The sequence below is a fragment of the Brachyhypopomus gauderio genome, unplaced genomic scaffold, assembly GCF_052324685.1.
Source record: "Brachyhypopomus gauderio isolate BG-103 unplaced genomic scaffold, BGAUD_0.2 sc80, whole genome shotgun sequence".
Classification (NCBI taxonomy): domain Eukaryota; kingdom Metazoa; phylum Chordata; class Actinopteri; order Gymnotiformes; family Hypopomidae; genus Brachyhypopomus; species Brachyhypopomus gauderio.
The window spans coordinates 1002916-1147094 of record NW_027506901.1 but is presented as its reverse complement, the minus strand read 5'-3'; the positions used below and the strand labels follow the sequence as shown (position 1 = coordinate 1147094).

Below are 144179 nucleotides of genomic sequence, written 5' to 3'. Positions count from 1 at the left end.
GGTGCAAGTCACCTCACTCAGCATCACTGCATGATAAGACATACGTCCTCGTTAGTATAGTGGATAGTATCTCCGCCTGTCATGCGGAAGACCGGGGTTCGATTCCCCGACGGGGAGTTCTTTCTTTTTAAGCACAAGGCAGAGAAACCAGTGACCAGACAGTCTTTCCACTGGACTGCTACAGTTTGACAGCACAAATTTACAAATGGCATGAGAAGCATATTCAAAACTGGCAAGCATGAGGAGAGTAGACTCTATTTTACCACACATCCAAAAAGGGATACGATATTTTCTTCTCTACGCTGCAAGCAGGAGTCGAACCTGCGCGGGGAAACCCCATTGGATTTCGAGTCCAACGCCTTAACCTCTCGGCCATTGCAGCCCAAATGTGTAGGAGTAGAATCGAGATCAATTCCTTTGACTTCCTCTAGCTCAAGGAGGAGTGCACAGATGTCATTGATTCTGAGTTGCCAATGGCTTAAGAAGTAAATTCAAATACATGAATCTCCATAAGAGTCTACTCACTGTTAACTTCAAGCTGGTATCAACTCCAGGTGATCAGGTGTTCAAAAGCGTGGCATTCTGTGAATCAAAAGTGAGATGTGGCGTTTGATCTATTGATTGCAGATCTTTCTTATGCAACTTTCAAAATCAAGGGTACAGGTGCAAGTCACCTCACTCAGCATCACTGCATGGTAAGACATACGTCCTCGTTAGTATAGTGGATAGTATCTCCGCCTGTCATGCGGAAGACCGGGGTTCGATTCCCCGACCGGGAGTTCTTTCTTTTTAAGCACAAGGCAGAGAAACCAGTGACCAGACAGTCTTTCCACTGGACTGCTACAGTTTGACAGCACAAATTTACAAATGGCATGAGAAGCATATTCAAAACTGGCAAGCATGAGGAGAGTAGACTCTATTTTACCACACATCCAAAAAGGGATACGATATTTTCTTCTCTACGCTGCAAGCAGGAGTCGAACCTGCGCGGGGAAACCCCATTGGATTTCGAGTCCAACGCCTTAACCTCTCGGCCATTGCAGCCCAAATGTGTAGGAGTAGAATCGAGATCAATTCCTTTGACTTCCTCTAGCTCAAGGAGGAGTGCACAGATGTCATTGATTCTGAGTTGCCAATGGCTTAAGAAGTAAATTCAAATACATGAATCTCCATAAGAGTCTACTCACTGTTAACTTCAAGCTGGTATCAACTCCAGGTGATCAGGTGTTCAAAAGCGTGGCATTCTGTGAATCAAAAGTGAGATGTGGCGTTTGATCTATTGATTGCAGATCTTTCTTATGCAACTTTCAAAATCAAGGGTACAGGTGCAAGTCACCTCACTCAGCATCACTGCATGGTAAGACATACGTCCTCGTTAATATAGTGGATAGTATCTCCGCCTGTCATGCGGAAGACCGGGGTTCGATTCCCCGGCGGGGAGTTCTTTCTTTTTAAGCACAAGGCAGAGAAACCAGTGACCAGACAGTCTTTCCACTGGACTGCTACAGTTTGACAGCACAAATTTACAAATGGCATGAGAAGCATATTCAAAACTGGCAAGCATGAGGAGAGTAGACTCTATTTTACCACACATCCAAAAAGGGATACGATATTTTCTTCTCTACGCTGCAAGCAGGAGTCGAACCTGCGCGGGGAAACCCCATTGGATTTCGAGTCCAACGCCTTAACCTCTCGGCCATTGCAGCCCAAATGTGCAGGAGTATAATCGAGATCAATTCCTTTGACTTCCTCAAGCTCAAGGAGGAGTGCACATATGTCATTGATTCTGAGTTGCCAATGGCTTAAGAAGTAAATTCAAATACATGAATCTCCATAAGAGTCTACTCACTGTTAACTTCCAGCTGGTATCAACTCCAGGTGATCAGGTGTTCAAAAGCGTGGCATTCTGTGAATCAAAAGTGAGATGTGGCGTTTGATCTATTGATTGCAGATCTTTTTTATGCAACTTTCAAAATCAAGGGTACAGGTGCAAGTCACCTCACTCAGCATCACTGCATGATTAGACATACGTCCTCGTTAGTATAGTGCAGGGGTAATCAGTTAAATCTCTCCGCGGTCCATTTTTGGCAGATAGCTCAGACCTTAGGTCCGGGTCCGCGGTGGCGAACGAAAGTTGTTGAGCGGGGGGGGGTGGCGAACGTAACACTCAAATGGGTGGTGCGAACGTAACACTCGTCTGAAAAATAAATTCTCCGGTTTAAAATATAGTCTCCCGTTAAAAATTTTTTGGCATTTGGGTCCGTATCCAGTTAATCAGGAATGTGATTGGGTCCGGACAGGACGGCGTTCGGGTCCGGATCCGGACCGCGGTCCGCCATTTGGTGATACCTGGTATAGTGGATAGTATCTCCGCCTGTCACGCGGAAGACCGGGGTTCGATTCCCCGACGGGGAGTTCTTTCTTTTTAAGCACAAGGCAGAGAAACCAGTGACCAGACAGTCTTTCCACTGGACTGCTACAGTTTGACAGCACAAATTTACAAATGGCATGAGAAGCATATTAAAAACTGGCAACCATGAGGAGAGTAGACTCTATTTTACCACACATCCAAAAAGGGATACAACATTTTCTTCTCTACGCTGCAAGCAGGAGTCAAACCTGCGCGGGGAAACCCCATTGGATTTCAAGTCCAATGCCTTAACCTCTCGGCCATTGCAGACCAAATGTGTAGGAGTAGAATCGAGATCAATTCCTTTGACTTCCTCAAGCTCAAGGAGGAGTGCACAGATGTGATTGCTTATGAGTTGCCAATGGCTTAAGAAGTAAATTCAAATACATGAATCTCCATAAGAGTCTACTCACTGTTAACTTCAAGCTGGTATCAACTCCAGGTGATCAGGTGTTCAAAAGCGTGGCATTCTGTGAATCAAAAGTGAGATGTGGCGTTTGATCTATTGATTGCAGATCTTTCTTATGCAACTTTCAAAATCAAGGGTACAGGTGCAAGTCACCTCACTCAGCATCACTGCATGATAAGACATACGTCCTCGTTAATATAGTGGATAGTATCTCCGCCTGTCACGCGGAAGACCGGGGTTCGATTCCCCGACGGGGAGTTCTTTCTTTTTAAGCACAAGGCAGAGAAACCAGTGACCAGACAGTCTTTCCACTGGACTGCTACAGTTTGACAGCACAAATTTACAAATGGCATGAGAAGCATATTCAAAACTGGCAAGCATGAGGAGAGTAGACTCTATTTTACCACACATCCAAAAAGGGATACGATATTTTCTTCTCTACGCTGCAAGCAGGAGTCGAACCTGCGCGGGGAAACCCCATTGGATTTCAAGTCCAATGCCTTAACCTCTCGGCCATTGCAGACCAAATGTGTAGGAGTAGAATCGAGATCAATTCCTTTGACTTCCTCAAGCTCAAGGAGGAGTGCACAGATGTGATTGCTTATGAGTTGCCAATGGCTTAAGAAGTAAATTCAAATACATGAATCTCCATAAGAGTCTACTCACTGTTAACTTCAAGCTGGTATCAACTCCAGGTGATCAGGTGTTCAAAAGCGTGGCATTCTGTGAATCAAAAGTGAGATGTGGCGTTTGATCTATTGATTGCAGATCTTTCTTATGCAACTTTCAAAATCAAGGGTACAGGTGCAAGTCACCTCACTCAGCATCACTGCATGATAAGACATACGTCCTCGTTAATATAGTGGATAGTATCTCCGCCTGTCACGCGGAAGACTGGGGTTCGATTCCCCGACGGGGAGTTCTTTCTTTTTAAGCACAAGGCAGAGAAACCAGTGACCAGACAGTCTTTCCACTGGACTGCTACAGTTTGACAGCACAAATTTACAAATGGCATGAGAAGCATATTCAAAACTGGCAAGCATGAGGAGAGTAGACTCTATTTTACCACACATCCAAAAAGGGATACGATATTTTCTTCTCTACGCTGCAAGCAGGAGTCGAACCTGCGCGGGGAAACCCCATTGGATTTCGAGTCCAACGCCTTAACCTCTCGGCCATTGCAGCCCAAATGTGTAGGAGTAGAATCGAGATCAATTCCTTTGACTTCCTCTAGCTCAAGGAGGAGTGCACAGATGTCATTGATTCTGAGTTGCCAATGGCTTAAGAAGTAAATTCAAATACATGAATCTCCATAAGAGTCTACTCACTGTTAACTTCAAGCTGGTATCAACTCCAGGTGATCAGGTGTTCAAAAGCGTGGCATTCTGTGAATCAAAAGTGAGATGTGGCGTTTGATCTATTGATTGCAGATCTTTCTTATGAAACTTTCAAAATCAAGGGTACAGGTGCAAGTCACCTCACTCAGCATCACTGCATGGTAAGACATACGTCCTCGTTAGTATAGTGGATAGTATCTCCGCCTGTCATGCGGAAGACCGGGGTTCGATTCCCCGACCGGGAGTTCTTTCTTTTTAAGCACAAGGCAGAGAAACCAGTGACCAGACAGTCTTTCCACTGGACTGCTACAGTTTGACAGCACAAATTTACAAATGGCATGAGAAGCATATTCAAAACTGGCAAGCATGAGGAGAGTAGACTCTATTTTACCACACATCCAAAAAGGGATACGATATTTTCTTCTCTACGCTGCAAGCAGGAGTCGAACCTGCGCGGGGAAACCCCATTGGATTTCGAGTCCAACGCCTTAACCTCTCGGCCATTGCAGCCCAAATGTGTAGGAGTAGAATCGAGATCAATTCCTTTGACTTCCTCTAGCTCAAGGAGGAGTGCACAGATGTCATTGATTCTGAGTTGCCAATGGCTTAAGAAGTAAATTCAAATACATGAATCTCCATAAGAGTCTACTCACTGTTAACTTCAAGCTGGTATCAACTCCAGGTGATCAGGTGTTCAAAAGCGTGGCATTCTGTGAATCAAAAGTGAGATGTGGCGTTTGATCTATTGATTGCAGATCTTTCTTATGCAACTTTCAAAATCAAGGGTACAGGTGCAAGTCACCTCACTCAGCATCACTGCATGGTAAGACATACGTCCTCGTTAGTATAGTGGATAGTATCTCCGCCTGTCATGCGGAAGACCGGGGTTCGATTCCCCGACCGGGAGTTCTTTCTTTTTAAGCACAAGGCAGAGAAACCAGTGACCAGACAGTCTTTCCACTGGACTGCTACAGTTTGACAGCACAAATTTACAAATGGCATGAGAAGCATATTCAAAACTGGCAAGCATGAGGAGAGTAGACTCTATTTTACCACACATCCAAAAAGGGATACGATATTTTCTTCTCTACGCTGCAAGCAGGAGTCGAACCTGCGCGGGGAAACCCCATTGGATTTCGAGTCCAACGCCTTAACCTCTCGGCCATTGCAGCCCAAATGTGTAGGAGTAGAATCGAGATCAATTCCTTTGACTTCCTCTAGCTCAAGGAGGAGTGCACAGATGTCATTGATTCTGAGTTGCCAATGGCTTAAGAAGTAAATTCAAATACATGAATCTCCATAAGAGTCTACTCACTGTTAACTTCAAGCTGGTATCAACTCCAGGTGATCAGGTGTTCAAAAGCGTGGCATTCTGTGAATCAAAAGTGAGATGTGGCGTTTGATCTATTGATTGCAGATCTTTCTTATGCAACTTTCAAAATCAAGGGTACAGGTGCAAGTCACCTCACTCAGCATCACTGCATGGTAAGACATACGTCCTCGTTAGTATAGTGGATAGTATCTCCGCCTGTCATGCGGAAGACCGGGGTTCGATTCCCCGGCGGGGAGTTCTTTCTTTTTAAGCACAAGGCAGAGAAACCAGTGACCAGACAGTCTTTCCACTGGACTGCTACAGTTTGACAGCACAAATTTACAAATGGCATGAGAAGCATATTCAAAACTGGCAAGCATGAGGAGAGTAGACTCTATTTTACCACACATCCAAAAAGGGATACGATATTTTCTTCTCTACGCTGCAAGCAGGAGTCGAACCTGCGCGGGGAAACCCCATTGGATTTCGAGTCCAACGCCTTAACCTCTCGGCCATTGCAGCCCAAATGTGCAGGAGTATAATCGAGATCAATTCCTTTGACTTCCTCAAGCTCAAGGAGGAGTGCACATATGTCATTGATTCTGAGTTGCCAATGGCTTAAGAAGTAAATTCAAATACATGAATCTCCATAAGAGTCTACTCACTGTTAACTTCCAGCTGGTATCAACTCCAGGTGATCAGGTGTTCAAAAGCGTGGCATTCTGTGAATCAAAAGTGAGATGTGGCGTTTGATCTATTGATTGCAGATCTTTTTTATGCAACTTTCAAAATCAAGGGTACAGGTGCAAGTCACCTCACTCAGCATCACTGCATGATTAGACATACGTCCTCGTTAGTATAGTGCAGGGGTAATCAGTTAAATCTCTCCGCGGTCCATTTTTGGCAGATAGCTCAGACCTTAGGTCCGGGTCCGCGGTGGCGAACGAAAGTTGTTGAGCGGGGGGGGGGTGGCGAACGTAACACTCAAATGGGTGGTGCGAACGTAACACTCGTCTGAAAAATAAATTCTCCGGTTTAAAATATAGTCTCCCGTTAAAAATTTTTTGGCATTTGGGTCCGTATCCAGTTAATCAGGAATGTGATTGGGTCCGGACAGGACGGCGTTCGGGTCCGGATCCGGACCGCGGTCCGCCATTTGGTGATACCTGGTATAGTGGATAGTATCTCCGCCTGTCACGCGGAAGACCGGGGTTCGATTCCCCGACGGGGAGTTCTTTCTTTTTAAGCACAAGGCAGAGAAACCAGTGACCAGACAGTCTTTCCACTGGACTGCTACAGTTTGACAGCACAAATTTACAAATGGCATGAGAAGCATATTAAAAACTGGCAACCATGAGGAGAGTAGACTCTATTTTACCACACATCCAAAAAGGGATACAACATTTTCTTCTCTACGCTGCAAGCAGGAGTAGAACCTGCGCGGGGAAACCCCATTGGATTTCAAGTCCAATGCCTTAACCTCTCGGCCATTGCAGACCAAATGTGTAGGAGTAGAATCGAGATCAATTCCTTTGACTTCCTCAAGCTCAAGGAGGAGTGCACAGATGTGATTGCTTATGAGTTGCCAATGGCTTAAGAAGTAAATTCAAATACATGAATCTCCATAAGAGTCTACTCACTGTTAACTTCAAGCTGGTATCAACTCCAGGTGATCAGGTGTTCAAAAGCGTGGCATTCTGTGAATCAAAAGTGAGATGTGGCGTTTGATCTATTGATTGCAGATCTTTCTTATGCAACTTTCAAAATCAAGGGTACAGGTGCAAGTCACCTCACTCAGCATCACTGCATGATAAGACATACGTCCTCGTTAATATAGTGGATAGTATCTCCGCCTGTCACGCGGAAGACCGGGGTTCGATTCCCCGACGGGGAGTTCTTTCTTTTTAAGCACAAGGCAGAGAAACCAGTGACCAGACAGTCTTTCCACTGGACTGCTACAGTTTGACAGCACAAATTTACAAATGGCATGAGAAGCATATTCAAAACTGGCAAGCATGAGGAGAGTAGACTCTATTTTACCACACATCCAAAAAGGGATACGATATTTTCTTCTCTACGCTGCAAGCAGGAGTCGAACCTGCGCGGGGAAACCCCATTGGATTTCAAGTCCAATGCCTTAACCTCTCGGCCATTGCAGACCAAATGTGTAGGAGTAGAATCGAGATCAATTCCTTTGACTTCCTCAAGCTCAAGGAGGAGTGCACAGATGTGATTGCTTATGAGTTGCCAATGGCTTAAGAAGTAAATTCAAATACATGAATCTCCATAAGAGTCTACTCACTGTTAACTTCAAGCTGGTATCAACTCCAGGTGATCAGGTGTTCAAAAGCGTGGCATTCTGTGAATCAAAAGTGAGATGTGGCGTTTGATCTATTGATTGCAGATCTTTCTTATGCAACTTTCAAAATCAAGGGTACAGGTGCAAGTCACCTCACTCAGCATCACTGCATGATAAGACATACGTCCTCGTTAATATAGTGGATAGTATCTCCGCCTGTCACGCGGAAGACTGGGGTTCGATTCCCCGACGGGGAGTTCTTTCTTTTTAAGCACAAGGCAGAGAAACCAGTGACCAGACAGTCTTTCCACTGGACTGCTACAGTTTGACAGCACAAATTTACAAATGGCATGAGAAGCATATTCAAAACTGGCAAGCATGAGGAGAGTAGACTCTATTTTACCACACATCCAAAAAGGGATACGATATTTTCTTCTCTACGCTGCAAGCAGGAGTCGAACCTGCGCGGGGAAACCCCATTGGATTTCGAGTCCAACGCCTTAACCTCTCGGCCATTGCAGCCCAAATGTGTAGGAGTAGAATCGAGATCAATTCCTTTGACTTCCTCTAGCTCAAGGAGGAGTGCACAGATGTCATTGATTCTGAGTTGCCAATGGCTTAAGAAGTAAATTCAAATACATGAATCTCCATAAGAGTCTACTCACTGTTAACTTCAAGCTGGTATCAACTCCAGGTGATCAGGTGTTCAAAAGCGTGGCATTCTGTGAATCAAAAGTGAGATGTGGCGTTTGATCTATTGATTGCAGATCTTTCTTATGCAACTTTCAAAATCAAGGGTACAGGTGCAAGTCACCTCACTCAGCATCACTGCATGGTAAGACATACGTCCTCGTTAGTATAGTGGATAGTATCTCCGCCTGTCATGCGGAAGACCGGGGTTCGATTCCCCGACCGGGAGTTCTTTCTTTTTAAGCACAAGGCAGAGAAACCAGTGACCAGACAGTCTTTCCACTGGACTGCTACAGTTTGACAGCACAAATTTACAAATGGCATGAGAAGCATATTCAAAACTGGCAAGCATGAGGAGAGTAGACTCTATTTTACCACACATCCAAAAAGGGATACGATATTTTCTTCTCTACGCTGCAAGCAGGAGTCGAACCTGCGCGGGGAAACCCCATTGGATTTCGAGTCCAACGCCTTAACCTCTCGGCCATTGCAGCCCAAATGTGTAGGAGTAGAATCGAGATCAATTCCTTTGACTTCCTCTAGCTCAAGGAGGAGTGCACAGATGTCATTGATTCTGAGTTGCCAATGGCTTAAGAAGTAAATTCAAATACATGAATCTCCATAAGAGTCTACTCACTGTTAACTTCAAGCTGGTATCAACTCCAGGTGATCAGGTGTTCAAAAGCGTGGCATTCTGTGAATCAAAAGTGAGATGTGGCGTTTGATCTATTGATTGCAGATCTTTCTTATGCAACTTTCAAAATCAAGGGTACAGGTGCAAGTCACCTCACTCAGCATCACTGCATGGTAAGACATACGTCCTCGTTAGTATAGTGGATAGTATCTCCGCCTGTCATGCGGAAGACCGGGGTTCGATTCCCCGACGGGGAGTTCTTTCTTTTTAAGCACAAGGCAGAGAAACCAGTGACCAGACAGTCTTTCCACTGGACTGCTACAGTTTGACAGCACAAATTTACAAATGGCATGAGAAGCATATTCAAAACTGGCAAGCATGAGGAGAGTAGACTCTATTTTACCACACATCCAAAAAGGGATACGATATTTTCTTCTCTACGCTGCAAGCAGGAGTCGAACCTGCGCGGGGAAACCCCATTGGATTTCTTTTTTTTTTTTTTTTTTTTTTTTTTTTGCCCACCTCCACCCCCCCATCTTTGGAGGACAACTTTGTTTTTATGTACAGATTTAAATGGCAATTATAACAATTCTGTATAATATATAGTGTAGTGATAACAATATATAGTGATAACAATATGCAAAGTGATAATTATTGGGGTTAGGTGGACCAAGAAAAGAGGGGGAGAGAAATAATAAAAAGGGAAAAGACAGAGGTAGGAGAAGAAAGGAGAAGAAAAAGAAAAGAAGAAAAGAAAGAAAAAAAAATTAATAATAATAAAATAATAATAATAATAATAATATTAATAAAATAAAACACGCAACCAGCTCAAATGACCACTGCAAAGAAGTACAGAAAGTAAACCAAATACATATAGTGCAGATGAGTGCGATGTATGGGTGTGTGTGAGTGTGTGTTTATGTGCAACCTAGAAGTGCAACATAGGATAGATGTATGGAATGTACTTACCAGCAAGGGTGGGTAGCTGCGACAGCATTCCCCCAGAGGCCAGAGGCGGGTGGAGAGAGACCCGGGAATCCCACCCGCCCACGGCCCCCCACAGAGCGGTGGAGTACCAGAGCCGCACTTCCCAGAAACCCTCACCCGCCCGCCCCCGCAGGCGGGAGAGAGAGACCCCGGACAGCGCCCCACCAGTCAAGGAGCGCAGGTCCAGGGGAACCAGAGGGAACAGAGCGCCTCCCCCCCAGGATGCCCCCCCCCCCCCCCAGGGGCCAGCGGCAAAACCACGGCGCCACGCGCCCGGAAAGCCACCCACCACCCGGCAGGGCCCACCTCCCGCCGAGGAGCACCCGGCCGCCCCATACCACCACCGCCCAGGGGAGCGGGCCAACCGCCCCTACGCCGGGGGGCCAAGCCGGACTCCCGAGCTCCAAGGCGCCCCCCCTCTGGAGTGGTGCAGTAGTCTCAGGGGAGTGTCCATGAGTGAACCGGGCACGACCAGCCCCGACCCAGAACCAGCCGTCCTCACCCACATAACCAAACCCACCCTACATACACCCCCACCATGTACACACCCACCCCCACACACACACACACATACACTCAAATTCACCCTCACACCTCCAAACCTGGCCATATGTCCCCTCCCTCCGACACGCACTCATTCATCCACCCATTCAGAAACAAGAAGAAAACAAGGACAGAGACACACACTTATCCAGACTAGCACACCCTCTGCGGCAGGGGCAAATGGCTGGACCAGCAAGGACCAGTAGCGGTCCTAGGAAGCCACCAGCCCAGTCCCGTGCCAGCAACCCCCCCCCCGCCCCGGCAGGGAGCAGGAAGCGGGTGAAGGAAGGCCTTCCCACCCCTCCACCCCCAGTGTTGTGTGTAGGTGTTGGTGTATATGCGTGTGTCGTAGTGTGTGATACTATGGTGCAGTTAAAATTGAGGGGACAGGTGCTAGGACAAACGTGAGTGCATGTCCACACCGTCCCCTCAAAGGCCCTCAATGTCTAAAGTGCAGTAAAAACTGAGGGACAGACAGTGGTGAGGAGACGGGTGAACCATGGCAGCAGGCCCACCTCGTCAACCTCTGGGTACCTGCCTGTCCCCAGAATCCTAAATGAGCAAGGATGTGTGTGTGTGTGTGTGTGTGTGTGTGTGTGTGTGTGTGTGGGGGGTGGGTGGGTGGGAATGCTTAGGTCCAGAGGAAAGGGTCCTCTGGAAGAGGAGAGCCAGCTTGCTAGCTGGCTCATTGAGCACCGAACTTCACTGCCCCCCCAGCTCAAGGCAGGGAGCGGTCGACCCGGGGAGACCAGGGCGGCAACCCCCCCCACCACCACATCCAAGCCCGGATCCACACCACCCCCACCACAGAGAGCAGCCGGTCCGCACATCCACATACACCTAGACACACATTTCTTTCATACACGTAGCACTCACACACATTTAACCCATAAATATATACATATATACACATATACATACATACATCCATCCATATATATAAATATATACATACACATACATACATATATACATATATATCTACACATACATATACACCCACACACGCTAGTCCCATTTACACCACACCCCTGTGTATGCACCCACAACCATACCAATCGCACAGTGAACAAACGATGACAGACATCAACAGTATTGAGGACATGCTGGTCGGAGTCCGGAACCCTACCTCCCGGCCCACCCCAGACATCCCCATCATCCACCACCCCACTCCCACCACCCAGGCACCTCGGAGCCCCAAGGCCCAGACCCGACCCCCCGACCCAGGCCGACCGACCCACCCCCCCCAGCGGCGCAACCGCAGCGGCGCAGGTCCCCCCGCACGGGCAGGGCCCCAGCTCGGGGTCGGGGGGCCCCAGGCACCAGGCCCCGGGTCCCGCCACCCGGCCCCACAGGGGAGGCCAGCCACCCCGCCGAGGGCCAGCACCTGCCCCCCCCCACGCCCCGGCCCCACACCCCAGAGCCCAGAGGGAGCGCCACCCAAGCCCCCCCCAACCACCGCCCGCCAGGACAAGCACATGCCATCCCAGGTCGGCAGCCCCGGCCCCCCCGCCCAGAAAGTGGCCGGCACGAGCAGCCTCCCCGGGGTCGACCCCCAGCCACCAACCGGCCCTCCGGGGGCCGAGGCCCCTGCCAACCACCCCGACTAGCTAATGGAACTGATCAGTGGGGACCAAAGAGAATTAAATTCCTCCAACTGGTCTTTAGAGGAAGCAGACATTCTCTCCAGACAGATGTGATCAAGTAATAAATTTTTGTAATGAGTAATATGCAGGTCCTTTTTCGTTTTCCAATTGATAAGAATGGTTTTCTTGGCGATGCATAGGGCAGTGAGAACTATGTGTGATATGTCTGCCTCTGTATCTAATTCACTGACGTCTCCTAAGATGCACAGTCTGGGGGAAGTTGGGATGCAGCTTTTAAGCCCCGTGGACAATTCTACACATACCTTCTTCCAGAATTCCTTAACAGGCCTACAATCCCATATAGCATGCATATAGTTATCAATTATATTGCCTGTACAGTGGGTGCATATGTTTGATTGTGCTAGGCCCATTTGGAACATCCTTTGTCCTGTATAGTGTGTTCTATGAAGGACTTTGTATTGTATAAGTTGTAAGTTGGGGCTTTTACTTATTTTGAAGATATTTGTACATATGTCGGTCCAGAAATGTTGATCTGGATTAATAAATAGATCTCGTTCCCATTTGGCTATCGGAAGGGATATTGAGTCATCAAATTTTAACAATAATTTATACAATTTTGATAATAATTTAGGAGTATATAGATTAAAAAATTCAGTTATCCATGCTGATATTTCTAAGTTCAGTTGATTGCGGTTGAATCTCTGTTGAATGATGGATTTTAATTGTTGATATTCCAGAAATCTACTGTTGTTTATTCCATATTCTGATACAAGTTCCTGGAATGTGACAAAGTTTCCATCTTTAATAACATGTTCTAAATTTTTTATTCCCCTGTCATGCCATGATGAAAAATGTAGTACTTTCTTGTTCTGACAGATGTCTGGATTGTTCCAAATGGGTGTTAGTTTGCATGGGATGAGTGGGGACCGAGTTAATTTAAGGAATTCCCACCAGGCTGTCAGTGAAGTATTTATATTAAGGCTTTTAAAGCAGTCCTGATGCTTAATATTAGAGCTAATGTAAGGTAGGTCTGAGAGTTTTATTTTCCCGCAAAATGCTTGTTCTAGGTCCAACCATGGCCTGTCTATTAAGTCGTATTTGACCCATTTTAAAATGTACTGTAATCTATTGGCTAAGAAATATTGATAAAAATTTGGTAATTCTAAGCCACCATTGCGTTTTGGCTTTTGCAAGGTTTTCATACTTATTCTTGATGGCTTGTTTTTCCATAGAAATTTTGAGATGTTTGAATCTAGGGATTTAAACCAAGCAGCAGAGGGTTTATTTGGGATTAATGAGAATAAATAGTTAACTTTGGGTAGAACCATCATTTTAATGGTAGCCACTCTCCCCATGAGTGATATAGGTAAAGTGTTCCAACGTGTGAGATCATCTTCTATTGTTTTTAATAGAGGGATATGATTTAACTGCACCAAGTCTAACAGTTTAGCAGAGACATGTATGCCTAAATATCTAATATTACCTGATTGTAGTGGAGTGGTGGTCGTGTTCTGGAAACTACAGTTTATAGGCAAAACTGTTGATTTGCCCCAGTTGATGGAATATTCTGTTATAGAAGAGAAGCTGTCTATAAGTTTGATTGTATTCGGAAGGGAAGCTTGTGTGTTCTGTAGGAAAAGTAATACATCATCTGCGTAGAGACTTATCCTATGGTTTGTGGTTCCTGTGTTAATTCCTGTAATATTTGCATTTTGTCGAATTGCTGCTGCTAATGGCTCAATGAAGAGAACGAAAAGTGAGGGTGATAGTGGACAGCCCTGCCTGGTGCCCCTTTGCAGAGTGAAGCTTTGTGAGGTGATGTCGTTTGTCCTAACCCGTGCATTAGGAGAACTATGTAAGGCTTTGATCCAGTTAATGAAGGATGGGCCAAATCCAAATTTGTGTAGAACTGCTAATAAATATTTCCAGTTTACCCGGTCAAATGCTTTTTCTGCATCTAAAGATACAATGGTAGTCTCTAATTTGTTAATTGTGCAGTAATCTATTATGTTTATTAGTCTGCGTGTATTGTTGGCAGATTGTCTACCCTTGATAAAACCTGTCTGGTCTGGATGTATTATAAGTGGGGTGATTTCCTCTAATCTTCTGGCAAGTGCTTTGCAAATAATTTTAAGATCTACGTTTATGAGTGAAATGGGGCGATAGCTGGAAGGGAGTGTAGGGTCTTTGCCTGGCTTTAGAAGTACACTGATGTTAGCAGAATTCATGTCTGGAGACAGGACATGATCTTTTTGAATATGATTTACCATTCTAAAAAAGGTTGGTTCTAGCACAGACCATAATTCTTTGTAGAATTCTACAGGAAATCCATCTGGTCCTGGAGCTTTGTTATTTGGTAGCTGCTGTAAGGCTTCATGTAATTCGGGCAGAGCAAGTGGTGAATCCAGTGCAACAATTTGTTCGTTTTCTAGCTTTGGGAGATTTATATTATTAATAAATTCTTCAATAGCTGAATCTGATGGATTAATCTGTGATGCGTATAAAGCTTTATAAAACTCTTTAAAAGCTTTATTTATTTGTTGTGGGTCGTGAATAATGCTGCCTGTTGAGTTCTTAATAGAGGAGATAGTTGTTTTTTCCTTATTAAGCTTTAACTGATTAGCAAGGAATTTTCCAGATTTATTGCCATGTTCAAAATTCTGCCAGCGCAGTCTTTGCAGTAAAAATTGTGTCTTTTTATCTATTATTTCATTCAATTCCAGTTTGAGTTTCCTCAGCTTGTTCAGTGTGTGTTCTTGTGGTGAAGCAGCATGGGCAGCTTCTAAAGATTTTATTTTTTCTTCCAATTCTAATACCTGTGTTTTTTCTGTCTTTTTCTTATGTGTGCAGTAGGATATTATTTTCCCCCGCATTACTGCCTTCCCTGCTTCCCAAAGAACACACGGAGAGGTACCTGGTAAATCGTTATATTCTAAATATGTTGCCCATTCTTTTTTGAAGTAATTAATGAAATCTTGTTCCTTAAGTAATGATGTATTTAATCTCCAGTTCCTCGTTGCTGGTGTGGTTCTTTTCTGTGTCAAAGAGAGAGAGACCGGTGCATGGTCACTGATAGTGATAGGGTGAATACAAGTGTCTGTGACATCTGTCATAATGGAATTGCTAACTAAGAAGTTGTCTAAACGAGAATGTGAGTGGTGTACTGCCGAAAAGAAAGAGTAGTCCCGGAGAGTGGGGTGTTGTGAACGCCACGCATCAGAGAGCCCAAAATCGTTCATATATTGTTTTAGGGTGTCTATAGACTGCCAGTTCCTTTGACTCACTGCTGTACTGAGCCTGTCGATATCTGGATCAAGTACCAAGTTGAAGTCTCCTCCTATTATTAGTTTGGTGTCAGAGTGATCAGAGAGTGCAGTGAAAATATTGTGGAAAAAGGAGGGGTCGTCAACATTCGGCCCATATATGTTAGCAAAACATAAACGCATATTTAGAATGGATAGGTTGAGTATTATGTATCTACCATCTGGATCAGTTATATTGTTGCTAATAGAAAAGCTTACCCTTTTATTAATTAATATGGCCACCCCCCTTTGTTTTGAGTTGTAACAGGCTGAGTACAAGTGTGGGAACTGAGGAGAGGTCAGTGTGTATGTAGGTGTTTTAGACATATGTGTTTCCTGTAGAAAGACAATATCTGCTTGTAAGTCGTTTAGCCGATTAAAAATTTTCAATCTCTTTTCCCTCGAACCAGTTCCACGTACATTCCATGTGACGAACTTCAGTGAACTAATGTTAAAACTACTTGTTTGAGTGTTGGATGGTTGCTAAAGGTGTGTGTGTTGCACTTCTGTGTAGTATGCCTGTGTTGAATGTTTCGTGTATGTGTCTGCGTCTGCGCTACATGCCTATGTGTCTGTGCCTGCATGAATCGGTCATGTGTGTGTATCTCCTGTGTGTTAGTGTGAGAATGTGCTATATGTCTACGTGTGTGTCTGTTTTGTATACCTGCCTGCATGTGCGTGTGTGTGTGCATACAATACATTGCAGTCTTGAAAGTGGGTGAACAAATCGCTGGGTGAGTGTAGAAAGAGAAAAAGAGAGGGGAAGGGAAAAGGAGACGTACACTGAAAGTGCATATACAACAAAAAAAGTATAAACAACTAGGACTAATGACGGAAAACATACAGTACGGTGCTAATTAGACCGGCATTAGTTATTTAAATTAAACATGTCTTGTTGTTCTAGGCGAAAAGTAATGTGTAGTAAGGAGTTGGTGTCGGTGTTGATACATTTCACCTGTTTAGAACAGCCATGGTGTTGTGTTGGTGTCGCGGTAGAGTTGACCGTTTACGTAGAGTTTATCCACTGATATTACAGCCCGGGATCCTGCCTGGATGAAACTCTTGCGGATGGGAAACAAGACCTTGCGTCGCTCCAGGATTTCTTTGGGGAACTGATCGTTAATACTGAAGTTGGTTCCCTTCAGCTCCCGGCCGCGGCTTTTCAGCAGTTCCTTTTGTTTGAAATGTTCAAATTTTGCCACGATCGGTCTGGGTCTCCGCGCATCTGGCCGTTTCCCCCCCAGGCGGTGAACGCGGTGAAAGCTGATGGTTTTGACGGTTGTCTCTGAGACTTTTAGGTGAGTCTGTATGAATGTTTTCACCGTAGTCTCGGGGTCTTCGTCCGCCTTCTCCGGGATACCTGCAAATATAAGATTGTCTCTCATACTGCGGGACTGAAGATCAATGACAGTTTCCTTTATTTTTTTGTTTTCTTCAGAGAGTCGGGTCATTCCCTCGGTGAGCGATTTCACCGACTCTCTGAGAACCGTATTTTCAGCCGCGAGTGCTTCCACTTGCTGCTGGCTAAATTCCACCGACTCACGCAACGCCTGAAACTCTTGGTGGAGAATTTCCACCAGCGCCAGGCGCGCGTCAAACCTGGACAGTTTGGTGTTGATGGACTCCAGGATGTCCGCCGTGTTGCAGGTATGTGGGGAAGCCGCTCCCGGGGAAGCTTCGGCACGGCTCCTCTTGGTCGATGGCGTCTTGTCTGGTTTGCTCATGATAATTCTATCGTAGCAGTTGTCAATATACGTAAATATATTGTCCGAATCTTTGCGGTGCTCCAGAGTTGTTGCGTCCGTTGATACCTATGTAAAAGAGAAACAAAGAAAAACCAACAAAAAACAAACACAGAGATTATTATGCTATATTTTTAGGTTGTCTTAAATTATGTTAGCGGGTAATAAAAAATATTGTTAATTTTGTTTAGCAGCGGCCTGCCGCCATGTTCCAAAGCTTCCGCCTTCTGCCGGTTTGCTGCCTGACGTGTCACTCCGTCATTTCCTCTGGTCGCTGTGTTGGACCCCATTGGATTTCGAGTCCAACGCCTTAACCTCTCGGCCATTGCAGCCCAAATGTGCAGGAGTAGAATCGAGATCAATTCCTTTGACTTCCTCAAGCTCAAGGAGGAGTGCACATATGTCATTGATTCTGAGTTGCCAATGGCTTAAGAAGTAAATTCAAATACATGAATCTCCATAAGAGTCTACTCACTGTTAACTTCCAGCTGGTATCAACTCCAGGTGATCAGGTGTTCAAAAGCGTGGCATTCTGTGAATCAAAAGTGAGATGTGGCGTTTGATCTATTGATTGCAGATCTTTTTTATGCAACTTTCAAAATCAAGGGTACAGGTGCAAGTCACCTCACTCAGCATCACTGCATGATTAGACATACGTCCTCGTTAGTATAGTGCAGGGGTAATCAGTTAAATCTCTCCGCGGTCCATTTTTGGCAGATAGCTCAGACCTTAGGTCCGGGTCCGCGGTGGCGAACGAAAGTTGTTGAGCGGGGGGGGGGGGGGGTGGCGAACGTAACACTCAAATGGGTGGTGCGAACGTAACACTCGTCTGAAAAATAAATTCTCCGGTTTAAAATATAGTCTCCCGTTAAAAATTTTTTGGCATTTGGGTCCGTATCCAGTTAATCAGGAATGTGATTGGGTCCGGACAGGACGGCGTTCGGGTCCGGATCCGGACCGCGGTCCGCCATTTGGTGATACCTGGTATAGTGGATAGTATCTCCGCCTGTCACGCGGAAGACCGGGGTTCGATTCCCCGACGGGGAGTTCTTTCTTTTTAAGCACAAGGCAGAGAAACCAGTGACCAGACAGTCTTTCCACTGGACTGCTACAGTTTGACAGCACAAATTTACAAATGGCATGAGAAGCATATTAAAAACTGGCAACCATGAGGAGAGTAGACTCTATTTTACCACACATCCAAAAAGGGATACAACATTTTCTTCTCTACGCTGCAAGCAGGAGTCGAACCTGCGCGGGGAAACCCCATTGGATTTCAAGTCCAATGCCTTAACCTCTCGGCCATTGCAGACCAAATGTGTAGGAGTAGAATCGAGATCAATTCCTTTGACTTCCTCAAGCTCAAGGAGGAGTGCACAGATGTGATTGCTTATGAGTTGCCAATGGCTTAAGAAGTAAATTCAAATACATGAATCTCCATAAGAGTCTACTCACTGTTAACTTCAAGCTGGTATCAACTCCAGGTGATCAGGTGTTCAAAAGCGTGGCATTCTGTGAATCAAAAGTGAGATGTGGCGTTTGATCTATTGATTGCAGATCTTTCTTATGCAACTTTCAAAATCAAGGGTACAGGTGCAAGTCACCTCACTCAGCATCACTGCATGATAAGACATACGTCCTCGTTAATATAGTGGATAGTATCTCCGCCTGTCACGCGGAAGACCGGGGTTCGATTCCCCGACGGGGAGTTCTTTCTTTTTAAGCACAAGGCAGAGAAACCAGTGACCAGACAGTCTTTCCACTGGACTGCTACAGTTTGACAGCACAAATTTACAAATGGCATGAGAAGCATATTCAAAACTGGCAAGCATGAGGAGAGTAGACTCTATTTTACCACACATCCAAAAAGGGATACGATATTTTCTTCTCTATGCTGCAAGCAGGAGTCGAACCTGCGCGGGGAAACCCCATTGGATTTCGAGTCCAACGCCTTAACCTCTCGGCCATTGCAGACCAAATGTGTCCAAATGGATAAAAGAGAGTTCCTTTCAGTTTGTTGTAAAAAAAAAAGAAAATAGTTATTCTCAAATGGTTCAGTTGGTAAGTGTCGATTCAAGTCAATAGGTAGAAATAGACAGTCAACAAATGTCAGCTTGTTATACTATTCCACGTAAGGATAAAACAAACATACCTACCATTGTGGTTAAGTTTGTTAATAGTAAGAACAAGGTTGAAATGATGAGACAGGCAAAAAAGCTTAAAGGGACTGGGGTTTATGTAAATGAGCATCTCACAAAGAAAAATGCTGAGATAGCTAGAAACTGCCATCTCCTCAAAAAACAGAATAAAATCCAGTTCACATGATCGAGAAATGGAAAAGTGTTTGTAAAGTTAAATGGTCCACCTGAAAACGCTAAGGTGGTTGTGATACGGAATCTAAGAGATCTGGATCAATATAAATGATGATTGTTGAAGTGTTTGAAGTTGTTTTGGGGAACTCGGGTCAATTTAATTGGTAATTTCGTATTGTTAAATGATGATTTAAGATGTTTTTTTTTCCTGTTGAAGAAGTTGAGAATAGTGTTCTCCCTGGGAATGAAAATTCCCTAGTTACAAATGTGAATGAGGAGTTATGTTTTTTAAGTTTAACAGAACACAAAACATTTAATTTTGAGAATAGTATTGATCCTGAGGAAAATCTATATGATGATTATAAGTTAAAGTCTGAATATTACTCAGAAAATGTTTTTGAAAATGATAATTTAGTGGGTTTTTCAATGATACATTTTAGTAGTAGAAGTTTGTATGCAAATTTTGTAGAAATTAAAGAGTATTTGGAATCACTTAAGCATAAATTTCAAGTGATTGCTATAAGTGAGACTTGGATAACAAAGGAGAAGGGTGCAGACTTTGTGTTAGAAGGTTATGATATTTTTTGTGTAAACCGGATTTAAAAAATTGGAGGTGGAGTTGCTTTTTTTGTACAGAAGGATTTCCAATGTCAGGTTATTGATACCAAAATTGACGAAGTTATGGAAAGTTTGACAATTGAAATACAGACTGTTAAATTTAAAAGTATTATTTTAAGTTGTATATATAGAACACCAGGTTCTTGTATGGATCAGTTTATGAATAATATAGTTGATATCTTTGATAAAATTAGCGATAAAAAAAATGTTTTTGTTTGTGGAGATTTTAATATTGACCTGTTGAAATGGAACGAACATAAACCAACAAATGATTTTTGTAATACAATGTTTAGTTTTGACTTAAGGCCACTCATTAACAAACCTTCTCGGATAACTAGAGAGAGTGCCACACTTATTGATAATATTTTTACTAATGTGTATGGTCCAGTAACTAGTGGCTTACTCTTAAGTGATATTAGTGATCATCTTCCTATTTTTGCGATTTTACATAGCTTAAAGGTTAAAATTTCTGCTGGTGTAAGAAAGCCAAATTATAAATTAGTAAGAATAAGGACTCGAGAAAGAATTGAGGCTTTAAATTACATGTTGTAATTGGAATGGGGTATATGTTGAGGATCCTACTAAAGCCTATGATGTATTTTTGTTTACATTTTTAGAGCTGTACAACAAACATTGTCCTATTAGAAAGTACTTGGTGAAGGAAAAATGGAAAGGGAAACCATGGATGATTAAGAGTTTAAAAATAGCATGTAAAAAGAAACAAAAATTATATAAGAAATTTTTGCAATTAAGAACCAGCGAAAGTGAAAAAAAGTATAAGTCATATAAGAATATACAGACTTCCATTATGAGAAAACAGAAAATGGAGTATTATAACAAATTATTAGAGGAGAATAAAAATAATATTAAAAATACTTGGAAAGTAATTAATCAAATTATTTGGAATAGATATAATAAATCAGAATATCCAAGTTATTTTTTAATGGGATCAGGTGACACAGTGGATAATTTAAAAAATATTGCTGAGGAGTTTAATAATTATTTTGTAGGTGTTGGTTATGACTTGGCCAATAAAATAAAAATGTCTGAGGATAAGCAATATATGTTTGATAATCTTATCAAGGGAAATAGTGAGACTATGTTTCTTGGTGGGATTGGTGAAACTGATATAATAGAGGTTGTAAGAAAAGTTAAAAATAAAACATCGACTGATATAAATTCCATTGATATGGAAATTGTGAAAGAAGTCACTGGCCAAATTGTAAGACCGTTGACTTATATATGTAATTTATCTTTTCAAAAAGGTGTTTTTCCGAATAATATGAAAATGGCAAAGGTTATACCAACATTTAAACACGGAGATAAGCATTGTATTGATAACTATAGACCAGTGTCACTTTTACCCCAATTCTCAAAAATATTAGAGAAATTATTTGTTAAACAAATGGATCTTTTTTTAGATAAACATAAAATCCTGAGCGAACACCAGTATGGCTTTAGGGAGAATAGAACTACTACATATGCAGTAATGGAGATGGTAGAAGAAATATCAAAGGCAATAGAAAATGACAAATGTTCAGTTGGTGTTTATATTGATTTACAAAAAGCATTTGATACTATAGATTACACTATATTATTGAGAAAATTGGAGAAGTATGGGATAAGGGGTGTGGCTTATTCCTGGATCAAGAGTTATTTGGAAAATCGACAGCAATGTGTACAAATTAGTAAGACTATAGCCCTATCCGGACGGGATTAGTTTTTCAGGGGGACGTCTGTGAAAAATATTTCACCCTTGTACTCAGTGATAAAACTCTTGCATCCGGACAGCAATTGAAAAAACAGGAGGACCCGTGAGTTTTTGGCTTTCTCGGTCACATGACATCGCCTTGTCACGTGATAGCATGTTTAATAATGTCACACTGTCAACTCTGATGATTCCTTTTTAACTTTTAACTTTACTACTGTTCAGTTCAGCATTTAAGATCTCCGTTTAAGTTAAGCTATTTTGTTAAACCAATACAGAAAACACATTATAAAAAATCGCTAATGAATGTAAATAGCTAAATAAATCCGTTAAATAAAATAAAATAAATCCATTAAAAAATCCAGTAAATCCATTTTCGCTCGCCGCTGTCTTTTCGTGGATCTCCGTGAAAACGCGCGCCCAACGTGTAACTACGGTGCATGGCAGTGGACATATAGCTGTTTTATTAAACGCGAGGTGATGTCTGCATGTATAAACTCAGACATGTGGATCCAGACGGGACTAAAATTACCAGACGACCACGGAGTACAGCGAAAAACAGTAGGTAATTCCGCCTGTAATTTTCTCTGAGGACGTCTGAGAAAAACACGGACATGCTCGTTCCGGACGGGATTAAAATCACAGAGGACCCCCCGTAAAAGTGAAAATTACCCCAGGACCCCCTGAGAAACTAATCCCGTCCGGATAGGGCTTATGTCACAGTTCAGGAAGGTCACTTGTGGAGTACCCCAGGGATCTGTGATTGGCCCAAAACTTTATTTACTTTATATCAATGATATCTGTAATGTTACTAAACTATTAAAATTTGTTATTTTTGCAGATGATACAAATATGTATTGTTCTGGGAATAATTTGAAGGAACTTTTGTCATCTATTGAAAAGGAATTAGAAATCCTAAAAACTTGGTTTGATGTCAATAAAAAAAAACTAAATTTATGGTTTTTGGAACTCAAAAAGAAATGGATGAGGATATTAAATTAAAAATATGTGATACTAAAATTGAAAGAGTTTTTGATATAAATTTTCTAGGTGTTGTTATTGATCATAAATTAACATGGAAACAACATATTGGATATATAAATAGAAAGATTGCAAAGTCAATTTCAATCCTGTATAAGTCTAGAAATATATTAAATTATAAAGCTCTATATATAATTTATTGTTCACTTATACTTCCTTATATATCATATTGTGTGGAAGTGTGGGGTTCTACGTATAAAACAGCATTAAATGCTATAGTTCTTTTACAAAAACGAGCCATACGTATTATTAATAAGGTTGGATATTATGAGCATACTAATATACTTTTTATAAAATCCCATGTTATGAAATTTTATGACTTGGTTTATTATAAAATAATGCAAATAATGTACAAAGTAAAAGTTAATTTACTTCCTGTTTGTGTACAAAGGGTTTTTTCAATGCAGAAGTCTAAATATGACATGAGAGATGTCTGTAAATTTGTTGTTCAAAAAGCTAGAAAAGAGGTAAAAAGGAGATGTATATCTGTTGTTGGAGTTAAATATTGGAATGATGCCAGCATAAATTTACGAATGTGTAGAACATTTTCAATAAAAAAAAAAATGGTATGTATGGAAATTTTTGAAAGTTATAAGTGTTAATTACTTAACATTGCTTTTTTCTTTCTTTATTTATTATACTGTAAGATGTTATTATGGGTAGCTTAATTTGTTAGGTAGGACAGGCATAAAAATAAGCATTATGCTTCTGCCTGTGCCTTTTCAGTCATTATTTTGTTGACAAGGTTTGTCATGCTGATAGATTTTGTCTTTGTATTATGTGATGATTATTTGACTGAATAAAGAATTATCATCATCATCAAATAGGTCAAGTCAGTCATAGTCAGTAATGTGACACAAGCAGGCCACAATCCTACCAGATATGCCATATGCAATGACCAGTGTTGTGAATAACGCCGTTAAAAATAACGGCATTAGGTAACGTCGTCATTTTGTCAGTAACGGGATAATATAATTAGTTACTTTTCCTGTCGTTACAACGCCGTTTACGTTACTGGTCATTAAAAGCGGTGCGTTACTATATATTGATATACTAATGCGAGCGGACCGCTGCCCAGACTAGTGAGCAGTAACAGAACTAGATAGGACACAGTTCTCGGTGTAACACCTGTTTAACTTAACAAGTCAGTAAGCGTTTGGCTAAGGCAGCATTATGGTAGCCAATCAGAGCCAGTGTTTTTACACGCGCGCCGAAGCACGCGAGTGACACGACACAAACGCAGAAGAGGCCGAAATGGCGTCAGGTGCAAGCCGAAGAAAACTAGAACTTTCAAGGCGATATAAACATTATTTAAGAAAATACTTGAAGTTCCTGAATGTCTACCAGACTGGGTATTTGATTTATTTAATTAAGAATAGAGGTTTTATTGTTAAGTTTACTTCTGTTGTAAACAAACCAGTTGTCTCAGGTTGAGAGAATTTAATTTAATTTCATAGATGTAAATGCACTTTATATAGTGTAACTGTTTACTTTTGCTTTTTTTTCCCCAAAGATTTTGGGATTTTAATCAATCAATCAATCAAAGTTTATTTGTATAGTGTTGGGAATTTTCTTCTCCGACCCAGACGGGCCCCAACACCGCCCCGATGAACCGACTGGTTTTTGACTGAGTGGTCCAAGCAAAGTCTTGACAACAAAAGTTCATTTAAAATGATTTATATAGAATATTAATGATTGCAATATAATAGAAGTATACGTGGTACAAACTCTTCAGTGCACTGGTGCTAGTTTGCCTAGGAATCTACCTAACCCAAGTGGATCTCAGCAGTGTCCAAGCGAAAAGCCTCTCGTGCTGGGCGATGTCCTTTCTTTCATACTCTCTGTCCATAAGTTTCGATTTGTTAAGTTTCGATAACTCCCCAATCCTGGCTGCTCTCCATGGAAATTCACCTGCTCCTCTTCTCCCAGCCTGTGTGTCTGGTTATCTAAAAACTGCTTGCTACACATCCTGCACTGAATAGGCCCCTTCTGTTCTCCTCAAGGCCACTGAGGCCTCCTTACTCCTGCTTTCCCACAGTCTTCCTGAAAAACACTAAATTGACACATCAAGTTATTAGCCTTTAATTTTCTTTTTTCCAACAATAGCGCTTTTAACAACTCAAGTTGTCGCAAAGCAGCTTTACAGGGTTTACAAGGTTAACAATACTATGGGTCCAGAACCCTAATGAGCAAGCCAAAGGCGACAGTGGCGAGGAAAAACTCCCTATGATGGTGGGGAATAGGAAGAAACCTCGGGAGAACCAAGACTCAAAAGGGAACCCATCCTCCATTGGGTGGCCCGTTAACACACAAATACACAAGTCACACATAATTCACACAATCAGACTAGGTAAAAGGTAGAATTGAAAGTTCTGGGTTTTGATATTGTCACTGTAAATGTCTGTTGATGAATGCCAGGCTTTCATTCCGTGTCGGAGCAGTGATGCTGGTATTGTAGGCTCCGACTGCAGTGTTACTCCCCAGGTGAACCCCGGTATCAGCACATCCACCGGCAGCCAGACCATCCCCCAGGTGCCTGCAGGTGCCTGTATCCAATCGTCTTGGGTAGAGCCATGCAAGAAGATAGATAATACAGACTGAGTGGACATGAATTTAAACCACCGTTGATTTAAATGTACGTAGCTCACGTGCCAGTGATCAGCATGTGGCTCCGGCAGACTAATCTATAGCAGCATAACTAAAGGGAGGGGTTCAGAGGTGACCACAGGCATGAGGGCTCACTGAGACATTGCTTTCCAGTCAAGTCATAGTCACAAATAGAGTGATGCCAAGACACAGCTGGATGACAGCATCAACATCTCAGATCACCAGAAATCTCAACGTCTGGGGGCCCCCAAGCCCCTACACCTTACAAGGGGAATTTTAGCTGAAGGCTTGACTAAACAGGTGAGTCTTAAGTCTAGATTTAAAGATTGGAACTGTGTCAGAATCTCGGATTGGAGCTGGAAGGCTGTTCCATAATTGAGGGGCTTTAAAAGAGAAAGCTCTGCCTCCGGCTGTAGTTTTACTAATTTTTGGAACTAGGAGAAATCCAGCATTTTGGGAGCGCAAAGGGCGAGATGGGTTGTAGTAATCAATGAGTTCACTCAGATATTGTGGGGCAAGACCATTTAACGCCTTATAGGTTAACAGGAGAACTTTAAATTCAATGCGATATTTAATCGGCAGCCAGTGTAGTGCGGCGAGAGTGAGACTAATATGATCGAATTTCCTAGCCTTGGTGAGGACTCTAGCTGCGGCATTTTGTACAAGTTGTAGCTTCTTTATGGACGAGACAAAAGCTTGAACTAGCTTCTCTGCATCAGCTAATGAAAGTAAGTGTCTCAGCTTGGCAATATTACGTAAATGGAAAAAGGCAGCCTTAGTGACATTGCATACATGTGTGTCAAATGAAAGATCAGAATCAATAGTGACACCTAAACTTTTTGCAGTAGATTTTGGTGTTACTGAAAAACCATCTAGGGTAAGGGGAATATCAGCCCAATTGCTTCTAACAGCTTTAGGCCCAAGAATCAGTACCTCAGTCTTGTCAGAATTTAGTTTAAGAAAATTAGACGCCATCCAGTTTTTAATATCCTGGACGCAGTTCTCAATCTTGAGAGTTGTGGTGGTATCATCTGGATTAGAAGATACATACAACTGAGTATCATCTGCGTAGCAATGGAAGCTAATACCATGCCTACGAATTATAGTGCCCAGTGGTAGCATATATAATGAGAATAATATGGGGCCCAGTACAGATCCTTGTGGGACACCATACTTTACTTTAGAATGCTCAGAGCATTCGTTATTTACTAGCACAAATTGGTAACGATCTGTCAGGTAGGACCTGAACCAGGAGAGTGCTTGACCTCTTATGCCAATGAGTGTCTCCAGTCTATTAAGTAGAATATTATGATCAATGGTGTCAAAAGCAGCACTGAGGTCTAGCAGTATGAGAAACAAAATGTGTCCTTTATCAGAGGATATTAAGAGATCATTCAGTACTTTAGTTAGTGCTGTTTCAGTGCTGTGATGAGCTCTAAATCCAGACTGAAATAACTCTAAGACATGTTCTGTCTGTAAGAAGGAAGAGAGTTGTGAAGAAACTACTTTCTCTAAAATTTTGGATATGAATGACAGATTAGAAATTGTTGGACAGTTCTTGGGGGTTAAGACCAGGTTTTTAAATTAGCGGCTTGATGACTGCAAGTTTAAATGAACTGGGAACGTAGCCCAGGCTCAGAGAATAATTTATTATAGTAAGCAACGGTTCTACATTGCTGTGCAGTAATTCTTTAAGTAGTTGGGTTGGTACAGCATCTAGTATGCATGTGGAGGGTTTAGCAGATTTCACCAGTGAAATAAGCTCCTCACGACCAATTGGGGAGAAGGACTCTAACAGGGCATCAGAGCTGACCAGACAGCTGTCAAGGTGCATTGGCATGTTGACAGGCTCTGAGATAGCACTACTAATGTTTTCCCTAATTTTATCAATCTTATCATTAAAGAATTTCGTAAAATTGTTACTGCTACACTCTAGTGGAATAAGAGAATTGTTTTGTTCATGACTCCTCGTAAGGCTGGAAACAGTTTTAAAAAGGAGTCCTGAATTGTTTTTATGTTTTTCTATTAAGGCCGATAAGTATAAGGACTTTGCCATATGGAGGGCATGCTTATATTCAATAAGGCTGCTTTTCCATGATAGTCTATACACTTCTAACTTCATATTTCGCCATTTACGTTCCAGGATCCGCGCGGCTCGTTTGAGGCTACGCGTGTGCTCATTGTACCATGGCGCTATTCTTCTCTCCGTGGCTCTCTTATATTGTAGTGGTCAACTTTGTCTAAAGCTGTACAAAGAGAAGTCTCGACGTGCTCGGTGAAACGCTCTAGTCCATCCGGAGCTACAAGTGGATCAGTGTTTGTCAGACCCGGTAAAATATCAGTGAGCGCGGCTATGGTGCTGGGTGTTATAGCTCGTTTAATTTGATAGCGGGGTGGCCGATGAACACAGTCAGTTAAACACAACTCGTATGTTATGAGGCTGTGGTCAGAAACAGCCTCACTCTGAGGAAGAATTGCTAAACTGGATATGTCAATACCAAATGACAAGACCAAGTCTAAAGTATGACTACAGTTATGCGTAGGACCCACCACATTCTGAGTGATACCCATTGAATCAAGAATGGCTTGAAAATGAATGCTAAAAGAGTCACACCGATTTTCAAAATGGATATTAAAATCACCCACTATAATCACCTTATCGGCTGATAGCACTACATGAGACAGGAAGTCTGAAAACTCCTGCAAGAACTCAGAGTATGAACCAGGGGGGCGGTAAATAGTAATTAACATAAACGACTGTGACACTTTGTTGCTTGTTAAATTTGAAACATTTGATACAGTGAGGATGAGGTGTTCAAAAGAATTAAACTTGAAGCCAAATTTTTGAGAAATGCCTATATCAGAGTCATATATTGTGGCGACCCCACCTCCTCGACCATTTGGACGGGGGTTATGGACATATCTATAGCCAGAGGGAGAAGCTTCATTTAGGGCCATATAGTCGTCTGGTCGGGTCCAGGTTTCCGTCAAGCAAAGCATGCATAGATCATGATCGGTAATCATTTCATTAACAAGCAATGCTTTAGATGACAGGGATCTAATATTTAGTAGTCCTAGTTTCAGATTTAAACTGCTCTCTGAGGGAGCATAGTTGAATTTAACATTGATTAAATTTTGTCTACTAACTTTACGAGAATTATTTTTTGGTACTCGAGGAACAGACACAGTTTCAATCTGGTGTGACCTAAGTGACGTCTCTTTGCAGCTCGCAGACAGTCGGTTTAGCCTATTTGTCTGCTGCCTGGCCTCGGCTCTGGTTTGTCAATCCCCATTAACTACACCTACACTACCACTATTAAGCCTAGCAGATATGCTACGAGAAATGAAAGCAGCACCCTCCCAAGAGGGGTGAATGCCGTCTCGCTTCAAAAGGCCAGGCCTGCCCTCAAAACGTGTCCAATTATCTATATAACCCACTTTGTTATCTGAGCACCATTTAGACATCCAGCGGTGTAACGCCCATAACCTGCTGTAGGTTTCAGCGCCACGCCAAACTGGAATGGGACCAGAGCATATTACGGCATCTGACATCGTCCCCGCTAACTCGCACACCTCTTTAACATTATCCTTGGTGATCTCAGACTGTCTCAATCCCACATCATTGGTGCCGACGTGTATAACTATCTTAGAATATTTACGTTTAGCCAGCACCTTTAAATTAGCCCTGATGTCAGGCGCTCTAGCCCCCGGGATACACTTGACTATGGCCGCTGGTGTCTCTAAACTAGTTGCTACGTTCACGTGTCTGAGCTGTGAATCTCCTATCACCAGAGCTCTTTTAACAGGTTGCTCAGTCGGTGTATTACTGAGTGGGGCAAACCTGTTTGACACGGGAACCTGAGAAGGACGGTGCTCAGCCCTACGGTTATGCCGCCGAGACGTCACCCATTCGCCCCGCTGCGAGGGCTCTAATGCCGGAGCTGAGGGCTCGCTAGCTACAGCTGTGCAACCCGGGCCTGCTACGCTAGCTGCGCTAGCCGCTACGCTAGCTGCACTAGCTGCGCTAGCTGCTACAAACTCTCTAGGACTTTCTAAAGCCCGGATGCGCTCCTCTAAAAGCGAAATCTTCTCCGTCATACTAATAACTAACCTACACTTCACACAAATAAAATTATTATTATCACTACTGATGGAAGAAGAGTAGCTATACATGCCACACTCAACACAAGCAACAAGGGACTCAGACATGATGAAATACTTCGGTTAAGATGTCGAAATGCTTCGGTTAAGATGTCGAAATGTCGAAGATGTTTCCAGTCGAAGAGAGTAGTCAACTGTCTTGATACCCTGTAAAGCTGCTTTGCGACAACTTGAGTTGTTAAAAGCGCTATACAAATAAACTTTGATTGATTGATTGATTGATAGTGGAAGCACTACCTGTAATAGTTGTCTAGGGAGGCAAAAAGTAAAGATTAGTACGTAAACAGATTATCACACTTTAGAGAAACAATCAAAATTCGCTCCGCAACAGCGTCGGCAGGAAGCAGCGTCGGCAGGAAGCCGAGTCAGATGTCTGCGTTGACTAGCCTCCTAGAATATCATCGCAATACCATCTGTGCAGCTATGGAGAGCAGGTTTGATGAGCTCCAAAACACTTTGGATTTGGGTCAACGAACAGCTGCCTTGGAGTCCGGTCTCAGTTCTGTTGAAGACCGTGTAAGTTCTCTGGAGGATTGCTGTGCATCAATCGAAGCTACTTATGCGAAGCTACATGCTAAGACCACAGACCTAGAATCTCGCAGCCGTCGGAATAATATTAGGATCACAGGTCTACCGAAAGCGATCGAGGGGCCACATCCAACTACCTTTTTCTCAAGTTTATTATCAGAAGTTCTAGGCGATGCTCTACCCTCACCTCCAAAAATTGATCACGCTCATTGTGCACTTACTGCTAAGTCGCGGGCGGGTGAAAAATCACGAGCTGTTGTTAAGCTACATTACTTACATTTACATTTATGGCATTTAGCAGACGCTCTTATCCAGAGCGACTTACAAAGTGCTTTGCATCTGATCACAAAATTCATCCTAGGTAATAGTACGGATAGGCCAGAATTCAAGATACAGCAGACTCAGACTCAATCGCTGTAATGAGATGTTAGCTGGTTTAATTCGGTTCGACTCTCCGGTATTACAGCACGAACGAACCAGGGACAGGCATTCCCCTTGCGCTGTGGGTACAGGGGAGTCTTGTCGCTGTAAAAACAAAGCGAAATCACTTTCGGTTTCTAGCTTTAGCGGCGAGCTCCCTGATAAGACGAGCATTGGCTTGGCTCTCGGTTGGCTTTCAAAAGCCATTGTGAGCTCCCGATGACTCTGACGAGGCGGAGTCACCATGAAAGCCACCGAGAAGCAGTTGTGTCTGAATGTTCTTCCAGGCGCAGACCAGACCGGGGAAGGAGGAAGACCACACCCCCTACTCAGAGCCCCGCCGCCACAGCGCAGGACGAAGTCAGCACCTTCACTGAGGAGCTCCTCCCTCCTTTGATCCTGCCAGCTTCAATCAATCAATCAAATTTTATTTATATAGCGCTTTTTACAACAGTTGTTGTCACAAAGCAGCTTTACAAGTGCCGAGTCCTAGCCCCCAGTGAGCAAGCCAAAGGCGACAGTGGCAAGGAAAAACTCCCTAGTTTTTTTGCATGAGGAAGAAACCTTGAGAGGAACCAAGACTCAGGGGGGGAACCCATCCTCCTCTGGCCGACACCGGTCACCATGACAACAACAACAACAATTTAGACAGAAAGAAGAGAAAGAAAAGGAAAAATATGTAATAATGTCCATCATGATGTATGCATCCGGTTAGGCAGGAGGTGGCTGGCTCAGGATGGATCGCTGGTCTCCTCATCTCATTATTCCTCAAGCAGGCGGGCAGCCATGTGGAGAAATGAAACAGGGAAAATTAGCTCTGTATGAGGACATATACAGGACAGGTAAAATTATAAACATTTCCGGAGTGTGGCAGAAACTCCGGCATTTAGGTAAATTATTACAGCCTAGCTAAAAAGGCAGAACCAGAAGGTAACATAGGCTTGGGGGCATTCTGAGACAATGGCATCCGTCCACTGCACTGTCAACAAACTTGAGTGACCACGAGCAGTGACAGGACGACAGCACCAGCGCCCCAGTCTACCATAAAACCCTTCGTCTATGAACCCCTGGATCTGTACTTCTCCCCTGGAGACGCCAAAGAATTTTTTGGGGGGGAGTAGTGGACACTCGCGGCAAGAGTGGCCGACTCCGCCTCCTGAGGACGTCAGCACGGTGGTCCCGCCTCCTGAGGACGTCAGTATGGCGGTCCTGCCCCCCGAGGACGTCTCGTCACGTCAGTGGCTTGTCCCCGCAACCCGGAGGGGGTCGTCCACGCCGGTTCCTGTCCCCGCGACCTGGAGGGGGTCGTCCACACCGGCTCCTGTCCCTGGGGGGTCGTCCACGCCGGCTCCTGTTCCCGCTGCCTGTCTGCAGGCTCCAGTTCCCGCTGCCTGTCTGCAGGCTCCTGTTCCCGCTGCCCGTCTGCCGGCCGCTCCTGTTCCCGCTGCCCGTCTGCTGGCCGCTCCTGTTCCTGCTGCCCACCTGCTGGCCGCTCCTGCTCACGCTGTCCGTCTGCCGGCCCTGAATGTTTCCCCCGAGACTGTGCTGCCCTCTATTGGGCATGGACTTAATGTGCTCTCTGCTCTGCCCTGTTACCCTACCTCTGTACCCGTGTTCCCCTTGCTCCCGTGTCCTGTCCCTGGTTTTGTGTTGGTCCCAGTTCCTGTGTGTGTGCCTGTTCGTGTCCTTGTGCCCGTTCCTGTGTCAGTGTCTAGTGGTGTCGTCTCTGTCCCGGTCCCCGTGTCTGTCCCCCAAGTTATCACTCACTTTGGTAACACTTTACATTAAACCTTTACTTACTAACGTTAACTAATGCATTAGTTAACATGAACAACACATGAAGTAACACATTAACAATAATTAACAAACGTTAAGTAAACATGTAACAGGTGCATTAATGCTGTGTTTATATAAAGTGCAGAGTAAGTGGTGTTGACTAACTAACGTTAACTAATGCATTAGTTAACATGAACAACACATGAAGTAACACATTAACAATAATTAACTAACGTTAAGTAAACATGTAACAGTTGCATTAGTTAATGCTGTGTTTATATGAAGTGCAGAGTAAGTGGTGTTGACTAACTAACATGAAGTAATGCATTAGTTAACATGAACAACACATGAAGTAACACATTAACAATAATTAACAAATGTTAATTAAACATGTAAGAGTTGCATTAGTTAATGCTGTGTTTATATGAAGTACAGAGTAAGTGGTGTTGACTAACATGAAGTAATGCATTATGCTTTATGTATGCTTTATGATTTATGAGACTCCATGCTTAAAGTCTCACGGAAGACAAAATTCAAGACTATTCTCTGTCCTGTCTCCAAGATGGTGGAAGGATCTTCCAATAGCTGCTCGGACTGCAGTGTCTCTTGCCATCTTCAAACGTAGAAAGAAGACTCACCTGTTTGTTGAGTACTTAAATGACCATGAACTAAGCAGATAGCACTTGTTGTCTTTGTTCTTAAATTGTTTTAGTAATGTTTTAGTAATGCATTACTAACATCTATTAATCATTACTAAACATTTATTAGGTCTTGTTCAGTGAATTAAATATACCTGATGTAAAGTGAAAACCAATGATGTTTAAGTAATGCATTACTAACATCTATTAATCATTACTTAACATTTATTAGGTCTTGTTCAGTGAATTTAATATACCTGTTACAAATTGACCAGGCGAAGAAGAATCCAAGTGCGGAAGTAGGTCGCTTTTATTTACATAATTCACATACACGGAGAATGCCCAATAAATCGCTAGCATAACGCTTAGCAGTGGTAACATTCTCTTGGGGTGGTCAGGACGGTCCAGGGTCGTAACGGGAGAGCAGAATCCGGGAGGCACAGAAGGGCTAAGCAGGAGACGAGGTCTAGGGAGCAAACAAGGGTCAGAACACGGGAGATCAAACAGGAGAGAGAAACGCTCGGTATGTGGCATGTGTCAACAAGACTTCGCGACTGAGACGTGCTGGTGAAGTGCTTAAGTAAGACGGAAGGGGGCGTGGTAATGAGGGGCAGGCGAGGCTGATTAGGGAAGATCAGGTGGCATTCCTTACAGTACCCCCCCTCAAAGGAGCGGCACCTGACGCTCTACGACGTGCTGGGGGCGACGGCGGCACCAGGGGGCAGGAAAGTTAGGATGTGTTGCGTGGAAATCAGCGACCATAGTGGGGCAGAGGACATCCCTCGCTGAAATCCAGGCCCTTTCCTCAGGGCCATATCCTTCCCAATCAACCAGATATTGCAGACCACCTCGCTGGCGTCGGGACTCCAAGAGCTCTCGGACGATGTATGCTGGACGCCCGTCGATCTCCAGAGGGTCCGGAGGTTTATCATACACAGGGGGCACGGTGAACGGGCTGTAGTGAACCGGCTTCAGGAGAGAGACTTGGAAGACAGGGTTAATACGGTAATGTGATGGCAAAAGAAGTTTGTAGGTAACTGCATTAACTCTGCTGAGCACTTTAAATTGACCGATGTACCGTGGACTAAGTTTTTTGCATCGTTGCTTCAGGTTAAGGTTCTGTGTCGACAGCCATACTCTCTGTCCCGGGTGGTAAATCAACGCTGGGAGACGACGATGGTTCGCATTGAGTCAGCGTGTGTGTAGAGCACGTCGCAAATGTACATGTGCTAGTACCCAGGTACGGGCACTGTGTTTAAACCATTCGTCTAGGGCTGGGACATTAGCTGGTGTCTTGTCCCACGGGAAAAACGCAGGTTGGTAACTGTATACACATTGAAAGGGCGTGAGTATTGAAAGGACGCAATATTGTTGGAGAAACCTCCCTAACTCCTGATTATAACGCTCAACCTCTCCGTTAGACTGGGGGTGGTGGCCTGAAGTCAGACTAACAATAATGCCAAGGAGTTTGCAGAATTGCTTCCAGACTCGAGACGAAAACTGTGTCCCCCTATCGGAGACGATATCTTCAGGTAAGCCATAAATACGGAATACGTAATGGAAGAGGTTAAGAGCCGTTTCCATGGTTGTGGGTAATTTGGGGCAAAGAATGAGACGGCACATTTTAGAGAATCAATCTATGATTACCGTAACTACAGTATTACCTCCCGATTTGGGCAAATCTGTCACAAAGTCAATCACGAGGTGCGTCCATGGCCGGTGAGGAACAGGTAAGGGAAGGAGTTCTCCTGCTGGAAGTGCACAGGGAGTACAGGTCTGAGCACAAACGGAGCACGCCAGCACATAATCACGAATGTCATCCTCCCAGGACGGCCACCAGTAACGCTGAGACATCAGGTGTCGTGTGCGTGTAATACCTGGGTGGCCTGTGCCCGCCGTATCATGTGTGAGCTGTAGGATGCACCCCCGAAGGGATACGGACACATATTGTTTCCCCTCCGGGCATTCCACAGGACTGGGTTTGGTGCGCAAAGCTTCGTCTAAGTCCTCTTGTACTTCCCAGCGAATAGCTGCGAGGAAACAGGACTCCGGCAGAATACGTCCAGGTTCATGAGTTGCTTCGTCTTTTTCGTGGATCCGTGACAGGGCATCGGCTTTGATGGTTCTTGACCCGGGGACACAGTGAAACGAAATCGGGAGAAAAACAGTGCCCACCTGGCTTGTCGCGGGTTTAGGCGTCTGGCTGACTTCAGGTATTCAAGGTTCTTGTGATCTGTATATGAATGTTCGATTTATATAGCGCCTTTCCAGATTCCCAAGGCGCTTTACAATTTAACACAGGTACGCTCACAGACAATCACACACACACACACAGGCGAGAAGTGGCAGCCAATTGCACACAGCGTACTCTCTACCGGAAGCCACAGCCCCCTGGGGGACTGCATGGGGTGCAGGAAGGGGAGAGAGGACAGACCCTAGTGGCAAAGCACCATCCACCACTGGGCATACAAGCACACAGACACTACTTTTTTTATTGAACATAGAGACACAGACACACACTCAGGGAGAATTTTTTTTGTTGACTGCCAATTTACCTAACCTCCATGTTTTTGGACTGCGGGAGGAAACCGGAGATCCCGGAGGAGACCCACACAAACACAGGGAGAACATGGAAACTCCACTCAGATAGGGACTAGAACCCAAGACCCCAGTGCTGAGAGGCAAACGTGCTAACCACCAAGCCACCGTGTTGCCCACGGTGAATGTACAATGAATATATACAATGAATGGGTGTTCTGCTCCCTCCAACCAATGACGCCACTGCTCAAGCGCGAGTTTAATGGCCAGGAGTTCCCGGTCTCCAACGTTCATTTCCGCAGGGGTCAGCTTTTTGGAGAAGTAGGCGCAGGGGTACAGTTTCGGTGGGCTTCCCTGCCTCTGAGAAAGAACAGCGCCCACTCCGACCTCGGAGGCATCGACTTCCACGATGAACTGGAGTTGGGGGTCAGGAAGGTGCAGTATGGGGGCTGACGTGAACGCCTTCTTAAGGAGTGAGAACGCTCGTTCCTCTTCATCGGCCCAGGTGAATTTCCGATTCCTCCCTCCCTTTAAGAGATTAGTGAGAGGGGTAGCCAACTCACCGAAACCTCGGATGAAACGGCGACAGAAGTTAGCGAACCCCAGGAACCGCTGCAGCTCTTTCATGGAACGAGGGGTCGGCCAGTTTAAGACTGCTTCCACCTTATGCGCATCCATGGAGATCTGGCCAGGGGACAGCGTGCATCCTAGAAACGTCACCGAGGAGCGATGAAATTCACATTTCTCCGCCTTCACATAAAGATTATGCTCACGAAGGCGTTGTAATACTGCAGAGACGTGTCGGATATGCTCTGAAACAGACGGGGAATAAATCAGGATATAGTCTATATAAACGAATACGAAATCATCTATCAGGTCACGGAAAATGTCATCCATAAACGCTTGGAACACAGCGGGGCTATTAGTTAGTCCATACGGCATGACCAGATACTCATAGTGCCCTCTGGCAGTAACAAAGGCTGTCTTCCACTCGTTGCCCTCTCGAATACGGACCAAGTTGTAAGCACTGCGTAAGTCGAGCTTGGTGAATATATTCGCCCCCATCAGGCGCTCTTGGGAGGCTGTGATAAAGGGGAGAGGGTAAGCATATTTCGACGTTACTGCGTTTAGGGCCGGATAATCGATACAAGGTCGTAATCCCCCATCCTTCTTCTCTATGAAAAAGAAACCAGCAGCAACTGGAGAGGTGGATGGTCGAATAAACCCCTTCTGTAGAGCCTCAGTGACGTAGGACTCCATCGCCAGATCTTCAGGACGTGAAAGAGGGTAAGGTTTCGTCTTACGAGGTAAGGGGGCTCCAGGCAGGAGGTCGATAGCGCAATCACAGGGACGATGAGGAGGCAGACGACAGGCACTGTTCTTGTCGAAGACGTCAGCGAATGCGCGATACTGCTCGGGGATGACGTCAGAGAGAGGAGTGTCGGGGCTTTCCACTGAGGAGGACTGGAGTGGTAGGTGTATGCACTTACTAAGACAACTATCCTTCCATCGTACGAGTTCTCGCTTCTTCCAGGAGATTTCAGGGTCGTGCATTGACAGCCACGGAAACCCGAGTATGACGGGGTCTCGGGGCGTGGATATGAGGAAGAACTCTCTCATTTCACTGTGGAACAGACCTACCCGCAACTCTACGGGGCAGGTACGTAGCGTAATCACACCCTCTCCTATGTTACTAACATTGAATAAACATTACTAAACATTTATTAGGTCTTGTTCAGTGAATTGAAAATACCTGATGTAAAGTGAAACCAATAATGGCAGTCGAATGTACCATTTTGACTGCATGGGGGTGCCCAAGGATGCTGCAAAGCATTAGTTGTTACATTAAATGTCTTTGTTTTCGTTATATATAGCCTTTTGTCAAATAAATCATACCAAATTTCTGTTAATAAATATTTAAAATGACGTGTGAGCATTAGCAATAGGCTTCTTCGTTACTACACATTAATAAATCACACCCTGCAGTTGCACAATCCAAATGAGTGGAGCTGAACACGCTACAGGATCTTCAGCATCTGCCGAGATTATAACGGCTACTAACAAACTTGTGGGAGTGTTTTGAAGTAGATAAAGACGAATAAAACAAAGTAAAGTGCAAGTTATGTCATCAACGTCTTTCATTTCACACGACAACAACCAACATGGCATACCATTTAAGACGCGTAAGGTGAGAAAAAAAAACAGTTCAGCCGTTTGTCGTTTCGGTTGTGTCGTCGTCTCGGCAAGTAGGCCTATAAACATTTTTTGTTGTTTGCTTTTTAGACCCCGTTACTTGAACCTTTACTTATAATTTTTTTGCTGTTGTGTGGCAAATTGTTTTTATATTTTCAGGTAGGCATATTTTATTTTAAATATTTTTGACATTTTTCGATATGCGCACTGACGGTGACTTTTCTTGTTAAAGTTCTCTAACGTTTCATACAAAAGATAAATAAGTAAATAAATAAAAGCTGAATTGTCACGTAGGGCTACGCCCCCCTCTCCCTGCTGTCACTCCAATGTCTGTTCCTCGTGTTCTCTGTTATTCCTTGCCCGTTAATCCCGCCCCGCTCATTTGTCTTCGTGATTCCTTGTTTGTTACCACGCCCCTGTGTCATTGTTATCACCTGTCCCTTGTTTCAGTTCTATGTATAAAGTCCTAGTATTTCCCCAGTCCAGTATCCGTGATTTTGTCTACTCCGTGCCTTGTGCTTTGTCTGCCTGTTTGTAGTGAGTATTTGTTTCCGCTACAAAGTATTCCTGCCTGTTCCGTGTTTCCCCGTCGTGTTTGGTTATTCTGTCCGAGTATGTCTGTTCGCGTTTCATGTCTGGACTGCCTGCCCGTTGTGACCCATGCCTGTTATATCGATGCTGCTTCTGGAATTTCCTGTAATAAATCTCGCTCTCCTCCGCGTTTGTGTCCGTCTCCCTGTTCTGCGATACGCAGAACGTTACATGAATAAAGCTGTTCTGGAATAGTAAGGTGCATTGAAAAGACATTCATAATACAGTTTTGTTAAATGACTGAAAATATAGTAAAAAAAATCTTGGTAGGTCTACATGTTTTTGTTTTTCTACTCTGTAGTTGTATGTAAACGGATTGCTTATTGTTTAACATTGTGTAATGCTTTCAGATTGTAGCAATAAAGCACAGTGTACCTTAATAATTCTATCCAGTGCTTTCAATAAAAAGCATTTGAAAGGTTTAGTAATGTTTAATACATGTTAGTAATGCATTACTAAAACATTATTGGTTTTCACTTTACATCAGGTATATTTAATTCACTGAACAAGACCTAATAAATGTTTAGTAATAATAATAATAATCTTTATTTGTATAGCACCTTTCATACATACATGTAACTCAAAGTGCTTTACAGTATAAATAAAAGAAACATTAAAAGGAGATAAGACAAAGACAAAAAGACAAAAAGAAAATGTTAAAAGAAATTAAAGATAAAAATATTAAAATAACATAAAAAGTAAAAAGTGAACTAAGATAATAAAAAGTAAAGTAAATAAGATAAAACTATTAAGATAGAGTTTCTTAACTAAAAGCGGATCTAAACAGGAATGTTTTGAGACTGCTCTTAAAACTATGCAGTGATGAAATGCCTCTGAGCTCTTCAGGAAGAGAATTCCAGAGCTTTGGGCCATAGTGGCTAAAAGCACCCTCGCCAATCTTTAATCGGCTTTTAGGAATCACCAGTAGATTACTGTTTGAAGACCTGAGAGACCTGACTGGAACATATCTAACAATCATTTCACTTAGGTAAAGAGGGGCAAGACCATGAAGACATTTAAAAACCATGACTAGAACCTTAAAATCTATTCTAAAGCTGACAGGTAACCAGTGCAGTGAGTGGAGTGCAGGTGTAATATGATCTCTCTTTCTCCTGCGGGTCAGAACCCTTGCAGCCGCGTTCTGAACTCGCTGTAGGTGCGAAATAGAGCTCTTTGGAAGAGCAGATAGAACAGTGTTACAATAATCTAGCCTTGATGTGATAAATGCATGGACAAGTTTTTCACTGTCAGCAGGAGAGAGCATATCTCGGACCTTAGCGATGTTTCGAAGATGAAAGTAAGCTGTCTTGCATGTAATCATGATGTGTGATTTGAAGCTGAGCTCATTATCAAAGGTGACGCCCAGGTTCTTAACACATTGTCTGGCTTTCAGATTCATTTGATTTAAATAAGTCTGGACATCATTCCTTTGTGAATCACTGCCAAGAACAAGAACCTCTGTCTTCTGTTTATTTAATTGCAGAAAATTGTCAGACATCCATGTCTGTATATCATCTATGCCAGGTATCACCAAATGGCGGACCGCGGTCCGGATCCGGACCCGAACGCCGTCCTGTCCGGACCCAATCACATTCCCGATTAACTGGATACGGACCCAAATGCCAAAAAAATTTTAACGGGAGACTATATTTTAAACCGGAGAATTTATTTTCAGACGAGTGTTACGGTCACCACCCATTTGAGTGTTACGTTCCCCCCCCCCCCCCCCCCCCCCCCCCCCCCGCTCAACAACTTTCGTTCGCACCCCCCCCTCGCTCAACAACTCAACAACTTTCGTTCGCCACCGCAGACCCGGACCTAAGGTCTGAGCTATCTGCCAAAAATGGACCGCGGAAAGATTTAATTGATTACCCCTGATCTATGCAGTCAAACAGTGAGCAAATTGATTTTAGGGCTTTAGGTTCTAGCGAAATATAAAGTTGAGTGTCATCTGCATATTGATGATAACTAATACCATGTTTATTAATGATGTGTGGTAACGGAAGCATATATAGGTTGAATAGTAACGGCCCAAGAATTGATCCTTGGGGGACGACACAAGTTATTTTTTGACGTGTGGAGGAAGAGGTACCTAATGCTACATAGTAATCACACCCAGTTAGGTACGATCTAAACCAGTCTAAGACTAAGCCACTAAGGCCTACCCAGCTCTGTAGTAGGTTCCGCATGTGAGTGATTCCATACATTAGATTATCCACAAGCATTTGAGTCCCAGCCCTGTTAGGGTGAAGCTGATCAGGTTTAAAAAGCTCAGGACGCCTCCAAAAAATGTTGAAATTGTCAATTAAGTTTACCTTCCGATGTGCACAGGCTGTAGTGAGCCAGCTGTTTAGAGCCAGCAGTCTGGTAAAGTGACCACTGCCTCGACGTGCAGTTGGTATCGGTCCAGAAATGAACACTTCACACCGGGAAAACTCCAGAATGTCAAGCAGATGGTTAAAATCCTGTTTCAGTATCTCAGACTGTTGTTTGTAAACATCGCTAGAGCCGACATGTACAATCAGTCTTTCCGTAGCTGGATGGTCATGCAATATGTGTGGAATCATGGGTATCACTTCACAGACAGTAACACGAGGAAAGCAAAAGGCCTTAATACTGTTGCTCCATACATCTCTGATGACTGAGTCCCTAATTAGCAGCGTTTTGGGCTGTGACGGTGTTCCTCGTCTTCTTTCACCATTAATGCCTCGGCGGCTAACATGGTTAGCATCCCGATGGCCAACATGGTTACCACCCCGATGGCCAACATGGTTACCACCCCGATGGCCAGCATGGTTACCACCCCCGATGGCCAGCATGGTTACCATCTCGATGGCCAGCATGGTTACCATCCCGATGGCCAACATGGTTACCACCCCGATGGCCAACATGGTTACCACCCCGATGGCCAGCATGGTTACCACCCCCGATGGCCAGCATGGTTACCACCCCGATGGCCAACATGGTTACCACCCCGATGGCCAACATGGTTACCACCCGATGGCCAACATGGTTACCACTCCGATGGCCAACATGGTTAGCATCCCGATGGCTAACCCTCTTAGCATGCTTGTTAGCATGCTGCTGGCTAACACAGTTGGCAGCCTGGTGGTTGGTCCGCGAATGGCCAGTTATTTGCAAGCTTAGCAGCCAGACTGGAGTCGGATCTCTGATGCTGATTGGGGTGCGTTTGATGTCCTTGATGTCCTGGAGAGGGAGGCAGTATGTTGTGATGAGACTGCTCAGTTTCTGCTACTTCAGTTGAGGCAAGAGCTTCATATCTGTTATCGAGAAGAATGTTCTGTTCTGAAGATTGCTGCTTGCTGCCGCTGCTGTGCTGGTTTCTGCTACGTTCCTTCCCCCGAACAAGAGTCCAGCCCTTATCATTGTTGTTGTTAACAGGATTAGGAGTTGAGGCCAAGATGAGCTTAGGCTTTGCCCCCAGTACATCCCAGCGACAATGGGATCATTATTAGTAATGATGATTATTAGTAATCATTATTAGATGTTAGTAATGCATTACTAAAACATTATTAGTTTTCACTTTACATCAAGTATATTTAATTCACTGAACAAGACCTAATAAATGTTTTGTAATGATTAATAGATGTTAGTAATGCATTACTAAAACATTATTGGTTTTCACTTTACATCAGGTATATTTAATTCACTGAACAAGACTTAATAAATGTTTAGTAATGTTTAATAGATGTTAGTAATGCATTACTAAAACATTGTATTGGTTTTCACTTTACATCAGGTATATTTAATTCACTGAACAAGACCTAATTAAATGTTTAGTAATGATTAATAGATGTTAGTAATGCATTACTAAAACATTATTGGTTTTCACTTTACATCAGGTATATTTAATTCACTGAACAAGACTTAATAAATGTTTAGTAATGTTTAATAGATGTTAGTAATGCATTACTAAAACATTATTGGTTTTCACTTTACATCAGGTATATTTAATTCCCTGAACAAGACCTAATAAATGTTTAGTAATGTTTAATAGATGTTAGTAATGCATTACTAAAACATTATTGGTTTTCACTTTACATCAGGTATATTTAATTCCCTGAACAAGACCTAATAAATGTTTAGTAATGATTAAATACAGAATGGATCTTTTATCATATCTCATTTCTCCTATTAATTTCTCTACTAATCTTCACCCTAACCATCCTTCTCCTGGGTCCTAATCTCTTTTTCTTTTATGTTGTTCTTTTTTCCCATCATCCCTAACCAACACGTTCTCCACCCGAAAGTTACCCTAAACCCCAAACAGTAACACCCCCACCCCTACACCTACCCCACTCCTTCCCAACCCCTAAACTCAGCCTACCCCCTTCCCCACCCCTAAGCTTAACCTAAACCTCGCCATACCTAACCTTAACCCACTCCTCCCCACCCCTAAGTTTAACCTATTCCCCTTCTCACCCCTAAACTTAACCTAACCGCTCCCCCATTCACAAACTGTTGCCGAACTTCTGCTCCTTACAGTAAACATAGGAAAAAGATGGTTTCCATGTTAGAACCATTCAGCCAGATTCATAACTAAGATCATCTGATGCTACATCTGAAATTTATGTCAGTATACATAAAAATATATGTTAATTGTTTAAAAATATATACACTGCTCAAAAAATAAAGGGAACACAAACAACACAATGTAACTCCAAGATTTACATTGATAATTTTTATTTTATTTTGTTCTCAACACATTCTACTATCATAAATAAAGATTTTCACTTGTGATACCAAACTGTTCAGTCAGGAAGCAACACTGTGAATCAATTTCACCTGCTGTTGTGCAAATGGAAGGACAACAGGTAGAAATGAGAGGCAAGACATCCCCTATAAAGGAATGATTCAGCAGGTGGTGACCACAGACCTTTTCTCTGTTCTCATCCTTTCAGGCTGATGTTTTGGTCACTTTAGCATTTTGTCAGTTCTCTCACCATAGAGGTATCATGATGCGGTGTCTACAACCCACAGAAGGTGGTCAGGTAGTGCAGCTAATCCAGGATCAGACCCTCCAGAAAGTCGCGATGTTGCGATTTGCAACTTCAACGCAACTTCAAGCAAACCCCGCGAATTCAGGGCGGTGTTGCAACTTCAGCCAATCACCGCAACTTTCCCGCAAATTTGACCAATCACTGATGTCGTCTTGATGTGACGTCGACAAACTCCCGCCTTACTTCCGTATATACGTTCAAGAGAAGCAGACTGAAAGCAGCATGAGCGACGAAAATAACGGCAAAAAGACCGGGAAAAGCAGTATCCCGGTACACTACATGAAAGCGGGGATAAACTGTCCAGATCCGACCCGCGAATTGATTATCTATGGCCCCCTGGATGATATTTAATTACTATTAGAACCGGCCCGCAGGCCACAGCCGCCCGATGGTGTTTTGCACGCACAAACACTACATTCCCCACAATGCAACGGTAGCCCGCGAAGCCACTGCAGCTCACGCAAGCGGCGAGGGTCTGAGATAAAGTTTATAAGTTTAAACTTTAAACTGAGATAAAGTTTAAAGTCAGGGATAAAGTTTATTTATCTCTGATCCATATCTATGAGTTACTAGTTCGCTCTGGTGCCAACCACTGGCGATCGATCTCGATATAATACTTAATTTGTGTCCATTTTACAGGCTGTCCGGTAACAACTTACGTTCGCTAACCCCCCCCCCCCCCCCCCCCCCCCCCTCCAGGTTCAAATCTCACTTCAAGCGATCTTGAAAAGTTGGCAACCCTGAATAAATAGGTAAATAGATAATTAAAATGGACTACTAAATAGAGGAAACCATACATTTACTCCCTATTGTAATGTACTCACAAAAAAGCAAAAACACACCGCAACTTCCATTGCAATTTTTTTGAAAAACACCCACAACATCAAACATTTTAGCCCGCAACAATCACAAAAAAGGCCCGCGAAATCCTGGTGGGACTGCAGGATGACACATCAATGTGAGCTGTGGCAAGAAGGTTTGCTGTGTCTGTTAGTCCAGAGCATGGAGCAGATACCAGGAGACATGGAGGGGGCCGTAGGAGGCCAACAACCCAGCAGCAGGACCACTAACTCCTCCTTTGTGCAAGGAGGAACAGGAGGAGCAGTGCCAGAGCCCTGCTATATGACCTCCAGCAGGCCATATCCATGTTTCTGCTCAAACTGTCTGAAACAGACTCCATGTGGGTGGTATGAGGGCCCGATGTCCACAAGTGGGATTTGTGCTTACAACCCAACACCGTGCAGGGTGATTGGCATTTGCCAGAGAACACAAAGATTGGCAGATTTGCCATTGACGCCTTGTGCTCTTCATGGATGAGAGCAGGTTCACACTGAGCACATGTGATAGAGACTGGAGACGCTGTGGAGAACGTTCTGCTGCCTGTAACATCCTCCAGCATGACCGGTTTGGCAGTGGGTCAGTAATGGTGTGGGAAGCCATTTCTGTGGAGGGTCATACAGACCTCCATGTGCTAGCTAGAGGTAGCCTGACTGCCATTAGGTACCGGGATGAGATCCTCAGACCCATTGTGAGACCATATGCTGGTGCAGTGGGCCCTGGGTTCCTTCTGATGCATGACAATGCTTCATGTGCCTGAAGTGTGTGAGCAGTTCCTGCATGATGAAGACATTGATACTATGGACTGGCCTGTCCGTTTCCCAGACCTGAATCCAATCGAGCACATATGGGACATCATCCACCAACGCCACGTTGCACCACAGACTGTCCAGGAGTTGACTGAGGCTTTAATCCATGTCTGGGAGGAGATTCCTTAGGAGTACATCCAGTGCCTCATCAGGAGCATGCCCAGGTGTTGTAGGGAGGTCTCATCAGGAGCATGTCCAGGTGTTGTAGGGAGGTCTCATCAGGAGCATGTCCAGGTGTTGTAGGGAGGTCTCATCAGGAGCATGACCAGGTGTTGTAGGGAGGTCTCATCAGGAGCATGCCCAGGTGTTGTAGGGAGGTCATACAGGCACATGAAGGCCACACACACTACTGAGCCTAATTTTAACTTGTCTTGAGGAATTTCCACTGAAGTTGAATCAGTCTGTCATTTGATTTTACAATTTGATTTTGAGTATGATTCCAAATCCAGACCTCCATGGGATAATAATATTGATTTACATTGATCATTTTAATGTCATTTTGTTCTCAACGCATTGCACTATGTAATAAATAAAAATTTTCAACTGGTACATTTTATTAATTGAGATCTGGGATGTGTTATTTTAGTGTTTCCTTTATTTTTTAAGCAATATATTATTAATCTTACCCTATATTAGGAAAACTTTCGACAGCTCTGTAATTGTTTAATATAGAAGAATTAAGAATCTTAATCTTTTTGAATAGCAGCTTAATATAACTTTTTTAGAAATTTTGGTAAAAAAAATTACTGAATACTGCAGACTAGCTATTCAGACAGCAAGTAGACGGTTTTAAATGAACTCTGAACCTCTACTGTCAGAGTGTAAAGAATACTGAAGATGTACCGCTTCTCAGTTATTAAGCAACTGTCTCATTCCATCACTACAGAGAAAACACACCACTGTGTAGTTATAAAGTAACATCATACTTCCCAAAGTGAACAGTATAATGTTGATTTGAAAGTGATTTAACCTGTTTAACCTGTGTATGGAATGATTTACTTTTGCAGGTTAGAGAGGCCCCTTCACTTTCCATTTTTAAAGTTCGGCTTAAAACCCACCTGTTTTCCCTGGCTTTCAAACCTAGCGAAACTTAGTGGTGAATCATTAACGTTTGTCTATTTTTAGTTATTGTTATTGTGTTGCTTTCTTAATCGTTTTTAAATTGTCTTTTACTTATCTGTTTACTATTTCTACTTTGTACAGCACTTTGTGTCAGCTGTTGTTTAAAAGTGCTTTATAAATAAAGATGGTATGGTATGGTTTCAGTTCTGTATGTCTGGGTGTCAGTGGCAGAGGAAGGGGGTGTTTCACTGTGCTTTGTGAGCATGTGGCTCAACAGTTTGCCTTTCCTTACTTTGAAGGCCTGCAGTGTCCACAGTGAGTACATCCATGACCAAGGCTGAGGTGGTGTGCTAAAGAAGTGACCATGGTGTGCGATTCTAATTCAGTCGCCTTCACTTTAAGCTTCTCTGGTGATTTGTGTTCACATTTGGGGTCAGACCAGTAACAAGACCGTCTCGGTGTAACTAAGTTTAAGATTGTGGGCTTACAGCTGACTTTGTGTAATGTGATCCTTGTGAAGTGGGCGGATGAGAGGTTCAAGACTTGGGAATGTGTTAACCACACTTAGAACTCCAAGGATCTAAGGATTTCTTTTCAATTAAGCATACAACATGTTTGAAAACACATATATACACACAATGCATACTGAGAATATATATAAATGCATACACACACTTCAAATTCCACAACCCCAGAAACAGTATTACTATGGAAACAATGGTTATTATTTAATAATATTGAAATATCCATAATTGTGGATTCTACATTATAACTACTACTACCGACCGAAATGTTTAATATTGTGATGTTCATTCACTGTGATATCTTCCCCAATCAAAACATCAACTGCTCTGACTAACCCATCAAATAAATGCCACCTTAGTTATTAATTATACATCTGGTGTGCTACATGCTGTCCAAGTCAGATTCATTAGTATTGGGGAAAGGTTTTCGTTTATTGATATGTTTTTGGAGATGAGTTTTACCTAACCCTAGTTTTACCTAACACTAACCATAGTTTTATCTATCCCTAACCATAGATTTACTCGTCACTAACCCTAACCCTAGTTTTGTCTAACCCCAGTTGACACCCATACATCCACACAACCACCCCAAACACATACATTCACACAAACACCCCACACACATGCATGTGCCTTCACAAGAACACACACGCACACAGACATTTGCACAAAAACACATGCATATGCGCACACACACACAAGCACAAAAACTCACAAATGCATATACACACACAAAAACACATACATATGCACACATACACACATGCACAAAAACATGCATATGCGCGCACATACATGCAAATCACCACGTACTCATTCACCCACATACACATGCTCACCTGCTCTCACTTTCCCCATTTAACAACACAGGTGCCAAACCCCAATACTGCTGTGGACTAAAACCCAGCTGTGTTTCCTGCCACAGCTCAGTGTTGTGGTGTCAGGACATCGCTGTGTCTCATGTCTTGCTCATGCGTGGTAATGTCATTAAAGCTTTATTCTTATAACTAATGAAGCAATAATATCAGCTAAATCTGCAGTTAAATCACATGTATATTAATATGTAGAAACGAAGGTAGCACTGCCAAACCACAATTCTAATATGGCTAATCATGAAAGAAAACAAATTAGTCATTATAAAGTTAGTAATAAGAAATTCCATAATTCAGAAGTGCATTGTAGTAGTTTTGTGCAGTGTCAAATCAAATCTCAAAAATATCCCACACATGTTGAGGTAACTGGCAAGCCCATGTTTCCTATAGACATTCTGACCCTAACTAAAGAGGAACATCTTTTAGGAAGCTCCAGCCAACTAAAACTAAAACACCCAACTAAAACACATAACTAAAACACCCAACTAAAACACATAACTAAAACACACAACTAAAACACACAACTAAAATACATAACTAAAACACCCAACTAAAACACATAACTAAAACACCCAACTAAAACACCCAAGTAAAACACATAACTAAAACACATAACTAAAACACCCAACTAAAACACATAACTAAAACACCCAATTAAAACACATAACTAAAACACACAACTAAAACACACAACTAAAACACACAACTAAAATACATAACTAAAACACCCAACTAAAACACATAACTAAAACACATAACTAAAACACCCAACTAAAACACCCAAGTAAAACACATAACTAAAACACATAACTAAAACACCCAACTAAAACACATAACTAAAACACCCAATTAAAACACATAACTAAAACACACAACTAAAACACCCAACTAAAACACCCAACTAAAACACCCAACTAAAACACATAACTAAAACACACAACTAAAACCCAAGTTTGCTTTGAGTGTTGGGGACAAGAATGCGGACTGGTTGCTGCACTCAGTTCAGCTGCCCGTCTGTCATGTTCCCTTCAGGCACACATGTTCACTGAAAATAACTCTGAAAGGGTAATGTTCATGGAGGTTTTATGGTTGTGTTGGACAAACCTACTGGTCTTAAACCATGGTGTAACAATTATAGGCCAAGGAGCTCAGGAGGTGGGCAAAATTGCGGGGAGGAATGGGATTTTCACAATACTAGGAGGAACACATACAGGGGAACACAAGATAGACAAAAAACCAATCTACACACTAGATCTAGACACACAAGGGTTGCGGGATCGAGGGGACATCACTTTATCCATATATAACACAAAACAAACTAAAAGACTGAAAACCAATCAAGACTGAAAACCAATACTCATGGGGGAAAGACAGGAAAACATTTAAAGCCAACTGAACTAAATGAACTAAAGGTTAACTAAATCTACTAAAGCCAGGAAACTAGAAAACAGATATCCAAACAAAATTACAGCCTAAACAAAATGAGGCAGTGCATATAGTCAGAACACACTATTACTGTAATACAAAGGCCAGAAACAAACCAAGAGAACTCTAGGATGGAGTGAACACCTCACCGAACAGTGAGGAAAGAATACAGTGGAACCTTGGTTAGCGAACACTTTGATTAGCGAACACCTTAGAAAACGCCTTGGTAAGCGAACGCGTCAGATAGCGAACATTTTGGATAATGACCAAAAATGTTGCAAAACATTTGCACCGTCATGGCCTGGTGGTAGGGAACTGGTCTTGTGACCGGAGGGTCGAGGGTTCAATTGCCAGACCTGAGGCCATGACTGAGGTGCCCTTGATCAAGGCACCTAACCCCAACTGCTCCCCGGGCGCCGGGCTAGGGCTGCCCACCGCTCTGGGCACGTGTGATCCACAGCCCCCTAGTAATCACTAGTGTGTGTGTGTGTTCTAACTGCACAGATGGGTTAAAAGCGGAGGACAAATTTCAATTGCAGTGTAAAAAAATCACAATTGATAAAATATGGCACTTTTTTATGTTTACTAATTGTTAATAAAGGCTTTAATGTTTTTATTTAACACCATTTGTACTGTATTATAACTGTTCTCATTAAAAACATACCTATATAGCCATAACTTTAATATATTAGTGAGTCAAAAGGGGCTGGGAACCAATTATTTCTATTTCCTTTATTCCTTATGGGGAAAATTGTTTCGGATAGTGAACATTTCAGGTAACGACCAACTTTTCGGAACAGATTGTGGTCATTAACCGAGGTTCCACTGTACAAAGAACCATGAGGAACAATGACCGGCAAAGATTGAGACCAAACCCTGAGTATAAATACAGTCATTGGAAGTTGATTAGGGTTAGGGTTGGGGTTAAGTTAGGGTTAGGTTTTATTGTAGGGTTTGGGGTTAGGGCTAAAATCCCTTTTGTGGACTGGCATACTATCTCTGGTCTGCAAACTGCTCCATGAGTACATTTTTCCTCATGATCTCAGTGCTGTTTTCACAGAATTGCATACAGGTATCTGCAGCAAGATGTTACATAGAATATTTTGAGAAAGTGGTGGAGATATGTTCCCAATGTCCCCAGCGTATGGGATTCAGACTCGGGTTTCCAGCTCTTCCAAAGGCCAAGGGTATTATTAGCAACTGCAGATTGCTCACACACTACTCCTGCACAGTACTCACACAGTGCTCACATGTGCACACACACACAGACACACATTCATAAACATTCCATGCAAGGCAACTTCAACATTGGCCTCACTTCCACTTTCTCTTTCTAAATGTGAATTTGTGTGTGTGTCTGTGTCTGACATTGGATTATGAGTTAACATTTGACAACTGCCTCAACCACCCACCTTAAAAACAAAGTGACAATCTCAATAACAGCACAGTGTATTGAGTGAGAAACACAGCAAAGTGGTGTGTCATTAACTTCACTGCAGTGTGAGTTTTGCCTAGTAATCCACTAACAGATTCACAAGGTTATACACTATGTTCATTTTACTCTTCTACAGTCAGTGTTGTATCAGAAAAAAGTAAATTTACAAATGAATTTGTAATTGAATTTACAATTATTACAATTGAAAAATTACATTTTGAAACTCTATTTAATTAGTAGGCCTATATTATCATTGTGTCATGAGTGTGACTAATTCTTTTGCATCTGTCTTTTCTGAAACACATTCTATGAATGAACAGAGAGACTATAGCAATCCACAAAACTTTACATTCTCTTTGCCCCCACAAAGTCTCTGTTGGTTGTGTAAGTGTCCATGGATACTGTTTGGCAAGACTACCAGACATTCACAGTCTAATTTAGGGAGAGAAAACCCTGCCCACATAACATTCTCCGTTTAAGTTAACCTGTTATGTAATACACTGGCGCACTTGCACGCACACACACATAAAGAGAGTGACTGTCATTAGTTAAGCCTCCTAGGGTTAGGGTTAGTGTTAGGTTAGGGTTAACCTCCTTTGCAGTCATGCTGAAGTGGTTTGAAAACTAAGGGTTAGGGTTTAAGGATTAGGGTTAGTTGGGGTTAGGGGTTAGATATACGTGATAAACCCTGTTGTCATTTCATAGTTCAGTTTATCTGATGACTGTGAATACATTCATGTAGGTGTATTCAAAGACATGATCAGTGATCTCTTAAGCCTTATGTGAATGATCATTTTTTTATTCATATCTTTATCAGTATATATATAGTACATTTAAGACTTTTCCTAACCCTAATGCAAAGCACTTTGTGAGTCGCTCTGGATAAGAGCGTCTGCTAAATGCCATAAATGTAAATGTAATCCTACCCCTAAACTTAACACTTACCCTAACACTAACCCTAACACTTGCCCTAACACTAACCCTAACGGAGAGTCAAACGGAGGACATGTTCAGTGTGCATGTGATCATAGCAACACTTCACAATGACATGGTAACACATGGTGAACAGTTAGTATGTGTAAGTGGGGTGGGGGGGGATGTTACCTCTGGAACCTGAGGTTATTGCTGAAAATTGACTGAGTGACAGGAGGCTCTGTGACTGCTGCATGCTGGGAGGTGGAGTTCGTACCTGGAAACATGACTATTGTGAGCAAGTTTCAGTCTATAACCAAAACAAAATGTATTTGCTGTGCTTTGAAACTACACATTGTGTCTGATTAAACAGTTATGGCATATATTGCCTGCTATTAGCTCTCCACAAAGGTTCTGGTTCTGTCAAAGGTAACATCAATAGTCCAGTGCAGGTAACATCAATAAGGTAACATCAATAAGGTAACATCAATAGTCCAGTGCAGGTAACATCAATAAGGTAACATCAATAGTCCAGTGCAGGTAACATCAATAAGGTAACATCAATAGTCCAGTGCAGGTAACATCAATAAGGTAACATCAATAGTCCAGTGCAGGTAACATCAATAAGGTAACATCAATAGTCCAGTGCAGGTAACATCAATAAGGTAACATCAATAGTCCAGTGCAGCATCAGAGTGCACATCAGTTTTTACCTGAAAATAATGACTAGCCTGATTTTTCAAACAACAAATGAAAAACTGAAGCAAAAAAGACACTCTTAGCAAAAAGTAATAAGCTAATGCTAGTGAATTAGCCAGCAAAGGTGTGTGTTTGTGTATGTGTTGCTCGTGTCCCCTGTATTGTTTCATGCATTATTCCCATTCCCGTTATTCCCGTTATTCCTGTGTCTTCTGTATGACGTTATACTCCATGGTCCTTCCTGTGTGATGACATTTGTTCTGCATCGCCATGGACGGTGACCCACAGTGCTCCCCAAAAATCCTGAATTTTTCACTCTTACAACACATATCCATCCATCAACACACATCCATCCATCAACACATCCATCCATTTCACATGCATTTCTGTTTGTGGGTTATTTCATTGACATTATTATATTCAGCAGTTACTGGTCACAAGAGGTGGTCGCACACAATTTTAAACAAGTATGGAATTGATTATGTGGTCAATTGATACAATTTTTTCCATGTGGAGTCATGTGATGGGAGAACCCACATGTCTGGACAGAACGTCCTCAGCTGGATATGTTTGACTCGTGGGCGACGTGGCATGGTTTGTGTCTTGTGCCTCTCTTCCTGGAAGACATTAAGGATGTATATCTATTTGGAACTTTGATCGTTGGGTTTCTGCTGATTGGATTAGCTGTTGCCCTGGTGTATCAGAAAATTAAAAGGGTGGAGTCAGTTATCGAACGATTGCAGAAATTGCCCAACATGGTTGTAATGCAAACTTTCACTATTAGTAAAAACAAGAATTTGATCATGGAAAGGCTCACAGCTCTACAGGCGAAGTTGGATCAGTTGGGAGACCACTGACTTCAGAGGAGTTTCTCGTGCTGGACGGGCTTCTCACTAAATCTAAAAACTTAAAACATTTTTGCTTATCTATATTTGGCGCCCAAACAAAACTCTCGCTTTTCATCACAAACTTTGACACAAAAACTATGCCAGACAAAAATTACTATATTAGAGTTGTGTGTTCTGGCTGTACTTTTCTCAGAAAAAGAAAGGGAAAAATACTGACATACTGGCTGACTAGAAGTAAGATTACATTTATATAAGACCTTAATTAAACTTTAAATAGTTTGATTCACAGTTCAGTGGCTTGATAAGTGCATAAAAGAACAGAGAAAAACACAGTATGCATTTAAACTGTAAGATTGTAGTTTAGATAAAACAGTGTGTGACTAAACTATAGCACTGTAGTTTAGATGATATATTAAATAGTGTCTAAACTGTAGGACAGTACAGTTAACACTAAATGGACGTGGGGCAGTGTTGGCAGTAGGGCAATGTTGAAAGTGCAGTATTAGTGGTGGTGCACCAGCGTTGGAGGTGTGATGGTGTTGTAGGTGTGACTGTGTTGGAGGTGTGATGGTGTTGTAGGTGTGACTGTGTTGGAGGTGTGATGGTGTTGTAGGTGTGACTGTGTTGGAGGTGTGACAGTGACTAACTTGGTATCAGGCTGCTTGAGTGGGACATGTGGATAGCAGCTGTATAGTTGGTAAAGTTAGAATATGTGTGTGTGTCCCCCTACAATACAATTCCCCCTACAATAATCTCTGTGTTTCCCACATCTCCCAAATACAATGTGTTTGTTTTAACTCTACTCCAAAAGAGGACGGTGGAATAGAGAAGGAACTCTACAATAGTCTCAAAAAAGAAAAGATGTATTTAATATTATTATTTAATATTAATATTACTCATGTAACAATATTATTAAGATTACAATTAATAATAATAATAATAATAATAATGATTAAGATTATCCTTATATATATGTAAGAATATTATTATTACATATTAATATTATTCTCACTTAAACATATATATTTATTAATATTAATATTAATCTAATGTAACAATATGCAAGTATAATATTATTAAGATTCATATTATTCTCATGTTGTCACGGTACAGTCCCTGACCCCTCCCCTTTGGGCGTGTGTTTGTGTTGTCTACGTCTAGTCGTCTGCGTCTGTGTATCTTTGTGGGTGTGGATGTGTCTGAGTGTGTTCATCAGTCTCACCTGTGGCTCGTCTCGTGATCACTCGGGGCTAATGTGGTTTGTCTATTTAATGTGCGTTCACGCAGTGTCCTGTGTCTTTGTCTGAGTCATTCACGTGTGTGAGTTATATGTTTCTATGTGCGCTGTCTGCGCATCACATTTGAAATAAAGCGTGCAAAAGTGTGCTTATTCGTTCTGTGCCGCAGTGTCACACGTAAATATATGTAAGAATAATATTATTAAATATTAATATTATTCTCATTTATATATATGGAAGTATAATATTATTATATAAACTTAGTTACAGTATTATAGTTGTTTTTCTTCCAAAAAAATTGGTGGACCATATAGTAAATTTTACACTGAATTTAAATCTGGTCAAATTAAATTAAATGAAGAATTTTATTCAGGATCATCATACAGTTTTTAACTTCCATAGCATTTACCTTTTGCAAAGACAGTCAAAAATAAAGCATACTGTCACGGTGAGGCGGCCCCCTACCGGTCACCTCCGTCCACAGCGGCTGTTGTTGTTGTTTTGTGACGTCGTGTGCGTCCCTCAGGTGGGCGGAGCCCGTGATCCGTCTCACCTGAGGGTCGTTTGTTTGCCTATATATGTCTTGTCTTTGTACCAGTTGACCGCTGGTCATTATATCCTTAATTCGGATCTATTCACGGGTTTTTGGTTTGCGCAATTTCTTCATTAAACCATCCTTTTTCCCTGAGACTTGGCGTGATCGCTTCCTTTTTGTTCGCACTCCCTGCCCTTCACAATATTACACTTACAATATGTAGAAACATTTCTGATATGTATACATGTATGAAGAAGTTCCTGAGGTCACAGGTGGACATCAGTATTCAGCAGGAGTCAGACCGTGAAGTAAAATTCAAGCACTTTTCAAGCACTTTCAAGGCCCATTTTCAAGTTTTTACAGCACCTTTCAGCTGTGGTAAATAAATGATAACAGTGATATCTCAAAACTGAAATTTAGCGATAATCTGGGGGCAAAATGAGCCGGTTTCACGTGAGCCAACTGCTCTTGGATTATGAGAAAGAACTAGAATTTGTTGTCACACATACGTGGAGGCACGAGTGATGCCTTTTTTATTTTACATTCTGCTGTTTTTTCTTTAAGCAAACTTATTTAGTCAGGTAGTTATTTATTGTAAAATAAATGCAGAATTTCAAGCACCTGTGTGACGGGCAGGGTGAGCAACTAAAAAGGAAGAGATCACGCCAAGTCTCAGGGAAAGAGGATGGTTTAATAGAAAGTGCGCAAACCAAATACCCGTGACATAGAACCAGATTAAGGAAATAATAACCAGCAGTCAACTGGTACAAAGACAAGACATATCAAATCAAATCAAAGTTTATTTGTATAGCGCTTTTCACAACACATGTTGTCACAAAGCGCTTACATATGTCACATATATAGACAAACTAACGACCCTCAGGTGAGACGGATCACGGGTCCCGCCCACCTGAGGGACGAACATCACGTGACCAAAACAGGACAGCTGCCGCTGTAACCGGGGGCGACCGGCAGGGGGCCCCCCCCACAACGTGACACCTGTACAAACCATGTATTATTATTACTAATTGGTGTTGCTGTAATTATTATTATTAATTACAGCAACACCAATAAGAAAAAAAGTATAGAGAACTTTTTTCAGGGACTTAAAACTAACTTTTCCCCACAGACAATAAAGGTCTGTCAAATATACATTAAGTGTAACAACACCTCATTGCACACACACACACACACACACATACACATTTACTAGAAACATGGCAGCATTGCAGTAAACTGTTTCCAAGCTTGGTGTTACACTCAGCCTTTCCAAATGTCCCCATTGCACTCCCACTCTGCAGGCCCCCCGAACCCTCCCCCCATCCCCAGCCAACCCACTGGACAGCTATGTATGGGGCGAAGAGGAGGGGGTTTGGGGAGAGTGCCAGACCTCAGCAGACACCCCATCTAAGATGACGGAAATGTAAATACACAATCCTTTTCTAAGCTAAACTGAGCAGAGCAGGGTCCTGTCCAATCACAAGCTAGAGTCTAAAAGGGATTAGCTTGTCACCACAGAACTCAGCGGTATATAAAGCTGAACCCAACCCTTCTTAGCTGGGTGACCCCTATTTCGGCTTTGGTGAACAGGAACTGATCCCAAGGACTGTTACCTCTGTTGTCTCGTGCACAGGTAAAGAAACTGAAAAACTGCAACCCACATTCTTTGCAAGAAAAGTGGTAACATTCAGGATTGTTATTGAATTAGTGATTTGGCAAAAATAAATAGGGACCTCAAGAAAAATGTGGATTCAAAGAATGAATAACCCTAACCTAACCTAACCTTAAAATGTTCTTTTTATATCTGATTTTCCTAACTGATAAAAGCTTAGCAGGTGTGGGGCGCTAAATGTAATTTGCTTACAGCAGAGACATATTTTTTAAATCTTTAAGTGCTATATACAGTTCAAATAACTTTGATCAATGTGATTTGATTTTGCAATTGCAGAAACAGTAAAACAAAACATGCTCATTTCTCATTAGTGGTCATTCACAGCCCCTGACTGTGCATTTGTAGCTGTGATCTGTGCTAATATTACCAGCGTAACAGGTGCATTTGAGCCTTAAAGAGGGGAGAGATGGCTTCTAGTTCTCAGCTTTCTTCTGCACAGCTGTCTGCTCATAACTCAGCCAAACACGTACAGTTTGAACCAAGGAGCTAAGGGCAAAAAAAGATAAATGTTTTCTAAGTGCTCCAAGGTTTTCACTTTCTACACATTTTCTTCAGATAAACACAGTCTGTGGTACATTAGGGTTAGAGTTAGTTAGGGTTAGGGGTTAGGGTTAGTTAGGATTAGGGGTTAGGTTTAGCCCTTTATACAGTTCAGACAGCACAGAAAGTTTCCATACTGCGTCCGTGCTGACATGACTCATCACCAACACAGACAGTGTACCACTTAATGAAGGAAACCTGCTTGAAATGTTGGGTAGATATTCCATCTTAAACAAAGGGAACAGTTAGGCTGTTTAGGGCTGTGCATAAATTAGACCCTCAAGACTGAAGCAGGCAGCAGCATTAGGGTGTTATGCCACAATACATGCAGGTGTGTGTGTGTGTGGGTGTGTGTGTGTGTGATCAGAACATGCTTTTCTGTATAGTGAGATTGGATGTAATGTGAGAATAAGGGAGTGACATGGGCACCATCACAAAAATAGAAGCTCTCAGGCTGGACCCTAGAATAACCGAACCCTTTCTCAGGCATATCAGACACACCAGTTGAGGAGCCAGAGGCCTGCTGGGATACTTAAAGTCTCCAGACCTTCATAACGTTTGCAGCTGTTGGTGTGTGTGTGGTGTTGTATGTTGACTGGAGTAACTGACATGGCAGCAGGCAGGACTGTTCTGCTACATTTGGTCATGGTGGTAATTTATTTTTTAAAGTCCTGTTAAATTTTTCAGTGTTGACACATGTAGCAGATGATGATTTTACAGACCATATAAGTTTACTGGAAACAAAAATGGTCAGTTCTTGAGTGGCTGACTATACATGTCTGTTATCATGTATAATCAATAGCACAGGAACTTTACAACACCCTCTGCACTCATTAAAGCACTGTAACATAACGAAGCTTTTATGAACTTATAATTTCTAACTCATTTCATGTCTCAACCCTCCATATTACAGTGCTAGAAACGCAATCATGCCTTTCGGAAACACCCACAACAACTTTAAGCTCAACTTCTCTGTGGATGATGAGTTTCCTGACCTTACAAAACACAACAACCACATGGCCAAGGTGCTCACTAAGGAGGTATATACCAAGCTGAGAGACAAGCAGACCCCCACTGGATACACGCTGGATGATGCTATTCAGACTGGCGTCGATAACCCTGGTGAGTGGAGACAGGACCCAGCATTGCTTATTTACCTCATGCATGCTGGATGCCTAATACCTGTTTAACAGGTTATTTAGGTGCTATGGAGTTAAATAAAGTTATAATACAACAATGCAACTTGAGAGTTCACAGAGTAGCTGCTTCATTTTGTTTGCAGTGAGATTGCTGACATGCCGGTTAGAGTGCCATTTACCTTACATTCATCCCATGAGCCTTGAGTCTTACATGTTTGTTTTGTCTCAGTCTCATTGGTCATCTGTATTCCTCAGGTCACCCCTTCATCATGACTGTCGGCTGTGTGGCTGGTGATGAGGAATCCTACGACGTGTTTAAGGACCTCTTTGACCCCGTCATCTGTGACCGACATGGGGGATACAAAGCCACAGACAAGCACAAGACTGACCTGAACTTCGAGAACCTGAAGGTCAGTGGACATCAGCCACCGCACTAACCCTCTAACAATCATTTACTTTACTAAATAATGGCCAAACATTAATATTACGCAAATGCCTAGGATAGTAACAAACTAAACACATTAGGTTTTTACTAGTTACACCAGTTAGTTTTACGCACACTAGTGTGAACCAGGCCTAACTGTGGATACTGCACTTGGTTTTTCATAGGGAGGTGATGACCTTGACCCCAACTACGTTCTGAGCAGCCGCGTGCGTACGGGACGTAGCATCAAGGGGTACGCCCTGCCCCCCCACAACAGCCGTGGGGAGCGCAGAGCTGTGGAGAAGCTGTCCGTGGAAGGTGAGGCTCCCCATGGTTAGGGCCCACTGACCTTAGGGTGAACCCTAAACCTAGTGAAGCTAGGTTTGAAGTGTGAAGCTGTCTGTAGAGGGTGAGGTACCCCACCTGTCACGGTCTAATGGTCCAACGGAAGAACAGCAACATCCATTACAATTCTGCAGTGCTTCACCTGAGTGGTTTTTGTTATCATACCTGTAAATGCCAATAGGTACATTTATGTAATATAAATTTCAATGATACTCCTTATATTGTACTCTACATACATTTCAACTGTTGTTTTTATCTTATAGTACTAATACATTTGTTTCAAAAGAGCGTAACCACATATAACAGTATAATAATTCTTCTTAATTTAAGCTCTGAACAGCCTGGATGGTGAATTTAAGGGGAAGTACTACCCCCTGAAGTCAATGACTGATGCTGAACAAGAGCAGCTCATTGCTGACCACTTCCTGTTTGACAAGCCCGTTTCCCCCCTGCTGCTGGCAGCCGGCATGGCCCGCGACTGGCCTGACGCCAGAGGCATCTGGTGAGTGAAAGGGGTGTAGGGGGTAGGGGCAGAGTGTGTAGGGGGTAAGGGCTAGGGGCTAGGGGTAGAGTCTGTTGGGTCCATCATTTGACTTGGGATACAACATATTGAGTGCAAGCGTAGCGTTCATGACTAAGAGTGTAGTGTGTAGTGTAGTGTGTAGTGTGTAATGTAGTGTAAACTTTGTGATTAGGAGTAAAATATTGTAGATGCGATACATGGAAAGGGTGAGATGTAGTGGACGTGAGTGGGACCAGAGTAACATGAGGATTAGGGTTAGGGTTAAGTCCAGGGGTTAGGGTTAGGGTTGGAATTACACTGTGTAGGATAGTTTAGGGTTAGGGTTGGAATTACGCTGTGTAGGGTAGTTTAGGGTTAGAGTTGGAATTACGCTGTGTAGGGTAGTTTAGGGTTAGAGTTGGAATTACGCTGTGTAGGGTAGTTTAGGGTTAGAGTTGGAATTACGCTGTGTAGGGTAGTTTAGGGTTAGAGTTGGAATTACGCTGTGTAGGGTAGTTTAGGGTTAGAGTTGGAATTACGCTGTGTAGGGTAGTTTAGGGTTAGAGTTGTAATTACGCTGTGTAGGGTAGTTTAGGACTTGAAGGGTTAGGATTCCCTGGCTGACTGAAGCTCGTTTCACTGTGTTCTGTGTGTGATCCTTTCTTTAGGCACAATGAGAACAAGACCTTCCTGGTGTGGGTGAATGAGGAGGATCACCTACGCGTCATCTCCATGCAGAAGGGTGGGAACATGAAAGAGGTCTTCAGACGCTTCTGTGTTGGTCTGAACAAGGTAGAGTTCACGCACACGCACACACACATACACACAAACATCGTAACCCACTTACTAGAATACACATGGGTTTAAATATGCAAACATTCATATGCAAATGAATATATACATACATTAAAAACAAATGAAGAATTAAACTGATACACTGTATGTAACTCTAATTTATGTGTCTAATCAGACACGTAAAGTCTTCACTTTTCAACTCTGTTGAATTTATATCTGGCCTTCTCTAGATATAAACCAAAAAGACCATGTAGCATTACTAACCTTACCGCTCCAAGAAACAGGAGTGAGAAAATCAAAATACAGTCCCAGAACACATTTAAACGCCAATACACACACGTTTATATGCTGATACTTAACATTTAAGAGCAGTGGCAAACTACATAAAATCAAACTGGATAGATAACACAATGATAAACTATAGTGAAAAGTGAGGATATTCAGTTTTGAGCAAGTCAATTCACTATATTGTTAAGCTCAATAATAACGGAAACTTGCTTCTAATATGCAGGAGGACATCAGTAGAGGGACACATGTCCACAGGTGCTAGTTTAATCATAATAGCTGAGCTGTATGGCTCATATATTATGAATATGCCTGTTACGTTTTTGCTCATTTATAGACTCGAAAATTAGCACCTACATAGCTGCTATCCAATCTAGACAACATCTGCAACTGTTGGTTTTAAAATGGTTTCATTTAATCTAATCACTGATCTAATGTTAACTTTGCTGACTTCCTGGCTAATTTTGAGATCATTGGTTTGTACATAAACTGAAGTGGTATGTTTGTATAACAGATGGACATTTTCAGGCTAATTCTACATATAATAAATACACATAAATACACATTTCTCTCATTTTAACTGCCTATGTGGCAAATGGACTAATCAAAATTAAAAGATAGCAAACTACTCAAAATCATGCAGAAAGCTTAGCTTATGTAGCTGAACTTTGCTTGCTAGCTGACCCAGGGATATTGCTAACAGAAAAAGACTACATAAAGACCACACACACACACACACACACACACACACACATATAAACATGTAACACTTTATGAACACGTAAGCCATATAAAGTCAGACTCAAGCTACAGTTACTGATGAAAAAGCTAGTGTCTTACCTTAGTTTTAATACATTGGGGCCAACTTCTCCAACATAATAGTTACATAACCTAGCTAAATAAAATGTGTCATATTTTGTCAATTGTGATTTTTTTCACCACAATTGAAATTTGTCCTTTTAACCCATCTGTGCAGTTAGAACACACACACTAGTGATTACTGTGGTGCACACAGCGGTGGGCAGCCCTAGCCAAGCACCTGGGGAGCAGTTGGGTTTAGGTGCTTTGCTCAAGGGCACCTGAGTCATGACCTCAGGTCTGGGAATCAAACCCACGACCCTCCGGTCACAAGACCAGTTCCCTACCACCAGGCCATGACTGCCCCTAGATAACCATCCTAAATTTTGTTTTCAAGTAAATGCAATAACTTATTTAAATACATTGAATAAATAATAAGATGAATACTGCTACTAATTCAACTAATTTGTATGTTATGGCAGCCTGATTTGGACATTTTAAAACGGTGGGGTGGGCTGGGGTTTGTGATGTAAGATGCAGAGCCGGAGTGGCTAATCGGGAGATTCAGGAGGATTCCCGATGGGCCGGCTCATGTCAATCTCTAGTTTGGGCCGATTGGGATGGAAAAATAATTTTGGGCCGGATTTGCGCATGAAACTCCCGGGCTGAAAAAGTGGCCCACTCCGGCCATGGTAAGATGTATTGTTGAAAAATACTACAATTTAACACAGAAACTATCAGCAATACTTTCTATTCATTATTCCATATACCAATATTATGATGTTATTAGTAATCCAGATCAGTATTATAGCCCTTTATAGATTTTTGTTACAGATCAGAAAAAACACTTTAACTTTAATGTGATCTGATCCATGAACGAATGAGCAAAGCTCTTTATTCATTCAACAGTGAATTTATTCAGAAGTCAGAATGTAAGGTTTATTATCTTCATTTTTATCTTACCCAGCTTTCTAGATATTATCTAAATGCATAATTACTTTTCACCGATCTGATGCTACTGTGTCCATTTTTGTTTGTACTTGTACGGTAGATTGAGGAGGTGTTCAAGAAGCACAATCACGGATTCATGTGGAGTGAACACCTGGGCTTCATCCTGACCTGCCCATCAAACCTCGGCACTGGCCTGCGTGGGGGGGTTCACGTGAAGCTGCCCAAACTCAGTGAACACCCCAAATTTGAGGAGATCTTGAACAGACTGCGTCTGCAGAAGCGTGGCACAGGTATGAACGCACACACACACACACACACACACACACACATATTCACACTTGTCACCTGATATTTTGACCCTCCACCTATTTCCTCTCATCTGGCTCCTCAGGTGGTGTTGACACAGCCTCAGTGGGTGGAGTGTTTGACATCTCCAACGCGGACCGTATTGGTACCTCGGAGGTGGAGCAGGTGCAGTGCGTGGTGGATGGTGTCAAGCTCATGGTTGAGATGGAGAAGAAACTGGAAAAGGGGGAGTCCATCGACAGCATGATCCCCGCCCAGAAGTAGATCAGGTCCCTCTTTCTTTTTTCCTCATTCTCCTTCCTGTTCTTTTTTTTTTGTTTTTTACATCTTTCCATCAGCCGAGCAGAATGCTGTTGCCCTCAAACTCTGCTTGACTTTTGGTTCTGTCCTTTTCTTCTATTCTTTTCCTTGCTTTCGACACCCTGTTTTGTCTGCTTGGTGTTCAGTCGGTGACATCTTGGGATCAGATTCGTGGCACGGGCAGCAGGGCCTGTGTCATTTGTTTCACCTCAAACTGGTTCAAACTGGTTGTAAAAAGTCAATTAGTCAAAAGTTCAATAAAAGGACCCCATGAAACAAACTTGTGCATCTTTTTTTTCTCCTTGTCAAACTGATACCATGACGTGAAGAGGGCAAAAGTGCCCAGTGCTGTCTCTGCATATTCACAGTACAGCAAGTAACTGGTAAGCTGAGCTAAGTGTGTAAGGGTAGAGAAACTGCTCAGACAGAGGTGCTATTGTGTTAGGATTAGGGTTAGGATTAAGAATGTTAAGTTTAGGGTTAGGATTAGGGATTCCTGCTTTCACAATTTTCAGGCCTGCAAAACCACCATTTCCCATTTAGTCATATTTCATGTCTTCTTCAGTATATATCCCTTAGCATTATGCTAAACTACAGTATCTATGGTACCTTGATAAAAACACTAGTATGTTGGGCTAAAGGGGGCTGCAAAATGACTTTTTTACTTATAACCACATAAACACAGTTCAACTAACATGATAACATTTTGCACCAACAGGTGTAAATAAAACATTTAAATTTTAAGGGAAGTCCACATTACATTGAATAAATAGTTCACAGATGATTCCAACAGTAAGTTTTATTTCTGTCCATTCCTTATTCACCAGAGGTGCACAGACGTCTGGAAAAACAAAGTGAAACAAATTCTTATGAACTATCTTAACCCATCTGCACTTGGCAGGATACATCATGTCTGTCTGTCCTGGTTTCTTAATCATACTGCATATTAGAATGATGCCTTATGAGAAACAGCATGCCATGATGTCAGACACAACTCCCGTGATGTCAACCCTCGTTACACACGCACACACACTCACACTGTTTCTGTCTCTGATTAACCACTCAGTCAGTCTCTCTCTGCCACCACCCCTAGGGTTAGGGTTATTCTCTCTAACCCTAGGGGTTAGGGTTAGGGTTATTCTCTCTAACCCTAGTGTTAGGGTTAGGGTACCACCCCTCTCCTCCAGAATTATGTGGGTATGTGGGTTACTGTCTTCACCACACACAGAAGGTTCTGGAGAGCCAGCAGAAGCACTAGCAGGAATTAACCTGGAAGTCTAAGATAAATACTACAGTCATATTATCAGTATCTCAATATTCTCATTTTTATATGCAGTCAACATCTGACTCATATAAACCAAGTATTTTTTCTCCCAAGATAATTATCCTAGAAAATAAATGAAATACCTGTGCAAATATCCACAAATTTAAGTGTTCACATTTAAGACATTAGCGCTCTCTAGTGGCAGGTTTAGGGTATAACCCAAAGAGCCACAGGATGTAGCTGATTCAAGTCAAAGCGAGTGCACAGAGATCTAAGAACACATTTAACAGATAAGGATCCAAGACCAGATCACAACAGATCAGACCAGATCCAAATAGATCAAACCAGCTCAGACCTGCACTCTCTTCATATACTGCTTAGAATTTACAAAGGGGAGTGTCTCCATTACAGGAGTCCAATCACAGGCTGATGTTGCAAAGATTTCCTATGACTCAGTTTGTGAACTGTAAGTGGAGTTTTATCTTTCCTCTCAAACACCCACAGACGGAGAGAAAGAAGCACAAAGATGAGAAAATATCAGAATGTAAAGGAGTGGAATAGCTGATACTGAGCTGTGGGGTCGAGGGTCAGAGGGTCACCTGTGTGGAACATAGGTTAGATCTTGTGGGTACAAGTCATGTGCAGGAAGAGGGAGCTGGTGTCCTCCAAGTGCACTAGCTAAGTCCCAGAGGACCACAGCGCCATCTACTGGAGGATGTCCCCTACCTGAAGCCCTAACCCTAACTGGGCTCAACAAGTCCAAGCCTTGGCGTCCCGATTTGGAGAGTCGGCTGCATAAAATACTGCTGTCAAAGCTACAACAATGCAAATTCAATTGATCACCTAATTTCCTTGAGTTAAAGCAGGTTTTTTGGAGTATGAGAAACACAACAAAGTGCAGTACTGAGCTCACACAGCCTTGGGATTGGGAAACACGGCTCCACTGCTCAAGTTTCCTGCACTTCCCTTATCCTAATGGGCTCTGTCTCATTTCTCATCTCTAGTGTACACTTTTTGGTGCATTTATTCAGCAAAAACACTGCCCTATTCACACAAACTCCTCCTTTTCCTGTGACATCAGATTGTATGGCAATCAAAGCCACCCTATCTGGATAACACCAAAATAATTTTTCATTTATAAGAGGTAATTTTCAGGGAGCTAGTTACTGGTAGAGGGCAGTTACTGGAGGGTCATTCAACAAATCACAGTCTAATTACATTACATTAGCAAATTTGTTTTGTAAGATTTATTCCTTTTATCTTTTTCTGTTATATATGTGTTCCATTTGTTCCTGTTTTGTAGAGTTGTCGGTTTACTGTATTTTTCATCCCAAGCTCTGTACGCTACTATTCTTGTTTATGTAAAGCACTTTGAATTACCGGTGTCTGAAATGCACTGAATAATTATACAAATAAATGTTATAGTAATAATAAAATAAAATAAAAAAATAACTGCAAAAGCAGAACCTTCTCAGCATGTTTAGACTGGTGTCTAGATGTCTAATGCCACTTATAAGCTGAGGGAGGAGTGGAGGAAGGAGGAGGAGGGTGGTGGAGGAGGAGGGAGGTGGAGGAGGAGGGGTGGAGGAGGGTGGTGGAGGGGGAGAGTGGTGGAGGAGGGTGGTGGAGGGGGAGAGTGGTGGAGGGTGGAGGGTGGAGGGGGAGAGTGGTGGAGGAGGGTGGTAGAGGGGGAGAGTGGTGGAGGGTGGAGGGTGGAGGGGGAGAGTGGTGGAGGAGGGTGGTGGAGGGGGAGAGTGGTGGAGGAGGGTGGTGGAGGAGGAGGGTGGTGGAGGGTGGAGGGAGGGGGGAGGAGGTGGACTCAGGTCCAGCAGATAAGTGAATATTAGCCACACATATTTGGCTAATGGTGAAATCCATGACTACGATAACCCAGAACTGCTTGTTTTTACATTCACTCATGTGCATCTGATATTGTAGTCTATTTATCTGATATTGATATCTGATATTAATCTGATGTTGTAGTCTATTATTCTGGATGACAGTTACAAAGTAAAAGTCAGATATAGGCTAAACCGTACTTCAATATTCATGTGTAATTGGTTGGTGTAAATATCTAAATCTACGGGAGACTTCGGTTTATTGATACAAAGAAGAATGTGGGAGATGGGGGGGGGGGGGGGGGGGGGGGTTGTTCAGATTTGTGTTTCGGCACAGAACAAGAGAACATGTGAAATACTTACATAAGAGCATACAAAATAGTTACATGGTTAAAAAAAACAAGAAAGCAATGACACCATTAAAATAATTTCATGAGTAGAACAAAAATACTGGAATCAATCCAGGACTTGTGGATGTGGGGATGAGGTTTGCTTTATGTGTGTGTTTGTGGGTCTGTGTGTGTGTGTGTGTGTTTGTGGGTTTGTGTGTGTGTGTGTGTGTGTGTGTGTGTGTGTGTGTGTGTGTGTGTGTGTGTGTGTGTGTGTGTGTGGAGGGAGAAGGATTTTCAGTCTACGCAACCAGAGTTGGAATAAGCCAAGTTAGTTCACCATGACAACAGAGAAAAGACAGTGTGTGTCCAATAGTTGGCTTTTCGCTCAGCCCCTCATAATCTCATCTCTCCGAGAGGTCTGAGGGGTAGTGGGTCTGAAAACAAACGTCACCCCCCACAGGAGTGTGTAGTGTACACTGTTTGTTTTGGATGAGCTGATGCTCATCTGACACACCTCTGCCTGGAACGTGACCTTTGACCCTGCTGCATTATAGCTGCAGCAATGCAGGAAGGAGCCACACCCCCTCGCTGCATTGCGCACAGCCAGTACCGCCGCAATGATGGTGCGGGGCCTACGCACACTCACATTCCTCCCCCCTCCCCAGAGCCAGGGCTCGGCCTCTTCCTGATCCCCAGGTAGATGGCCACTGACACAGTCGTCCGGGGGGGCAGGATCAGTGACAAAGGGGAAAGAAACACAGAGACACATGGGTTATTTATGACAGGTACACACAAATACAGCGGTTCATGACAGCTACACAAACACTATTATTTATGACAGGTACACACAAATACAGTGGTTCATGACAGCTACACAAACACTATTATTTATGACAGGTACACACAAATACAGTGGTTCATGACAGCTACACAAACACTATTATTTATGACAGGTACACACAAATACAGCGGTTCATGACAGCTACACAAACACTATTATTTATGACAGGTACACACAAATACAGTGGTTCATGACAGCTACACAAACACTATTATTTATGACAGGTACACACAAATACAGCGGTTCATGACAGCTACACAAACACTATTATTTATGACAGGTACATACAAACACTTATTTATAATTAGGTATGTATGTTCTTAGCTCTGGTCACCACCTGAACAAAGAATTCACTGACTGTGCGTGATATGTGTGTGTGTGTGTGTGTGTGTGTGTGTGTGTGTGTGTGTGTGTGTGTGTGTGTGTGTGTGTGTGTGTGTGTACGTGTGTGTGTGTGTGTGTGTGTGTGTGTGTGTGTGTGTGTGTGTGTGTGTGTGTGTGTGTGTGTGTTTAATACAGATGCTCACCCTGAGAACGGAGGTCGGCCGACTCTCTCAGGTTCATCTGTGACCCTGAAAAACAAACAAATGGATTTCAGTTCACTGAACATTTCCCAAGACCAAATGCACATGGTTGCCACAGTGATCTAACCACAACCATAAACTCTAAACCCTAAACCATACTCTTTCTAACCCTAAACCCTAACTATCTAACCCTAAACCCTAACTCTATCCTAAACCCTAACCCTCGAACATCAGTCTATAAGAAAGACCAGCATCAGCCCATAAAGGACAACCAAACACACACACACACACACATCCACATAGTGTGTGTGGGTATAACTCCAGGGGTCTCTGTAGGGTTCACTATAACTGTAAGGGTCTCTGTAGGGTTCACTATAACTGTATGAATGAATGAATGTTCAACTTATTATAGCGCCTTTCTAGATACTCAAGGTCGCTTTTTTAACAATTTTAACACGGGTACAACTCTTACACTACCAATCACACACCAGCGAGAAGCGGCAGCCAATTGCACACAGCGTATTTCTACCGGGATCCTCAGCCCCCTGGGGGACTGAATGGGGTGCAGGAAGGGGAGAGAGGACAGACCCTAGTGACAGAGCACCATCCACACAAACACACACTCAGACAACTGCTTTTATTGAACATGAAGACACACAGACACAATTTGGCAGGGAATAAGAGAGGGCCAATTTACCTAACCTCCATGTCTTTGGACTGTGGGAGGAAACCGGAGAAAACTCTGTAGGGTTCAGTATAACTGTAAGGGTCTCTGTAGGGTTCAGTAGGGTTTTAACTATGACACAGTAACTTCATCCTCTTCATAGTGAGATAACAAATCAATCATGAAATAAGAGAATTATATAATAATAATATAATTATAATAATTTTGCCATGTTAATTTGACCACACACATATGCATACATTAAAACCCTGAGGCATTTGCAGATTTAGATGTACATAAACATACATGCACACACAGCCTGATTGAAGGGAGACAGTGAAACAGAGTGAGCATTGAGAAGAATAAAGAAAGATGAGCCAGGCATACAGTGAGACAGGCAGATAGGCATACAGTGAGACAGGCAGACAACGGAACTTACTAACTGTTTTGGATCCCTGTGGAAGAGTGGCACCCGACACTGACTTATTAGAACCCTGCCTCTTAGAGGGGTCGAGATTGACCCTGAGGGAGAGACAGAAAAAGAGGTAGAGAGATAGAGTCAGCCAGGCAGACAGAGAAAGGGAGACAGAGATAAAAGGAAATACAGGGGAGAGAGAGGGAGCAAGAGTAGGAGATAAAAACAGAAGGAAAGTGAAACAGAGAAGGAGATGGAGATGAAAGAAGTAGTGGGTGTTTGAGAAGTAGGAGCAAAGCATTTAGCTTAGGGTTAGGGTTAGGGTTATTTAGGGTTAGGGATATATTATAGGGTATGGGCTATACTAATAGCATAGGGTTAGTGTTAGGGTTATTATAGCATAGGGTTAGTGCAGGGCCGGTTTTACCTATGGGCAATGTGGGCGACTGCCCAGGGTGCAATCTATTTTTAGCCCAAAAGCACAGAAGGGGAAAAAGTGGGGATCAAAGACCTAACATCCACACTTCGTGACAGGCTGCGCAGGCTGAGGAAGGTGAAGCAGACACGGAGGGAGAGGAGGAAAAAAGGGACCAGGAGGGCACAGTTCAGAAAGGACCCCTATAGGTTCACCAAGGGCTTATTAGGGGAATCTAGATCAGGAACTGACCAGCTCTAAAGAGGAGGTAGAGGATGCCCTCAAGTCAACACACGGTGACCCACAAAGACATGAAGATCTGGGCAACCACCCAAGAATCATCAGTGTTCCACCCCTGCAAAACAGCTGGAGACCAGAGTGCCAACATGGAAAGAAGTGGAGGAGGTATTAAAGAGGGCGAGAACAGCATCAGCCCCTGGACCAAGTGGATTACCCTACAAAGTCTACAAGAAGTGTCCACTCCTGCTACGTAGGCTATGGAAGATCTTGAGCACAATCTGGGCAAAGGGCAGCATACCGGCATCCTGGAGGGTGTCAGAGGGGTGTTTTGTGCCAAAGGAGAAAGAATCTTCTCAATCAATCAAAGTTTATTTGTATAGCGCTTTTCACAACACATGTTGTCACAAAGCGCTTTTCTGTAATCAGCCAGTTCCGCGCCATCTCCTTGCTGAGTGTAGAAGCCAAGATTTTTCTCTCAGTCTTGGCGCGGCTCATGACAACCTACATGACGCAGAATGGGTATGTTGACACCTCAATCAAGAAGGGAGGCATGCCAGGGTTCTCCAGGTGCCTGGAACATACCGCTGTCCTCAGTCATCTGATCCAGGAAGCAAAGGGAAAAAAGGGCAACATAACAGTTGTCTGGTTGGATCTGGCCAACGCGTATGGGCCTATACCCCACACCCTCATCAATAAGGCCATGGAGCAGTACCACATCCCGGACAAGATCAGGCAGATGATTAACAACTACTTGGGTTAATTTAAGCTGCACTTCCAGTCTGCCAAGTTCACTACCATGTGGCAGCCGCTGGAGAAGGGGATTGTAACATGGTGTACAGTCTCACCCATCCTCTTCATCATGGGGATGAACCTCCTGGTTGCAGCAGCAGCAGCAGAAGCCAAGGGACCAAGGACTGCAGCAGGAAGCAGACAGCCCCCCCTGAGAGGATTCATGGATGACCTCACTATAACCACTACAACACACGTGCAGGCCAGGTGGATCCTGAAGACCCTTGGGGCTTTGGCTTCATGGTCAAGGATGACATTCAAGCCCAAGAAGTCCTGAAGTATGATAATAAGGCGGGTGAAACTAACTGAAGCGTTTGAACTGCACATCCAAGGAGAACAGATCCCAACAATCAAGGAGAACCCCATCAAATGCCTAAGTAAGTGGTATGATGACACCCTTAGTGACAGGAACAACATCACCGACACAAGAAAACAGGCAGACGAGTGTCTCACGAGAATTGAAAGATCGGGCCTACCTGGCAAGTTTAAAGCCTGGAGATACCAACATGGGCTTCTACCAAGACTGATGTGGTTACTCACTCCCTATGTAGTGGAAGGGGTGGAAAGGAGAGTGAATAAACATCTCAGGCGTTGGCTTGGCATCCCTCCAAGATTCACAGCAGTGGGACTCTACATTCGGTCGGGGCAGCTGCGATTTCCATTTTCCTCTGTGGTAGAGAAGTTCAAGGTGGCCAAGTGCAGGGTGACCATGATGCTCAGGGACTCTAACGACGAGTGTGTCAACAAAGCCAGAGTTACCACAAGGACTGGCCGCAAGTCGGTAGCAGACACTACAGTCAGGCAAGCTGAAAGCTCTTTGGAGTTGAGGGACATTGTTTGCAACGTCTACAATGGGTGCCAGGCAGGGGCGAGGCTAGGGTATTTTTAGTGGTGCTAGAGCACCACCGTGAGGTTGCTCAGCACCACCTGGCTCAACACATTTTTAAAATATTATATTATGCAAAAAACTTGCTCTGCACCTGCGCAATACTTTGGTATTGTGCCTCTGTGAGCACTGGGGGCTGGGCACCCCTAAAGACCAGATCCTAAAATCGCCCCTGGTGCCAGGGACTAGAAACATCTCACTTCACACAGTGGAAGAAGGCAAGTGTGCAGTAGAGGAGGGAAATGGTGCAAGCTGAAATGCGTTACCAAGAGGAGGAAACACAGAAGGGGAAAGTTGTCGAACTAGCCACACAGGGGACATGGACCAGATGGGACCTCCCAAACAGGAGGGACACATGGTCTGAACTCTGGAGGCTGGAGCCATTCCGTGTAAGCTTTCTCTTGAGGTCTGTGTATGACGCCCTGCCATCACCAGTGAACTTGGTAAGGTGGGGCCTGAGGGAGGACCCACGCTGCAGGATGTGTGTGAAGGAGGGGACCCTGTCACACATACTAGCAGGGTGTCAAACAGCTCTGGCCCAGGGGAGATACAGGTGGAGGCATGACCAGGTGCTCCATGTGATCGCAGACAAGGGGCAGAAGGATGGGAGACGTCAGCTGACCTGGGTAGGAAGCTCACTTTCCCCCCTGTTGTCCAGACCACCTTGAGGCCCGACATAGTTATCTGGTCTGAGCAGGCTAAGAAGATCACCCTGGTGGAATTAACAGTGCCATGGGAGGAAGGCTGTGATGAGGCCCATGAGAGGAAGAACCTGAAGTATCAAGACCTCATCATGGAGTGCAGGGAAAAAGGCTGGCAAGTGTGGTTATTTCCAGTGGAGGTGGGGTGTTTCCGGCACAGTCTGTATGGTCGGTGCTCACGACACTCTGCGTTGCAGGCAGAGATCACAAGGCAGCTGTGCGCAGGACTGGGGAGGCAGCAGAACGGGCCTCTTGTTGGCTGTGGTTTAAAAGGGAGGAGGAGGGCTGGAGGCCTGGAGCTAATGGGCAGTGATCTGGCCACCACTGCTAACCCGCCAACTGGAGGGTGTAGCGGTTAAGGGTCAAAACACCCAGAGACGACATCGGTTCCAGGCCAAAAGCCACAGTTGTTTAGAGAGCGGCTGTATGTACGTCATCATCTGATGTATGCAACAATTGTGTAAAGTGCGGAGGTCATTGGATGCAAGAGGCTTAAAAAAATAATAAATATTAGAAATATTATTGATATAAGGTGGGGAGGGGGGTGTTAATGTTAACCAAGTGGGGAGGGGGGTGTTAATGTTAACCAAGTGGGGAGGGGGGTGGTTAGGGTGGGAGTGGCAATGTTAACCCAGTGACATCCTGTCAAAACTCTTCAGGTGTGCAGCCCTTAAAAGACTCTCTGGAGCATTGAGCATCTAACCCTAACCCTCCGGCTCAAGTGCTGTAAGTAGTGGCATGTCTGCACATAATTACATGTTAAGAATGAAAGTAACTGATTTTATGTGTTCTGTTGCCATCTGTGTCTTTACTCAGATAAACATTGAATTGATCCTGCAACCATGGAAAGAGCCACAGTATAAATGACAGACAGCTACTATCACACTAATAGGTAAATCATTTAAAGTTACATTTCTGGGCAATTCCATTACACTTGTTCTTAAAAATTCCCAATTCCATTAAACTTGTCCTTAACAATTCCCAAAATAACATCATTCTAGTGCCCTTTAATGACATTTCTGGACCTGAAAACCGATGGTCCAGGAAAATTTTGTTGGTTTTTGATGGTCCAGGAAAGTACATTTTTCAAACCAAGCACTTGACAAACACTGTAAAACATTTATACATCCCTGAATGCTCACAATGAAATCTTTGTTGGAATGTTGTTTGAGTTTTTCATCTATTTAGTTTTGAGGTGTGAGTGTGTGCATGTGTGTGCGAATGTGTGCATTTGGGTGCGTGTATATGTGTGTCTGCATATGGGTGTGTGTACATATGTCTGTGTGCATATGGATGTGTGCATGTGCGTATGTGTTTTTGTTAGTGTGCATATTCCCATTTGTGTCTTACCTGCGGGTGAGTTTGGAGGTGATTTTGCTGAACAGGTTGGATGTGGCTCGGGTGCGTGCGTGAGGGGGAAGGGTGACTGTGTCGTGTCCCAGGGTTGGTGATGTGGGCGGAGGCCCGTACCCAACAGACCCTCTCTCCCGGAGCTGACCTCCATGGAAGGTGCTCCGCACAGTAGAGCCCCGTGTTAGACGACAGCGCTCCCCAGAGGAAGAGGAGGATGAAGCTCCTGCTCCACCTATACTGAGAGTGGAAGGTGAGGCTGGGGGGAGGCGATGAGAGAGAGAGCTGGGGAGGGATGGAGAAATGGATACGGATGGAGAGGAATGGAGAAATGGATACAGATGGAGAGAGATGGAGAGGGATGGAGAGGGATGGAGAAATGGATACGGATGGAGAGAGATGGAGAATTGAATACAGATGGAGAGAGATGGAGAGAGATGGAGAGAGATGGAGAAATGGATACGGATGGAGAGAGATGGAGAAATGGATATGGATGGAGAGAGATGGAGAGAGATGGAGAAATGGATACGGATGGAGAGAGATGGAGAGAGATGGAGAAATGGATACGGATGGAGAGGGATGGAGAGAGATGGAGAGAGATGGAGAGGTGGGATTTTTTACTCAGATAAAGAGCAAATAAGCAGAGCTAGGTTAGGTTTAGGGTTCAGGGTTAGAGGTTAGTGTTTAGGGTTAGACCAGGGGTGCCCACAAGTTTTCAGCTTGTGATCTACTTATAAGATGACCAAGTCAGAAAGATCTACCTATTTATTTTTTAGCGGCATGTCTCAATCGTTGGGGGGGGGGGGGGGGGGGGGGGGGGGGGGGGGGGGGGGTGATGTGTGATGTGTGTCAATCGTTGATGGGGGAGGGGGGGGGGTTTGTGTGTGTCAAACCCTAGACGTCAGATTGGCTACCATGTATGTCAATCACAATACAACTGTCAGTGGAGTCATTCATCCACTACTTTTTAATGTCATGTGATCTACCCACACTTCCTTCACGATCGACCCACACTTCAGTTCTTGGGTGTGTATTTGTGTGTGAGTTAGTCTCACCTGTTTTGGGTGTGTATTTGTGTGTTAGTCTCACCTGTTCTTGAGTGTGTATTTGTGTGTGTGTCTCACCTGTTCTTGGGTGTGTGTGTGTGTGTGTGTGTGTGTGTGTGTGTGTGTGTGTGTGTGTGTGTGTGTGTGTATTTGTGTGTCTGTGTATGTGTGTATTAGTCTCACCTGTTCTCCTTGCCGTTCTGTAGTAGGGAGTGTCTATCCGTGCTTGGCCGATCTGTACAGACATACGTGTTCCTGCGTGTCATCGAACTGCCAGGGATATTATTCTACACACAGACACACACACACACACACACACACACACACACACACACACACACACACACGTGAGAAAGCGTACACTACAAACCATATAAATATTCATTTTAACACATGCTAATCTAATATCCAGACTGTGTATTTTAATGAGTTTCTGCTGAAGGATAAGGGTTGCCACTCTATCACAAAAACTCCCCACCAGTTTCCTACAACTCCCCCTCACTTTTCTTACTATTTCTCCTTCCTCTCTCTCTCTAAGCATCATTAAGCATCATGCCTGTTGGGTTTACTTCCTTCTTCCTTTCTCTCTACCATTTCATGTTTAAAAGTGCCCCCCCTCCCCCCAACGGTTGTAGATGTCAAGTTTTGTATACATGCCCTCCTTACGGTTGTAGCTGTCACGGTTTAAATAAGTGCCCCCCTTACGGTTGTAGCTGTCACGGTTTGAATAAGTGCCCCCCTTACGGTTGTAGCTGTCACGGTTTGAATAAGTGCCCCCCTTACGGTTGTAGCTGTCACGGTTTGAATAAGTGCCCCCCTTACGGTTGTAGCTGTCACGGTTTGACTAAGTGCCCCCCTTACGGTTGTAGCTGTCACGGTTTGAATAAGTGCCCCCCTTACGGTTGTAGCTGTCACGGTTTGACTAAGTGCCCCCCTTACGGTTGTCGCTGTCACGGTTTGAATAAGTGCCTCCCTTACGGTTGTAGCTGTCACGGTTTGAATAAGTGCCCCCCTTACGGTTGTTGCTGTCACGGTTTGAATAAGTGCCCCCCTTACGGTTGTAGCTGTCACGGTTTGAATAAGTGCCCCCCTTACGGTTGTAGCTGTCACGGTTTGAATAAGTGCCCCCTTTGCGGTTGTCGCTGTCACGGTTTGAATAAGTGCCCCCCTTACGGTTGTACCTGTCACGGTTTGAATAAGTGCCCCCCTTACGGTTGTACCTGTCACGGTTTGAATAAGTGCCCCCCTTACGGTTGTAGCTGTCACGGTTTGAATAAGTGCCCCCCTTACGGTTGTAGCTGTCACGGTTTGAATAAGTGCCCCCCTTACGGTTGTAGCTGTCCCGGTTTGAATAAGTGCCCCCCTTACGGTTGTCGCTGTTACGGTTTGAATAAGTGCCCCCCTTACGGTTGTCGCTGTCACGGTTTGAATAAGTGCCCCCCTTACGGTTGTAGCTGTCATGTCCTTGCGCCTGTCAGGGATTTCGGCCTTGTTGGGGTTGTTGGCGCTGCTGACCATGGGGCTGGAGGGGGGGATACTGCGACTGCCTGTCACACTACAGCTGGCTTTACGAGGCGGCATGCGGCTCTCACGCAGCTCACGCTCTGCCCCGCCCGTAGGGCTGCGTTTAGGGTGCATCACGGGCAAACTCGGTCCACCTGCAGGACGCGCACACATGCACACACACACACACACACACACACCACACACACCAAAGGTTTTAATTTTCATTCATGTACTGTGGTCAGTGCAACTCATTGGCAATGTGTAAAAGTTTGATTGGTAGGGATAGGGAGTTTGAGTTAGCACTAGGGGGATAACATTAGGGTGATAAATATAAAGCTGCTTTGTGACAACATGTGTTGTGAAAAGCGCTATATAAATAAATTTGACTTTGACATCATCATCAATGGGTTTAACTGACAAACAAAAAAAATTCTTACCTTATCACTCCTAAACACTTTGGTGTACAGTGTATTGTGCAGAATTATTGTGTAGTATTTGTGTATGGTGTAAGTGTGTAGTTTAAGTGTGCAGTATTAATGTGTATTATTAGATTGCGGTATTAGTGTACAGCATTAGTGTGTGGTAGATCAGTTTGTAGTATTGGTGTGCAGTAGGCCTGTGTGTAGTATTAGTGTGTGGTATTATTGTGCAGCATTAGTGTGTGGTACAGAGAATGTCTCACAGAAGTCGCTGTGTCGTCGCTGACGGTGGTAGGTAGAGGCACTGCGTTGGGTCTTGCTGTGTGAGGAAGAGGAGGAGGACGAAGCCACTGTGGCAGCAGTGGAGTGTTTGTTAGTTCCGTTGGTAACGGGGCTTGGTCGCACCCTTGGCAACGTCATACTGCCACTCACTCGTGACTCCGCACCATCCTGTAACCATGACAACAGGGCAGAGTCATCCAAAAAGGCTAGAAAATGTTCCCAGGTAACGGTAGTGAGTATAATGGTGCCAGGTAACAGTAGCGAGTATAATGTCGCCAGGTAACAGTAGCGAGTACAATGTTGCCAGGTAACAGTAGTGAGTACAATGTTGCCGGGTAACAGTAGCGAGTATAATGGTGCCGGGTAACAGTAGCGAGTATAATGTTGCCAGGTAACAGTAGCGAGTATAATGTTGCCAGGTAACAGTAGCGAGTATAATGGTGCCAGGTAACAGTAGCGAGTATAATGTTGCCAGGTAACAGTAGCGAGTATAATGTTGCCAGGTAACAGAAGTGATTGCTGTTTGTAATCTGACAATCCAGCAAGAATTAAAGAAGCATTACATCAAGAGTTTGATCATGAACTGTGTGTGTGTGTGTGTGTGTGTGTGTGTGTGTGTGTGTGTGTGTGTGTGTGTGTGTGTGTGTGTGCGTGTGTGTGTGTGCGTGTGTGTTCATACATATGTGTGTGTATGAGACAGAGATACAGAGAGATTATAACCTCTGTCTTCAGGCCCAACAGAAGGTAAGTTGCTGTGACTTCATTGTATTTCTGATTGAGTAAAGAATCCTTAATCTCCTCTGAAGTGAAGCCCATCCCAACCATCACTTCTGGAAAGAGAGAGAGAGAACACACACACCCATCAGATGAGAAAGAGAAAGAGAACACACACATTGCTCAGATGAGAGAGAGAGAGAGAGAGGGAGAGAGCACACACTCTCACACACAGATAAACACCCTTAAAGATAAACAACACCCAAACAATTCCCTACACCTTAAAGCTAAATGATTCCCTACACCCTTAACAATGTTCCCTACACCCTTAACAGTGTTCCCTACACCCTTAACAGTGTAATGTAGTGCCCATAACCTGGAAACAGAGAAACAGCGTCATCACAAACAGTGGAAGACCAGAGAAGAACGAACACACACACACCTCACACCAGACTCCTTACACTCAGTACACACACACACACACACGCACACCAGACTTCTTACACTCAGTACACACACACACACACCTCACACCAGACACCTTACACTTAGTACACACACACACACACACGCACACACCTTACACCAGACTCCTTGCACTCAGTACACACACACGCACGCACACACACCTCACACCAGACTCATTACACTCAGTGCACACACACACACACCAGACTCATTACACTCAGTGCACACACACAGCTCACTCACGATTTACACACATTTAAAAGTACACTCCATCTTTTGAAGAGGACATGAAATGAAAGACATGTTGCCCATGTTTAGAAACTGCTGAATGTGTTGAAGTCAGAACAGTATAGCTGCCACACAATCAACCATATACATATTTGTTTAATTTTATGTTTATAATTTTATGTATATTAAATGTCACTAATTTAATCTACATGAATTTGAAAGCCAGAGAGAAAAAATCATGATCAATCAGTGACCACAAAATCTACAATTAAACAATGAAACGTGTGACGGTGTCAGTGAGTTCACCAATGCGGCTGGCATCACTGTAGTCCTGGACTGGCTCCACATGAGGGTTAAGTTCATTACTTTCATAGCCTGCATTCATCCATTTGTCCTTCATCACTTGCTGTGGAACGTCAGAGAGGGAGAAGAGAGTTAATATATCCTATACACTCACTGAGGTGCTTAGAGAACAGGGCTATGTTGGTTAATGCATTACAGTGTTATGTGGGCTGCATTTGGAGGGATCGTGTATGTGTGTGTGTGTGTGTGTGTGTGTGTGTGTGTGTGTGTGTGTGTGTGTGTGTGTGTGTGTGTGTGTGTGTGTACCTCCAGTGTGCAGCGTTTGGTGGGGTTAAGCACAAGAAACCTGCGCAGAATCGCCTCACAGTCTGTGGACATATAGAAGGGTACTCGATACTTCCCCCTCAACACACGTTCACGAAGCTCCTGAAACACACACACATCAGCATCCCTGAGCGCAGAGTGTGTGTACTTAGATCTCATAAATAACAAAGCAATAGGTTTGAAACTAAAAACAACAGGGAAGTAAGGATGTGAATCTTAACCCTACCCCATCCCTAACCCCTAACCCTAACACCTAACCTCTAACCCTAACCCCTAACCTCTAACCCTAACCCAACCCTAACCCTAATCATAACCCTAATGCTAACCTGTAGGGCTACAAGGTGTTCACAAGCTGGTTATTGCCACCACTAATCATAGCGCTAACCTACAATGGGTTCGCAAAATAGTTACTGCCAATATGAATTCTAGTTAGCTACCATGACCCAGAATATACACTCCCACAGTTGATTACTCCATTAAGCTGTATAGCAGAGCAAGAGCACAGACATACTTCATACAGCAGTGGGGACAAAGCAGGGAAAAGTTGGACGTGGAGCGAGCAAGATGGATGTGTAGTGTGGTTGTGGAGCGTGGAGGGTGGAGCGAGGAAGGTGGATGTGTAGCGTGGATGTAGAGGGTGATGGGGAAGGAGCCACACCTTCAGGTTCTGCCCGTCGAATGGCAGGGAGCCGCTGACCAGCGTGTAGAGGATGACCCCCAGGCTCCACACGTCTACCTCCGGCCCATCGTACTTCTTGCCCTGGAAGAGTTCTGGTGCGGCGTACGGCGGGCTGCCGCAGAACGTGTCCAACTTGCTCCCGATGGTGAATTCATTACTGAAGCCAAAGTCAGCGATCTTGATGTTGGAGTCGGCATCGAGCAGGAGATTCTCCGCCTGTGTGGAGAATGAGTATCAGAACTAGAGTAAGTAAAGAAGTTTAACTGGGATTAGAATCAGCTCGCGGAGGTTCGCGCGAGGTGGGCGGAGTCGAGCGCTATGGTCACTCAACCAGGCTTTAGCGCCCTTCGTTGAAATGTTCCAAAAGCACCGCTTGCAAACGGGCTTGTTCATGTCCATGTTTTCCATCTGTATCTGCTTCGAATTCAACAGCACTGCATTTGCTTTAGCTGCCATTTTAGCATTACAAACTGTCCTGTGCATTACGGCAGCTTGGGTGGGTCAAACGAAAGCGCATTTTATGTAAAAAGAATCGATACTTAAGAGAAACGAGTATTGTACCGTTTCAGAATGTTCAGTATCGAAACGTATCGATATATCAATTTTTTTGACAACACTAATATATAATAATTTATTTATTTTTCTATATATTTTCTATTTTCCCCCTTTTTTTACTTATTTGTGTGCATCTTCTGTTATTCATAATACAAAAAAAAAAAAAAAAGCATTGTATAATCCAATGATGGTTGTATTTTTGATATACTTTCTGCTTCCCAATAAAAAATGTTTGAAAAAATAAAAACTTTTAGATCGGCATTTAGATAAGGTACTTTGATGGTTAATTATTTTATTATTTTATCACATTATTTTACTAAGCTACATTTTATGTCTATTCAAATTTATTCAATTATTATTTAATTAATAATTGCCATCTTGTTATATTACTACTGTCACGGTATGGCCGCCCCCTACCGGTCGCCTCCGTCCACACCAGCAGTTGTTGTTGTTTGTATTGTTGCGTGGTGTGCGTCCCTCAGGTGGGCGGAGCCTGTGATCCGTCTCACCTGAGGGTCGTTTGTTTGCCTATATATGTCTTGTCTTTGTACCAGTTGACTGCTGGTTATTATATCCTTAATTTGGATCAAGTCACAGGTTTTTGGTTTGCGCACTTTCTATATTAAACCATCCTTTTTCCCTGAGACTTGGCGTGATCGCTTCCATTTTATTTCGCTCACCCAGCCCGTCACAACTACTTTATTTACTGTTGTTTTCTTCTATTATTTTAATAATTAGTTATAGCATTTTATTATTTTATTACCTTATTTTATTATGTTTGTTTTCTTTTTATGTTTTGTTTTATTTATTCTGTAAAGCACTTTGAGTTGCATGTATGTATGAAATGTGCTATACAAATAAATATTCTTATTATTATGTGGAGCTCTGGGGTAGTTCAGGGCATGTCTGTTGAGCTGGAGTTCCCAGCTTACCTTCAGGTCCCTATGAACTATGTTCTTCTGGTGACAGTAATGCACAGCAGAGACAATCTGCAGACAAATACACACAAACAGACACAGGGATTCAAATCTTTTGGCCTATTCAGAGCCTGTTAGATGTGTTTCATGTCCGGATCATACCTGGATGTATTTTGACTGGATTTAATTTAAGCTTCTCAAAAAAATGTATCCCTAGTGTATCCAGATAATAACAAACATTTAATTTCTGATTCACTTTCTGCTGAAAACATGGCTTCTCACCCACTACTATCATTGTATTATATGCTAAATGAGAAATAACACTAAACCCTAAACCTACTTTAACTCTAACCCTGGATTATTACTAACCCTAACCCTGGATTATTGGAACTGTGTTCTCACCTGTCTGAATTTGGCCCTGGCTTCAACCTCCTTCATTCTTCCATGAGACACCAGGTAGTCAAACACCTCACCTGAAAACACCTTCGTTTTAATATACATAACATGCTAGCACATCAACAACACATTCAGGCTTTACATTGTTAATGAAAGTGACACAGTAGAAGAGCTTAATACCACCTACACACTTAATTGTACATGCCCATGTGTGTATGGTGTAGAGCAGGGGTCGGCAACCTTTGAGACGCAGAGTACCAACTTTAACATGTCTAGTCAATGAGTGTGCCGAGTAGCGAGCGAATGTCGAATGTAACCGGGGGGTAAATGGACACAATTATATCGCGATCCGCTTAGCAGAGCGTTGAGGAGCGATTTCGATTGGAGGATCGTGCTCTCTGTCTGATATTTTTTATTACTAATTTTTTTTGCTGATGCTGGTCCAGCATGTCGCGTGCCACTGATTATTCCTCCGCGTGCCAACGGTGGCACGCGTGCCATAGGTTGCCGACCCCTGTTGTAGAGTATGTGACAGAATATACTTTATATCATCATTAAGAATACAGATTAAGAGTACAGTCTGAGTACAGATTATGATACAACTCTACAGTAGAGTGAATGAAGAAGTAAGGCCATACCTCAAGTGGTTAGGTTAGAGCACAGAGGGTCTTACCTCCACTGGGATTAGCAGTAGAGCACAGAGGGTCTTACGTCCACTAGGGTTAGGGGTAGAGCACAGCACAGAAGGTCTTACCTCCACTAGCATACTCCATGATCAGGTAGAGAGTCTTCTCTGTCTCAATCACCTCAAACAGTTGCACTAAGAAATACAAACACTGTTATTTACCACACAAGTAAGCAAAAAATCCCAAATAATTTTACATTAATAAAAACACAAGGCCAAGTCACACCTTTAAGTATGAAAGATGAAATACTGAAAATCATACATCACAAATCTTTTTTTTCTCATAAGCATCACTTAGTCGTGTAGCAGTATTTCATACCAAATCTGTGTGTGTGTGTGTGTGTGTGTGTGTGTGTGTGTGTGTGTGTGTGTGTGTGTGTGTGTGTGTGTGTGTGTGAGTTGTGTGTGTGTCTGTGTGTTGTGTGTGTGTGTGATGTGTGTGTGTGTTGTGTGTGTGTGTGGTGTGTTGTGTGTGTGTGTGGTGTGTGTGTGTGTGTATGTGTGGTGTGTGTGAGTGTGTGTGTGTGTGTGTGTGTGTGTGTGTGTGTGTGTGTGTGTGTGTGTGTGTGTGTGTGTGTGTGTGTGTACCTATGTTGGGGTGACGAAGGGTCTTCATGATGCGCACCTCTCGAAATAGCTGTAGAGAGGCAAAAGGACAGAGTAAACACACACTCAAACACATGCGCGCACATGCACACACACACACGCGTGCTCACTCAAGCACATGTGTGCACACACACATTTAAGCACAGGCATACACACATTCAAGCACACACACAAGAACACGCGAACACACACACAGTTAAATGGACTTGTACAAACACATACACATGCACACACATTCAAGCCCACACACAAGTATACGTGAACACACACACACATACAAGGACAAGCATGTAATTCTCTGCATAGCCAAGTGGTGGAGGGGGTTCGGTTTGGTGGCCTCAGGATTCCACGTCTCCTTTTGCGGATGATGTGATGTGATGTCCTGTTGGCATCATCAGGCAGGACCTACAGCTCACGCTGGATCAGTTTGCAGCCGAGTGTAAGATGGCCGGTATGAAGATCAGCACCTCTAAAACAAGGGTGGACTGTCCTCTCTGGGTCTGGAATGACTCCTTGCCTCAATTGGAGGAGTTCAAGTATCTCGGGTTCTTGTTCACGAGTGAGGGACGGATGGAACGAGATTGACAGGCGAATTGGTGCTGCAGCTGCAGTATTGCAGACGCTGTTCCAGACCGTTGTGGTGAAGAGAGAGATGAGCCAAAAGTCAAAGCTCTCGATTTATTGGTCAATCTACCAATTACCTATGGTCACCCTAACCCTCCATAGGGAGGTGCTCCAGGCATGTCCAACTGGGAGGAGACCCTGGGGAAGACCCAGGACATGTTGGAGAGATTATATCTCTCGGCTGACCTGGGACCACCTCGGTATCCTCCCAGAAGAGCTGGCTGGGCCTCTTTGCTTAGGCTACTGCCGCCACGACCCAAACCCAGATAAAGCGAAAGAAAAGGGATGGATGGATCATGAATCATGCTCCTGTCCAAGTCATGGTCCTGTGGTAGGGAATTGGTCTTGTGAACAGAGGGTTGTGGGTTTGGGTTCGATTCCCAGACCTGAGGCCATGACTGAGGTGCCCTTGAGCAAGGCACCTAACCCCAATTGCTCACCGGGCGCCGGGCTAGGGCTGCCCACCGCTCTGGGCACGTGTGATCCACAGCCCCTTAGTAATCACTAGTGTGTGTTGTAATTGCACAGATGAGTAAATGTGGTGCAGGTACTGGTGCAGGTGCTGCTGTAGTGTGTGTGTGTATATTGTATTGTATGCGAGTGTATTGTATATGTGCACATATAAGTGTGTGTTTGTATGTGCTGCTGAGTGTGTGTGTGTGTGTGTGTGTGTGTGTGTGTGTGTGTGTTTTCAAATACATGTATTTGTTGTATATGTATGTGTACATGTGAGATGTATGCATTTGTGTTTCTCTGGTACTAGTTTCTGTGTACATGCGAGATATCTGTGTATATACATGTTTTCAAAGTCAGATTTATTTATATAGTACTTTTATACAAATTTTCACAAAGATACTCTACAAATGTGTGGTTTCAGATAATGAGGGCCAGAGTCTCAGTAGTAAAGGACAAACCCACTGTGTGGAAGGCAGACACCTTAGAGGATGAGGACTCAAGATAGAACCCATCTTTCTATTAGACGCTCCATGTGTGTGTGGTTATGCGTATCAGTGAAGTTTATGACTGTGTGTGCAGGTATGTTTGTGTGTTTCTGTGTGTATGTGTGTGTTTGTTGTTCACATGTGAAGTGCATTGTACATTGTACAGTGTGAGATATGCATGGATATGTGAGCGTGTGTGTGTGTGTGTGTGTGTGTGTGTGTGTGTGTGTGTGTGTGTGTGCGCGAGGGTGTGTGTGTGTGTGTGTGTGTTGTGCAGGGCTCAGATTGAGACACTGGTGGGACTCCATGTGTCCAGGGTTAGTGTGCCAAGTGCCTATGGAGGACAAACTGTCCACCTCTCAGCTATAACACGTGAATGTGCACAAGCATACAAACACACCACACACACACACACACACACACACACACACACACACACACACACACACACACACAATACACACACACTACACACACACTACACACACACACACACACACACACACACACACACACACACACACATACTGCTCTAACTGCTCTAGCCCACTCGCCATCCTATCCAGGAGAGTTAGACAGTCTAACCAACTGCATAGAGAATACCTGCAGATCAGCTCTAGATATAGTAGCTCCACTCAAATATAAAAAGACTAGATCTAAAAAACTCGCTCCGTGGTACACTGACCAAACTAGAAACTTAAAACAAATAGCACGTAAATTAGAGCGTAAATGGCGATCTACTAAGTTGGAAGTATTCTACTGTGCCTGGAAGGATAGCATCATTGACTACAAACGGGCACTCGCTAAAGCACGCTCAGCATACCTAGCCTCACTGATAGAGAAAAATAAAAACAATCCTAGATTTCTTTTTAATGCTATTTCCAAACTTACAAAAAATCAAGCAGGCGCAGAACCTCAGATTCCAGTAAACCTCACTAGTAATGTATTTATAGATTTTTTTGATAATAAAATAGAGAATATTAGACAAAATATAAAACCTTTTATTAGTAATACAACTGGTATGTCATCTGGTTTGGTTGACATCGATTTAAATCGCATACTGGGAGAAAAACTTGATGCTTTTCATCCACTCCCACAATCAGAATTAGAGAAAATAATTTCTTCCTTAAATTGTGCAACCTGCACACTAGACTCGGTTCCATCAAAGTTATTAAAAGAGGTATTACCAGCGGTAACTGAACCTCTTCTAACTATAGTTAACTCATCCATTACAATAGGTCACATGCCCAAATCATGTAAATTAGCAGTTATTAAACCTCTGATTAAGAAACCAAATCTTGATCCTACTGTACTATCTAATTATAGACCCATTTCAAACACATCATTTATATCTAAGATCATAGAAAAAGCTGTTGCCCAGCAATTATGCCTATATCTGCATAGGCATCACATATTTGAAAAGTTCCAATCTGGTTTTAGGCCCCATCACAGTACTGAAACAGCATTAGTTAAAGTAACAAATGACCTCCTCCTTGCTTCAGATCAAGGTTATGTATCGCTGTTAGTGCTTCTTGATCTTAGTGCAGCTTTCGACACAATTGATCATAGGATCTTGCTAGAAAGGTTAGAACGCTGGGTTGGAGTCTCTGGCACAGCCCTTTCATGGTTTCATTCTTACTTAACAAATCGCTATCAGTTTGTAGAGCTCAATAATATTCCATCCAAACGTACAAAAGTTAAATATGGGATCCCGCAAGGCTCCATTCTAGGACCACTATTATTTACATTATATATGCTACCATTGGGCACAGTTATAAACAAACATGGTGTCAATTTTCACTGCTATGCAGATGACACTCAACTTTACATATCAGCCAAACCTGATGACAAACTCAGTTTAAGAAAAATTGAGGCCTGTGTAAAAGATATTAAATGCTGGATGTCTCTAAACTTCCTCCAACTTAATGAGGACAAAACAGAAGTTCTTCTTCTGGGCCCTAAGGCCTCAAAACAGAAAATTCCAGATCTAATGCTTAATCTCGCAGGCTACCCCATTACACCTGGCACAGTAGCCAAAAACCTAGGCGTCATACTCGACTCTGACCTATCATTTGATAAATACATAGATAATACTACTAGGATAGCTTTTCTACATCTCCGTAACATTGCTAAATTAAGAAATGCATTATCACAGGATGATGCGGAAAAATTGGTGCACGCCTTTGTTAGCTCTAGATTAGACTACTGCAATGCACTACTGTCAGGATGTTCAAATAGGAATCTAAATAAACTTCAAATAGTTAAAAATGCCGCAGCCAGGGTTCTGACCAGAACTAGAAAATTTCAGCATATCAGTCCAGTCCTATCAGCCCTGCATTGGCTCCCAGTTAAATTCCGTATTGACTTTAAAATTCTTTTATTAACTTATAAAGCATTGCACGGGCTTGCTCCTGAGTACCTTCAGGAACTTATTTCCTATTACGAACCCCCACGCCCACTAAGATCACAGGGTGCTGGTCTTTTATTAGTTCCAAAAATTAATAAGGTAACAGCAGGGGGAAGAGCCTTTTCTTGTAAGGCCCCCCAGCTTTGGAATAATCTTCCTAAATGCGTCCGGGACTCCGACACAGTCACAATCTTTAAGTCTAGGTTGAAAACCCACTTATTTAGTTTAGCGTTTGATAATTAATATCCCCCTTAGATAAAAGTACAGATCCAGGGGTTCATAGACAAAGGGTTTTATGGTAGACTGGGGCGCTGGTGCTGTCGTCCTGTCACTGCTCGTGGTCACTCAAGTTTGTTGACAGTGCAGTGGACGGATGCCATTGTCTCAGAATACCCCCAAGCCTATGTTACCTTCTGGTTCTGCCTTTTTAGCTAGGCTGTAATAATTTAACTAAATGCCGGAGTTGCTGCCACACTCCGGAAATGTTTATAATTTTACCTGTCCTGTATATGTCCTCATACAGAGCTAATTTTCCCTGTTTCATTTCTCCACATGGCTGCCCGCCTGTTTGAGGAATAATGAGATGAGGAGACCAGTGATCCATCCTGAGCCAGCCACCTCCTGCCTAACCGGATGCATACATCATGATGGACATTATTACATATTTTTCATTTTCTTTCTCTTCTTTCTGTCTAAATTGTTGTTGTTGTTGTCATGGTGACCGGTGTCGGCCAGAGGAGGATGGGTTCCCCCCCTGAGTCTTGGTTCCTCTCAAGGTTTCTTCCTCATGCAAAAACTAGGGAGTTTTTCCTTGCCACTGTCGCCCTTGGCTTGCTCACTGGGGGCTAGGACTCGGCACTTGTAAAGCTGCTTTGTGACAACAACTGTTGTAAAAAGCGCTATATAAATAAAATTTGATTGATTGATTGATTGACATACACACACACAAACACACACACACACACATACATACATACATAAATATATACACATACATATATATAACGCATGAGACACTTTTGCACCGTGGAATGTTTCTCAGTGCACGAGTTCCAGACATACAGATTATATAAACACACAATAAGATGAGCATGATGGAGATGACTGAAGAGGCTACGCTGGTGGATGGGAAATTTAAATATAAACTTCCAGATGGAAGTACAAACAAAAATAGTGTTATTTACACTTTATGTAGGAAGGAGTTCGCTTATCACAGGAGCACTTCCACCCTTCGTTACCACCTCAACGCAAAACATGTTGGGGCTAACGCGCAGGTCAGTAATGATAACTTAGCTGCTAAATGTATTCCTAGTACGATAATGTGAACAAACGTCCGTATTTCCCGGGTTTTTTTAAAGTGAGGAAATGTCCTGGTTTTTAAATTACCTTAATTGGACCATTAAGACTGATTAAACTTAATCAAGACTGATTAAACTTTCGCGAGTGACTGTAGCGCGCGACTCCGCACATCTCACGCGAGCGGCGGAGGCGTTTATACTTGACGCGTTATTTGCAGTGTTGTCTGTAACGATATGTGGTCGTATAAAGAAACACCCCTCAAAAACAGGGGAAGGAGCATTAACCTAATGAGGGAAGTAAAATAGGTTATTGTGAAGACGCCACAAATGTGGCTCTGACTGGGGATCACTGGACCTCTGTTAGCAACAAGAATTATCTTGGTGTGACAGCTCATATTATAGATGATGAATGGAAGATCCAGTCATTTGCTTTGAGCATGCAGAAGACCACTTCTAGGCACTATGGACATGCCTGTGTAGAGGAATTTATGGCTGTGGCAGAGGCCTGGGAAATAAAAAAAAGTCTACCATCTAAAATGGTATTAGAAACATCTTCTGATTTACTTCAGTTCTTTTTATTCTTCCAATATCCTGAGCAAAACTCCCAAAATTAAACATTTTTGGTCAGAATTTCCAGTTTGCTCTGTTTTCTGCACTCATATATTGGTCTGTGTAGTAGACTGGTGGAAAAATAAACAAGATGTTGAAGTTTATGATTATGTTCATTGATTCATTCATCATTCAAACTTAAATTAATATTTCTCATGTTAAATACTGAAATGTGATTAAAATGCGATTAATTTCGATTAATTAATTACAAAGCTTCTAATTAATTTGATTAATTTTTTAAATCGCATCCCACCCCTAATTATATATATATATTACACACATCGATTGAAACTAAACTTTGCAGAAAGAGAAAGTTAAAAAAAACTTGTAATGTAAAAAGTACTACTGTCACGTTGAGGACCCCGGCCCCTCCCTTTTGGGCGTGTGTTAACGTTGTCCACGTGCTTTGTCTGCGTCAGTGGATCTCCGTGGTTAGGGTTATGTCATGTGATAATCTGTTTCACCTGTGAATCGTCTCGTAATCACTTGGGGCTAATGTGGTTTGTCTATTTAATGTGCGTTCGCGCAGTGTCCTGTGCTCGTCGTTGTCTAGAGTCTACACGTTACCAGTGTCTGTGTTGAGTTCTCCGTGCGCGATTGTGCAATCTTTGTTATTAAAGTGACGTCTGCTTTGCAAAGCAAGGATTCCCGTGTCTCGTCCTTCGCCCTGCCCGCACGTCACAACTACAGTGTAAATTTAATAAGTTCTGGCTGTAAAATTACTGTAAAATTATGAATATTACTGAATCTCTAATAAACAATAAGAAAAAAAATACTACAGCAAGGCTCACAGAGTGGAACAGAGAGAGGGCTATTACAACAATACTCACAGAGTGGAACAGAGAGAGGGCTATTACAACAATACTCACAGAGTAGAATAGAGAGCGCTATTACAACAATACTCACAGAGTAGAACAGAGAGCGCTATTACAATAATACTCAGAGTGAAAGAGAGTGATATTACAATAATACTCACAGAATGGAACAGAGAGAGGGCTTTTAGAATAATACTCAAAATGGAACAGAGAGAGGTCTATTACAACAATACTCAGAGTGGAACAGAGAGAGGGCAAAACTAATGGTCCGGAGGATTGTGGATTGGACAGTGGCCAAATTTGGTTCTGATCCTCGTTTACTGAAGCTGGCTCTTGGGACATGGAACGTAATCTCTCTGGTTGGGAAGGAGCCTGAACTGGTGTGTGAGGCTTAGAGATGTAAATGTAAATGTGCCATATTTTGTCAATTGTGATTTTTCACCACAATCAAAATGTGTCCTCCGCTTTTTACCCATCTGTGCAGTTAGAACACACACACACACACACACTAGTGATTACTAGGGGGCTGTGGATCACACATGTCCAGAGCGGTGGGCAGCCCTAGCCCAGCAGTTAGGGTTAGGTGCCTTGCTCAAGGGCACCTCAGTCATAGCCTCAGGTCTGGGAATCAAACCCACGACCCTCCAGTCACAAGATCAGTTCCCTACCACCAGGCCATGACTGCCCTCGACACCAACTAGATATAGTTGTGCTCACCTCAACACACAGTGTGGGTTCTGGAACCAATCCTCTAGCACTAGCTTGGCTGAAATTTCAGGATCTCCAGTCAGGGGCGATTTTAGGATCTGGTCTTTAGGGGTGCCCAGCCCCCAATGCTCACAGAGGCACATTTTTTCTCTCCAATTGAGACGAACTAGTACATTTATAAATTTTGGAGCCGTATTAGTTTTGCTTTGAGTTGTTTTCCCCTACAACATTCAATCTTAAATCAAGTACAAATCATTGTGTTTTTAGCATGTAAACTGAAAAATTTAATTAACTTGAACGGTTAGTTTTTTTGTGCTTGTTTTGAGTTCAAATGACTTAAAATAGGGTAAAATTCTAAGTAATACCGATTAAGTTCATTATACTTAAAATAAGCAAAATAATCCTAAAACTTGCAATGCCTAGTAAGTCAAAAATTCGTATCAGAGAAAAAAAGATTTATTGCCTTAAAATGACTTAATTTTACTTGTTAAGATTTTTTTTTTGCAGTGAAGAAACATACCTTCTCACCCCAGCTCAGGTGCTGGCTGCCTTGCAGATCCAGAAATGTAGAATGTGAACAGCTAGCTTACGACCAGAACAAAATGCCAAGCTGTAGACAATTCTAGCAGCAAGCAGTCGCGTGAATGTGCCAACCAATCAGAAGAGATATAGTTGATAAGTGGACTGGTCACAAGCCTCGAAGGGTTGCCAGATTGGCCAGTCGAACCAAAGTATTGCGCAGAGCAAGTTTTTTTGCATAATATAATATTTAAAAAATGTGTTGAGCCAGGGGGTGCTGAGCAATCTCACGGTGGTGCTCTAGCACCACTAAAAATACCCTAGCCTCGCCCCTGTCTCCAGTACATCACAGCTCCTTCTTGCCAGCAATTAGAGCCATTACTTATCTCTTATGCAAATTCATGAGAGGACAAAACTGAGGGTGCAGGTCTAGTCTGGGCTGGGGGTTAGTGCTTCCAACGCGCTGCATGTTAATAGCAATACAAAGGGGGCTAATCACTTCACAGTGGGGAATTGCACTGCTGTGTGGCTGATTTACCTGATGAAAATATTCATAGCAGGAGTGGGCTCATAGCTTCCCGACTCGCTGCCTGTGTGTTGGGGTTTTCGGTAGACAAGTGGGTTGCTTCTCTGCGCCATCAGGATGGGGAACGGGCTCTGACTGTTTGTGCTTATGTACCAAATGTCAGTCTGGAGCTCTTGGCCTTCTGGGAGTCCTTGAAGGGGAACCTGGGACATGCTGGGGACTTCAATGCCAACATGGGCAATGACAGTAGGACCTGGAAAGAGATGATTGGAAGGAACGTCCTCTCTGATTTGATCTACCCAAAGCCATGGCCGGAAGATTGTTGGTGCCTTTTGTGACCGCAATTCCCAAACCTAAAGGTGGACATTCCGGGTAAAGCTGCTTTGCGACAACTTGAGTTGTTAAAAGCGCTATACAAATAAACTTTGATTGATTGATAAAGAAGGATAACAAGCTGAAAAAAAGAGTCCTATCGAGCCTGGCCTGTAGGAAACTGGAGGCAGCAGACAAGACGACCAAATGGATCGTGGCTTTGACTGTCGCAGAAACCAAAACTGGGGGGTTTGGGGGATCACACTCCTCAGCCTCCCCAGTAAGGTCTATGCAGGGCTACTGGAGAAGATAATCCAGTCTACAGTTGAATCTCGGTTACAGGAAGAATAATGCCGATTCCGTCCCTGGTTGTGGAACACTGGACCAGCCTTTAACCCTTGTGCACCACCACAGATAGGGTGTATGGGAGTTTGCTCAACCAGTCCACATATGTTTAGTGGATTTGGAAAAGGCATTCGACCGTGTCCCTGAGTACAGACAGAGTGACAGACCGTGACAGAGTACAGGGCCCGCCGCACCAGGAGTACAGGGTACGGGGCCCGCTGCACCAGCAGCACAGGGTACGGGGCCCGCTGCACCAGGAGTACAGGGTACGGGGCCCGCCGCACCAGCAGCACAGGGTACGGGGCCCGCCGCACCAGGGGTACAGGGTACGGGGCCCGCCGCACCAGGAGTACAGGGTACGGGGCCCGCCGCACCAGCAGCACAGGGTACGGGGCCCGCCGCACCAGGAGTACAGGGTACGGGGCCCGCCGCACCAGGAGTACAGGGTACGGGGCCCGCCGCACCAGCAGTACAGGGTATGGGGCCCGCCGCACCATGAGTATAGGGTACGGGGCCCGCAGCACCAGGAGTATAGCGTACAGGGCCCGCCACACCAGGAGTACAAGGTACGGGGCCCGCTGCATCATGAGTACAGGGTACTGGGCCTGCTGCACCATGAGTATAGTGTACGGGGCCCGCCACACCAGGAGTACAGGGTACGGGGCGTGCCGCACCAGCAGTACAGGGTACTGGGCCCGCTGCACCATGAGTATAGGGTATGGGGCCCGCCACACCAGGAGTACAAGGTACTGGGCCCGCCGCACCAGCAGCACAGGGTACTGGACCCGCCACACCAGCAGTACAGGGTACGGGGCCCGCTGCTATAGGCTACCCAGTTCCTGTACAAATGGAGCGGGCACTTGGTTTGCATGGCCAGCAGTAAGTCAGACTGGTTTCCAGTTGGGGTTGGACTCGTCAGGGCTGCCCTTTGTTAATGACTCTGTTATGGATAGAATTTCACACCATAGCTAAGTGCCAGAGGGAGTTCAGTTTAGTGGCCTCCTGGGCTTCCTTGCTTAGACTACTGTCCCGCAACCTGGACCCGGATAAGTGGATGTTGATGGATGGATGGATGGATGGATGGATGGATGGATAAAAGTGTCAAGTAATACTGTTACAATATGCTGTTATTTTTAGATTTGATTATCATACAGTGAAAATTCCAAACAGTAACATTACTCAACAATGAACTATGCACTCCACTTTGGCCTTTGCACTTTGAAAATCAATATTTGGACATGCTACACCTGATCCCAGGTCAGTAAGTTTGCTGTGTTAATGGAGTTCCCGTTTTTACACAGGTAAGAGGTTCACTGTGCATTAAAGACTGTTGTTTAAACAGCTGCATCAGTGTACAGTAAATCTAAAAATGTCTAAAATGTCAACACACAGAACAGAAAACCACTTTTCTGTATGATGTACCGTATGAGTGTTCCCCATCACCTGTTTACTGACACGCCCTCAGGTCATTCTTCACCTCTTACAAATGCACACAAGTCCAGCCACCCAATGCTGTGTATTCCTTGAGCTTGTCAGGAGTGAACCAGTGTCTCATAATCAGCAATTATTAGAGACTGATCCTCTGCACCTCTGTGTGATTATTATGCATCCTTTTGGGGTTTTTTGTTCTGTAACGTGTTCATTAAAGAACACACAGCCTCCTGCTGCTTCTGTCACATCACAAGTTAGGGTTAGCCCAGTTTAATGTGGTGTTAGAGTTAGGGTTAATATATGTGGAAATATATGTGGAAATCTATTAGAGCTAAGGGTTGAAGCTAAACTTTTAATATTACAAATGTAATGTAAAATGTACTACAGCAAGACTCTCAGAGTGGAACAGAGAGAGGGCTAATACAACAATACTCACAAAGTAGAACAGAGAGAGGGCTATTACAACAATACTCACAGAGTGGAACAGAGAGGGCTATTACAATAATACTCACAGAGTAGAACAGAGAGAGGGCTATTACAGCAATACTCACAAAGTGGGCTACTGGAACAATACTCACACACAGAGTGGAGCAGGAAGTGTATTATTACAACAATACTCAGAGTGGACCACAGAGTTGGTTACCACAATACTAATATTAATTGGACCAGTGGAACAGAGAGTGAATTATACTGAGTACTGTTGTAGATTTATGCAAACAAGCTTCTTTGTGACAACAGAACAACAGTCAATTATGGTGGTACAGAAAAAACAGCAGTCAGTTATGGTGTTACAGAACAAACAGCAGTCAGTTATGGTGTTACAGAACAAACAGTCAGTTACCTTTTGCAGGCTGGTTGGATTCAGCTGAGTTTTATCGATGATTTTTATTGCAACCTGAAATATGCACATGAAAAAAGGGAGAAGGGTAACACGGATTAGATTGTAAATCCACACAAGTGGGATTAGGGGGTTAGTATATGAGGTTAAAAGTGGGAGTGGGGGTTAGTATATGAGGTTAAAAGTGGGAGTGGGGTTAGTATATGAGGTTAAAAGTGGGAGTGGGGGTTAGTATATGAGGTTAAAAGTGGGAGTGGGGTTAGTATATGAGGTTAAAAGTGGGAGTGGGGGTTAGTATATGAGGTTAAAAGTGGGAGTGGGGGTTAGTATATGAGGTTAAAAGTGGGAGTGGGGGTTAGTATATGAGGTTAATAGTGGGAGTGGGGGTTAGTATATGAGGTTAAAAGTGGGAGTGGGGTTAGTATATGAGGTTAAAAGTGGGAGTGGGGGTTAGTATATGAGGTTAAAAGTGGGAGTGGGGGTTAGTATATGAGGTCAAAAGTGGGAGTGGGGGTTAGTATATGAGGTTAATAGTGGGAGTGGGGGTTAGTATATGAGGTTAATAGTGGGAGTGGGGGTTAGTATATGAGGTTAAAAGTGGGAGTGGGGTTAGTATATGAGGTTAATAGTGGGAGTGGGGGTTAGTATATGAGGTTAAAAGTGGGAGTGGGGGTTAGTATATGAGGTTAAAAGTGGGAGTGGGGGTTAGTATATGAGGTTAAAAGTGGGAGTGGGGTTAGTATATGAGGTTAAAAATGGGATTGGGGTTAGTATATTAGACTAAAAGTGTTAAAGGTTTGACTGGAGTTAAGTATATCAGGTTGAAAGTGTAAAGGGGGTTAGTATGTCAGGTTAAAACAAGTACCCGTCGCTGCAGAAGCAAAAGTCCAGGGGGTGGAGCTGGATCTAGATCCAACTCCTCCCACCGTCCATAGTTTCTTTTGGTCGGTCCAGGGGGCGGAGCTGCATCTAATCCAACTCCTCCTACGTGTCGCTTACGTTTTCCGACCAGGAATTATAAATCTAATAAATTCACCCTTAAAACTTTTACCGTTTAAAGATCAAAATCTTAGACACCTAGATTAGATAAACTTAACTGTGTTTGTGCAAACAGAAACAGTCAGATTTTGTATGATCACCAAAGGAAACGAGTTACTAACATTAGCGAGATGAAAACTGGTTTATTATGAACTAACTTTCACATTCGTGATTGTTCACAAATGAACGGCAAGTGAATAAATAAGAATAGCAATTTAGGATGGCAACAGTGATTTGAAATGGCTGATCTGATACAACTCCTCCTGCATAGTGCAATTACGTCAGACCAATGAAAACATGATGGTGAGTGGAGTTGGATCTAGATCAGCTCCACCCCCTGGACTTTTGCTTCTGCAGCGAGGGGTATGTCGGTTAAAACTGGAAGTGGGAGATTAGTACATTAGGATAAAAGTGGGATTTGGAAGATCACTACATCAAGTTAAAATTATTAAAAACATAATACATCATGAAGAGTTGACTAAGCTTCATACTACCACTTCCAAGTCTAAGTCAAGGGAGGTTGGGTCATAGGAGGTGGGGTTACAGGAGAAAGGTTTAGGAGGAGGTCAGTATGTGTGGTGTGTGTGTGTGTGTGTGTGTGTGTGTGTGTGTGTGTGTGTGTGTGTGTGTGTGTGTGTGTGTGTGTGTGTGTGTGTGTGTGGAGTTAGAAGATGTGGGGTTAGGGGAGGTCAGGTCTGGTGGAGGTGGGCTCTGGTGGAGGTCGGGTCTGGGGGAGGTGCACCCACCTCTCGGCTGGTTAAGATGTGGCGGGCCAGTTTCACTTTGGCGAAATTGCCCTTCCCGATGGTCTTGAGGAGACGGTAGTTGCCGATATGTGGCTGCTCATCAGAGCAGGAGGCCATGGAGTTGCGACAGCGCGCACCAAGGGAACGGCTCGACGCGCTGGTGCCCTTCTCCGAACGACTCGCTGCCAGTGACGCATGCTGTTTGGGTGTGGGAACCAAACATTAGGGTTATGGTTAGGGTTATGGTTAGGGTTAGGGGTTAGGGGTAGGGTTAACTACTCCTGCTGTCTTCCTTTTGGATTGAAAAAAACACATTTCACATTGGATCAGCTGATATATGTCCAGAGTTAGCGTTATGAGATTTGTACTGGATCAAACTGCAATTATTCAAAGATATTGCATCCAAAATCCAGAAATACATGCACAAATATAAATACTCATATACTGATCTTACACAACATTCAGTTCTTAAGTTGCATTACACAAATATAGCAACTTTGTCCTTCATTATTAGGTGTCTTACGTAACCCAAATTGCAAACTGCAAACGCTTATAGGTGGAATAATTTATGAAATGTGCTAGATACGTTAGCCATGCAGCTCTAGTGCATAACTGGGTGGGTTGTTATTGTTATTCTAACCCTACATGAATGCACACAGCCAGAACACCTAACTCTACCCTTTATTGATTCTATGATGTAGTTGTAAGATAATTTTATGGCCACTGGATTTACTGAAATCACTAAAAAACAAAGACCAAAAAAGTGTAGAAGTCTCAGGTTGATGTAGTTAAAGGCCAGGGGGGTATTCCAGAAAGCGGGTTTAACAAACTCTAAACTTAACCCTGAACTCTGAGTTGTCTTACCCCGATCGAACATACTCAAGAGTTTTCGGTTCCAAAACGGCTGATCGGAGTTAAAGTAATCAGGGTCGCTCAACTCTGAGTAGGTTGACCCAGACAAAAGCGCGTTCACGCGTAACTATAAAAGGCATTCTTAATGGAACGCAGATAAATAGGATTTATCATGGACTTAAACGCGAAAATCAGCCGAGCATCGTATTTCACACCACTGTAGCTTAGGAGTATTAATGACTGCGTATGCAGAATATTTAGATATTATTAAACGTAAATGTAATACTGCGGTAGCTGCTAGAGAAAGGCAGTCAGCATGTCAAAAAATTGCCAACAGAGTTAATGCGTGAGTGAAAATGATATTGTTATATTTAGCAGAAGGGTGCGATTATATTATTATTTTCTCCACCTTTATAATACTGTATTGAGTTTTTAAATATTTTTTCAATTGAACACTTACTAATTCCAGGTCTAATCTGAGTGGTGTGAAACACACATGGCATCAGATAAAAATGAAGTATATGAATATAGTACAAAGTGGTATGGCTGTACTTAACTATATCTTATTCTTAAAAATATATTCTAAAATATATTTATTTACAGGAAAAATGAAATAATGAAACATAACAGTGAATTTGACTGTAATGTATTGTAGCGTGTAGTGCGGAGGATTGATTAAAGGAACGAGCCATTTCTGAACACTTGCTTTCTTTATTGAGAAGCAGCCCTCTTTTTAACACGAAGGGGCAATGCTCGTGAACTCCCTTGCTCCATACATTGAATGGGTGCGGGTTATCGAGTCAGTACGGACACACAGGGGTGGTAGGTTTGACAGGCACATTAGGAACACTCATACATACATAAATTACAAGCTTACATTGTACAGACACATTAATCACATAGCATTTTATCACAAGTACATTACAGACATTATAACACTAAACTTAGCGACCAAATGTGACACGAAAGGGATTATGGGAATAGTACCGCCCTCCTAGCGGTCCCACGCTACACAGCCCCCCCCTTAAGGGTCAGACGTCCCGGCGACCCCCCAGCCCCGAACCACAAAATCATTCAAGTGACCCGGTAGCCGCCTATTTCTAGTGGGTCTAGCCTCAGGATTAACATCAACGGCCACACCATTAGGCTCAACGATGGGTACAGGAACACTTGTACACAGAACAACATCGTTAACATCAGAACTAAGCACATTGTCGATAACATCATGGTCATTGTCGTTCACGCCTGGTGTGACACGGGGAGATGGCTGTGCCGTCGCATCGTCCCGCAGATTTTCACTCGCCAGTTTGGGCCTGTACGGCGCTAGGCGGTCGCGGTGCACCACCAACTTGCGCCTGTTCCATCGTATTCGGTACACCACCTCGCCTAATCTCGTCAGCACCGTACACGGACCCACCCAGGCGGACTGTAGCTTCGGGCACAGCCCCCTCTTTCTTACCGGGTTGTACAGCCAGACCTCCGTGCCCACCGTGAACACCTCACCGAAACATTTCTCATCATATGCCCTCTTCTGTTTACTGCAAGCAAGAGAAAGATTATTGCGAGTCAGCCCATGAACAGTGGCAAGTGATTGTCTCAAGTCTTTAACATAAGCAGGCAGCGAGCTATTCAGGTCAGGGTCGGGGTCCCCGAAAGCTAAGCACACGGGTGTTCGGAGCTCTCTACCGAGCATCAGCATGGCCGGAGTGAAGCCCGAGGATTCCTGGACAGCTGTCCTACAAGCTAAAAGTACCACCGGCAAATGCCTGTCCCAGTCCTTTTGCTGTTTGTCAGTGATGATCGCCAGTTGGCCCGCCAGAGTGCGATTAAAGCGCTCCACGAGGCCATCACACTGCGGGTGGAGCGGCGTAGTCCGAGTCTTTTTTATGCCTAGTAAACGGCAGACCTCTTTCATTACCTCCGCCTCAAAGTTCCTCCCTTGATCACTATGAAGCGACTCAGGCATCCCGAAGCGGCAAAAGAACTCGTTAACCAGGGTGGATGCGGTCGTAACCGCGCTCTGATCAGGCACAGCGAAAGCCTCGGGCCACTTGGTGAAGTAGTCCATGGCTACCAAGACGAAGCGGTTACCAGATTCAGATGTCGGAAACGGTCCCATTACGTCCACTGCGACTCTTTCCATAGGGCGGCCTGAAGTCATGGGCTGTAGCGGTGCGTGGGAGCGTCTTTGCGGGCCCTTTTTGGCGGCACAGCTGTCGCAGCAATGCACGAATAGCTCGGTATCAGTGTTGCAGCCGGGCCAGTAGAAAAGCTGGCGGAGTCTGCGCAGCGTCTTGGTTACGCCGAAGTGACCCGCGCCAGGGGCCCCATGGACCCCCCGTAGCACCATACCCCTAAGTGACGCTGGAACAACGGTTTGAATTAGTTCGCGGCCACTCGACGGGTCGGACCAGATCCTTTTTAGCACGTCGCTCTTTAGGCACAAGCTTTCCCAGTTGGAACGCAGTGCTTTTGCTACAGTGCCTAAGCCCGACACAACATCCCAGCCTGGGTATTCGTTCGCTGTCAGGAACGGTATTGCCCAGCCTATCTCTGGGTCCTGCAATTGCGCCGTCGCGACTTGCTCGATCGACAGGGACTCGATTTGTTCGTTTAGACCGGCAGTGTTAGTTACAGCTGCGCATGTAGGCGCCACGGTGGCGTTCGCATCCGCCCTGTCACAGTATTTACAACCATGTTCGGCGCATGGCCTGCGGGAGAGCGCATCTGCGTTACCATGCGCGCGTCCGGGCCGGTGTTTGATGACGAAGTCAAACTCTTGCAGCCGTGTTAGCCAGCGCGCTAGTTGGCCCTCGGGTTCCCTAAAGTTGACTAACCATTGTAGCGACGCGTGATCCGAACGCAGTTCAAAGCTCACGCCATAGACGTACGGCCGAAAATGACCCAGCGACTCCACCACCGCCAGGAGCTCGCGTCGAGTTACACAATAGTTTCTCTCTGTTTTGGACAAGCGCCTGCTAAAATACGCGATCACTCTCTCTGAGCCGTCCTGCAGCTGCGACAGGACGCCGCCTATGCCGTGATCGCTCGCATCCGAGTCCACGATAAACGGTAGCGAAAAATTAGGGAACGCCAGGATCGGTGCGCCGCACAGAGAGCGTTTTAAGCCCCGAAATGCTCGGTCCGCGGCGGTTGACCATAGGAACTTAGCCCCCCCCTTCGTCAGCTGGTGCAACGGTGTCGCTATGTCCGCGAAACTTGGTACGAAGCGCCTGTAGTACGACGCGAACCCCAGGAAACTTCTGAGTTGTCTCACATTTTTCGGTTCAGGCCAGTCTTTCACCGCTTTGGTCTTTTCGGGGTCAGTCTCCACGCCGTCCCCACTTACTACGTGTCCTAAGAATTTTACACGTCGCTGGAGCAGATTACATTTCGCCGGGTTTAATTTTAGGTTAGCGTCTTCAATCCTTTTGAACACCAGCTCTAAGTTCTCGATCGCCGCGTCGAAGTCGTTTGCGTGGACAAGGACATCATCCAAATATACGACGCATTTGGATTTAGGGATTCTGGACAGCACGCGTTCCATGAGGCGCTCGAACGTGGCCGGCGAATTGCAAAGACCGAACGGCAGAACTTTAAAATGCCACAATTTATTTCCTATGGAGAAAGCCGTCTTCTCCCTGTCCTTTTTTGCGAGCGGTACCTGCCAGTACCCGCTACGCAGGTCGAGCGAGCTGAACCAACACGAACCGGATAGTTGGTCTAGGGTATCATCGATCCTAGGAATTGGATAAGAATCCGATTTTGTGATTGAATTTAGTTTGCGGTAGTCGACACAGAACCTCCAGGTGCCGTCCTTCTTTTTAGCTAGCACGACCGGGGCAGACCAGGGACTATTAGACGGTTCGATTACGCCCGCATCAGCCATGACTTTGATTAGTTTCCCGGCCGCCGCACGTTTTGAATGGGGCATCCGGTGAGGGCGGATCTTAATCGGTTCTGCGTTACCGGTTTCAATCGCGTGCTCGGTCAAGCTGGTCCTTGTGCACTCGTTTTCCGAATCCGCAAATATGTGTCTAAAACGGTCGATAAGCCGTCGGAGTTCCTCGCTGTCGCGATCGGATAGCCCCTCACAGCTGCGAGAGCACATTTCGTTTATGTGATCACGTTCGGTATCGTTATGAGTACTAGTATTACCCGCCGCGCATTGCGTCGATAAGAGACGGTCACTCACCCCCTTGATGCCGCGGGTGGCTACAGGGAGCCCATTCAGAGACACGATGCCACGTTCCAGGTCGATAACAGCCCTTGTAGCCTCCAGGAAGTCCTTACCCAGGATGCACGACTCCCTGATATTGCTCACCCAAAAATGGTGTGCTTTCGGTCCTTGACCGTAGTCGACTTGCACATCAAGAGAGCCGAGCAGCTGTAGTCGCTCGCCGGATACTGTAAACAGTTCAGCGTTGTTGTTTCCTGGGTCGGGTGGGCGTACCTCTGCGGACACGTTCGGTTGGATCAAGGAGACTGACGAGCCCGTGTCGATCAGAGCCCACACACTTGAATCCCCAAAACTGCATTCAACGTAGCAGCCGCTGCTCCCCGCAACCTGGAACACTCTCTCGTAGGGCGTTGGATCGGACATCGGGACCGCCGCGCCCCTTACTGGGCGGCCCCTCGGTCGTTTCCCGACAGCCTGCATCTACTGGCTCTGTGGCCCTTTTTTCCGCAGTTCCAGCACGCGATAGTTGAGTCCCCGGTGCCCTGGGTCACAGAGGTTCTGGGTTGAGTAGCGCCCCATATGCCGTTGCCGTGCGATAATATGAGTTCGACTCTTTCGGCCTCCGCCACCGCCTCGCCCAGCGACGGTGGATTGGATAGACGCACTTGCAGCTGTAGTTCATCGGGTAGGAGCGCGTCGACAAAGAAATCCAGCGCTAGTTGCATCTGAGTTTGCCCGCTGAATGCCGGGTACGCTCTTCTCACCAACGCGGCTATCTCTGCAGCCAGGACTCCCAGACGTTCGCCTCTGTTGCGTCTCCTAGTTTTCAGCGCAGTCTTAGCGGACGACTCGCACGGTTGATGGCCGAAGCGGCACCTCAGGGCTCCGACCAGCGTGTCCAGGTCCTGTCTGTCCTCCAGGGGTAGGTCGGCCAGCACCTGCAGGGCATCATCTCGTAGGGCTAGGCTCAGGTAAAGCGCTGTCTCGGCGTTCGACCATTTGTTGTGCATAGACACGATTTCAAGCTGCGCCTCGTAGAGCGCCCAATCAACAGCGCCGTCGTAAGTTGGCAGCGCGTGACCGGCTTTGCTCGGAGGCGCCCAATCAACGTGCCTGCTAGCTTGCGCTGAATTTGCCGGCAGTAGAAAGCGGCGTTCCGTGACGTCATCGGCTGGAGCGTCGTATCGCGGTTTCAGGTGTGCAGGGCGGCGGGTGACCGGGTTTCCGTGGCCCGCCCCCGGGTTGCGAGACGGCAGTGTGGGATCGGTGTAGTCCCGGCCCATGCTGTGTGGCCTTCTGCCACTACAACTTCTGCCGCTACAACCGTCCTCTAGTACCGCTAGACCCGGAGCTTCAGTTCCGTGGTACTGGTCTGGGTCCTCCATCAGCCGGCTGGTCCCTTCTGGCGAGTGGAGTCGAATCCCTTTGTCTCGCCTCGACATCCCCCACTTACACTGTTCGATCCTCTCTGCTAAAGCGTCAATTTCAGACTGCAGAGCCACTTCTGACACCAATGTAGCGTGTAGTGCGGAGGATTGATTAAAGGAACGAGCCATTTCTGAACACTTGCTTTCTTTATTGAGAAGCAGCCCTCTTTTTAACACGAAGGGGCAATGCTCGTGAACTCCCTTGCTCCATACATTGAATGGGTGCGGGTTATCGAGTCAGTACGGACACACAGGGGTGGTAGGTTTGACAGGCACATTAGGAACACTCATACATACATAAATTACAAGCTTACATTGTACAGACACATTAATCACATAGCATTTTATCACAAGTACATTACAGACATTATAACACTAAACTTAGCGACCAAATGTGACACGAAAGGGATTATGGGAATAGTACCGCCCTCCTAGCGGTCCCACGCTACAGTATATTAAAATGTTACAGGGTGGATGGTGGGGTGGGTGGTGGTGCATGATTTAATGTGGAAAGCAGTGATTGCAGATGGAGTCTCTGACAACTCCACCATCTCTGTCCACCATCTCTCCACCATCACCCACATGCATGTAAGGTTCCTCATCTGTGGGCATGTCAGAGATGGTAGGCTGTCGCTCCTCCTGGATGGTTGCAATGTTGTGTAATACCACATATGCCATTATTATGTGGCACGCCCTATCGGGGGTTACTCTGAGCCCCTTCAGGCACTGGAACCTGGCCTCGAGGATTCCTAGGGTCATTTAAATTCTTGCCCTGGTTTTGCTGTGGGCCTGATTGTAGCGGGACTGTGGTCCAGGTGCAGGATCTGAATAGGGAGTCATAAGGTAGGCCTATAGGACAGGCAGGGATACACTCTTGTCTCCATGAAGGAGGCTGTCATAGTGTCCTATAATCGCACTAGGGTTTGCAATGATTTAACTATTACACTGCATGTGAACAACTAGCAAAACTACCGCAGGCCTACTCTGTTCAGATTTGTTGTACAGTGTGGAATCATACACGGATCCTGGCCATCTGGCTTCAACATTTGTGATGAGGTGGGAAGCATCACATATGATCTTGATGGGAAGAACGGTCAGTTACAATAGCTATGTTATTTTTGTTACCATTAAAGATAAGTACATTATTCATTAAGGATTATAAAGGTTAGTACCTGTACATTAATACTATGGATGGATTTTCTGTTTATGTAATCGCCTTCATGTTCTAATGGTGCTGTAATATGTGGGTGTTTGGGTTCCATCAATGCAGCCAATCACTCTAGGAAATCCTTAAAATGTAAATGGAATGAAGTTCGTTATATATTGCCTCTCCTTTGCTTAATTTCTTTATTGTCCGTGTGAATTAAAGACAAACCAACGATGCTGTGGAATTCCTCTTTGATGTCCATAATTGGCTTATGCCCAGGAAACACCACAAAACTGGGCACTAGTCATTTTTAATGCCAGACATCCTTTTTTCGGACAGACATACAGTAGCTTTGCTGACAGTTTCCGCATCTCCTACACTATAAAAAAAACTTCCACTAGCAAAAAACGAAGAGCGATGTATAACAATCTGGAGAGAATTTAGGGCTGATCCGCGATGTGTAATATTTGAAATGTTATTAATAATAAAGTTATTGATATAAGTAATGGATTGTGCTGAAAAACGATAACGTTCATAAAAAAAATAATCTAAAAATTATAGTAGGCCTGTCTATTTGGGGTTTTATAAGGCATTCCCGACGAAAAACTCAGCAAATAAACTGAGTTTCAATATCCACATGATCTTCGAGGAAAGGACACGTCATGATGACGTGTTGGTAAACTCTGGGTCAGGTTCAAGTTAACCTGCCAGTGAGCAGGTTAGCTTCAGAGCATAAGTTGCTATAGTAACTGACTCAGGTTCTCTTTAAGCTTGGTTTCTGGAACGGAAAACCTCGAGTTTCCGTGAATTCTGAGTTAACTTACCCGGTTTTCTCGCTTAACCCGCTTCTTGGAATACCCCCCAGGTGGCTATCACTACAATTATAGTAATGACAACAATAATAATAATATATAATAATACACTTCATGTCTATAGTGTCTGTCCAGGCCCAAGGTCTGTTTTTAAAGTAATAAACATATCTAGACAAACAGAAAGCCTGTGACAAAATGAAGGGAGTTTTTATTACACACATAAACACACTCACAAACGCACACAAACTACAATAAACTGTAGCTCTTTTGGGTTGTATGTGAAGTAAGAGGTCTGCATACAAACACACACACACACACACACACACACCACCACCACCACCACCACTACCACCACCTGTGCCACACTACACATGTTCATGTGTTCAAAGAATAAGAACAAGGGAATGGGACCATCAGTCAGTGTGAAAGAAGAGATGAGAAGAAGACAATAATCAAAAGGAAGAAGGACAGAGAATGAGGGAAAGGGAAAGAGAATGAGAGGGAAATGGGGGAAGGAGAGAGATCAAGCAAGAGAGAAAGAAGGAGAGGAAGAGATAATCTAATTAACTAATATCTGTTTGATTAGATTTGGATTCTGTAGTCGGTGTTTACTGTCTCTCCCCACTTCACCTCACACCTCACCTCACACTAATCCCTACCACACATTTTAATCCACACCCTATTTCCTCCCACATATACTAATCCATACTACACACAATAAGCTGTACTACACAGACACCAATTTCTACTGCATTCACACCGAGTCCACCACACTAACACCACTGCATACATTACCCTACCACAAACATATTACTCTATTCACAGTAACCTGTAAGCTCTCACACTGATTCTACTCATCACTGTATTCCACACAGTGTAATCTTGCCCTAATCTTGCTTCTTCTACCCAACACACTCGGTCCTCTTTCCAGCCAAACTACTGTACTCAGACCCCAGTACCTCCATGATACTTTCACAGTGAACCAAATGCCATTATCGAACTAATCCTAAAAGACTTTTAAACCTCAGCTGCTCAAATGACATCCAGTGTAAGTCTCTGCTGTTGATTTTCGGTGTTTGTTAGCAATGTTAGGAGCTAGCAGCTTTAGTTAAAAATGATAATGTGCTTCCGCAGTAAGAGTAAAATCATTGACTTTTTGCTCCTTTCACTGGTTGCACTGTGGACCGACATATCTGCCCTCAGGTGATCAGAAATTACTGCTATAGGCAACAGAAGTGTTGCTGCAGGTCATGTCACCATTGCTAGTTAACATCACACTCTCTCTGATGGCAGCAGATCCTACAATTGGCTAGCAGCTCATTCTATAAATATGGTTAAAGTGACTAATGGGCTCTAAACTGTGGTTGTATTTCACAAAAAAAAATCATTAAATTATTCTGACATTAGAATTTGTAGCAAATGAACAGTTGTATTTATTATGGAAATGTATCATATACATTTTGTATATTTTTCTATGTATATGTTTAAAGTGAATATTTGCCACAACATAACGCTGTCTACTTTGTTCTTTTTTTATTTTTAAATACTGGTTTAGGCACCATTTTAAAGCAATGATTTACTTTTACATTCATTATAGACCCTCGACCAATAGATGATCAGATGAGACAGCATCCTCTTACTCCGTACAACTGCGGGGTCTGATTACGCTGGAGGCCGTTAATGATACAGGTGAACTAACTGTCATAGGCTGGCTGGCCCATCTCCATTTATAAAGCGCTCTTTCTTTGCATTGCGGTGGTCCCTCAACACAAGGCCTCAGCCTCATATTCTCAGACTCCACAGAACAGTAAGACACCACTGACAGGTCTCCAGTAACTAGTAATCAGAAGCTCATTAGTTCCAAATCCACATCCACTGGTTTAACAGTTTATCTTCTGAGATAATTATCAGACCCTTGAGCTGAACTAGTTTTGCGGTATTGTTTTCCACCACTTTACATTATGTCAGTGCACGTGGTATCATTCTTGCACGTTTTATTTAGCAAACAGAAAAATTCTACCAGCTCGGCCAGGCACCAGAGCGCTTATGTTGAGCCGTAAGGTGCCGAAACGATGCCACAGCGGAAACCCAGCGGTTATACACCCCAGCGGTTAAAAAACACAGCGGTTATAAACGCCAGCGGTTATAAGCACATTTGCTCTTTAGGCTTGAAATGCTGCTGTTTTGACGCAATGTGCATGGATTATATTTCCTGTCATCGGAAGTCACAGATGACGGTGGTTGTGAAATACTGAACCATGAGGACATCGTACAGTCGGAGTGACATCACTGTGTGAGGCGCTAGGATGCGCGTTAACGGCTCTGTGTGCGGCTCTGTGTGCGGCTCGATGCGCGTTAACGGCTCTGTGTGCGGCTCGGTGCGCAGCTGCGCTGATCGCTCCACGATGCGGCTGGACCGTTGATCCGCTGTGCAGCTCGCAACATCGCGTACGTTTACACATTCATGAATACGGCCCATCCTGCCAGAGAATGGGCTGCGCTATATGGGCTACGGTCTTCTAACCTAGCCGACATGTGTAAACGAGGCCCAGTGTTACTGTTGCAAAAACAAGAGACCACAAAATCTGCAATAAACAATCCCAAACACTTACGCGATTTTACATAAACCCCTAAATTGCAATGCGCATATTCTTACAGTCGGGATGTACTTACGTGCTCCGAGCTCCGGTCGGTGGCGGACGGTAAAGCAGACCGAGAGGACATTTTCCCTGAGATTCCAAACGATTAGAGAATAATAACGAGAGCAATATTTACAGACTTAATTTCTTTTTCTTAGAGCATGAGCCGTGCTGGCGGGCCGTAGTCTCACAGCCCGTTAACGGCCAGGCCCGTGAGGACGCGTGCGCCTGTCATGGCAGCGCCAGCCGCGCTCTGAGGATCCGAGATCTTCTCACACCAGCTGCATCCTCTGCGATTCACACGATGAACGATTAAAACAGGTTTTTCATCTATGAAAACGCGAGCGCGTCTCGTACAGCGCTAAAACAGGGGAGTGTTTGGCCAGAGACCAACAATTCTGTAGCGCCTCGCCACCCCCCGCCTCATCTCCACGAGCAAAACAAATACAGCGCCCTCAGCCCCCCGCTCTTTTGTCATAATCACGTTGATTATGGCTCCGCTTGTCGTTCTCTCGCGTGCTCACTTGCTTTTCGCATTTGCTTGTTGTGTGAAAATGAAGCTTGGCCTGATCAGAAGACCCAAATCGTTCACATCGTCAGCGGCAGGTCGGCGAGATGCGCCACTCACACTCCCCCTCCGAGACGCGCTGACTGACGCGCCCGCAGACGCGCTCTCTCTCTCGCCAAGACGCGCGCCCCCTCTAAGCAGTACAATAAATTAAATGTTTTCCTAATTTGGCCGTAGTACGTCTGTATATGGACAAACGGTCATGAAATAGCCCATGCACTGACAAGAATGTTTAGATCTCAACTCAAACCTTCAATAGATTACTGATAGCGATAACTATAGGACACTTACTGCTAGGCTAATGTTATGATATTTCAAGGCTGAAAATGATAATCAATTTATTTCCAATATAGTATACCGATAGTGTTATCTTTATTGTTGCTGTTGTTTCTAAAGTAGATTTCTTACAATACATGATGGGTCAGAATGAAAGCGTCTGAACGAAGACGTGTCGTACAGTACCTTACCACTTACAGAATATAAAGGACATTAAAAACAGCAGGTAAATTACGCAGACTAGTTGAGATAAAAGGGAATAAGTGAGCATGTGTGTTTTCTAGTGAAATACTGAACTGTGATGTAATATGTTTATAGAGCTGGAGTACATCTGATGACCTACAGGGAAACCCTAAACCTGACTCTACCCCTAACCCTAACTCCAAACCCAACCTTAAATCCTAACCCTAACCCAGTGACACAGTTACTCAGATACTCAGTGACTCCTGACAGTGTGGTGTGGGGTTGGAGAATGTGGCAGTGATAGATTTCAGCTTCCATGGATCTGATAATACCAGAATTTCTTACATGGTTCTGAAAATACCAGTATCATCTCTTCCATAAACATAAAAAATCTCTTCGTGATATGTACAGCTCTGTAGTCTTGAACCTCCACTACCAATGCTCATGCTAAAGCTAACACTGTTGCTCATAATAGATCACTTCACCTGCAGAATAGATGTGGACCACTGCAGAACCTCAGAGAGAACAGAGAGACCAGTAAACACCTGTCGCCAGGATCACTCCAGCAGAGCTACAAACTCACAACCTGCATACACAGCTGACACCCTCATAATTGGGGATGATTGTATCAATGGCATGAAATATCATAAACTCATAGTTCACTGTGAATCAAACATCACAGTCAGTGAGCTAAATGATACATTGACAAAATTGCTGGATGACCACTCAACAGTTAAACGGATTATTGTGAATGCTGGCAAAAATTACACAAACACAAAAGCAGGAGTCTGCTGTATAAGAGAATTTAACAACCTCTTCAGTACAATTAGAAGCTTGGTGTTCAAACATTTATCAGTGGTCCTCTGCAAGCATGGAGAACAAATATTTTCTCAAGGTTATTTGGACTAAACACTTGACTACTCACAAGTTGCAGATCAAACAACTTGAACTTTACTGACAACTTCAACATGTTTTTTGGAAAGAGGGATGTGTTTAGGCGTGATGGACTTCACACAAACAAGAGGGGTGTTCATACCTTAACACAGAACTTGATTTTCACTGTACGCAATCTTCTAACCCCCACCAGTGATAACACTCCTCTCCACCAGGGGGTGTCATCGCTCCAGAGCCACAACATGCATCCCCTGCTGTGGACACAAGAACAGAGCTGCAGACCTTGGATGAGAGCCATGACGATGGTAGAGACCATCAGTTTATGGGAACACCACGACCTCATGAGGACTCTTCACCCTCCTCCATCTCCACTCACCCCTCACCCCACCTGAACATCCCAGCAACAGTGGAGAAGCTGGTGTTGGCTAGGACAAGGTTCTCACTCTTCTTGTCGGCCGGTTCTCATTTCAGCGTAAGATCTGCCCAACTCCCTCTCCACCCACGTCTACTGCTTCATCTCCACCTCCACTCTTTACACAAGAAGCGTCAGGCTCCCCCACTGTAACGTACTGCAGGTCACACTAGATTGAGATGGACTCATTTACTGAGAGAAACTATGTAAACTATGTAAACTGAGATTATTATGTTCAAATCCGAAATCAGAGTCATGAAGGAGAAACAAAACCAAGACTTAAACGCAGGCTAGAGGTTAACCCTAACCCTAACCCTAGAGGTTAACGCTAACCCTAATCCTAGAGGTTGACGCTAACCCTAGACATGACAAACAGAACCATAAAACATTTTAAAACATTTAAAATTAACAGTGAACAAAATGACTAGACCCTTAAACTAACACCAAAGGGATCTTAACAACATGAAATAATAAAGAAACACAAAGCCAGTACTTTAATAACTGACAAAACAAAAGACCAAACACAGGGATTAAACACACAGGGTTAACAAGCACACAAACCAGGAACAGGTGACAGAACTTAATAAGAGGCAGGACGAGAAACGAGCAGGAGGGAATGAAACAGACAGAGGAAGGACCAACGGAATATTGACAGAAGGAGGCGGAGCCAACCATGACACCCACCACCACCCTCATCTACTGCCTCATCCACACCTCCATCCCTCAGACCTTCCTCTAAGCGTGAAGTTCCCACACCACCTGTGGAACCCAACCACCACCAGAAAGGGGCAGTCATGGCCTAGAGGCAGTCATGGTGGTAGGGAACTGGTTTGATTCCCAGACCTGAGGCCATGACTGAGGTGCCCTTGAGCAAGGCACCTAACCCCAACTGCTCCCCGGGCGCCGGGCTAGGGCTGCCCACCGCTCTGGGCACGTGTGCACCACAGCCCCCTAGTAATCACTAGTGTGTGTGTGTTCTATCAATCAGTGAAAATCACAATTGACAAGGTGGAGGTATTGCTGCTCTATTTAATGGTTCCTACCAATTCAAGCAGTTATCATTTGATTATTTTACATCCTTTGAGTATCTCTGTGTAGTTCTGACCGACATCCCAAAAATATTATTAGTTACTATCTATAGGCCTCCAGAGTTTAATGATTTTACTCATGAGTTTTCAGATTTGCTATCTTTCATTTCCATCGATTTTAACCATTTTATAATTGTTGGGGATTTTAATATACATGTTGACAATCCGAAAGACAGTTACGCCAAGGAGCTCAGTGCTATACTAGAGGGAGTACGCACTGTCATAGTCACACTCTTGATCTGGTTATTTCAAAAGATCTCAACATATCAGCCTCTGTTAAGGATGTAGCTTTATCAGATCATTACCGTGTGTTCTTTGACACGTGGGCCTCAACAGAATGGATGACACGGCATGTCAACTGTAGGAAGAGATTATCAATGACAGAACAGCTACACTTTTCACAAGCAAAATGAGCACGGCACCATATGAATAATCTGGATCTGTTGATTATTTACTGAACAATTTCAACTCAAAATTGTAAATGTTATGGATGAAATTGCTCCACTCAAAGCTAACATTATTTCAGTTAAACACAGAGCACCATTTCCTTTTTCATTCTCATTTCATCCAGTGTCAGACACCAATATATTTAAACGGAAATCTAAATAGATATCCTTTTGTCATCTGTTCTGTACATTACACTTGTATCAGACACTCCGTGATGTCATAGACAGCATTAGACACAAGTATGTTAAATGATGATGACCATGAGATATTTGCTGATGCCATAAATAGATTTCCATCTATTCATTTTGATTTATGAATACTGAAATAAATCCTCAAGCTTTGGACAATTTAACCAGAGCCAGTAAAGCAAAAAATATGCACACAGGGCCCTGATAGTCACATATGCAAACAAAACCCTGATAGTCACGTTTGTTTAGATGGAGATTTGATTTTTCAGAGTACAATTAAAAAGTAATTTAAACTTAACAGAAGCAGTTTATATGCATTATACACATTAAAATGTTAAAGTGGTAAAATGGTGGTAAAATGTTCACATAAAATAACACCAATGTTTGGGGAGAAAATGTATATTTAGAAATCCTAATGAACTAATTAGCATAAACCAATCACCATTAATCACTGTGTATGGAGTATGGATACAGTGGGTTATCATATTCTCTATTTCTAATTATATAACTATATTATTATTGCTGTTTTTAACCCAACCCCCCCCCCCCATGGATTAGGAATGGGATGTCACTTAAGCTCATATGTGAGTCAAGGAAGGTGAGCGAATACATTTGGCAATATAGTGAGTGTAGTTGTGTACATGTGTGTGTCTTAGATGTACTTAGCACCACTAGATGGAAACAGTGATTCAGAGTTTTAGCATTGATTTCTAGTCAAAACTGAACCAGAGCTGGAGTTTCGAACAATACATCACACTAACACAAAAATAAAATGCCTTAATATGCCTGAGGATGCTCAGACTTACACAAATATGTTTAGAGAGAGGGAGAAGAAAGATTCATTCAGAAAGTTAAAGTATGAAAAAGAATATTTGCCATTTGCAGTAGTATTGACTCAGAATGGACAGTAAGGTCCTTGAGAAAGGTGTTATGAAATGGCCTGTGTTCTGTTGGTAGAACAGATGAATTGTTGTGTTCTATGTGTTTTATTAACTTACGTGTGTTTGTGTGTGTGAGTGTATGTCAGGCTGTTGTTTTGAGTTTACTGTGAGTGTGTGTATGTATGTGAATGTGTATGTGTGTGTGTGTGTGTGTGTGTGTGTGTGTTGTGCATAGGTGTAGGTGGGCTTGTTTGCTCGGTGTCAAACCTTTGTGCCTCTTGCCTTTTCCTGCGACGCCTTTTCCTGATTGGCTGGTTTCTGTAGCGGGGCTCCATTTACGCAAATAGGCGTCGCTGGGTGCAGCAAAGGGTCAGAGGTCATCGTCCCGTTGCTGTGCAGCAGTTGCTGTACTATTGTCTCCTTCTCTCCCTCTCCCAGTCCTCCCCTCTCCGCCTGCGCTAGCACGCTTCCCGCCTCCCGCAGCCCAGGAGACGCCGTAAATTATGGGATGCTAAGTGCTGGTGATGGGTTCTTGGCCCACACGGCCTCCCAGGTGGAATGGACAACGGGTACAGTACGTGTGTGTGTGTGTGTGTGTGTGTGTGTGTGTGTGTGTGTGTGTGTGTGTGTGTGTGTGGGTGTGTGTGAGACTTTGGGAGTGTGTGGAGTTAGGAGAATGTCAGTGTGTTTGGTAACTAGCAGGACAAATCCTTTCCATAGATATAGATATAGAAATAGATTTCAGCAAATGTCATTTCAGATGTGACAGATATTATGTAAATTATTTGCAAAAATACAACATTATATTTAGGCTGAACTTTGAATGGTCCCATATAGTGACATGACAGACAAAGCTAGCTGGTGGATTAGCAGATAGTGACATTAATTAGTCCTGGTCTGAGTGAAATGTTTATATAATATTGTGTACATTTTAGATATGGTTAGCTTATTTTGTTGTGTGATTATGTGATGTACATTCAAAAGGCTACACTGACTGTGCTACATCTGTTTAGATTTTAAATGGCTGATTATATTTTGATTGCAGGTTAAATGTTGGGAATCCCTGAGCTAGAGAATGTGAAGAGGTCCAGAACAATCAACCAGTCTGGAGAGATAATAACTCTGGGAGAGGACATTACCTATGAGAGAGGACATTAACTCTGGGAGAGGACATTACCTATGAGAGAGGACATTAACTCTGGGAGAGGACATTACCTATGAGAGAGGACATTAACTCTGGGAGAGGACATTACCTATGAGAGAGGACATTAACTTTGAGAGAGGACATTAACTCTGGGAGAGGACATTAACTATGAGAGATGACATTAACTCTGAGAGAAGACATTAACTATGAGAGAGGACATTAACTATGAGAGAAGACATTGCCTATGAGAGAGGACATTACCTATGAGAGAGGACATTAACTATGAGAGAGGACATTACCTATGAGAGAGGACATTACCTATGAGAGAAGACATTAGCTATGAGAGAGGACATTAACTATGAGAGAAGACATTACCTATGAGAGAGGACATTACCAATGAGAGAAGACATTAACTATGAGAGATGACATTAACTCTGAGAGAAGACATTACCTATGAGAGAAGACATTACCTATGAGAGAGGACATTAACTATGAGAGATGACATTAACTCTGAGAGAGGACATTACCTATGAGAGAAGACATTACCTATGAGAGAGGACATTAACTATGAGAGAAGACATTAACTATGAGAGAGGACATTACCTATGAGAGAAGACATTAACTCTGAGAGAGGACATTACCTATGAGAGATGACATTACCTATGAGAGAGGACATTACCTATGAGAGAGGACATTAATTATGAGAGAGGACATTACCTATGAGAGATGACATTACCTATGAGAGAAGACATTACCTATGAGAGAGGACATTACCTATGAGAGAAGACATTAACTCTGAGAGAAGACATTACCTATGAGAGATGGCATTAAATCTGAGAGAGGACATTAACTACGAGAGAAGACATTACCTATGATGTCTAGTATCACCTAATAATGAGTGAGGAACAGATACCTACCAAACACCATGTCTAATATTACCTAATAATGAGTGAGGGACATATACCTACCAAACATCATGTCTAATATCACATAATAATGAGTGAGGGACAGATACCTACCAAACATCATGTCTAATATCACATAATAATGAGTGAGGGACAGATACCTACCAAACACCATGTCTAATATCACCTAATAATGAGTGAGGGACAGATACCTACCAAACACCATGTCTAATATCACATAATAATGAGTGAGGGACAGATACCTACCAAACATCATGTCTAATATCACATAATAATGAGTGAGGGACAGATACCTACCAAACACCATGTCTAATATCACATAATAATGAGTGAGGGACAGATACCTACCAAACACCATGTCTAATATCACATAATAATGAGTGAGGGACAGATACCTACCAAACACCATGTCTAATATCACCTAATAATGAGTGAGGGACAGATACCTACCAAACACCATGTCTAATATCACCTAATAATGAGTGAGGGACAGATACCTACCAAACACCATGTCTAATATCACCTAATAATGAGTGAGGGACAGATACCTACCAAACACCATGTCTAATATCACATAATAATGAGTGAGGGACAGATACCTACCAAACACCATGTCTAATATCACATAATAATGAGTGAGGGACAGATACCTACCAAACACCATGTCTAATATCACATAATAATGAGTGAGGGACAGATACCTACCAAACATCATGTCTAATATCACATAATAATGAGTGAGGGACAGATACCTACCAAACACCATGTCTAATATCACCTAATAATGAGTGCTTTGCGTGGATCAAGAGATATGCGTGTGTGTACATGTGCAATATGCGTGTGTACATGTGCATGTGCGTGTGTGTGTGTGTACATGTGTGTGTAGTTGGAGCCCTTCTCCCTGGCTGTCTATAACAAAAGTCCTCATTCTGAGTGAGGATGTCCGCTTGTCCACCCAGTACAGATCAGATGTACCACACACACACACACACACATCTCTTTCTCCACTCATGGCACCTATTATTAGATAATATTAGACATGATGTTTAGTAGGTATGTGTGTGTGCATGTGTGTGTGTTCGAGTGTGTGTCTGTGTGTGAGTGTGTGTGTGTACGAGTGTGTGTGCGAGTGTGTGTGTGTGCGTGCTTGTGCGTGCCTGTGTGTATGTGTGTGTGTGTGTGTGTGTGTGTGTCACTAAGCTCTGAGGTGCTTTCCCTTTTTCCTGGATTGCTTAAGGCTGATGTGAACGTGTTGTTGTTGCAGAGTACATAAGAGATAAGGAGTATTGCATGCCTTTGTGTGTGTGTGTGTGTGTGTGTGTGTGTGTGTGTGTGTGTGTGTGTGTGTGTGTGTGTGTGTGTGGACCAGGATGTTTTGGGAAGGTTGATGTGAACTCCCGGTAGACTCTGTAGGAGTTCACAGGCTGTTTCTCCCCTCTGCATGGCATTATTACACATATAATGTAGGATGTAATTTCTGCCTAAATGGTTCAGAACTCTTTTAAATTCTTCTTTTAAGTGTAATTATTGACATCTTGAATTGATAAGGGAACTTCACACCAAAATATGGACACACTAGCTATGCAATTTCACCCAAATATATACACACTGACTATATAATCTCTCCCATATATATGCACATTGACTATATAATCTCACCCATATACACTGTAGGGGTTGGTGTTGCTCTAATTCAACTCACTGGAATCAGCTGTTAACCAGAGGAGTGATTCAGAATCAGTGAATCAGATTAGAGCAGGAAAGCCCATTATGTGACATACTGGGTGTCTTCAGGGTCTGATTGCAGGGGGCTTTAACATATTCATCAGTTTACAGTTACAGTTAAACCTCTTCTCAACAATTGTGCACAATACAATTTACAATACAGCCTCTTCTCAAAAAAATTGTTTACAGGTGTAAATGTGTATAAGACAAAAGATAAAAATAGAGAAAGAGACTGTCAGCCTAAAAATTGTTTAATTAGTGTGTGTGTGTGTGTGTGTGTGTGTGTGTGTGTGTAACTGTTGCATGCCAGGTTAGATATAGAGAGGTATGTAATGTCATAAATAAAACACTTTGTGTATACACATGCCCCGACACAAACTTTGTGTGTGTTATTCTTATGACTATTGAAACGTCAAAATTGTTTACCAGTAGGAAAGGCCCTGTCAGTCACCCCGTGACTGTTTACAGAGTCTGTGAAGTCATCAGACGTATTTATATCACCATTAGGGAAGCTGCTTCACTGCCCACAGCACACAATAGAAAAGAACGGATATGATTTGACTAAGGACACAAATATTCTTACGCACTTGCAAATATCCACCAGTTGGTAGAATGTTCAAAATGATTAATAGAAGAGTGGAATCTGAGTGGCGGAGGTCGGATCAGAGCCACTTTTCTTCTTCATACATCCAGGAAAGCAAAACAGGGAGAAGGGACAGAGATTCATCATCTGAAAAGTCACTCAGGTTTCTCAGTGATGTCACCACAATGTCCATTTATTTTAAAATTAAATATCCATTTATCCATATCACATGATGACATTGCAAATGCATCACAGCTTATTTTAAAAACAGATGTTTCCCCTGCCCGTAATAATATAATGGCAAATTATGAATAAAATCTTCACTGAGAATTATTTCCAATGCGTGTCACTATCAAGGGGACAGTAATGTTATATCTGTTGTATGTACAGTATATGCACACTTATGGGAATGTCTATTGTATAAAAGCACATATCCTGGTGGGGAATGTTTTGATGTGTGTATATATATGTATATATGTTTGTAATTGTGTACTAAAGCATTTCTACAATCCTCACATGTTGCCTTTCCATTTAGGCTATAATTTATAATATATTTGTTGCTATTGTCACAAAAGGGATGCCTGATCATACCCTGATTTTAAGTTGTCCTGAACTTAAGTTACACCTTAGCCTGATCTTACCCTGACACCGTAGCACATGGTATTTCATCATATATAAAATATGATCTGGATGTGTGGAGTCTTCATCCAGGGGAAAATATTTTTGGGTGAATCAGAAATACTGAATAAGTGGCATAAGGGTTAAGGTTAGAGTCAAGATACAAAGTTTGTGTTAGTTACTTAGTAAATAATAGAGCTCAGTGAATTCCAGTGTGGAACTGTGATATGATGTCACCTGTGCAACAAATCCAGTCATGAAATTTCCTCACTCCTAAATATTCCAGTCAACTGTCAGCTGTATTATAAGAAAATGGAGGTGTTTGGGAACTACAGCAACTCGGCCACAAAGTGGTAGGCAGAGCCGGAGTGGCTAATCGGGAGATTCCCGATGGGCCAGCTCATGTCAGTCTCTAGTTTGGGCCGATTGGGAGGGAAAAATAATTTTGGGCTGGATTTGGGCATGAAACTCCCGGGCTGAAAAAGTGTCCCACTCCGGCCCTGGTGGTAGGACGCGTAAACTGATGGAGCGGGGTCAGTGGATGCTGAAGCGCATAGTGTGAATAGGTCACCGACTTTCAGTGTTGCCATAGTTACTTTGAAACAGTAATCCGACTACTGACTACTTCTTTAAAAAGTAACTCAGTTAAGTTACTGACTACTTGCTTTTAAAAGTAACTAAGTTAGATTACTTTTAGTTACTTTCAGCAGAGGCTGATCCCCCGCCCCTATAACATGAAAATGACTACCAGTTCTCCCAATACTCACTTTATTGACATGTATTTTAACCGCAACATCAAAAATGACACTGGCATTTGGAAACTTTTTCTTGAAATAGGCTTACATGTTTTTTAAATAAATAAATAAATAAGACAGTCTTTCTGTTCAACTCCGCCCACTTACAGGGTTGCCAACTCTCACGCATTAAGCGTCTTCACACGCCACACTTCCGATTTCTCACGCCGAAAAAAAATCTAGTTTATTTACCGCTGATCCACATCTATGATTCAATGAGTTACTAGTTCGCTCTGGCACCAACCACTGGCGATCGATAGATCACGATATAATACTGGAATTTAGTCCATTTTACACCCCGCCCGGTAACAATTTACGTTCGCCACCACCCCCCGTTTTTTTTTCAGATTTGACGTTGTGTTTTTGAAAGTAGACAGCACTCTGTCGCCAGCACAGAGTGTACAACGGACCTTAAAGTTGTCATCCTTAGCCGAAATAAAATCAAAATAATGCCTGTATTTCCAGCTGCTAAAGGCAAACCTCAACTTCCATATTGTTCACATCTGACTTTGGCGCCGCAGAGCAGAGATGACGTAACCGCGTAAGAAACGTGTAGCCAAAAAATAAGAATGAATAAATTATAAGGTGGAATTAAAGCACTTGTACGTCACTTTAAAGGTCCAGTTCAATATTTCCCAGCATGGTAAACTTAATTAAGTTAAATATTTATACATATACTCGAAATGATCCGAAATAATTCGTTTTTAATCACATTATTTAATGGTGGTTTATTTTCAAAACGCCCAATCTTAACGTCTTCACGTTCTCTCATGTTTCGTCCTGGAATTACAAGAGGCTCGTATTTGTTAACGTAATACAGGAGAACTGTTCAGTCAGACAGATATTTGAAGTACTTTAGCCTAAATTCCAGCACTTTCAAACCTGAAACACAAAGCAACATTAAAATTCATCAGGTAAATGTTCATTCCCCTGTTGTTGAGGGGTGTTTCTTTATACTACCACATATCGTTTCGGAGAACACTGCAGTGAAGCTCGCGAAAGTATAAACGCTTCCACCGTTTGCGCAGGGTCGCGCGAGGTGGGCGGAGTCACGCGCTACAGTATTCACGCTATTTTCCATGACAACGCTGGGCAGGGCCATCTTGGTTGACTTTGTGTTGGAACTTCTGGTGCTACGGATACGCTGATACCGATTAGCCTACAAGCAAAATGACAACAAACACAAAATGACTAGCATAATATGTTCAGTTAGAGCAGAGGTGGCCAACCCGTCAGAGACCAAGAGCCACAAGATGGGGGATGGCGAGTGTAAATTATTAGCGGGGGGGATGTAAAATGGACACAAATTAAGTATTAAGTACAAAAACAAGCACAAACTTCGATATAAACATAAGTCGTGATATGCTTCAGGACTTTGTCACGTTTGGAGCACACTACGAGCTCTGTTATGTACACAACTGTTGTTTTCTAGGTAAAAAGTGGATAAACTCCGTTATCAACACTCGTTACAACGCCACTGACCTGCGCTCACTTTTAGGAAGAAAATAACAGACAGTGTCAGTAGTTTTTAAACCTCCCTCAGTCGTGTGCGGTGCCTTTGCTGCACCTCGTATGTGGTTTATTATAAACGTGTGACAGAAGAACCGCGTCTCACCAACGAGACTCAAAGCACAATCACAATATCACAGATACTTCATACCGCTAGTCTCCAGTTTTCCACAACGCCGGTTTTAAAAGTATTAGCGGCTCGCTGGGCTTGTAAACAAACCGCCCAGCACGAAGATGTAGCAGTGCTTGACCAACAGTGTTACGAACACAACTCGAAAAGATCTGAGTGTTGCGGGGCACCTTATAACTTATATCCACCGCCTTCCAAAGAAGAGGACCTGCGTCTAAGGCTGAAGGCGCTAAATTTAAAACATCCACCCAAACGTCCATACGTCTGCTCTTATCATTTTGTGGAGGGGAAACCAACACCAGATCATCCTTATACCGAGAAATGGCTCGGTTATGAAGCTCCGATGAAGTAAACGCGTTGGGTGCTTGTGAGGCTATCAGATAAGTAACTATTTTATCAGTGGCCACATCTTTTCCTTGCATTCATTTTGTAATTTTAAGTAATTAAGTAAAGAAGTAAATAGACAAGAATGCCTATTTTATGAAAAAAATCATTAAAATGTAGTAGTGTACACTAATGCGAAAATAGCTGACCGGAAGTTCTAACACAAAGGCAGAAGAAACGCACACTTGAAAGTGGGCGTGGCGAAATACGGTGAATAAACCAGGCTTTACACCACAAACCGCACCCCCGCTCGACAATTTAAGTTGTGGACCAACGTCATATTGAACCCTACGGATTAGGAATGGGATGTTACTTAAGCTCACATGTGAATCAAGGAAGGTGAACACTTTTGGCATTATAGTGTGTATATAGTGCCAGCAATATTAATCAACATGTTATAAAGTATCAGACTTACATCATAAGATTGCTAATGGTAAACCAGCAGACCTGCTAGGTAATTAGTGTTGTGTGTGTGTGTGTGTGTGTGTGTGTGTGTGTGTGTGTGTGTGTGTGTGTGTGTGTGTGTGTGTGTGTGTGAGAGAGAGAGAGAGAGAGAGAGAGAGAGAGAGAGAGAGTTTGTGTGTTTATGTGTATGTGTGTCTTTTGTGTGTGTATATATGTGTGTGTGTGTACTTGGGTCTAGTTATACCTGGAACCTGGGAAACCAATTACCTTTTAGAACAAACAAAAGAGTAGCACATTATAAACAGAAAAAATGAAAGAAGAGAGAATAGAGAAGCAATGAAGAAAACATTAGAGAGAAAAGGAGAAAGAGAGCGAGAAAGAGAGAGAGAGCAACAGAGCGAGAGAGAGAGAGAGAGTGCTAATATAATTACAGACAGAATGGTATTCCAAGCTGTGTCCCATGTGTAAGAGCCAACGGTTCCCCCATGGAGCTCCAAATGAGAGGAAGTTGGGTCTAGAGTTGACCCTGGGTCAGGCTTGGCCCTGGGGCTTCTTGGAATTCCATTGTGGCCTTGCGAGATCTCCCAATCTCACTCTTTCCTCCAGACTTCACTGATTGGAGTGTCTGATGAATCAATTACCTTTAATTCTTCATACTGGGGACACAGGCCAGTGGCGGAAGGCCACATGAGAAGAGGAGGCAATGTTTAAGAATGAGACTGAGGTCCCTATGAGCCCAGACCCAGAGCTAAATCTGACTATGGCATCTTTATGTGTGTATATATGTGTGTGCATGAGTGAGAGCATGGACATGTACTTTTGCACATGTATATATGAGTTTGTGTTTGTTTGCACATGTGTGTGTGCACGAGTACATGTAGATACATGTATGTGTTTGCATGTGTTTGTACATGAGTGCATTAATGTACATGTATGTGTTTGCATGTATGTATGCTTGCATGTGTGTGTATGTAGCAGTGAGTGCATGTACGTGTGTGTGTGTGTGTGTGTGTGTGTGTGTGTGTGTGTGTGTGTGTGTGTGTGTGTGTGTGTGTGTGTGTGTGTGTGAGTGTGAGTGCATGTAGATGCCTGTATGTGTGCTTGCATGTGTGTGTGTTTGTGAGTGTGTGTATTCGTGAAGACATATTGGTGCTATTCTTGGACTGCTTTGTTGGAGATGAAAGTGGTTAGCTGTGAGAGAGGAAGTGTGTCTATGCCCATGTGCAAATGTGGCTCTAATAACCAATTTAGCCCCCCATCACCCCCCACACACACACCCTTTGCCCAGTTCAACCAAACGAGTCAAACACAATGCATTCTTATCATCACCTTTACTCAAGACTACCCAACTGGGGAGATACTTTATTAGAAACAGTAGCTTAAGTGTGTGTTTGTGTGTGTGTGTGTGTGTGTGTGTGTGTATATGCCAGTTTAACCTCTACTCTGTTCTACACTAGTTATTAACCCCAGTTTAACCTCTACACTGTTCTAGTGACTAAATAAAAGCACAAAGTGCAGAGAAGCAGTTCAAGTGTTTTATTTACTGGTCATGACAGTTCAAGTATTATTTTTTCCAGTGTCATTCTGACAGTTCCTCCCATATAAACAGTGTCATGTTTATAATTTTAATGAATACAGAGCCATTCAACGTGCAGTTATGGCCTGAATTCCTCAAACATGTATATACACAAACCCAGCACTTACACTTTTTAAAATGTCATATATATTAACACATGTAGGAGGGGGCATGTGCAAGCAATAGACATTCCAGAACCTCTGCCCCCCCATTACTGCCCCCTACAGTTCTTCCAAACATATTACATATATTAATTCCCATTGAAAGTCTACTGCCTTTCTGAATACAGTAATATGAGGAATCTGTGTGTCTGTGAGAAGAATATGTGTTAGAGAGATTAATAGAGAGAGACTGTGAAGGAATGTGTGTATATGTATGAGAGAGAGATAAAGAGAAAGAATGAGAAGGAATGTTTGGCCAGAGGAGCAGGATGGGTTCCCCCCCCCTGAGTCTTGGTTCCTCTAAAGGTTTCTTCCTCATGCAAAAAAACTAGGGAGTTTTTCCTTGCCACTGTTGCCCTTGGCTTGCTCACTGGGGGCTAGGACTCGGCACTTGTAAAGCTGCTTTGTGACAACAACTGTTGTAAAAAGCGCTATATAAATAAAATTTGATTGATTGATGATTGATTGTGTGTGTGTGTGTGTGTGTGTGTGTGTGTGTGTGTGAGAGAGAGAGAGAGAGAGAGAGAGAGGGGGGGGAACAGAGGGAGGTATAGGGAAAGAGGGAGGGATAGGGAGAGAAAGAGAGAGAGGGAGGGAGAAACAGAGGGAGGGATAGGGAGAGAGGGAGGGAGGGAGAGAGAGATGGAGGGAGAGAGAGGGAGGGAGAAACAGGGAGGGAGAGGGAGAGAGGGTGGGAGAGACAGAGGGAGGGATAGAGAGAGAGAGAGAGAGAGAGAGAGGGAGGGAGGGAGAACCTGTTTGTGAGGACAAATGTGGTTCTGGAGTTTGGAGTATGATTCTAGAAAATAAAAGTGGTGTAGTCAAGGAATTCACAGTGTGGTTCTGGAATATATGAGACGTGTGGTTCTGGAGTTTACACTGTGCTTCTAGAATGGCTGGAATTCATAAATATGCCACAGTTACCCCACTGTCACCCTACAGTTACCCCACTGTCACCCTACAGTTACCCTACTGTCACCCTACAGTTACCCCACTGTCACCCTACAGTTACCCCACTGTCACCCTACAGTTACCCCACTGTCACCCTACAGTTACCCTACTGTCACCCTACAGTTACCCCACTGTCACCCTACAGTTACCCTACTGTCACCCTACAGTTACCCCACTGTCACCCTACAGTTACCCCACTGTCACCCTACAGTTACCCTACTGTCACCCTACAGTTACCCCACTGTCACCCTACAGTTACCCTACTGTCACCCTACAGTTACCCCACTGTCACCCTACAGTTACCCCACTGTCACCCTACAGTTACCCTACTGTCACCCTACAGTTACCCCACTTTTGCAGCCCCAACACACCAGTAAACCATAAGCTGCTCATAATAGAAAATGAATAACGTAAGAAGAGAAGAGGGTAGTTTATGTGGTGCTGTCGGATACATGTTCCTGTACTGTCAAATGTTAGCATTGATGAAGACTAGCAGTAAGCTAATGTGATTTAGCATCTCATGAAGGGAGAATTAATGCAGAGATGCAGCAACTCAGGACCATGGGAGGATGAACCCAGAGAGTCTTTCAGTGAGCATCAGCCTTCTGAAAATCAAACTGGCATAGAAAGGCCCTGTTGACCTGTGTAATGAGTGTTTGACTGAGTGAGATGTGTGTCTGTGTTCATTTGTTGTGTCAGACAGGGTGTGATGAGTCAGGCAAAATATAATAAAAAAATAATAATAATAACTGTGTTAATAATAATCAATCAATCTGTTTGAGGAATCAAATGAATGCAAGCAACATATTTTCTTGATATGTGTTGATGTCTCAACACAAGTATTGTCACATATTTTCAAATGGTTTCTAGAACATTCTTGTTCATCTCACACCAAGATGTTGCAGGTCACTGTTTCGCAAAACTGTGATATTTCCTAAGTTACTCTGCTGCGTTTTCATATGTAAATGTTGTGACTTGTTTGAACTGGGCAGTTACAGGTTGGAATGTCTGAATGAACTGACTGACATGGTTGATTTTACTGTTAATTTTACTGGTTGCCTCGTGTAACATATTAGTTGTATAATATACTGACTGGTTACTGGTTACGTTGTTGGATGTGTTGACTGGTTACTAGATTTGTTTAACCTCTGACCTCTAACCCTCTTGACAGACCTCATCTGCTCTCTTGTTTTTGTGTTTCCTGGCAGGTCGTGCACTGGACACCCATGATGACACTGTCAGTGCAAAACGGATCAGAACCAGTCCTAGACAGGGCATGTCTGTGGCCACAGCAATCTCGGAAAACAGGGCATGGTCTCTCGGTACATGGACAGGGTGTTCGCTGTTCTCAAAGTCCCGGAGAACAGCAAGAACCTCCTGACGTTCTGACTGCTGGACCATGCCTCTCACATTCAGAACCGCAGACACGTGCTTCCTCCTGGGAGCAGGAAGGGGGACAGAGAGTCAGACAAACAGAACAGCCCTGCTAATGATGCTATGTAAGCTGATTTGGGTGAGAGTGCATGGCAGATGGTGTCTACGGGGTTGTGGGGAGCAAAAGGGAGTGTGGCACCAGTTAGTCTGCTATGACTTGACAAGAACAGGAAGCAATCCACAGCCACTTCCTGTCTGCTGAGCTAGGTTGTGCGTCAGCAACCAGCAGTGCTGCCAATCAGTGTCCACACACACGTGTTAGAGACCTGTCAAACCAGTCAGTGTCCACACACACGTGTTAGAGACCTGTCAAACCAGTCAGTGTCCACACACACGTGTTAGAGACCTGTCAAACCAGTCAGTGTCCACACACACGTGTTAGAGACCTGTCAAACCAGTCAGTGTCCACACACACGTGTTAGAGACCTGTCAAACCAGTCAGTGTCCACACACACGTGTTAGAGACCTGTCAAACCAGTCAGTGTCCACACACACGTTAGAGACCTGTCAAACCAGTGTCCACACACACGTGTTAGAGACCTGTCAAACCAGTCAGTGTCCACACACACGTTAGAGACCTGTCAAACCAGTCGGTGTCCACACACACGTGTTAGAGACCTGTCAAACCAGTCAGTGTCCACACACACGTGTTAGAGACCTGTCAAACCAGTCAGTGTCCACACACACGTGTTAGAGACCTGTCAAACCAGTCAGTGTCCACACACACGTGTTAGAGACCTGTCAAACCAGTCAGTGTCCACACACACACACACACACAGGGCTAAGGTTGGCCGAGTAGCGGGCAAGATCAGTCATGTGATCTTTGGCTATATTGTGTCTCCTATGTGAGCTTTGGCTCTGTAACCCACACCAGGAAGCTGTTATGAACACATTCCACAGAGGGACCACCTTAGTGGGACTTATTTCAGCAAGACATTCTTAGGTGGTCAGGAAGGTGAGAGCTGTCATGAAGAACAGTGTTCTGGGGAGGCAGGAAGAGGTGAGGGTCAAAGGGCAACCTCTTCATGAATGAAGTGCATTTCTAATGGACAGAGTGCAGACCTGTTTGCGTCCGCCTTGCAGTTCTGTGGTTCATGTGACTATTATGTAAAATGATTAAATGTTTTGTGTTAAGGGTGAAATGGAGATAACGGCTGAAGAATGAGCGAGTCTTTTCCTGCTTTGTGCTGTCAAATATCCTGCCCTGCATGGATCTATGAATATATGTGTGTGAGTTCTATGCACGCGTGTGTTCATATATGTTTGTTATATGCATGTGTGTGTGGTATATGCACATGTGTTTTTGTATGTATGGTATATGCATGTATGTTCATGTATGTGCATTATATGTGTGTTTTGTGTTATGTGCATGTGTTTGTGTGTGTGCTGATGAATGAGTGGTATATGTATGTATGTATATGTTCATGTGTGTAAGTTGTACACATGTGTGTATGTTTCTTACCGTATGTCTGGGAACTCCTTCACCAACATGGCTACCTCTATCTGAATGGAGGGAGTGTCCTCCAGAAGAATGATGTCAGCCAGGTTACCGATTACATTATCCAGCCATGAACAGGTGGACTCCTAACACAGGTGGTGGGGAGTGTAGGTGGGGACAGGGGAAGAGAGAGAGAGAGAGAGAGAGAGAGAGAGAGAGAGAGAGAGAGAGAGAGAGAGAGAGGGACAGGGGGAGAGAGAGGTAAAGAGATTAATTAAGGAGAGTTCAGCTAAATGAATGTGTCAGTAACGCTAACCAAATCCTGACCTAACCATAACCCAAACCCTAATGACATTTCACTAAGGAATAGTGTGTGATCCTTTATTTACATTTTCTCCTTATGTTATGAGAGTTTTATTTCTGTTTTACTATGAAGATGGAGAGTCAGTAATACTGACCCTGGGAGAATGTCCTTGTGTTGGAGAGGACACACATCAGACTACACTAAATATTCTCCCTACCACACACTTTCTCTCTATTCCAACACACACTAAATATTCACTTAGGAATTAAAAGCACATTTTCTTTATTTCCACGGAAATCGTCTGCATGAGAGACAATCTTCAAAGACCACAAGCAGGAAGTCGCAGAACAGCCTACTTCCTGTTTTCAGTTAAGATGATGGACAGGTGATTTAGGGAAGCAGTATATGCAGTGGACACACACACACACACACACACTAATGTACACTCACACACAAACACACACACACACACATACACATACACCCACAAACTAATGTACACACACAAACACTAATGTACACACACATACACTAATGTACACTCACACACACAAACACACACACTAATGCACACTCACACACACACACACACTAATGTACACTCTCTCTCACACACACACACACACACACACACACTAATATAGACTCACACACACACTAATGTACACTCTCTCTCACACACACACCTAACCCAAACACGCACACACGTAACCCCAACACACACACACACACACACACCCCTAACCCAAACACACACCTTACCCAAACATTCTCACACACCTAACCCCAACACACACACGCCTAAACCAAATACGCACACACACACCTAACACACACACACACCGAACCCAAACACCCACATACCTAACCCCAACGCACAGACCTAATCCCAACACACACCTAACCCCAACACACATACACCTAACACCAACACACACACCTAGTCCCAACACACACACCTAAACTCAACACACACACCTAAACTCAACACACATACACACACACCAAACCCTAACACACACACGCACACACAAAGCCCAACACACACAAACTGGCCATCTGTTTCTCAGCAACACCCTTGTCAACAAGATGGATGACATTAACTTCACATGACTTGAGCAGCTGTGTGATCATTATTACAGAGACCTGGCAAATCTTTCTGTTCCCAACAGATCTACAGAGGGGACAAAACAAGACACTCTGGGAAGGCTAAAGGTTAAAGCTGAAGTTTGTGCGTTTACATTCACAAAACTTGTGCACAGCCACAAACACTGCTCACCGGACCTGGAGTTTTTATCACTGAAATGCAGGCCATACTTCCTCCCAAGGGAATTCACTTCAGCAGTAATAACTGCAGTGTATGAATCTCCACAGGCAAATGCTAAGCAAGCATTAAAGGGTATTAAAGACGTCAAGCGCAAACATGAACATGAACACAACAACCCAACCACCAGATAGATACTAATTTGTCCTTATACATAATGAATTATCAGAATGCACAAAAGTAAAATATGGCATTCCACAAGGATCTGTGCTGGGCCCCATATTACTCTCATTATATATGCAGCCATCAGGTATGCTCTTTCGTAGGCATGGTATTTGCTTCCACTGCTATGCAGATGATTCTCAGTTGTATTTATCTTCTAATCCAGATTATGCCAATTCTCCTTCCAAAAGTGAGAAGTGCATACAGAAAATGTAAAACTGGATGCCATCTAATTTTCTTCTTCCCTATTGATTCTGATGTCACACACATATGCACACGCCTCTTCCCATTAACGTAATATTGTCAAGCTGAGACATTTACTTTTATTATCAGATGCAGAGAAACTGTTTCACATTGTTGTCTCATCAAGTTCGGACTACTGTAATGATCTAAAAAGTCCCTAAAGTACAGAATGCTACAGTTAGAATCCTAACTAGGTCAAGAAAATTTGATCATATTAGAATTAGTGGTGGGACTTTAACGCGTTAATTTCGATAAATTAATTACAGGGAAAATAACGAACTAAAAAAATTTACGCATTTTAACGCATGAGACACTTTTGCACTCTCTCAATGATGGAGATGACTGAAGAGGCTATGCTGGTGGAGGAGAAATTTAAATATTAAAGAAACTTCCAGATGGAAGTACAAACAAAAATAGTCTTATTTGCACTTTATGTAGGAAGGAGTTCGCTTATCACAGGAGCACTTCCACTCTTCGTTACCACCTCAACACAAAACATGTTGGTGCTAACATGCAGGTCAGTAATGATAACTTAGCTACTAAATGTATTACTAGCACGAGCAAACCGTGTCGCCAGTCAACACTCGACCACATGTCGAGGTTCAAATTAAGAAACAAAATGTGAATGTTCACGTCAGACAAATTGACCAATTCAGTGGCGAGATGGATTGCTGTGGACTGTAGACCGCTCTCTGTGGTCGAAGGCTTAAGTAAGAACCACCGTTCATGGAGGTTCGCGCGAGGTGGGCGGAGTCGCGCGCTACGGTCACTCGCGAAAGTATAATCCAGGCTTTACAACAAGGGTGCCCACAAGTTTCAGCTTGAGAGCTACTTTTAAGATGACCAAGTCAGAATTATCTACCTATTTATTTTTCAGCAGGGTGGGGGGTGGTGTGCAGCAATGTGTGTCGATCGTTGACGGGGGGTTGCATGTGTCAAACCCTAGACGTCAGATTCGCTACTATGTATGTCAATCAAAATACAACTGTCAGTGGAGTCATTCATCCACTACTTTTTAATGTCATGCGATCTACCCACACTTCCTTCGCGATCAACCGGTAGATCGTGATTGACGTAATGGGCACACCTGCTTTACAAGAAGTGCTGCAAATTGCGTCAGCTGAGGCAAGTTACGAATTGCCATCCAAAAAGACAATGTAGAAGAAAATCCAGCAGCTGTATGATGAGGAAAGGGAAGTAAAACAGGTTATTGTGAAGAGCGCCACAAATGTGGCTCTGACTGGGGTTCACTGGACCTCTGTTAACAACAAGAATGATCTTGGTGTGACAGCTCATATTATAGATGATGAATAAAAGATCCAGTCATTTGCTTTGAGCATGCAGATGACCACTTCTAAGCACTATGGAAATGCCTGTGGCAGAGGCCTGGGAAATTAAAGAAAGTCTACCATCTAAAATGGTATTAAAAAAACATCTTCTGATTTACTTCAATTCTTCTTATTCTTCCAATATCCTGAGCAAAACTAATTTTTGGTCAGAATTTCCAGTGTTCTGAAAACTGTTTGCTCTGTTTTCTGCACTCATCTATTGGTCTGTGTAGTAGACTGGTGGAAAAATAAACAAGATGTTGAAGTTTATGATTAAGTTTATTGATTTATTCATTATTCAAACTTAAATTAATATTTCTCATGTTAAATACTGAAATGCGATTAATTAATTACAAAGCTTCCCACCCCTAATTAGAATTGATTTTAAAATTCTTCTGTTGACCTATACGGTGTAAAATGGGCTTTGCTCCACAATATCTAAGTGAACTCAGTGCACACTATAGCCTTTCTCACTTGCTGCGCTCTCAAAATGCAACATTTCTCTTCGTTCCAAAAAATGAGTAAGACTACAACCAGAGGCAGAGTGTCACGTAGGGCTACGCCCCCCTCTCCTCGCTGTCACTCCAATGTCTCTGTTCCTCGTGGTTCTGTTGTTCCCTGCTCCTCGATCCCGCCCAGCTCGTCTGTTGCCCTGGTTTCCCCTCGTCTGCCACGCCCGTGTCGTTATTGTTATCACCTGTTCCTAGTTTAGTTTCATGTTCATATAGTCCCTGTATTTCCCCAATCTGGTTGTCGGTTATTTGTCCTCTCATGGTTTCTTGTTCTCTCGTGGTTTGGTGTTCTGTTGCAGATTTTGCTTATCTGTGATTTGCTCTCTGTTCCGTGTACCCTGCTCCATTTCGTGCCTGTCTGTTATCATGCCCCTGTACTTGTCTATCCTGGATGGCTCTCCCGTTATGACCCCTGCCTGTGACTTCGATAATGATTATGGAATGTCCTGTAATAAATCTCGCTCTTCTTAGCATTTGTGTCCGCCTCCCTGCTCCGCAGCGCGACCTGCGTTACACAGAGCTTCCTCCTCTGAAGCTCCTCAGTTATGGAACAGTCTTTGAGCTCCAATCCGAGATTCAGACACAGTTCCAATCTTTAAATCCAGATTTTAGTTCATATTCTACGTATGAAGGTGTGGAGCTTGGGGTGCCCAGTGATTGAGTCTTCTGGTAATTTGAGATGTTGATGCTGTCATCCAGCCATGTCATGTGTTCACACTAGTTTGTGGTAATGAGGAAAACAATTGTTCAGTGAGTCCTTATGACTGTGGTCAACTCCAGGCCCCACCCCTTTAGTTATGCTGACGCTGCTGCGGAGCGTTTCTTTCTAAATTATAATAACTATTTACGTACTATTCGTAACTTTTTGCCTTCCTAGACCATTTTCACAAGTAGTACTTCCACAGACAAGACGAGCTGTTGACTATTCCGGCCACAGACCGCCACAAGACTATCTGTTCATACAAGTCTGCTAGCATAAGTCCTTAAAATCGGCTAAACGCTAAACAGAATGTGGCATGTTTAGCTTCGACCCTTTCGCCACCGACAGTAATAGCGATAGTATTTGTGAGAGGTGCCAGTTAGTTACTTCTCTCGTGGCGAAAGTGGAAAGTTTAGAGCGCCACGTCCAGTCATTATTAAGGGATAGAGAGCAAGAGTCAGTAATAGCTGTGGACGTGCCAGGGAGAACTAGTGCCTCCGCAACTCCGGTATTAGAGCCCTCACAGCGGGGCGCATGAGTGACGTCTTGGCTGCATAGTTGAAGAGCAAGGGCTACAGCTAATGCTAACGCCAGCACAACAGACAGACAAACCCAATTCAGGGTTTGTGCTTGAAGTCCTTGAAAATGCTTGAATTTTATGGTTAAATTTTCCAGATTTAAAAAAGTGCTGGAATTTTGGCAAAAGTACTTGAAATACAGTTAATTTCAGGCATTTTCATTTCACAACATATAGCTGTCTGACTGAATTGTTCACTTGTATTACGTTACAAATATAGAAGTTACAAATATATAAAATTGTATCACCACTGGTAATTCCAGCGGAAAACTTGAGAGAATGTGAAGTCGTTAAGACCGTGCTTTTTTAAAATGAACTACCACTAAATAAAATATATGGTAGTATGGTAGTTAAAGAGAGAGAGAGAGAGAGAGAGAGTGTGTGTGTGTGTGTGTGTTTACCAGGTCTTTAAAGAGTGTGTGTGTGTTTGTGTGTTTACCAGGTCTTTAAAGAGTGTGTGTGTGTGTGTGTGTTTACCAGGTCTTTAAAGAGTGTGTGTGTGTGTGTGTGTGGGTGTGTTTACCAGGTCTTTAAAGAGTGTGTGTGTGTGTGTGTGTTTACCAGGTCTTTAAAGAGTGTGTGTGTGTGTGTGTGTGTGTGTGTATGTGTGTGTGTGTGTGGGTGTGTGTGTGTGTGTGTGTGTGTTTACCAGGTCTTTAAAGAGTGCTTTCATCTGTTTTGCCTCATCCTGAAGTCGGAATGCCAGCCTCCTCCTCATCTTGAGTGACGTGCAGATGATCCGCCCCCTCATGACAGCGCGCACATACTCCACCACCACGCGCCTGTGCACCTCGTTCACAAGTGTCTGTCAGTGAAACCAAACAAGCACTGCAGCTCCTACACACAGTGGTACGCAAAGTATTCAGATCCCTTTACATTTTTGAGTTCATTTTATTCTCATTAATGTACACTCAGCACCCCATATTGACAGAAAAAAACAGAAATGTAGAATGTTTTGCTAATTTATTAAAAAAGAAAAACTGAAATATCACATGGTCATAAGTATTCAGACCCTTTTGAGCTAGTACAGCCATGAGTCTTCTTGGGAATGATGCAACAAGTTTTTCACACCTGGGTTTGGGGATCCTCTGACATTGTCTCCAGTTCCGTCAGGTTGGATGGTGAACATTGGTGGACAGCCATATTCAGATGCTCAATTGAGTTTAGGTCAGGGCTCTGGTTGGGCCAGTCAAGAATGGTCAGAGAGTTGTTCTGAAGCTACTCCTGTGTTATTTTATCTGTGTTGGAAGGTGAACCTTCGGCCCATCTGAGGTCCACAGCTCTATGGAAGAGGTTTTCTTCCATGATATCTCTATTTGGCCGCATTCATCTTGCCTTCAATTGCAACCAGTCGTCCTGTCCCTGCAGCTGAGAAACACCCCAATAGCATGATGCTACCACCACCCTGTTTTAGTTTTGGATCGTATTTGTCAGGTGATCAGCAGTGCCTGGTTTTCTCCACACATATCGCTCTGAATGAACAACAAAAGTTCAATTTTCGCCTCATCAGACCAAAGAATCTTATTTCTTATAGTCTGGAAGTCTTTCATGTGTTTTTTGGCAAATTCTATGCAGGCTTTCATATGTCTCTCCTATGTCTGCCATAAAGCCTGTCTGGTGGAGGCTGCAGTGAGAGTGACTTGTGGAACTTCCTCCAAATTCTACAAAATTCTTTTGTAATCTTGGCCAGATCTGTGCCACAATTCTGTCTGAGCTCCTGGGGCAGTTCCTTCAACCTCAATATAGACAGGTGTGTGCCTTTCCTAATCAAGTGCAATCAGTTTACTTAAACACAAGACTCCAATGAAGGAGTATAACCATCTCAAGGAGGATCAGAAGAAATGGACAGCATGTGAGTTAAATATGAGTGTCAAAGCAAATGGGTCTGAATATTTATGGCCATGTGATATTTTGGTTTTTCTTTTTTAACAAATTTGCAAAAATTTCTAAATTTCTGTTTTTTTCTGTCAAGATGGGGTGCTGAGTGTACATTAATGAGAAATAAAATGAACCTTTTTGATTTTAGCAAATGGCTGCAATTAATCAAAGAGTGAAAATGAGTAAAAAGAGTGAAAGAGTGAATGTATTACAGGGTTAGGGTAAGATGGACAGATGGATGGATGGATGGATGGATGGATGGATGGACGCATAGTGTTAGGAACACAGGACTGGGGTTAGGATTAGATTAGGGTTAGGAACACAGGACTGGGGTTAGGGTTAGATTAGGGTTAGGAACTCAGGACTGGGGTTAGGGTTAGGAACACAGGACTGAGGTTAGGGTTAAATTAGAGTTAGGAACACAGGACTGGGGTTAGGGTTAGGAACACAGGACTGAGGTTAGGGTTAAATTAGAGTTAGGAACACAGGACTGGGGTTAGGGTTAAATTAGAGTTAGGAACACAGGATTGGGGTTAGGGTTAAATTAGAGTTAGGAACACAGGACTGGGGTTAGGGTTAGATTAGGGTTAGGAACACAGGACTGATCTTTCATCAGTGAATGGAGTTCAGGAGAAACATTCAGAATTGTTTAAAGTCATCTGCATAGACCAAGTACAATCAGTGTGAATCATGTGATTGCTATGTTGATTATTGAAATGAACTTGAAACTGAAATGTGTTTCTGTCTTTCCTGTCTGTGTGAGCTGTTTGTTTGGCTGTGTGTGTGTTGTACCTGATAGGGAGGACAGTCCATCCTGCGAAACTTCTTAAAATGGAATTTGATGGCTGCCTCAATGTTGTCATAGGCCTCACAGTTACTCAGCCATTTCCTCCTGAGCAGCTTGTCAAAGAATGGCTGTAAGGCAGAGAAAAAGCACAGTTTACACACACTCCATGTATGTGTGTATAGGCATGTATCTGGCCTACCAGGCAAAAGTAAGTGATCATATGGGTGTTTAAGTTATATAAGTGATTATATGTGTCTATACGTTATACAAGTGCTTATATGTGTGTATACTTTATGTAAGTGGTTATATGTGTATATAAGTTATATAAGAGGTTATATGTATGTATATGTTATAAAAGTGGTTATATGTGTGTATACCGAGGTTATAATAGTTTTGGATTTTTCATTATAGTTTAGTTTTTATTTAATTGTGACTTTTTTTCTAATTCAGTTACTAGTTTTAGCTTAGTTTTCATTAGTTCTAGTATTAGTTTTAGTTTTTTATACTTTGGGTTATTTGTCAGGTGCAGGATTCAAAAAGTTCAAAGTAAATATTGTGTAATAAAAACTCATCAAAAGATACCATTAAAAAAAATGAATTCAATTACTGTTGAACAACCAACAGTCCACAATATAGAAGCCTTAAGTGCAAAATGTGTAATATTGCTGCTGAAAATTGCCAGACTAGGACAGACATGAATATAGGAGCGTAACCCTATTTTGGTTCGTGTGAAAAGCCAAACTTTTTGAAGGCAATCGAGTCACACAGTCATGTTGACATCCAGTCTCAACACATTAACTAGTGCATCCTCACGCTTGAGGTTTTCCTGCATATTAACTAACAGCAGCTATTTGATCACTGGTGAAGACGGTCCATTATGCTTCTCCTTCCCGGTGCTACCCAGCCAGGATGGTGCTTCTCTTTCGGCGGAGCTACTCAGAGGCTAGCTTGTCAAGGTACTGACAGTTAGCCCTCTTGTGTGAGCTTTGAGATTCGTAGGGTTTTTCCTCTTGAGAACTACTCCATATATTTTATCCCCTTTTCCCACTACAAGACATGTAATCTTTCTCATAGTCATATAAAGAAATCACATACAGGACTCGCCGTTTTCTCCCAACTTTTGTTGTTGTAATTTTACAGGTTAGCATGGTGAGCAGGAGCTCTAAACACGAGACGTGACGGACCATGAGGTGCCGTACGCTTCTGCCAGCTAATACAAAACTTCTAGTCCACTAGACTTATAAATACATTGACAAACACAAAAACGAAGGGTATCCTATCTATAATTTCAGAACATTTTAGTTTTCTAAACATGTAATATAGTTACAGTTAGTTATCGTGTTTTTCTTTTAATTACCGTTATTATTTATTTCAGTTAACAAAAATGTTTTTTCAATATCAGTTTTCGGTTTTTCGTTCATTTTCGTTAACAATTATAACCTTGGTGTATACATTATATACGTGTAGCCATACTGGTCATGCAGTGTATCTTACCCGGATATTTTCAAACAGCCTGTCAGTGAGAACGTGTACACACTGACTGATGATGCGTTCAAGTGATGACTGGGCGTACTGGGAAGAGTCTTCACTTCCCAGGGGATCACACCGTCTACAGCACTCCACAAAACTCCTTCACACACACACACACACACACACACGCACATAACATAGGCACACACAGGTATATGCATGCATACATATTTTCATTAATCAATAGTTCCTTTTATAACACAAATGTCATCATTTTCAGTATTCTGTGGTTTGGACATGGGATTTGTTTGTGTGGTGTATAATTGTGTGTGACTACTTGTATGACAGTTTTGTGTAGTTGAGTGGATATGTAATTGTGTAGCTGAGACAGATTCGAAACACACAATTAAAACATAAACCAGATAAATCCGTCATATCCTGCTTTCTCCCACCCTAACTCTAACATTAACCCCTTACCAGAGATGCTCACAAGTAATTTTTTGCAAGTCCAAGTCAAGTCTCAAGTCTTTGGTCTCAAGTCCAAGTAAAGTCCCAAATATTTGAGTGACACTTTTTTTGCTTTACAGAATTCAGAAAACCTGTAGATCAGGGATGGGCAACTGGCGGCCCTCACTCAATGCGGCCCGCAAATAGATAAATAATAATTTAATAATTAAAAGAAAAAAAACAATAGAGCAGGACTTTTTTGTTCTTGTCACGTAGGGCTACGCCCCCCTCTCCCGTGTCGGTGTTGTTCCTTGCCCGGTTATCCCGCCCTGCGTGTCTGTTGCCCTGGTTTCCCTCTGTCTGCCACGCACATGTCGTCATTGTGTTCAGTTTTGTCTAGTTTAGTCCTGTGTACTTGTATCTCTGTGTTTCGCCCGTTGTCGGTTATTTGTGGTTTGTTCGGTTTTGTGGATTATCTGTCATCGCTGTTCTGGTATTTTCTGTCTCCGTTGTGTTTCTCCGTTGTGAATGGCTCTCCTGTTACGACTCCTGCCTGTCCTGTTGACCACTTGGACGGCTCTCCCGTTTTGACCCGTGCCTGTACAAACGACTTCGCCCATGGAATTCCCCTTATTAAATCTCGCTCTTCTCAGCGTTTGTGTCCGCCTCCTCGCTCCGCAGCGCGCTACGCATTACAGTACTTTGATATGAAGGAGTTAAAATTCCTTTTTGCACTTTTTTATTAAGCAAATGTTTTGTCTTTGTTGCTTATTAAGGACATGTTAATGCATGTATGTTGGTGCAATAATCATACAGATCTGAATTCATTTAAAATGTGTTCTTATTGAGAATAATTTGTAGTGTCTTTCATATCCAATTATTTGAAGTGCGTGGTCATGTGGCCCTCCAATAATAGTGCTGAAAATATTTTGGCCCTCTTTATCATGGACGTTGACCATCCCTGCTGTAGATGAACAAGGATGTCTATTTTGAATAGTAATTAGGCTTCTCAAATTTATTCATTTGTAATGTATACCAAATTAGCCTTCATAAACAAATTAGTCAGACATGAATAGCTTAAAATACTGCACGTTACACCTTATTTTTATCTGAATGTAGAGGCCAAAACATTATATAAAATGCCTCTCCTTTTAAAAATATCCAGTCAATACCTAGCTAACTGTGTAAACATTAGGTTGTTATAATTAACACACTAACTGTGACGCTAAGCTTGTTTGTAGCAGATGCTAATAACCTTTCAGGCAGTGACTAACCTTTCCGGGTGGGTTTTCAAGTGGCGAATAAAATTAGATGTGGTGGAACCAGCGTCCTGTATTTTTATGCCACACGCTGCAGTTTGCTGCTCTTTTATTTGCTACTTGTGCAAAGTTTTGGACGCAAAACTTATTATGAATGGTGGAACAGAAGCGAGCGTCCTCACCAGCGCCACCATGATCGCGATGTTTTGTGGCGCGCATTTGTGTCACGTGACCTTACATCAGCAGGAAGTGAAAAGCATACAGACAGGAGGAGGAGAGATTGTCAAATGAAACACAAAAGAACATTACAAATTAAAGATTGTTCACGAGTCTCAAATCACGAGTCCAAGTCGAGTTGGAAGTCTTTTGAATGCAAGTCTAAGTCGAGTCTGAAGTCACTGTATATGCAACTTAAGTGCGACTCGAGTACGAGTCCCAAACTCAAGTCCCCATCTCTGCCCCTAACCCCAACCATAACCATAACCCTAACGATTAAAATTGATGTCTCTTCTGATTAATATGATGAGAAATTGCTCCGGTACTATTAAACAATTTCATGTAGTTACTGAACTAGCTACTCACCCAGCTAACCTTTCATCTAACTAGCTACTCACCCAGCTAACCTTTCATCCAACTAGCTACTCGCCCAGCTAACCTTTCATCTAACCTGTTACTCACCCAGCTAACCTTTCATCTAACCTGCTACTCACCCAGATAACCTTTCATCTAACTAGCTACTCGCCCAGCTAACCTTTCATCTAACCTGTTACTCACCCAGCTAACCTTTCATCTAACCTGCTACTCACCCAGCTAACCTTTCATCTAACCTGCTACTCACCCAGCTAACCTTTCATCTAACCTGATACTCAGGGTTCTCAAGTTTTGGATTCATGTCAGAGTGTGAGAGTTGTTGACGGGGGGGGTTGGTGGGTGGCGTACGTAAGTTGTTGAGCGGGGGGGGTTGTATATCGCGATCGATCGCCAGTGGAGGGCGACATAGATTTTTTTTTCTCGCCGTGTGAAATCGGAAGTGTGGCGTGTGAGCGTGTGAAGACGGTCAAATGCGTGTGTCACACGCTCAATGCGTGAGACTTGAGAGCCCTGCTGATACTCACCCAGCTAACCTTTCATCTAACTAGCTACTCACCCAGCTAACCTTTCATCTAACCTGCTACTCACCCAGCTAACCTTTCATCTAACTAGCTACTCACCCAGCTAACCTTTCATCTAACTAGCTACTCACCCAGCTAACCTTTCATCCAACTAGCTACTCACCCAGCTAACCTTTCATCCAACTAGCTACTCACCCAGCTAACCTTTCATCTAACTAGCTACTCACCCAGCTAACCTTTCATCACCACTGGCAGTGACTGCATGACCTCCTGAGTCATGCGTAACTCCATGCTGGGTGAACCTCTCCTGTCTCTGCAGTGTGTAGTTGTGTGGTTGTGTAGCTGAATAATTAATTAGTTGTGTAGTTGTATAGTGGTATAGCTGTATAGTTGTGTGGTCTACCTGAAGGGGGGGACACAGTTAGCCAGCGTGATGGTTCGAGAGACGTAACCATCGGACCAATCCTGGAATGCTGCTTGAGTCTCATGGAACATTTCTGCTTTTCTCTGGAAACTAAACATAACCAGAAACAGACACACAAAAGTAAAAAATGTGTAAAATGCACACAAGTAATGACTCCGCCCATAATTGTGAGGTGTGACCTCACCTGTGGAGGAAGTGTGCGAAGGCGCTCAGAGTGCAGCGAGCCACTCGTGTTCCTAGAGGTTGACTGACACCTGTGGACCGGTCCAGATCCACCTTCAGTCTCTATACACACACACACACACACACACACACACACACACAGACAGACATACAGGTAACACACACACACACACAGTTACATGGATAACACATACAAGTAACACATACAGTTATACAGTCTCTCTCTATCACACACACACACAGTTATACAGGTCACACACACACAGTCATATGGATAATACACAGACAGTTATTCGGGTAGCACACAGTCATACGGGTAACACACAGTTATGGGGTAACACACATAGTTATATGGGTAACACACCCACACAGTTATAGGGGTAACACAGTCATACAGGTAATACACACACATTCACATGGGTGACACACACAATTATATGGGTACACACACAATTATATACAGTTATAGAGTTAATGGTGGACATTTTTTCCAATTACAAAATATCCTCACCCATAAAAAATATATAATGCTGTTGTATCACCTATCGCCACTGGCAAGTTAAATAATTATATTACTCGCAAATTAATATTTATGGTCGCGATTGCGACCATGTTAGTCACAGTCTGGAGCCCTGCACACAAAATGTGTATATGTCTGTGTGTTTTACCTGCATGTATGTGCGTGCATGTTATCTGTATGACTGTATGTGTTTGTGTTACCCTTTATGAATATGTGTATGTGTGTTACCTGTATGACTGTGTGTGTGTGTGCTACCTGTATGCCTGTGTGTGTGTTACCTGTATGAATATGTATATGTGTGTTACCTGTATGACTGTGTGTGTGTTACCTGTATGAATATGTATATGTGTGTTACCTGTATGACTGCGTGTGTATTACCTGTATGACTGAACGTGCTAAGCCCGATTGGTACTCTTCAATGTGTAGTGTCTGTGTCCACCTCTTCTCCTCATCTTCCAGAACCTGAGACAGTTCTGTGTTTACTTTATCCTACACTCAAACATGCATGCACATACAGTCATACAGGAACACACATATACACAGTCATACAACTAACACACATAAATACACAACAACAATATGTGTTTTGGCTGTGTACACACGACACAGCTGTTATTCGTGGACATAAAGGGGAATTTCAGTGAGCTGTTCAGGCCAGTGTGTCAAGAGGATCCAGAGAGAGAGAGAGAGAGAGAGAGAGAGAGAGGGACAGTGTGCTTGTGCGCAGGTATGTGTGTGTATACCGTGATAATGTCAATACACTCCTGTTCCAATCTGTTGATGACATCAGCAGGTAGCAGTGGTGGAAGAGCAGCGCAATCGATAGAGCCCATCGCCCCTATTGTGGCCAGGACATCCCTGCAACACACCCCTACATTCAGTCTCAATGGTACAGTCTATAGAGACCATCGCCCCTATTGTGGCCAGGACATCCCTGCAACACACCCCTACATTCAGTCTCAATGGTACAGTCTATAGAGACCATCGCCCCTATTGTGGCCAGGACATCCCTGCAACACACCCCTACATTCAGTCTCAATGGTACAGTCTATAGAGCCCATCGCCCCTATTGTGGCCAGGACATCCCTGCAACACACCCCTACATTCAGTCTCAATGGTACAGTCTATAGAGCCCATCGCCCCTATTGTGGCAAGGACATCCCTGCAACACACCCCTACATTCAGTCTCAATGGTACAGTCTATAGAGACCATCGCCCCTATTGTGGCCAGGACATCCCTGCAACACACCCCTACATTCAGTCTCAATGGTACAGTCTATAGAGCCCATCGCCCCTATTGTGGCCAGGACATCCCTGCAACACACCCCTACATTCAGTCTCAATGGTACAGTCTATAGAGACCATCGCCCCTATTGTGGCCAGGACATCCCTGCAACACACCCCTACATTCAGTCTCAATGGTACAGTCTATAGAGCCCATCGCCCCTATTGTGGCCAGGACATCCCTGCAACACACCCCTACATTCAGTCTCAATGGTACAGTCTATAGAGCCCATCGCCCCTATTGTGGCAAGGACATCCCTGCAACACACCCCTACATTCAGTCTCAATGGTACAGTCTATAGAGCCCATCGCCCCTATTGTGGCAAGGACATCCCTGCAACACACCCCTACATTCAGTCTCAATGGTACAGTCTATAGAGACCATCGCCCCTATTGTGGCCAGGACATCCCTGCAACACACCCCTACATTCAGTCTCAATGGTACAGTCTATAGAGCCCATCGCCCCTATTGTGGCAAGGACATCCCTGCAACACACCCCTACATTCAGTCTCAATGGTACAGTCTATAGAGACCATCGCCCCTATTGTGGCCAGGACATCCCTGCAACACACCCCTACATTCAGTCTCAATGGTACAGTCTATAGAGCCCATCGCCCCTATTGTGGCCAGGACATCCCTGCAACACACCCCTACATTCAGTCTCAATGGTACAGTCTATAGAGCCCATCGCCCCTATTGTGGCCAGGACATCCCTGCAACACACCCCTACATTCAGTCTCAATGGTACAGTCTATAGAGCCCATCGCCCCTATTGTGGCCAGGACATCCCTGCAACACACCCCTACATTCAGTCTCAATTGTACAGTCTATAGAGCCCATCGCCCCTATTGTGGCCAGGACATCCCTGCAACACACCCCTACATTCAGTCTCAATGGTACAGTCTATAGAGCCCATCGCCCCTATTGTGGCCAGGACATCCCTGCAACACACCCCTACATTCAGTCTCAATGGTACAGTCTATAGAACCCTATTGTGGCCAGGACATCCCTGCAACACACCCCTACATTCAGTCTCAATGGTACAGTCTATAGAGCCCATCGCCCCTATTGTGGACAGGACATCCCTGAAACACACCCCTACATTCAGTCTCAATGGTACAGTCTATAGAACCCTATTGTGGCCAGGACATCCCTGCAACACACCCCTACATTCAGTCTCAATGGTACAATCTATAGAGCCCATCGCCCCTATTGTGGCCAGGACATCCCTTCAACACACCCCTACATTCAGTCTCAATGTTACAGTCTATAGAGCCCATCGCCCCTATTGTGGCCAGGACATCCCTGCAACACACCCCTACATTCAGTCTCAATGGTACAGTCTATAGAGCCCATCGCCCCTATTGTGGCCAGGACATCCCTGCAACACACCCCTACATTCAGTCTCAATGGTACAGTCTATAGAGCCCATCGCCCCTATTGTGGCCAGGACATCCCTGCAACACACCCCTACATTCAGTCTCAATGGTACAGTCTATAGAGCCCATCGCCCCTATTGTGGCCACTTCTAATCAATCTAAAAAACTCTCTAACCTTCCTCTTGTGTTGGCTTTCTGCTACCATCTCTATGTTATCTATGTTAACGGGTCTTTGAGACCCAAACCCAAATTATTTATCATCCATTTTGTTTCTTACCTTGGTTACATTGATAGGCTTCCTTGTCCATGAAAGTTTTGGTTTTAAAATGTTTCTGTTGACAGCATACACAACAGTACACACAACTCTAAACTGATTTGGCCTTACATGTCTGGAAATTTCTGCCTTTCCTTGTTTGTGAAAAAGGCCATTACAGAAACCCCTAACTGAAGATCACATGGTTGGAGGAAGAGCTGGCTGTGGGCTGCTGGTATATAGTGTGTTTATGATTTCAATTTTGCCAATTATTGTTTTCTAATTATACTTTGTTTAAATATAATATCCTGACAGAGTCAAAAAGTCTTGATGCAATGAACAAATTTATGTAGTACTTATGCATTTAAAACCTACAAATGCTAACACTAGAGAAAGGCTAACCAATCGAAACAAACTCTAATCAATCTAAACCAGCGGGCCCCCTGTTGGTCGCCCCCGTTCACAGTTCGTCTTGTTGCATTGTGTTCGTTCCCTCAGGTGGGCGGGGCCTATGATCCGCCTCACCTGACGGTCGTTTGTTTGTCTATATATGTCTTGTCTTTGTACCAGTTGACTGCTGGTCATTGTATCCTTAATTTGGATCTTGTCACAGGTTTTTGGTTTGCTCACTTTATTCATTAAAATCTCCCTTTTCCCTGAGACTTGACGTGATCGCTTCCATTGTATTTCATACTCCCTGCCCGTCACAAACAAACACTAATCAAGCTAAAGAAACTCTAATCAAGCATCTAAACAAACTAATCACGCATCTAAACAAAGTAAGCAATAACCAGAATGTCCTGATGCTAGTTTTGTTCGCTAATGCTTAATTTTACCATGCGGGCAGGTAAGGCTATACTGTATATGCAGTGCGCTATGAGACGTTACTGGGTGTGGTCATACTCCGTGTTCATTTACAGGTGAGCAAATATTCTGGGTTTAATTTTGTCGTATTCATTTTGTTTTGTTTTATGACGAGGGGATTGACCACTAAGTGTTAGCAAGTTTTTCAGAATAAAACATGCAGTCGCGGTAATCCTCAAGTTGAACTATAAGACGGGATGATTGTGTCTACTGCGATGTTGTTATTGATGTAATTGCTCGAATGGTGCTATTTGAGAGCTCACTGCATCACGCATATAAGCAAATGTATATTGAGTATTATGCATTGATATTCGCAGCAGAATAGACCATACACTGCTGCGAGAAAGGCTATAACTGCGCAGTATGAGACGTTACTGGGTGTGGTCATACTCTGTGTTCGTTTACAGACCATTTACTGCTGCAAAACGACATTAAAGAGAAGCCTGTCACCCACAACCTGGTGTCTGTCGTGACTGGGGATGGGGACGTGGACCATAGGTCACATCCGAATCTAAACAAACTCTAATCAATCATCTAAACAAACTCTAATCAATCATCTAACCAAACTCTAATCAATCATTTAAACAAACTCTAATCAATCATCTAAACAAACTCTAATCAATCATCTAAACAAACTAATCAAGCATCTAAACAAACTCTAGTCAATCATCTAAACAAACTCTAATCAAGCATCTAAACAAACTCTAATCAATCATCTAAACAAATTCTAAACTAATGCAGAGGGAAAATAAAACAATTTGTTAATATGTATAATTATGTACAGGACAGAGTGTGTGTGTGTGTGTGTGTGTGTGTGTGTGTGTGTGCGCGCGTGTGTGTGTGTGTGTGTGTGTGTGTGTGTGTGTGTGTGTGTGTGTGTGTGTGTGTGTGTGTGTGTGTGTACAATATGTGAACGCACCTGTTATAGATGTTGTAGACCCAATCCAGCAGTGAGTAGATGTCAGTGATGTGTACAGGGCCTGTTGTTATGGCTTTAAGACGTGTGGCCACAGCTGAGTGGTAACTGTGCATGTACACCTGAAACCCAGCAAACTCCCCTGGGTACACGGCCACCACGTTCCTCCGAACAGCATCCATGTCCTCCACAACCCGCACCCTCAGCCTCTCCAAGAACATGGCTAGATGCCCTGCGGCCACACCCCCTGGCTGAGGCAGTGACCAGTCAGCAGCCTCTCTTACTGCCTCCGCCCACTTTTGCCTTAGCTTCCTGGGCCGCTTGCTGAACCGAACCCCCTCGTGCAGGTCAGAGTGATCTTCCCCATGGAGCTGCTGGTTCTGGTGCTGCGGCCCAGACTGGGTCTCCTGGTGCAGCGTCCAAATGTGGTCTGCATGTTCTTCCTGCTGGATGACAAGGACAACAAGTCCAAGCTGCGGTCCAGCACAGGGTTGCCGTAGCGACTCTCGCACAACATCCCACATTTCTCTCTGCAGCGCTTCATACAGCAACTCCACATCTTTGGCCTTCCGAAGACCTGCGTCCAGGGCACTTGGAGCTTCCTCACCAAACAGGCCCCCCACCAGGGGGCGCCACAGTGAAGAGATGGGAGGAGGAGTGGTTATGACATTGGGTGTGGTTGTAGTGGGTGTGGTTGTGGTGGGTGTGGTTGCGGTGGGTGTGGTTGTGGTGGGTGTGGTCTGTGTAAGGAGTGCTGGGTCCAGGGCACACTCTCTCTCCAGCTCTTGGATATGGGCATCAGCAAGCAGGAAGTCTCTTTGATTCACCAGCTGTAGAATTTCAAGCACTGAAAGAAAGATTGTGTCATGATCAGATTGTCGTTTTTAAAAGGTCAATGGGGTGAAGGTTATTTACTCAGAGCTGTGTGTAGGTGGCTATATTAACCTTCTCTGTCATGGCCACAGTTTCTGATAAGCTGAAAAACACTCAAAAAAAGTCCTGGGACCTCTAACTACACTCTCCACCTCTCTCTGCCTCTCACTCTCCCTCTCTCTAGCCCCCCAGCTGTGACGTAGCTGTGTTTACAATTGTAAAGCGCCTTGGGCATCCTGATAAGGCGCTATATAAATTGAAACATTCATTCATTCATTCACCAGAGTGTGTGTGTGTGTGTTTTCTACCCCCCTCACCTGACAGTGGTTCCCTGCGTTTGGGAGGCAGGTCTTCCTCTTCTCCTCCCTTCTCGGCTTCCTGTGAGT

The 144179-nt window shown here is 43.5% G+C and overlaps 3 protein-coding genes and 21 non-coding genes across 25 annotated transcripts in view; 7 read left to right on the top strand and 17 right to left on the bottom strand.

Moving 5' to 3' along the window:
• Nucleotides 1-45: 45 nt before the first annotated feature.
• Nucleotides 46-117, top strand: trnad-guc (transfer RNA aspartic acid (anticodon GUC)). The gene has a single exon. It is a non-coding gene; the product is annotated as a tRNA-Asp (tRNA).
• A 183-nt stretch (nt 118-300) lies between these two features.
• trnas-cga (transfer RNA serine (anticodon CGA)) lies at nt 301-382 on the bottom strand. The gene has a single exon. It is a non-coding gene; the product is annotated as a tRNA-Ser (tRNA).
• A 580-nt stretch (nt 383-962) lies between these two features.
• trnas-cga (transfer RNA serine (anticodon CGA)) lies at nt 963-1044 on the bottom strand. Its single transcript has one exon. It is a non-coding gene; the product is annotated as a tRNA-Ser (tRNA).
• Nucleotides 1045-1624: 580 nt separating this feature from the next.
• On the bottom strand, nt 1625-1706 carry trnas-cga (transfer RNA serine (anticodon CGA)). The gene has a single exon. It is a non-coding gene; the product is annotated as a tRNA-Ser (tRNA).
• Nucleotides 1707-2598: 892 nt separating this feature from the next.
• On the bottom strand, nt 2599-2680 carry trnas-uga (transfer RNA serine (anticodon UGA)). Its single transcript has one exon. It is a non-coding gene; the product is annotated as a tRNA-Ser (tRNA).
• A 325-nt stretch (nt 2681-3005) lies between these two features.
• Nucleotides 3006-3077, top strand: trnad-guc (transfer RNA aspartic acid (anticodon GUC)). The gene has a single exon. It is a non-coding gene; the product is annotated as a tRNA-Asp (tRNA).
• Nucleotides 3078-3260: 183 nt separating this feature from the next.
• trnas-uga (transfer RNA serine (anticodon UGA)) lies at nt 3261-3342 on the bottom strand. The gene has a single exon. It is a non-coding gene; the product is annotated as a tRNA-Ser (tRNA).
• A 580-nt stretch (nt 3343-3922) lies between these two features.
• On the bottom strand, nt 3923-4004 carry trnas-cga (transfer RNA serine (anticodon CGA)). Its single transcript has one exon. It is a non-coding gene; the product is annotated as a tRNA-Ser (tRNA).
• A 580-nt stretch (nt 4005-4584) lies between these two features.
• Nucleotides 4585-4666, bottom strand: trnas-cga (transfer RNA serine (anticodon CGA)). Its single transcript has one exon. It is a non-coding gene; the product is annotated as a tRNA-Ser (tRNA).
• Nucleotides 4667-5246: 580 nt separating this feature from the next.
• Nucleotides 5247-5328, bottom strand: trnas-cga (transfer RNA serine (anticodon CGA)). Its single transcript has one exon. It is a non-coding gene; the product is annotated as a tRNA-Ser (tRNA).
• Nucleotides 5329-5653: 325 nt separating this feature from the next.
• Nucleotides 5654-5725, top strand: trnad-guc (transfer RNA aspartic acid (anticodon GUC)). Its single transcript has one exon. It is a non-coding gene; the product is annotated as a tRNA-Asp (tRNA).
• A 183-nt stretch (nt 5726-5908) lies between these two features.
• Nucleotides 5909-5990, bottom strand: trnas-cga (transfer RNA serine (anticodon CGA)). Its single transcript has one exon. It is a non-coding gene; the product is annotated as a tRNA-Ser (tRNA).
• Nucleotides 5991-6883: 893 nt separating this feature from the next.
• Nucleotides 6884-6965, bottom strand: trnas-uga (transfer RNA serine (anticodon UGA)). The gene has a single exon. It is a non-coding gene; the product is annotated as a tRNA-Ser (tRNA).
• Nucleotides 6966-7290: 325 nt separating this feature from the next.
• On the top strand, nt 7291-7362 carry trnad-guc (transfer RNA aspartic acid (anticodon GUC)). Its single transcript has one exon. It is a non-coding gene; the product is annotated as a tRNA-Asp (tRNA).
• A 183-nt stretch (nt 7363-7545) lies between these two features.
• trnas-uga (transfer RNA serine (anticodon UGA)) lies at nt 7546-7627 on the bottom strand. Its single transcript has one exon. It is a non-coding gene; the product is annotated as a tRNA-Ser (tRNA).
• A 580-nt stretch (nt 7628-8207) lies between these two features.
• trnas-cga (transfer RNA serine (anticodon CGA)) lies at nt 8208-8289 on the bottom strand. The gene has a single exon. It is a non-coding gene; the product is annotated as a tRNA-Ser (tRNA).
• Nucleotides 8290-8869: 580 nt separating this feature from the next.
• Nucleotides 8870-8951, bottom strand: trnas-cga (transfer RNA serine (anticodon CGA)). The gene has a single exon. It is a non-coding gene; the product is annotated as a tRNA-Ser (tRNA).
• Nucleotides 8952-9276: 325 nt separating this feature from the next.
• Nucleotides 9277-9348, top strand: trnad-guc (transfer RNA aspartic acid (anticodon GUC)). Its single transcript has one exon. It is a non-coding gene; the product is annotated as a tRNA-Asp (tRNA).
• A 9154-nt stretch (nt 9349-18502) lies between these two features.
• On the bottom strand, nt 18503-18584 carry trnas-uga (transfer RNA serine (anticodon UGA)). The gene has a single exon. It is a non-coding gene; the product is annotated as a tRNA-Ser (tRNA).
• Nucleotides 18585-18909: 325 nt separating this feature from the next.
• On the top strand, nt 18910-18981 carry trnad-guc (transfer RNA aspartic acid (anticodon GUC)). Its single transcript has one exon. It is a non-coding gene; the product is annotated as a tRNA-Asp (tRNA).
• A 183-nt stretch (nt 18982-19164) lies between these two features.
• On the bottom strand, nt 19165-19246 carry trnas-cga (transfer RNA serine (anticodon CGA)). Its single transcript has one exon. It is a non-coding gene; the product is annotated as a tRNA-Ser (tRNA).
• A 36849-nt stretch (nt 19247-56095) lies between these two features.
• On the top strand, nt 56096-62957 carry ckma (creatine kinase, muscle a). Its single transcript, XM_076991086.1, has 8 exons — nt 56096-56253; nt 57746-57954; nt 58227-58381; nt 58581-58713; nt 59071-59242; nt 59911-60034; nt 62172-62361; nt 62463-62957. The coding sequence occupies exons 2-8, from the start codon at nt 57762-57764 to the stop codon at nt 62639-62641; spliced, it is 1146 nt and encodes a 381-aa protein (XP_076847201.1). The 5' UTR covers nt 56096-56253; nt 57746-57761; the 3' UTR covers nt 62642-62957.
• mark4a (MAP/microtubule affinity-regulating kinase 4a) lies at nt 62619-106945 on the bottom strand. Of its 2 annotated transcripts, XM_076991085.1 has the most exons (18): nt 106313-106945; nt 95222-95419; nt 93441-93494; nt 82047-82095; nt 81528-81593; nt 80780-80850; nt 80393-80449; nt 78885-79121; nt 78209-78328; nt 77906-78005; nt 76910-77019; nt 76171-76357; nt 75429-75640; nt 74166-74269; nt 72937-73221; nt 68580-68662; nt 67480-67524; nt 66621-66818 (listed from the first exon to the last, which is right to left on the bottom strand). In XM_076991085.1, the coding sequence occupies exons 1-18, from the start codon at nt 106361-106363 to the stop codon at nt 66754-66756; spliced, it is 2094 nt and encodes a 697-aa protein (XP_076847200.1). In that variant the 5' UTR covers nt 106364-106945; the 3' UTR covers nt 66621-66753. The 2 variants fall into 2 exon arrangements, with proteins under 2 accessions (XP_076847199.1, XP_076847200.1); XM_076991084.1 differs by lacking the exon at nt 68580-68662 and having other exon boundaries at nt 62619-66818.
• A 14009-nt stretch (nt 106946-120954) lies between these two features.
• exoc3l2a (exocyst complex component 3-like 2a) overlaps nt 120955-144179 on the bottom strand; it is a 37003-nt gene continuing 13778 nt past the window's right edge. The window contains exons 3-13 of the mRNA XM_076991013.1: nt 144111-144179; nt 142924-143767; nt 138967-139081; nt 138602-138712; nt 137705-137805; nt 137500-137610; nt 134303-134438; nt 132814-132936; nt 130793-130948; nt 125018-125139; nt 120955-123559 (exon numbers count right to left, since the gene is read on the bottom strand). The exon at nt 144111-144179 is cut by the window's right edge and continues 155 nt beyond it. Of these exons, the coding sequence (XP_076847128.1) occupies nt 123277-123559; nt 125018-125139; nt 130793-130948; nt 132814-132936; nt 134303-134438; nt 137500-137610; nt 137705-137805; nt 138602-138712; nt 138967-139081; nt 142924-143767; nt 144111-144179 (2171 nt within the window). The 3' untranslated portion in view covers nt 120955-123276. The remainder of the gene's footprint in view (nt 123560-125017; nt 125140-130792; nt 130949-132813; nt 132937-134302; nt 134439-137499; nt 137611-137704; nt 137806-138601; nt 138713-138966; nt 139082-142923; nt 143768-144110) is intronic.

Coding starts and splice junctions, on each gene's coding strand:
- mark4a (XM_076991084.1), bottom strand. CDS start 106,363: ATGTCCTCTCGGTCTGCTTTACCGTCCGCCACCGACCGGAGCTCGGAG. Junction 80,851..81,527: donor CATGGAGTATGCTAGTGGAG/GTAAGACCTTCT, acceptor AGGTGTTTTCAG/GTGAGGTGTTTGACTACCTG. Junction 77,020..77,905: donor CAGTGATGCCAGCCGCATTG/GTGAACTCACTG, acceptor CTCTCTTTCCAG/AAGTGATGGTTGGGATGGGC.
- ckma (XM_076991086.1), top strand. CDS start 57,762: ATGCCTTTCGGAAACACCCACAACAACTTTAAGCTCAACTTCTCTGTG. Junction 57,955..58,226: donor GACTGGCGTCGATAACCCTG/GTGAGTGGAGAC, acceptor TGTATTCCTCAG/GTCACCCCTTCATCATGACT. Junction 60,035..62,171: donor TCTGTGTTGGTCTGAACAAG/GTAGAGTTCACG, acceptor CTTGTACGGTAG/ATTGAGGAGGTGTTCAAGAA.